The 144,179-nt window shown below is 41.9% G+C and overlaps 2 protein-coding genes across 6 annotated transcripts; both read left to right on the top strand.

The window, feature by feature from the left end:
* Window positions 1-38,188: 38,188 nt before the first annotated feature.
* Window positions 38,189-70,728, top strand: akirin1 (akirin 1). The gene is made up of 5 exons (XM_063033965.1): window positions 38,189-38,720; window positions 49,701-49,844; window positions 51,160-51,291; window positions 65,302-65,373; window positions 67,211-70,728. Exons 1-5 carry the CDS (start codon window positions 38,531-38,533, stop codon window positions 67,219-67,221), a joined length of 549 nt encoding a protein of 182 aa, XP_062890035.1. The 5' UTR covers window positions 38,189-38,530; the 3' UTR covers window positions 67,222-70,728.
* Window positions 70,729-84,181: 13,453 nt separating this feature from the next.
* rhbdl2 (rhomboid, veinlet-like 2 (Drosophila)) lies at window positions 84,182-143,629 on the top strand. 5 transcript variants are annotated; one of them, XM_063033756.1, is made up of 8 exons: window positions 84,182-84,467; window positions 110,212-110,447; window positions 112,508-112,656; window positions 113,452-113,564; window positions 119,346-119,446; window positions 128,405-128,465; window positions 134,393-134,454; window positions 139,292-143,629. In XM_063033756.1, the coding sequence occupies exons 2-8, from the start codon at window positions 110,247-110,249 to the stop codon at window positions 139,475-139,477; spliced, it is 873 nt and encodes a 290-aa protein (XP_062889826.1). In that variant the 5' UTR covers window positions 84,182-84,467; window positions 110,212-110,246; the 3' UTR covers window positions 139,478-143,629. The 5 variants fall into 5 exon arrangements, with proteins under 5 accessions (XP_062889826.1, XP_062889825.1, XP_062889824.1 ...); XM_063033755.1 differs by having other exon boundaries at window positions 110,209-110,447; XM_063033754.1 differs by having other exon boundaries at window positions 84,182-84,505.
* Window positions 143,630-144,179: the final 550 nt, after the last annotated feature.

Here is a 144,179-nt window from a genome sequence, read left to right as displayed (position 1 = left end):
AAAAGTTTTTCCTCAACTCCGTTCTAAATTGTCTACCCCTTATTCTTAAACTGTGGCCTCTGGTTCTGGACTCCCCCAACATCGGGCACGTTTCCTGCCTCTAGCGTGTCCAATCCCTTAATATCCCTTAATTTAGTTATAAAAAGTTTGGCTTCAGCCAAAATAACTTCTCTGGGAGGCTGTACTCTAATTACAATATTTAAATAAGACTCCGCAGCATACATTTTGTCATTAACTTGGAATTAGTGGCTAATAGTCCAGAGCAATTTAAGGTGGAGGTAAACTGTAAAAACCCAAAAAATAGATGTTTCCAGTAGTACCGGTGGGCAAAAGGAAGCAGTAACTTATTCCCCAGGTTTACAAGCAAACCTGCCTCAGTCTGATTTGTCCTGCTTGGGCTCTGCTTCCAATAATGATGATGCTTAACCTGACATGGATCCTTTACACAACACCACCTCCCACCTTCTTCCTTCGCTCTTTTCCACTTTGCACAGTGTACTCTTCCACACTTCAATCTTCTGGATTGTTGAATATTATTCTCAGTGCTTCAATTCCCCATGCCTCCTCCCTCTCAAAGTCCAGGTTTCAGCAAGTGGTCAAAGGATGCGAAGCGCACTTGTTATCAAAGTATTAATGCCGTGTACAAACCCTGAGATTTGTCTTCTCCACAGACATCCACCAAACAAAGAAAACCATGGAACCTGTCCAAAGAAAAACATCAACCCAAAGAAACAAATTGCGCAAATGGCAGCAAGAACCTCAACCCTCCGCATGCCAAAAACAAATCACGCAAACAGCAACAAGATAAAACGGGTGAAGGCACAGAATATAAAACACAAAATCGAAGAGTCCATATTCAGTTCAGCTCAGTGTTGGTTATCTGCAGGGCGTCCCGATTCAAAGTCACCCAAAAATAGCAACACAAACTGCAGTCCCATTACTGTACTTTGGTACCATCCTCCGACAGCATCGAGGGAGGATGGTACTGCTTCCCTTGGGAGCAGTAAGCGAGAGGGAGAGAGCGACTGTCACATGCAGACACCTTCCTCTGGCAGCAGTGAGCGAGGGTCTGGTAGACGATACTGAACACTCGCTCGTCCTTCACACTTGCCTTGATAGTTTCTATCTTCCTTGATGCTTTATTCAACAAGATCAGTAGGAAAAGGAGTCGATCATGGTCTCTAAGCTTCTTGGCCTCAAGGCTGATCGCCTCCCAGAACCTCCTCGGAGACAGCAAAGCGCCAGATCGCTCGACTGCCTGAAAACATACCACCAAACTGTAGATCACAGGCTCCAACAGAAATAGAACCACATTTGAAAGGAAAAAGAATATGTAAAAGTGGAAGAAACAGTTTTCTGGACCGCCTGGCAGATGTCACCTGTAGTAGCATTGCTCGCTGGCGCTATCTCCTTGCACAACGGAGAAGAACATTGGCTCTCAGCTACCACCATTAAAAGACCTGTTCATCACCAGAGCGAAGGAAAGAGCTGAAAAATGGCTGCTGACTCGGCCCACCCTAGCAGTCACCTGCTCACCAAATTGCCATCAGGGAGATGCTACAAGTCCATCACCACCAGGATGAGACATCATCTCTGAGGCTTCTTTCCTGTAGTTATCCAGCTTCTCAACAAAACTCACTCGGGTGTAATACCCTCACTGTCCCCGCACAACATTGTTAAATGGTCTTTCCCACTACCTTGTTCTGTTGATAATTATTGTATCTGTTCATATGTTCACATTTTTAAAAATATTATTGATGTTTGTGCATGTGACCATTCTGCTAATTGATTGCTCATGGCTCTTGGCACTATTATCTTGTGAATTGTTGGTTGCTGTTGTGTTGTCTGTTATGGTATCACCCTGTGGTCTAAGCTTGTCACCCAAACCACAGTTCCATTATGTTTCACATACTAGCAATAAAGTGATTCTGAACTACAGGCTTTCCCCCAAAAGGCTTTCTCATTGTCCGGCTGGTTGCCAGGTTGGAAGCAGAGCAAATCAATTCTAAAGCAACCCTAATTTGTGTATGTTATCCTCCAGTCCTTTTACGCAAGTCCAGCAGATGTAAATCTTACGGAATTTATTTGTTATATCTTCCAGAGGTTCCAAGCTTTTCTCACTTGGTCACAAAACTTATCTTACAATTAAAAATCCAACTGTCTTCAGCAGACATTGATCTTCTCTATAAATATGCAAGCTGATGAGAATACAGTAGAACATGTTAGCTATTGAGACCACACAATGCTAGTATAACTCCAAAAAGAATTGTACTGTGTTATTAAAAATCAACTTAACCTTTGTATATAGGTGAGTTTCTTGATGCCTGTTGGGAAATTAAACTCCTCACTGTTCCATAGGACGTTCATTTTCAGTAGCATTTGTTTTACACAAAAAAAAAACAGGGCAGTAGATGTAAATTTAATTTCCAGTGAGATTCTTGTCATCATTGACTTGAAGTATGTCTGTTCACTAAATGGAGAGCAACCAGGTTTATCTAAAGTCATAGAAAAAGAACAGCGTAAAAAACAGGTTATTTGGCCCATCTAGACCATGCCGAATCATTTAAACTGCCTATTTCCAGTGACCTGCACTTGGACCATAGCCCTCCATACCACTACCATCCATGCACCTATCCAAACTTCTCTAAAATGTTGAAATTGAGCTCACATGCACCACTTACACTGACAGTTTGTTCCACACACTCATAAATCTCTGAGTGAAGAAGTTTCACCATGTGTTCTTCTTAAACTTCTCACCTTTCACCCTTAACCCATGACCTCTCATCATAGTCCCATCCGACCTCAGTGGACAAAGCCTGCTTGCATTTACCCTATCTATACCCCTTATAATTTCGTTTACCTCTATCAAATCTCCCCTCAATCTTCTATGTTCCAAGGAATAAAATCTTAACCTACTCAGTCTTTCCTTATAGCCCCAATTCCTCTGAAATATTGCCATTTCTGAAGTTATATATTCAAACTGTATTGCATTTTGTATTCATTCTCTGGGATTTGAAGGGAGGTCACCAGCATTTATTCCCCTTTTCTAATTGCTCTTTAGAAGATAGTTGTAAACATCTAACCTGAACTAAACAGTCCTTCTGGAGAAGATGTTTTTTATAGTGTTGTTGGGCTGAGATTTTCATAATTTAGACCCAATGATGAAGAAAAACTGGTGATGAAGGTATGTGACTTGCAGGACAACTAGATGGTGGTTTTCCTATGGTTGACATTGGTTTTCCTACAGATAGAATCCATGTTTGAAGTAGCCTAGGTAACTGCAGTGAAGTTTGGAGATGGTATGCACTGCAACCATTGTATATTGGAGGGAATTAATGCTTATAGTGATTGAATGATGGAACTATCAATTAGGTTGCTTTTTTTCTGGCTGACATTCAGCTTTTTGAGAGTTGACACTGCACTCATCCAAATAAATTGTACAGCATTTGTGATTTATTCTTTGCAGAAGGCAGAAAGACCTTGGGATGTCAGGAAGTGAGTCAATTGCTGAAGGTTGCCCAACCTCTGACCTGCTGTTACAGATATTCTGTATTTAATATTTCAGTAATATCTGAGTAATTCTGTAAATATATTGTTTGATTAAGCATTCTTTAGTGTTCACATAATTTATTATGGGTCATATGTAAAAGTACGTGAATGACATACGTCATTACACCACCGTGTCACGTGTGCACACCTCACTGAAGTACATGAGTTATTCCTAGCTTCTGTGTTTTTCTCTCAATTAGTTTTATGTTTTGTAACGCCAAAAACATATCTATATGGCTGATAAAGTTGAATTTCAGTTCAGTCATATTCCTCTACCTAACCCAGGCTTTTGATGATGTAACACGCAATGGTAATGCCATTGAATAACAATGGTAAGTGGTTAGATTCTTGTTGGGGATGATTGGTGTCATTAGCCTTTGGGCCTGGCACCTGTATTTGTTAATTGTTGTCTTATCTAGAGTTCTTAAACCCTTGTGCTTTCTGTTTAATCTTGTCAAGTTTATTTTGACTGGCATGGGATTTCAGCATACTGTAATTATTTAAAGCGAACTCCCGATTGGCACTGTTTGCAGGGTTCTCGTGTGTTTCCAGAATGATTTGTCTCGTGGTGTTGCTCGGTCAAACCAGCAATGTTCTGCTGGAATTCCTGTGAATAAACTCTTGTTTCTGTCTCGAAATGGGTGTCTGTTGTTCCTCCGCACCTGGCTTCAGACTTCTGTTAACACTTGCCATGACAGATTGGTGCCTGGGACCTCTGTAGTGTGAAAGTCACTTGCTATGCTGGAATGTTGCCCAGGTTTTGCTGCATGCATGAAACTGCTCCATTCGTTAGGAATGGGATTGAACATTGTACAACCATCATTAAACAAAGGAAGATCATTAATGAAGCTGTTGAAGTTGATCATTTCCCTGAGCAACTCCTGGAGTGATAGTGATGGAGTGATTGACCTCCAACAAACAAAATAATCTTCGTTGGCACTGAGTAACACTTCTGGCCTCCTACAATCTCATTTGATCTTTGCTGTTTTGCCTCTGCAGTTCAGGGTTCACAGTCACGCTCAGCATATTTGTCTCATTCCAGACTTTGATTTCTGCCATATTTCACCCATTTTCTGATCTCTGCTGATTTAGGAGCCAAACTCCACTCTCAAGGAGCAGCATATCATCAGAATCAGAACTACATATCGTGAAATTTGTTAACTTTGCGGCAGCAGCACAATGCAATACATGATAATATAGAAAAAACATGTGAATTATAGTAAGTACTGTATATATGTATACATAAATATACTAAGAACTAGGAGACATAGCCTCAAGATTCGGGGTAGTAGATTCAGGACAAAGACGAGGAGGACCTGCATTTCCCGGAGAGTGGTAAATCTGTGGAATTCTCTGCCCAATGAAGCAGTGGAGGTTACCTCAGTAAATATATTTAAGACAAGGTTGGATAGATTTTTGCATAGTAGGGGGAATTAAGGGTTATGGTGAAAAAGCAGGTAGGTGGAGATGAGTCCATGGCCAGATCAGCCATGATCTTATTGAATGACAGAGCAGGCTTGACGGGCCAGACGGCCTACTCCTGCTCCTATTTCTTATGTTCTTATATATAATATAGTTAAATTAAAACAAAGCAGAAATAATAAACTAGTGAGGTAGTGTTCATGGGTTCAGTGTCCATTTAGAAATCGAATGGCAGACGGGAAGAAGCTGTTCCTGAATTGTTGAGTGTGTGGCTTCAGGCTTCTGTACCTCCTTCCTAATGGTAACAATGAGAAGAGGGCATGACCTGGGTGGTGGGGATCCATAATGGTGGACGCTGCCTTTCTGAGGCACAGCTCCTTGAAGATGTCTTGGATACTACGGAGGCTAGCACCCATGACAGACCTGACTAATTTTACAACTCTCTGCAGCTTACTTCAATCCTGTGATGAAATGGCAGAGGAAACTCGATGAGCCAAATGGCCTAATTCTGCTTATAGTCTTGTGGCTTGTCTCCCTTTCTCTTCACCATTTACACCTCGGACTTCAACTACTGCACAGAGTCTTGTCATCTTCAGAAGTTTTTGGATGACTCTGCCATAGTTGGATGCATCAGCAAGGGAGATGAGGCTGAGAGCAGGGCTACGGTAGAAAACTTTGTCACATGGTGTGAGCAGAATTACCTGCAGCTTAATGTGAAAAAGACTAAGGAGCTGGTGGTAGACCTGAGGAGAGCTAAGGTACCGGCGACCCCTGTATCCATCCAGGGGGTCAGTATGGACATGGTGGAGGATTACAAATACCTGCGGATACGAATTGACAATAAACTGGACTGGTCAAAGAACACTGAGGCTGTCTACAAGAAGGGTCAGAGCCGTCTCTATTTCCTGAGGAGACTGAGGTCCTTTATCATCTGCCGGACGATGCTGAGGATGTTCTACGAGTCTGTGGTGGCCAGTGCTATCATGTTTGCAGTGCATGATCAAGTTGCATGCCATCTTGGACAATGTCTCCCATCCACTACATAATGTACTGGTTGGGCACAGGAGTACATTCAGCCAGAGACTCATTCCACCGAGATGCAACACAGAGCGTCATAGGAAGTCATTCCTGCCTGCGGCCATCAAACTTTACAACTCCTCCCTTGGAGGGTCAGACACCCTGAGCCAATAGGCTGGTCCTGGACTTATTTCCTAGCATAATTTACATATTACTATTTAATTATTTATGGTTTTATTACTATTTAATTATTTATGGTGCAACTGTAACAAAAACTAATTTCTCCCGGGATCAATAAAGTATGATTATGACTATGACTATGACTATGATGACCCTGATGACGTACCTACCCTCCCTCCTCGTCACCACTCCAAGCTCACTGCCAACATTGAGAGTGCCAACGTACCATAGGGATTGAAACATCAAGTCCTAGTAGCTCTACTGATCTACTTTTATTAGAAATGTAATCGACTGTTCTGCTGAAACACTAAGAGGCCGTATTCATGATATACTGTGCGGTAATCATAATTGTGAAAGAATTAGCCATAACCATTCAGGAAGGGAGAGTAATGGGACATGTTAGGTGTGATGGTGAGGGATGAATGGAACATGGGAAGAGAGGTATAAAAAAGAAATGTTAATGCAACAGAAGGTGTTTTGCATTCAAATAGGAATGAACACTGAACTTTACAAGTTAGGGTAAAAGTAGTATGTAAGTGTTGGTATATCAATAGCATCACCATCTGGCGATAGAAGGCTGTTAAAAATCTACTATGGCAGCTCATGTATCTACAGTCACTTTCATGGAAAACCTGTTTTATTGCATGTGTGAGATTTGTAAAAATTATTTAATGCTTGAAGACAAAAATACATTTTATACAATACATATATAAAAGGAGAAATGTTGCCTTCAAATGAGACATGTTTAGGAAGAACTCATGGGGATGGGTATAATCTCATTTGAATTTTATGAGTACTATGTAAATTCAAAAATTGATTGCTGGAGTGTTCATTATTTTTACTAACTTTATTTTTAATATCTTGTATTTCATTAACCAAATAAAAAAGTTAATTTGAGACTATTCAGGGTCCTTTACCAATAATCAGGATTTTTTTCAGCTCCAGGAGAGGTAGCTGGGGGGGGGGGGCGGTGGTGGCTAAGGAAAATGTTAAAAAAATAAATACATTCTGCTTTCAATTTGCCCACTTTTGATTTTTACAGAGACCCATTCAATCATCAAGCTCACAAGAAGAGATATTGTCTTTTAAATATTATTATGCTGATGGGTACCTCAGAATTGGAATATATTTTTAAAAATGACTGATTAATCCTTTCCGTTTAGCTGTTTGATCCATTCAACTTCCTAGCTATCCTCCTTCCCCTCCCACCCATCTTTTTATTCTGGTGTCTCCCCGCTTCGTTTTCAGTCCTGCAGAAAGGTCTCAGCCCAAAATTCCGACAATCTATTCTGTTCCATAGACGCGGCCTGACCTGCTGAGTTCCTCCAGCATCTTGTGTGTGTTGCTTTGGATTTCCAGTATCTGCGGAATTTGGATTTGTATTACAATAAATAATGATTTTTGCCATGTGTATGTCTTTTGTTGCTAATATCCACTATAATGCCACTTCCATTCAGCTGAGACATCTTGGCTCCTACCTGAAGCCTCGTTAGTGAGAGAGAGAGAGAGAGAGAGAGAGAGAGAGAGAGAGAGAGGGAGAGAGAGCCTGTGGCATGTTGACTGTTGGGTGAACAATGGTTTTCGATGGACTGCAGATCATGGTCTCTCTGTGGGGACTTTACTGTTGCTTGTGTGGTGGGTGGTGGGTTGGCTGATGCTTTCTGCTGGAATAAAAAGTAAAGGGGATAGAACATAGAGCATAGAATAGTACAGCACAGTTCAGGCCCTTCGGCCCACAATGTTGTGCCGACCCTCAAACCCTGCCTCCCATATAACCCCCCACCTTAAATTCCTCCATATACCTGTCTAGTAGTCTCTTAAATTTCACTAGTGTATCTGTCTCCACCACTGACTCAGGCAGTGCATTCCATGCACCAACCACTCTCTGAGTAAAAAACCTTCCTCTAATATCCCCTTTGAACTCCCCACCCCTTACCTTAAAGCCATGTCCTCTTGTATTGAGCAGTGGTGCCCCGGGGAAGAGGCGCTGGCTATCCACTCTATCTATTCCTCTTATTATCTTGTACACCTCTATCATGTCTCCTGTCATCCTCCTTCTCTCCAAAGAGTAAAGCCCTAGCTCCCTTAATCTCTGATCATAATGCATACTCTCTAAACCAGGCAGCATCCTGGTAAATCTCCTCTGTACCCTTTCCAATGCTTCTACATCCTTCCTATAGTGAGGTGACCAGAACTGGACACAGTACTCCAAGTGTGGCCTCACCAGAGTTTTATAGAGTTGCATCATTACCTCACGACTCTTAAACTCTATCCCTCGACTTATGAAAGCTAACACCCCATAAGCTTTCTTAACTACCCTATCTACCTATGAGGCAACTTTCAGGGACCTGTGGACATGTACTCTCAGATCCCTCTGCTCCTCCACACTACCAAGTATCCTGCCATTTACTTTGTACTCTGCCTTGGAGTTTGTCCTTCCAAAGTGTACCACCTCACACTTCTCCGGGTTGAACTCCATCTGCCACTTCTCAGTCCACTTCTGCATCCTATCAATGTCTCTCTGCAATCTTTGACAATCCTCTACACTATCCACAACACCACCAACCTTTGTGTGGTCTGCAAACTTGCCAATCCACCCTTCTACCCCCACATCCAGGTCGTTAATAAAAATCGTGAAAAGTAGAGGTCCCAGAACAGATCCTTGTGGGACACCACTGGTCACAACCCTCCAATCTGAATGTACTCCCTCCACCACGACCCTCTGCCTTCTGCAGGCAAGCCAATTCTGAATCCACCTGGCCAAACTTCCCTGAATGATTTGAGGCTTTTGCTGTTGCCTGTGTGTGGGAGGGTGAGGGGGCTTTGGGGTTCTTACATTTTTTTCTGTCCTTCATTCCTTGCAGTTTTGAAGGTGACTGCAGGCAATATCTACCATAATAGATTGTTAACAACCTTTTATCACCAGATGGTGATGCTATTGACATATCAACACTAAAATACTACTTTTACCTTTTTAAAAACATGTTTAAAGTTGTTTTGTGGATGTCTGCGGAGAGTAAGCATTTCAGGCTGTATATTGTAAACATTCTCTGATATTAAATGGAACCACTGAACCGTTCATCGATTTATCAAAAATGTTCCTTTAATAGCCAAAAGAGTTGCTGTAGTACATTCTTCTTGGACTTTCTTGCTTTTGATATGTTCTTGAAAGTTCTTGGAATTTGATAGAGATTTGAGTAGTTGCCGTAGGTTAGCAGTTAACGGTTATACTTCAGTAAGTTTTCATGTGTCTCTAAGGTGTCTATTATACATTCAAGGTGAACAGATTTGTGCACTTTGATTCTGAGAAGAATATATATTTCACACATATTTAACCTTAATTACTTATCATCCAACGTGTAGTCAGGAATTGCATGTTCTATAGTCAGCTGTTTTGGTACAATGCCACAGTGCACAAGAAGCTGAATACAATCACACCTCCCATAATCACAGGCAGCCTCCAGGTTACATTCCTTGTTAATGTTAAGGCATAGGCAAAGTTTCAGGTTTCTAAACTAATCAAAAACAAATCAAGTGCAGTATATGGAAATGGAGCAATGAGCCTGTGTTTTCACGAGAAATGTAGTTAGTAAAACCGAATTGTACTTCGACTACAATGAGATACTGTAATGTGAGAACACCCTAGTCAATGACTTAAACTCAGTGTAAACACTACAACATTAGAATTTTTCTGAAAGGAACTATGATGTGACACTCAATCATATATTCTGGAGGAAGTAATAACAAAGGTGAATTTTTGTTACCTGACTGAGACTATGAATTAAAAGTTGTTTTACTCCCCTTTAATCACAATAAAAGAACGATGTCAGTTGCCCTAACATTGTGTGAAAATCATTTAAAGAATAAAGTCCTTCATTATGTTTCACAGAACAGTGCTGTAAGATTTCTCCATATGATACCGTGCTGAAAGTGGCATTACCTACATTCCCTTTTGATGCATTGCAAGTTTTCACAACTACTGGCATTGAGTATGGCAGCTGCAATCTCAGGAAAACCTGCTTTTAAAGGGAGGTACTATGATACAGGCACTATTCTCCCAGCTACAGGGGAGTAATGCTACAAATGACTTGATACTCCAAAGACAGAGTAAGTGTGGGAAGGTGCCCATGAGGGTCAAGGTGACCTGGATGAGTTGGTGATGAACGGTGTATGCAGGAAGTATGTTCCTTTTCTGTGAGGGTCATAAAACCCATCTAGAGCATAGCAGTGTGCTTCTAGCAGGAAGCTCCAGAGAGGACAGTATAAGTATGAGAGTGCAGTCTGAAGGCATGTGCTTTGTGAAAACTTGCAATTCAGCCAAATACCCAACCCTCACTCTTTCACCTCTGAACTGAAAACATTATGTCATGAAGAAACTTTTAGTATCCTCTTTAATATTACTGACTAACTTACTTTTGTATTCCATCTTTACCTTCTTAATGACTTTTTTAGTTGCCTTCTTTTGGTTTCTGAAAGCTTCCCCATCCCCTAACTTCCCAATACTTTGCCCTCTCTTTGGCTTTGACTTTTCTTGTTAGCTACGGTTGTGTCATCTTTCCTTTAGAATACTTCTTCCTCTACGGGATGTATATATCCTGTGCCATCCGAATTGCTTCCAGAAACTCTAGCCATTGCTACTCTGCCGTCATCCCTGTCAGTGTTTTCCCTTCTATTCTGACCAGCTCCTCTCTCATGCCTCTGTAATTCCCTTTACTCCATTGTAATACTGATACATCTGACTTTAGCTTCTCCTTCTCAAATTTCAGGGTGAATTTGATCATATTTTGATCATTTTCCCCGAAGGGTTCTTTTGCCTTAAATTCTCTAATCAATTCTGGTTCATTGCACAACATCCAATCCAGAATAGATTATTCCCTAGTGGGCTCAACCATGAGTTGCTCTAAAAGGCCATCTCATAGGCATTTTAGAAATATCCCCTCTTGGAATCCAGCACCAACCTGATTTTCACAATCTACCCTCATATTGAAATTCCCCATGACTATTGTAACATTGCCCTTTTGGCATGCATTTTCTTTCTCCAGTTGTAATTTGTTGACCACATCCTTATTACTGTTTGTGGTCTGTATACAACTCCCATCAGGGTCTTTTTACTCTTGCAGTTCTTTAACTCTAACCACAATGATTCAATACCTTCTGACCCTAGGTCATCTCTTTCTAATGATTTGAATTCATTTTTCACCAACAGAGCAACACCGCCCCCTCTGCCTTCCTGCCTGTCCTTTCAATACAATGTGTATCCTTGGACAGTAAGCTCCCAGCTATAATCTTCTTTCAGCCATGATTCAGTGATGCCTACAACATCATAAATGCCAATCTGCAACTCTGCCACAAGTTCATCTACCTTACTCTGAATACTGCATGGATTCAAATACAACACCTTCAGTCCCTATTCACCCTTTTCAATTTTGTCCACCTTTTACTTTGGAACTCATCCTGCTGACTGCAATTTTGTCCTTATCAACGGCCTTTCCGCACTACACATTGCCTCTGTTTGTAACCCAGCTACCTCATATTCATCCGCCTTTCCTACAATATTTCTTGTATTGAACTATAGGCAGCTCAGGACACTAGTCGCAGCATGTTCAACCTTTTGATTCCTGACTTGTCTGAGGGCATACCAACATCTGCCTCCACAACTTCTCTACTACCTGTTCTGGCACTCTGGATACCATCCCTCTGCAATTCTAGCTTAAATGCCACTGTGCGGCACTAGCAAACCTGCCCGCCAGGATATTAGTCCCCCTCCAGTTCATCTGCAGACCATCACTTCTGTACAGGTCCCGCCTTCCCTGGAAGAGAACCCAATGATCCAAAAGTCTCGTACCCTCCCTCCTCCGCAAAAGAATGCAATTTGAATGTTGGCTCAATTATAGCACAACTGCTGAAAACTTCACTGTGACTGGCTAAAACTGAGCCACATGAAGCTGTTGTTGGGAAATATATAAGTCTTTATTCACACAGTAAACCTTCAGGAGAGAGAGAGTGTCCAGGAGAATTCAAGAGAATCACCCTCTCCTGACACGATGTATACTTCTTCAATGAAAAAGTAACAATAATCGATCATTTACAGTTTCACCTACTTTGATATTTTGAATAAAGTTGGGTAAGTTAACAGAATTACACCCCCCCCCCGTCTTTCTTCCCGGACCTCCTGTCCCATGATCCTCTCGTATCCCCTTTTGCCTATCACCTGTCCAGCTCTCGGCTCCATCCCTCCCCCTCCTGTCTTCTCCTATCATTTTGCATCTCCCCCTCCCCCTCCAGCTTTCAAATCCCTTACTCACTCTTCCTTCAGTTAGTCCTGACGAAGGGTCTCGGCCTGAAACATCGACTGCGCCTCCTCCTATAGATGCTGCCTGGCCTGCTGCGTTCACCAGCAACTTTGATGTGTGTTGCTAGAATTATGTATGTACTATGGTGACACCTTCCAAGTAGAACTTTGCTTCAGTATTTACCAAGGGAAAGGACATGGAGGAACAGGAGATCAGTGCTGAGTGTGTAAATACGTTAGGGCATTTAGAGGTCATGCAGGAGGAAGTGTTGGACCTCCTAATGATTGTTAGGGTGGATAAGTCCCCAGGGCCCGACGGGGTTTACCCCAGTTTATTGAAGGAGGCAAGAGACAAGATTGCCGGGGCTTTTACCAGTATCTTTGTGTCCTCTCTAGGCATGAGTGAGGACTGGCGAGAAGCTAATGTTGTAACTCTATTTAAGAAGAGAACAAGGGAAAATCCTGGTAACTATAGACTGGTGTGTCTCATGCCAGGTGTAGAGAAATTGCTGAAGAAAATTCTTAGGGATAGGCTATACAGTGCTTATGAAAAGTATCACTCCCCCCCCCCCCCGGGAAGTTTTCAGTTTTTATTGTTTTACAGTGGATTTAATTTGGCTTTATTTGAGAGTGATCAACAGAAAAAGACTCTTTTGTGTCAAAGTGAAAACAGATCTCTACGAAGTGACCTAAATTAGTTACAAATATAAAACACAAAATTATTGCATAAGTATTCACCCCTTCAAGTCAGTATTTAGTAGATGCAACTTTGGCAGCAATTACAGCCTTGAGTCTGTGTGGATGGGTCTTTATCAGCTTTGCACATCTGGACACTGCAATTTTTCCCCATTCTTCTTTACAGAACTGCTCAAGCTCTGTCAGATTGCATGGTGAGTGTACGGCACTTTTCAAGTCCAGCCACAAATTCTCAATTGGATTGAGATCTGGACTCTGTCTTGGCCACTCCAGGACATTAACTTTATTGTTTTTAAGCCATCCCTGTGTAGCTTTGGCTTTACGCTTGGGGTCATTGTCTTGCTGGGAAACAAATCTTCTCCCAAGTTGCTGCTCTCTTGCAAATTGCATCAGGTTTTCTTCCAGGATCTCCCTGTATTTTGCTGCAATCATTTTACCATCTACCTTCACAAGCTTTCCAGGGTCTGCTGCAGTGAAGCATTCCCACAGCATTATGCAGCTACCACCATGCTTCAAGGTAGGGACGGCACGTTTTTGATGATGCGTGGTGTTTGGTGTTCACAAACATAACATTTAGTCTGATGCTCAATTTTGGTTTCATCAGATGGTAGAACCTTCTTCCAGCTGACTTCAGAGCCCCCCACATGCCTTCTGGCAAAATCTAGCTGAGATTTCATTTGAGTTTTTTTTCAATAGTGGTTTTCTCTTTGCCACTCTCCCATAAAGCTGTGACTGGTGAAGCACCCGGGCAACTGTTGTTGTTTGTTCAGTCTCTCCCACCTCAGTCAATGAAGCTTGTAACTCCTCTAGAGTTGTTATAGGCCTCCTGGTGGCCTCCCTCACTAGTCCCTTCTTGCACAGTCACTCAGTTTTTGAGGACAGCCTGCTCTAGGCAGATTTACAGCTGTACCATATTCTTTCCATTTCTTGATGATTGACTTAACTGTACTCCAATGGATATTAAGTGACTTGGAAATTCTCTTGTATCCATCTCCTGACTTGTGCTTTTCAATAACCTTTTCACGGAGTTGCTTGGAGTGTTCTTTTGTCTTCATGGTGTAGTTTTTTACCAGGATACTGACTCATCATCAGTTAGACCTTCCATACAAGTGTATTTTTACTACAATCAATTGAAACAACTTGACCGGACACTAGTGATCGCCATTTAACTAATTATGTGTCTTCTAAAACCATTTGGCTGCACCAGTGATGATTTGGTGTGTCATATTAAAGGGGGTGAATACTTGGCAATAAATTATTTTGTGTTTTATATTTGTAATTAATTTACACCACTTTGTAGAGATCTGTTTTTACTTTGACAGGAAAGAGTCTTTTTCTGTTGATCAGTGTCACAAAAAAGCTAAATTAAATCTACTGTGATTTGATGTTGTGAAACAATAAAACATGAAAACTTCTGGGGGGGGTGTGGTGAATACTTCTTATAGGCACTGTATGAGTATTTAGAGACCCATGGCCTAATAAAGGAGAGGCAGGTTGTATCTTAACAATTTGATTGAGTTTTTTGTCAAGGTGATGAGAGAGACTGATGAAGATAGGGCAGTGCATGTTGCCTACATGGATTTTAGAATGGTGGTTGACAAGGTCCCTCTTGGGAGGCTAATTCAGAAGATTAAGTTGCATGAGGTCTGTGGCAAATTGGCTGTTGGATTCAGAACTGGCTTGCACAAAGAAGACAGAGGGTAGTGGTTGAAGGAACTTAGTCCAGCTGGAGGTCTGTAATTAGTGGTGCTCTGTAGGGATCCGTGCTGGGACCTCTGCTGTATGTGATATACATACAGTAAATGAGCTGGATGAAAATGTAAATGGGTAGGTTAGTGAATTTGTGGATGATACCAAGATCGGTGGAGTTGTGGACAGTGCAGAAGACTGGCAAAGAATACAGCACGATATAGACCAGTTGTAGATATGCTTACTTTTACTCGTCGAGGGACTGAGTTCAAAAGTCAAGAGGTTAGGTTGTAACATTATAAAGCTCTGCTTAGGCCACATCTGGAGTATTGCACATCGTTCTAGTTGCTCCTCTGTGGGAAGAATGTTGAGGCTTTGGAGAGTGTGTGGAAGAGGTTTACCAAGATGCTGCTTGGTTCAATGGGCATGTGCTATATGAGAGGCTGGACAAACCTGGGTTGTTTTCTTTGGAGTGGTAGAGGCTGGGGGGAGAACTCTCAGAGCTTTATAAGATTATGAGAGGCATAAAAAAAGAGTAGACAGGGAGTATCTTTTTCCCAGGGTTGAAATGTCTAATACCAGAGCGCATACCTTGGAGGTGAGAGGGGGCAGGTTCAAAGGGGATGTGAGGGGTAAGTTGTTTTACTCAGAGCAGTGCAAGCCTGGAATGCACTGCCTGGTCTGGTGGTAGAGGCAAATAGGTTAGTGGCTTTTAAGAGACGTTAGGTAAGCCCATGAATATGAGGAAGATGGAGGAATATGGACATTGTGTTGGTAGGAGGGATTAGTTTTTTTGGGGAGCGGTTTGATTTACTTTTTAGCTGATTCAGCACAACATTGTAGGCCAAAGGTTCTGTTCCCAGGCTGTGCTATTCTACGTTCTATGTTCTAGACCTCTTTGAAATATTGAATAGTGGTGTCTGTTCCAAGAAGAACCAGACCCTCAGAATACACTCATTTTGTTACAGTATTGGAGGATGGCTTTGTGAATATACAACTAACCAGAAGGTTAAATGACAAAACAATTCTGTCGTGAACTGTGCGTTAAGTGACAGGGATACATCTTTAACAATGTGCAAATGGCAAGAACATTCATCAATTGTCTTCCCTAGTGTAATTTCAATGGGACAGCATCAGAATGTTCCACACTCAATGATAGACCACAACATATGGGATGGAAGTTAAATTGTGTACAGATTTTATTTCCTGAAGACTCGTTCTCATATTAGGTCATCAATTATGCTATCCATAATTTCATAGCCCCAGAATGATCCCTAAAGCCTGATTTATACTTCTGCGTCAACGCATTGCTGTAAGTACAGTACTGCGTCGCCGGATCCCTACGCTGCAACGCGCACCTCTCCCAAAATTTAACCGCGCGTCGCAGCAATGCAGACCGCAACAACTGTGGTTGCAAACAACAGGAATTCTGCAGATGCTGGAAATTCAAGAAACACACATAAAAGTTGCTGCAGGCCAGGCAGCATCTCTAGGAAGAGGTGCAGTCGACGTTTCAGGCTGAGACCCTTCGAAAACCCTGACGAAGGGTCTCGGCCTGAAACGTCGACTGCACCTCTTCCTAGAGATGCTGCCTGGCCTGCTGCGTTCACCAGCAACTTTTATGTGTGTTGCTGCAACTGTGATTGGTCTGCTTGGTAGCATCGCATTTCATCCTACGCTGCAATAGCTTCCCATTGGGCGACTGAAGGGCAGGGAAGGAACTCTGGCTGCAATGCTTTCCATAAAGCTTTACAGACCTCCAAAATTATGGAGGACACATTTTGTTTTTACGAAAAAAGATGCTCGCTTCTGGTTTACCCCGAGAAAGACTACTATGATCATGAAACCTTGCGCGGGTAGGTGAGTGCGCATGCGTGACGGGCGCGAATTGCAGAGCGATGCAGACACACCAACGCACGAGTATAAATGCTCACAACGCACGTAGGCCACTTGCGTAGGTTACGGCATTCAGTTAACGCAGAAGTATAAATCAGGCTTTACAGTGACAAGTTTACACATTGCACCACTGTTGAAATCATTCGGAGGAGTTGTACACATGAAAAAGCTTCTGGGGCAAAATGAATCATGTGGAAAGACTTGACCTTGAATTTGCTGGTGGGTGGTAAGATTGTTACGAGACGCTCCAAACCGCGCTAGCTTCCAGGATTTCGACGCTCGAACTCTCCGGTGTACGGAAACAAAGGTTCAGGATGGTCCCGCTAATTGGTAATAATGTTTTGGGTGCCAGAATCGAGTACTTAAGGAACATCTGAGCTGTAACCCTACTAGTGATATCATCTAGCATTTGTTTTGTGCTGAGATCCAGTCTAATTTCGTGTCTCGAACCTTGATTCGGACATCCCAGCATCTAGGTCCAAACCGTCCTCACCACAGTACGATTGAGTCAACATGGAACAGCGGTGTATCAGTGTCATTTGTGGCCAGCCACTGCGAGAAAATTTAAAGACAGAGCCGGGTCTCCGTGTGCTAACTATTGCAGGGAGGATGCCAAAGTGGCTCGGGTGAGGCTGTCGATCGCTCTGCGGAGCCAGTCCGTCTTCCAACCTCGGAGAGAGCCGCGTTCCCGCCGCGACTTCCTCATCCGGTGCTCATTACCATCGAAATCCAGCCATCCCGGTGCCCTTCGGAGCGCGGAAGGGTGGCCTTCATTATCTCTCTGTCTGGCTGGAAGAGCCCTGGCCCGGGCCACCGCGCATTGGGTCAGAGATTTGTTCGGATTTGCAGGAATTCATGACCACGATGAGGAAGGTGTTTCATTGCCTTGCTGGAGCCAGCCGAGCCTCAGACTGCCTGATGAAGATGTGACAGGGGATGGCCAGCGGCTAACTACCCGAATGAATTTCGGACCTTGGTCCAGGAGAGTGGTTGGAACGCGGAGGCCTTGGCCACGCTATACCACCATGGACTGAAGGATGCCCTCGCTCTGGGACGGGAGAGCCAGCAGGGAACTCGGGTTCTGATCGACCAGTCCATCCGACTCGATAAACGTCTGGCAGTCTGGCAGAGTGAAAGTGGGACCACGTCAGGAGGTCGAAGAGAGCCGGTCTGAGCCCGGCCCTTGCGCATTGCAGTTCCATCCACCCCCCCAACCTTGAACCGCGACCAACCCGTCGCCCGCTCAGAATCCATTTGAACCCATTCAGGTGGGTGGCACTGGACGCTCCGCTGATGAGGGGTTCCCGGTGTTGGAGTCAAGGTCGCTACTTTTACTACGGGAAAGCTGCAGCAATTGGGAGAACTGTTAACACCGTCCAGTGTCGGGAGGACTGTGATGGTAGCAGCCATCACAGCCAATCCCACGGATTCCGGTTTTTGTGCTGAAGGTGGAGTTCACCTGGGGTAAGAGCTCGAGGCAGATGAAGGCTTTTGTAGACTCTGGAGCAGCAACTAATTTCTGCATTTAGGAAATGCCTGTCAGTTCGACATTCCGCTGAGAGAGTTGAGCTAGTCCATGCCCGCAATGCCTTGGACGGCTGCCCGCTTGGTTCCGGGCAGATCTGACAATAGACTGGAATTGCAGATAAGGATGGAGGATCCTGTTGAAGATGTTAGCTTCTACATTGATTGACTCCACTCATTCCCCCTGATCCTCCCAGCATAATGCATCGATGGACTGAAGCGAAGGGAGAATCTGTCACAATGGGGGGCTGGGAACGGACCCAAATGCGAGACACAGACACTGAAGAACAAGGAACAGGACCTGACTAGAGTAGGGACGTGACAGGATACAGGCCTGGAGCAGGGACAAGAACGTAGACTTGGGCTAGGGAAAGCGGGACCAGGACTAGAAACCGTGGACTAGGAGACAAGGCTTCGACTCTGAGCCTGAGACTGGAAAAGGACCCAGAAACTGGGTCTTGCCTCAGGCTCGGACCCCAGAACCAGACAAGGACATGACATGGCTTTGGGACAGGACGTGGCTGGGGTCTAGAGGCCTGAGCTTGGAGACAGGCTGGGGTCTTTGCTCTTGAGGCTTGAGGCTGGGGCCTTGGGTTGTGAGGGCTGCAGGCTGGGGCCTGCAGGCTTGGGTTCTTGGAGCTTGGCTTGGGATCCTTGAGGCTCAGGTTCTTGGAGCTTGGCTACTGGCTGGGGTCTGGGATCCTGGGCCTGGCTGCCGGCTGGGGTCTGGGATCCTGGGCCTGGCTGCCGGCTGGGGCCTGGGATCCTGGGCCTGGCTGCCGGCTGGGGCCTGGGATCCTGGGCCTGGCTGCCGGCTGGGGCCTGGGATCCTGGGCCTGGCTGCCGGCTGGGGCCTGGGATCCTGGGCCTGGCTGCCGGCTGGGGCCTGGGATCCTGGGCCTGGTTGCCGGCTGGGGCCTGGGATCCTGGGCCTGGCTGCCGGCTGGGGTCTGGGATCCTGGGCTTGCGGAGGTTGGAACTCGGAGACAGACTGGGAACTGTACATTAACATAGAGCCGAGACTTATCCTTCAGAAAGCCGGGACTCATCTTTAACACGACACCAACATGAGACAGAACAGTACATAGACATAGAGCCGGGACTCATACTTAGACAAGCCGGGACTCAAGTTCTCCACACCAAGGTGGGACAGGACCATCCGTCGGGTAACAGCAGAACGGCCGGACTTACCCACCAGAGGCAAAGACAAGACGAGACAGATCCCCCCGCAGGGCAATGGCAAATGGCCTGACTTACCCCATGGAGGCGAGGACAAGACAAGACAAGACTCCCCCCGCAGGGCAATGGCAGAACGGCCTGACTTAGCCCACAGAGGCGAGGCCAAGACAAGACAGATCCCCCCGCAGGGCAATGGCAAATGGCCTGACTTACCCCATGGAGGCGAGGACAAGACAAGACAAGACTCCCCCCGCAGGGCAATGGCAGAACGGCCTGACTTAGCCCACAGAGGCGAGGACAAGAAGAGACAACACCAAAGAACAACAGACAGTTCCATCTCTGCTCCGGGGTGGCTCCGAGTCTCAGTTCGGCTAGCAACCTCAGCTGGCTATGGAGACAGCCGGATCCCTACCTAGCTCAGAGTAGCTGGCAGCCACTCAGTTGGCCCGGGAAACAGCCAAATCTATACCGCAAAGACAGTTCCGACTACTGACAACAAGGCTTCATGAGGGGATGGTTCCCCAATGTGGCCTAAAGATGGCAACTGGCTGCTCCAGCCTTCCACCAGCAGGTTGCTCCCAGGGGATCTTGACAAAACAAACCAGCAGCCAACACTCAATCCCAAGGCTACTTATATTCCAAGCCCCAAGATGGGAATCAGGTGCCTACGATTAACTCAAACAAGGGACAGCTGGAGGACACGGAGTCCTGAGTCCACGGACCAGACCGTGAACCGGAATGCGGACTTCACGGACTGGACCCATGACAGAATCATTGCTTGGTACATTCATTGTAAAAGGGTTTGTTTGTAGTATGGTGTTCTGACACCTGGACTGTCCCGTGATCAACAACCAGTGGGGGCCAGCCTTCAGTGTGAGGGACCCGAGACCTTCTGGAGACCTAGTCCTGCCTTCAAGAGCAGAAAAGCCGGTTCCGCCAACGGGACTGCGCGAGTCCCGACACTGTGTTGTCCCTCAGGAACTAGAGAGGGAATCACTAATTCAAGAGAGGCTTGAGGAGATGCCCAACCTGTCTGGAAAAACTTGCTGCTAAGCTTAAGGAACCCATCGGCCGGGTCTCAAGGAAGGTAAAGACTCCTTGAAGCCTATTGGGGAGGGGGGGGGAGCGGCAAGAACCCTCTAACACCTGGCTGCTGTTGTCTGAGGATACAGATGGAGATTTGGACTCTGATTTGGCCACTATTTCTATGAATGAACTTTGTAAGTGTGGGGAGAGGACTCCATAGTCTGTTGAATCACCCCTGACACCTAAGAAGCTTCAGGGCATCAAAGGAAGGACTGGAGGAGATAGCCAACACCCAAACTGGTCAAAATTCCTTCAGTCTACAAGGACTTGGAGAAAGTCTTCAAGGATAGAGGGATAGCTCAAGCGAAGTGGCCAGTGAAGGAGTGGAGCTTTGAGGCTTTGACTCGAGAGATTCTGGCAGTTTTGGCAGTTGGTCTGTGCAATCAAGTCAATCAAGATTTGAATAGATCAGCAGAAAGCCGTTGATTAGACAATCAAGATTTGAATAGCTCAGACTCAGCAGAAAGCAGCTGATTGGGCAATCAAGGTCAGGTGACCAAGCATTTTGAAAAGCTCAAGCAGATAAATAGAGGGATAGCTCAAGTGAAGCGGCCTGTGGAAATCGGCCAGTGAGTGCGCCAGTGAAGGAGTGGAGCTTTGAGGCTTTGACTCGAGAGATTCTGGCAGTTTTGGCAGTTGTTCTGTGCAATCAAGTCAATCAAGATTTGAATAGCTGAGACTCAGCAGAAAGCAGCTGATTGGGCAATCGAGGTCAGGTGACCAAGCATTTTGAAAAGCTCAAACAGATAAATAGAGGGATAGCTCAAGCAAAGCGGCCAGTGAGTGAGTGGGCCAGTGAAGGAGTGGAGCTTTGAGCCTTTGACTTGAGAGGCTTCGACGAGAAGAGGCGGAGGACAAGCTTGCTCGCAGTTAGTCTTTACAATGTCTCCTGAGATGGTGATGTGCCTCTCATGTGAGATGTGGCAGTCTTGGGGGAACGCCCCTCTCCTGCAGAGTCACATCTGCCAGAAGTGCATATGGCTGGGTGATCTGGAAGACCGTGTAAGGAATCTGGAGCAGCAGCTGGATGACCTTCGACTCATAAGGGAGAATGAGGCAGTCATAGATGAGAGCTACAGGGAGGTAGTCACACCTAGGCTGTCGGAAGCAGGTCGTTGGGTGACAGTCAGAGGGGGGAAAGCGAAGGTGAGCAGACAGGTCGTGCAGAGCACCCCTGTAGCCATTCCCCTGAATAATAAGTTTACCATCCTGGATACCGTTGGTGGGGACGACCGACCACGTGTGAGCCACGGTGGCAGGGCCTCCGGCACTGAGTCTGACCTGGTGGTGCAGAAGGGTGGGACGGAGAAGAGGAGAGCTGTCGTCATTGGAGACTCTATAGTCAGGGGAGCAGACAGGAGATTTTGTGGACGTGAGAAGGACACCCGCATGGTTTGTTGCCTCCTGGGTGTCAGGGTCCGGGATGTCTCTGACCAGGTGCACGACATCCTGGTATGAGAGGAAAAACAACCAGAAGTCGTGATACATGTAGGGAACAACGACATAGGCAGGAAGAGGGATGAGGTCCTGAAGTGTGAGTTTCGGGAACTAGGCAGAAGGCTGAAGAACAGGACCTCAAGGGTAGTGTTCTCAGGGAGCAGGGTTTTAGATTTTTGGATCATTGGGATCTCTTCTGGGGAAGGTGGGACCTGTACAGATTGGATGGGTTGCACCTGAACTCGAGGGGGAGCAATATCCTTACAGGTAGGTTTGCTAGCATGGTTCAGGAGGGTTTAAACCAATTTGCAAGGGGGATGGGACCCAGAGCGATAGAGCAGTGAAAGAAGTGCATGGAGTAAAGCCAGATCTAACATACAGAGAGGCTTTGAGGAAAGAGAAGCAGAATAAACGGTGTAAAGACAGTAAGGTAGAAGGGCTGAAGTGTGTGTACCTCAATACAAGAAGCATCAGGAACAAAGGTGATGAACTGAGAGCTTGGATACATACATGGAATTATGATGTAGTGGCCATTACAGAGACTTGGCTGGCACCAGGGCAGGGATGGATTCTCAATATTCCTGGATTTCAGTGTTTTAAAAGGGATAGAGAGGGCAGAAAAAGGGGAGGAGGGGTGGCATTACTGGTCCAGGATACTATTACAGCTACAGAAAGGGTGGGTAATGTAGCAGGATCCTCTTGAGTCAGTATGGGTGGAAGTCAGGAACAGGAAGGGAGCAGTTTCTCTGTTGGGGGTATTCTATAGGCAGCAGAGATACAGAGGAGCAGATTGGGGGGCAGATTTTGGAAAGATGCAAAAATAACAAGGTTGTTATCATGGGTGACTTTAACTTCCCTAATATTGTTTGGCACCTGATTAGTTCCAAGGGTTTATAAAAGGCGGAGCTTGTTAAGTGCATCCAGGATGGATTCCTGTCACAGTCTGTGGACAGGCCGACCAGGGGGAATGCCATACTAGATCTAGTACTGGGTAATGAACTGGGTCAGGTCACAGATCTCTCAGTGGGTGAGCATCTGGGGGACAGTGACCACCGCTCCCTGACCTTTAGCATTATCAAGGAAAAGGATAGAATCAGGGAGGACAGGAAAATTTTTAATTGGGGAAGGGCAAATTATGAGGCTATAAGGCTAGAACTTGCGGGTGTGAATTGGGATGATGTTTTTGCAGGGAAATGTACTATGGACATGTGGTCGATGTTTAGAGATCTCTTGCAGGATGTTAGGGATAAATTTGTCCCGGTGAGGAAGATAAAGAATGGTAGGGAGAAGGAACCATGGGTGACAAGTGAGGTGGAAAATCTAGTCAGGCGGAAGAAGGCAGCATACATGAGGTTTAGGAAGCAAGGATCAGATGGGTCTACTGAGGAATCTAGGGAAGCAAGAAAGGAGCTTAAGAAGGGGCTGAGAAGAGCAAGAAGGGGGCATGAGAAGGCCTTGGTGAGTAGGGTAAAGGAAAACCCCAAGGCATTCTTCAATTATGTGAAGAAAAAAAGGATGACAGGAGTGAAGGTGGGACTGATTAGATATAAAAGTGGGAAGATGTGCCTGGAGGCTGTGGAAGTGAGTGAGGTCCTCAATGAATACTTCTCTTCGGTATTCACCAATGAGAGGGAACTTGGTGATGGTGAGGACAATATGAGTGAGGTTGATGTTCTGGCAAATGTTGATATTAAGGGAGAAGAAGTTGTTAAAATACATTAGGACGGATAAGTCCCCAGGGCCTGACGGAATATTCCCCAGGCTGCTCCACGAGGCGAGGGAAGAGATTGATGAGCCTCTGGCTAGGATCTTTATGTCCTCGTTGTCCACGGGAATGGTACCGGAGGACTGGAGGGAGGCAAATGTTGTCCCCTTGTTCAAAAAAGGTAGTAGGGATAGTCTGGGCAATTATAGACCAGTGAGCTTTATGTCTGTGGTGGGAAAGCTGTTGGAAAAGATTCTGAGAGGTAGGATCTCTGGGCATTTAGAGAATCATGGTCTGATCAGGGACAGTCAGCATGGCTTTGTGAAGGGCAGATCATGTCTAACAAGCCTGATAGAGTTCTTTGAGGAGGTGACCAGGCATATAGATGAGGGTAGTGCAGTGGATGTAATCTATATGGATTTTAGTAAGGCATTTGACAAGGTTCCACATGGTAGGCTTATTCAGAAAGTCAGAAGGCATGGGATCCAGGGAAGTTTGGCCAGGTGGATTCAGAATTGGCTTGCCTGCAGAAGGCAGAGGGTGGTGGTGGAGGGAGTACATTCAGATTGGAGGATTGTGACTAGTGGTGTCCCACAAGGATCTGTTCTAGGACCTCTACTTTTCGTGATTTTTATTAACGACCTGGATGTGGGGGTAGAAGGGTGGGTTTGGCAAGTTTGCAGATGACACAAAGGTTGGTGGTGTTGTAGATAGTGTAGAGGATTGTCAAAAATTGCAGAGAGACATTGATAGGATGCAGAAGTGGGCTGAGAAGTGGCAGATGGAGTTCAACCCGGAGAAGTGTGAGGTGGTACACTTTGGAAGGACAAACTCCAAGGCAGAGTACCAAGTAAATCGCAGGATACTTGGTAGTGTGGAGGAGCAGAGGGATCTGGGGGTACATGTCCACAGATCCCTGAAAGTTGCCTCACAGGTGGATAGGATAGTTAAGAAAGCTTATGGGGTGTTAGCTTTCATAAGTCGAGGGATAGAGTTTAAGAGTCGCGATGTAATGATGCAGCTCTATAAAACTCTGGTGAAGCCACACTTGGAGTACAGTGTCCAGTTCTGGTCGCCTCACTATAGGAAGGATGTGGAAGCATTGGAAAGGGTACAGAGGAGATTTACCAGGATGCTGCCTGGTTTAGAGAGTATGCATTATGATCAGAGATCAAGGGAGCTAGGGCTTTGCTCTTTGGAGAGAAGGAGGATGACAGGAGGCATGATAGAGGCGTACAAGATAATAAGAGGAATAGATAGAGTGGATAGCCAGCGCCTCTTCCCCAGGGCACCACTGCTCAATACAAGAGGACATGGCTTTAAGGTAAGGGGTGGGAAGTTCAAGGGGGATATTAAAGGAAGGTTTTTCACTCAGAGTGGTTGGTGTGTGGAATGCACTGCCTGAGTCAGTGGTGGAGGCAGATACACTAGTGAAGTTTAAGAGACTACTAGACAGGTATACGGAGGAAGTTAAGGTGGGGGCTTATATGGGAGGCAGGGTTTGAGGGTCGGCACAACATTGTGGGCCAAAGGGCCTGTACTGTGCTGTACTGTTCTATGTTCTATGAAAAGGCCTCGACTGTTCCACCGCACTGACCTTATGACTGTTATAGACCTGCTGCCCAGTAGTTGTCCCCTGCAGGGTCGATTGTACGCACTCTCATGCCCAGAGAGAAGCGCAACGGAAGAGTATATAAAGGAAGTTGTTGCCATGAGCTTCATTTGTGGCCCTCCACCTCACCTGCTGGTACAGGCTTCTTCTTTGTACAAAAGAAAGATGGAAGCCTATGGTCATGCATTGATAATAGGGGGTTTAACCACCAAGCCTCGCTACCCCTTCCACTCATGAATACAGCGTACATGATGTTCCAAGGGGCGAGCATATTCACAAAACTAGACCTATGGAGTGCATACAATCTGGTCTGTATTGTAGAAGGCAATGAGTGGAAGATGCATTCAATACACTGGCAGGGCACTACAAGTACCTTGTTATGCCCTTTGGCCTTGCGAATGCTCCAGCCATTTTCCAAGCCTTTATATTAAAAAAAATGTGCTCCAGGATACTCTCCATAAGTATGCCTTTGTCTGCTTGGATGATATCCTCATCTTCTCAAAGTCTATGGAGGAGTACATTACTCATGTCAAGGACATTTTAAAGGGGCTTCTAGACCATGGACTTTTTGTCAAGTTGGTGAAGTCAGAGTTTCACGTGATGACTGTTTCTGTTTTGGGTTTCATCTCCAATGGCAATCTCAAGATGGACCTGACCTATCGACCGGGGTTGAAGGACCGAAGCCAGACACCCTGTACTGACGGTTTGACGAACTGGAATGAGAGGAGCAGTCTACGGCCATTTTGCCCTAAGCTAGGGTAGCAGTGCCAATGCATTGGGGAAATCGAGGCTCTCGTTCACAAGGCTCGAGCACAAAGGAAGATTCCTAAGTAATGTCCTCCAGGTCAGCTGTTCGTGCTAAGTTCTGTCTGGTCCCAGGTACTCCAATGGGGACCATTGTCGAGAATAACTGCTCACTTGGGGATTGCCAGGACCCATAAGTTTATCAAGAGAAGATATTAGTGGCCCAGAATGGTTCAACAGTATGTGCAGGCATGTAAAGTGTGCGCCTGGAACTAGGAGCCCTGTACCAGAGCTCAAGGGCTCCCCCATCCCCCACCTGTTCTAGAAAGACCTTGAGCACACATCTCCATGGACTTTGTCATGGATCTCCTGCCATCTAAGGGGAAGACGGTCATCATGGTAGTTCATTGCTTTGGAGAAGCTACCATCCGTGATGGAGATGGCCATAATTGTCCTGGACCAGGTCTTCAGGATCCAGTGATTCTCAGTGGAAATTGTGGTCCACAATTCACATCACACTTCTGGAGGGCATTCTGTAAACTAATAGGAGTAACAGCAACATGCACAAAATGCTGGAGGAACTCAGCAGGCCAGGCAGCATCTATGGAAAAGAGTAAACAGTTGACGTTTTGGGCAAGACTCTTCAGCAGCAACAGCAAGCCTTTCTTCTGGATTTCACCTGCATTCCAACGGCCAGGTGGAGCAAACCAACCAAGATTTAGAATGTACCCTCTGATGCCTGGCCTTGGAAAGATCTGTTGTCCATTTGATATGGGCAGAGGTCACCCACAACACCTTACAGCATTCAGTACACAGTATGTCACTGTTCAAGTGCCAGTTTGGTTATTCTATCTGGAACAAGAGGCCGAGGATCTCATCCAGTGGTGCATGCAAAGAGGGATTAGGGCAAGAGAGATCTTGCTGGACTCTACCTAGAAAGTGGGGACCAAGGCAAACTAAAAGAGAAGACAACAGATCTGGTTGGCCACTCATGATTTTCCTCTCCAAGTGGAATCTAGAAAGTTCACGCCCAAGTTCAAAATCCTGAGGAAAGTAAACCTGGTGGCTTGTATCTTCCATCTCCCCAAGACCCTAAAGATCAATCCCATCTTCCACATCTCTAAAACTGGTAGGCTCCAGCCCCTTAGACCCACCATCATCAGCCCTGCTACCACCCAACTTTATCGATGGGATGCAGGTCTTCATGGTGAGAAGACTTTTGGACTTGTGTACTATTTGGTGTTTGGCAATACCTTGTGGACTGGGAGGGCTTCGGACCAGAGGACAGGTGCTGGGTGCCTGAAAAGGACACCTTGAATCCAGCTCTCATCTTCAATTGCCATCACCGCCTCTCTGAGCAGCCAGGGCCGTCAGGAATTAGCCATAGGGAAGGGGGTCCTGTTACAAGATGCTCCCAACTGCACCAGCTTCTGGGATTTGGCTGCTCTAACCCTCTGGTGTATGGATAGCTGCCACAGCCCCTTTAAGAATTTGGGACAGACCTGCTAGTTGGTAATCATTTTCTCGGTGCCAAGAATCAAGTATTTAAGGAACGCTTGAACTGTGGTTTGGTACTCAATTGTAAGCCTTCTAGTGATATTGCCTAGCATTTTTGTTTTGTGCTGAGATCCAGTTTGATACTGTGTCTCGAACCTTGATTCAGATACCCCAGCATATGGGTCCAAACCATCCTTGCCAGGGACTGTCGTCACAAAAGAAGCTTTTAGAAAATTGATCTTCTCTGGGTCAAAGCAATTTTCAAATGCGCAGCATTGTTTTATTTTGGAGTGTGAATACATTTTAGTCATGTTTTTCTGATAGAGTATGCAAATATATTTATTGTTGATTCTGTTATTTGATATTTTTTGATTCATCATTTGGAAGTTCAAATGATTGAAATGTCTTCAATTTAGTTGCCTGTCCACAGGCACAAATAATTTTGAACCATACTTTGTGCTTTATAGTATGGAAGAAAATCCCAAACATGTCTCACCATTGAACAAATGGTAAAAATGGGAGACAACAAACTCTAAACTGCTAGCTCTCATTAATCCCCAATACCCTTCTGCCATATCAGGGATAAGTACTGGTAGAAGTTCCTCCAGTGATGAATCACACAAGAACAATATTTCCCAGGAGTTGGTAGGAGCATTTAGCATATCGTAATACCTTTGTAAGTATACCTTTTCAAACAGCAAGATATATTAAATATCCTACTTTGATGCAACCTCTGAAAATACCTATTTTCTTTAACCTTAACCAACCAATGCCCTTCAGTGCAGTCTGAACTGATGACCATGACACCAGCAGCCATTTGATTATAGAAAGTCAAGCTTCTACTTCAAGTTAATTTACTTAAGCAATATTTCCATTCCATTACTTCACTGACTATTTGACAACTTGGAGATGAGGTGCATGTTTATAAAGTATTTCTGTCATCACTCCACAACTTCCCAATGAAAGCTGTTGTTGTCTTCTGTGTTTGAAGCCCTGGAGCTTGGAATACTATATATAACTCTCTACACCATTTTTCTCCTTTTAAGTTGCTCCTTAACACCACCATTAACAAAACTTTTGGTAGCACAGCGATTACTTTATTGGTAATTGATGGGACTGGATGAATCATTCAAAAGCATGAGTTTGAATCCAACATGACAAGAGGAGTTTAAATGAATTAAATTAAATTTACTATAAAAAGCATCAGTAACTGCTGATATTCATTAAAAAAAATCCTTTTCATTAATGTGTCTAAGGGATGAAATTCTGCAGCTACTATTGTCTGTATATGTTTCCAGGCCTGTAACAATGTAGTTAGTTGACTCTGACACATCTTGGAAGCTATTCCTTTCTATCCACAACAATGGTTGCAACAGTTCGAGAAGACAGATCATCACCACTTTCTCAAGGACAGTTAAGAGCTGAGCATTAATTACTGGATATACCGATGAACTTAACCTGTTCTTTAACAGATTTGACATTGTGGCCCCTGCCCATCCCCCACATGCGCCATCTGTTGTCAGCCCCCAACCAACACATGTTCCACTCTCCCCTCCTACCCCTCCTCACAGTCCCCCACCCTGCTCTCATGACTATACCCCTTCCCCACATGAAACCACCATTCACAGCTGAACAGGTGAGAAGACAGCTGAAACGTCTCAACCCAAGCAAGGCTGCAGGACCGGATGGTGTCAGTACCAGGGTGATCAAAGCCTGTGCCCCTCAGCTATGTGGAGTACTTCGCCATGTATTCAACCTGAGCCTGAGGCTCCGGAGGGTTCCTGTACTGTGGAAGACGTCCTGCCTCGTCCCTGTGCTGAAGACGCCGAGTCCCAGCAGCCTCAGTGAATACAGACCGGTGGCATTGACCCCCCACATCATGAAGACCCTGGAGAGACTTGTTCTGGAGCTGCTCCGGCCTATGGTCAGGCCACACTTAGATCCCCTCCAGTTTGCCTACCAGCCCCAACTGGGAGTTGAGGATGCCATCGTCTACCTGCTGAACCGTGTCTACGCCCACCTGGACAAGCCAGCGAGCACTGTGAGGGTCATGTTTTTTGACTTCTCCAGTGCGTTCAACACCATCTGCCCTGCTTTGCTGGGGGAGAAGCTGACAGCGATGCAGGTGGATGCCTCCCTGGTATCATGGATTCTTGATTACCTGACTGGCAGACCACAGTACGTGTGCTTGCAACACTGTGTGTCCGACAGAGTGATCAGCAGCACTGGGGCTCCACAGGGGACTGTCTTGTCTCCCTTTCTCTTCACCATTTACACCTCGGACTTCAACTACTGCACAGAGTCTTGTCATCTTCAGAAGTTTTGGGATGACTCTGCCATAGTTGGATGCATCAGAAAGGGAGATGAGGCTGAGTACAGGTCTACGGTAGGAAACTTTGTCACATGGTGCGAGCAGAATTATCTGCAGCTTAATGTGAAAAAGACTAAGGAGCTGGTGGTAGACCTGAGGAGAGCTAAGGTACTGGTGACCCCTGTTTCCATCCAGGGGGTCAGTGTGGACATGGTGGAGGATTACAAATACCCGGTGATACGAATTGACAATAAACTGGACTGGTCAAAGAACACTGAGGCTGTCTACAAGAAGGGTCAGAGCCGTCTCTATTTCCTGAGGAGACTGAGGTCCTTTAACATCTGCCGGACGATGCTGAGGATGTTCTACAAGACTGTGGTGGCCAGTGCTATCATGTTTGCTGTTGTGTGCTGGGGAAGCAGGCTGAGGGTAGCAGACACCAACAGGATCAACAAACTCATTCGTAAGGCCAGTGATGTTGTCGGGATGGAACTGGACTCTCTGACGGTGGTGTCTGAAAAGAGGATGCTTTCTAAGTTGCATGCCATCTTGGACAATGTCTCCCATCCACCACATAATGTACTGGGTGGGCACAGAAGTACATTCAGCCAGAGACTCATTCCAGTGAGATGCAGCACAGAGCATCATAGGAAGTCATTCCTGCCTGTGGCCATCAAACTTTACAACTCCTCTGTTGGAGGGTCAGACACCCTGAGCCAATAGGCTGGTCCTGGGATTATTTCATAATTTACTGACATAATTACATATTACTATTTAACTATTTATAGTTCTATTACTAGTTATTATTTATGGTGCAACTGTAACAAAAAACAATTTCCCCCGGGATCAATAAAGTATGACTATGACCATGACTATGTGAATAAATACAAAAACAAGTATTAATTTCTCTTTAGTTAGCTGAGTGTTGATTTTTTTTCTGCTTATGCTCTTGCAAAGTGCCTTATGATTACTTACTGTTTTAGAAGTGAGACGTATGCAGGGTTTTCTTGTTTGGATTGATCCTTGCAAGAGAGAGGTGAAGTCAGCATAGAAATTGCATATGTAGATTAGAAATGAAAAATGAGGACAAATATTTGTAATCTATTCATTTCATAGAAAAAAATCAATAGCTTGCATAATGTTGAAACCTCAATTAAATATTATACTGTAAATTCTCTGACAGTAATTTAAAGATAATTGCAAGTTAATTTGTCTTTAGATGTACCTGTAAAATTATCAATAAAATTAGTGGTAATATATAGCAGGTGTCTAATCCGTTTATACATCCATAAAACTTAACTCATGGGCCACATTGCTGATCTGTGATAATATAATTTGTCCGGTTATAACGCACCAACAAAATTATGATTTTTCACAGACATAACTATCACTAGTGCAAAAAGAGAAAATCTCTTCAAGATTCCACTCCTTCATTAACTAAACGTAGTTCTATCCAAGCCACACAGACCATCAGCACAGGTGCACGACAAGGCTGAATGCTCAGCTCCCTGCTCTAAGCAAAACTCCAACACCATATGGAAATTTGCTGACGACACCACTGTTGCTGAACAAATCACGGGTGGTGGTGAGTCACTGAACAGCAGTGAGATGGGACACATGGTTGAATGTGCAACAACACAACATTTTGCTCAAAATCAGTACAACTAAAGAACCGATTGTTGACTCTGGGGAAGGGAAGGCGGGCGAATATATACCGGCCTACAATAGTGGACTGGTGGTGGAGTGGGTTAGCAGCTTTAAATTCCTGGGTGTTCATTTATCAGATTACCTATCCTAGATCTGGACAGGCTTTAAATTCCTGGGTGTTAAATTATCAGATTACCTGCCCTTGATCTTAGCAGGTTAAGAAGGTTCAACTAGTCACTGAATACTGTAACAAACTTCCACAGATGTATTGTTGAAAGTACCCTGACTGGTTGCATCATGGTCAGATATAGCAATTCTAATGCATAGGAACATAAGCTACAAAGAATAGCAGACAGAGTGCAATACATCACAGGTCCACCCCTCACCACAATTGGTAGTACCTACAAAGTTCAAAGTAAATTTGTAATCAAAATTCATACCTGTCACCATACACAACCCTGAGATTCATTTTCCTGTGGGCATACACAGTAAATCCAAGAAACACAATAGAATCAATGAAAGATCGCACCAAACAGAACAACCGACCAATGTGCAAAAGACAACAAATAATGCAAATACAACAGAAAAAAATAAACAATAAATATCAAGAACATGTGATGAAGAGTCCTTGAAAGTGAGCCCATTGGTTGTGGTGGGACAAGTGAAGTTGAGTGAAGTTTTCCCCTCTGGTTCAAGAGCCTGATGGTTGAGGGTTAATAGATATTCCTGAACCTGGTGGTGAGGGTGCTAAGGCTCCTGATGGTAGCGGTGAGAGGAGAGCATAGCCTGCATGGTGGGGGTCTTGGATGATAAATGCTGCTTTCCATCAGGTACTGCTTTTTGTCAAAATAAAAAGATGTGAAAAGCCCAGAGACATCTTATGTGGATCTGGGCGAACTTTAATCATCTTGCTCCAAAGAAGGCAGCTGTGAGACATTATTCAAACACTCTGCAGTCACAGACATAGTCAGTACTGAATCCATTGTTTACAGGAATCTGAGAATCCCCCATTCCCTTAAACTTTATCAGTGACATCGCTCAACCAGCCCAACTATTTTTATAGGTGTGTGGTGGACTGGGCTGTATCCACTACTTTTTGTAGGATTTTCTGTTCAAAGGCATTGGTATTTCCATACTAGGCCATGATACAACCAGCCAATATGCTTTCCACCACACACCTATAAAAATAGTTGGGCTGGTTGAGCGATGTCACTGATAAAATTTAAGGGAATGGGGGATTCTCAGATTCCTGTAAACAATGGATTCAGTACTGACTATGTCTGTGACTGCAGAGTGTTTGAATAATGTCTCACAGCTGCCTTCTTTGGAGCAAGATGATTAAAGTTCGCCCAGATCCACATAAGATGTCTCTGGGCTTTTCACATCTTTTTATTTTGACAAAAAGCAGTACCTGATGGAAATTAGACAGAACATTACTTTCTTAATTAAAACATAAATTTGACGGATGTTCTTATCTTTGTAATTAAGTTGTGGTTCCAGCAAGCCAGGTAGGAGATTCCTTTCTTTAATTAAGGTGGCTGGAGTGTCTAACAAATTGATTGTACTTTTGTATCAATAGTCCATTGACTTGGCCGGAATAATTATCAAACTGATCATTCTTTGTATCAATAGTCCATTGACTTGGCCGGAATGCTTATCAAATTGATTGTTCTTTTGTATTGGTGGCCTGACAATTCTGACATCAGGCATTGAACTTGTAGAAGTGCTGGGGAGATGAGAAAGGTTCTCTCCCTGATGTCTGGTCCAAGTTCACTCGCCAGCCGAGCTCGAAGAAATAAAAGGGTGAAAAGATAAGTAACTATCTTTTTGTGCTGTCGTTATTTGATCCAGCAAAGTTATGTTTACATCACAGCAACAAATTTGCACTCAACATCAGTTAGACCAAAGAATTGATTGTGGACTTCAGGAAGGGTAAGTCAAGGGAACACACATCAGTCTTCGTCGAGGAATCAGAAGTGGAAAGGATGAGTTGTTTCAAGTTCCTGGGAGTCAACTTTTCTGAGAATCTATCCTGGGCCGACGTATTGCTGCAATTACACAGAAGGCATGACAGTGGCTACATTGCATTAGGAGTTTGAGGAGAATTGGTATGTAACCAAAGGCATTCACAAATTTCTACCGATGTGTAAAATAGTAATTGGTTTGTTGTCATGGGGGATTTCAACTTCCCTAATATAAACTGGGACCTTCTTAATGCAAGAGGTTTAGATGGGGTAGAATTTGTTAAGTGTACCCAGGAAGGATTCTTGAATCAGTATGTGAATGGTCCAATGAGAGGAGGGGCTGTACTGGACCTAATATTGGGTAAGGAGCCTGGCCAGGTGACTGATCTTTCAGTGGATGAGAAGATAAGGAGCAGTGACCACAACTCCTTAACTTTCAGGATATCTGTAGTAAGGATAGGTATGGTCCTTGTGGGAGAGTTTTAAACTGGAGTAGGGCAAATTATGAGAGTACTAGGCAGGAAATAAAAAGAGTTAATTGGGAACACCCTTTCTCTGGCAAGACCACATCAGATATATGGAGTGTGTTTAAAGCTCAATTGCACAGAGTACAGGAAAGGTACTGTATGTTCCTGTAAGGCGGAAGGACAGGGATGGAAAGGTAAGCGACCCTTGGATGTCCAGAGAGGTGATGAATTTAGTCAAGAAGAAAAAGGCAAAGTATGTAAAGCTTCGCAAGTTAGGATCAAATGAAGCACATGAGGAGTATAAAGAGCCGGTAAAGAACGAAAGAAAGTAATTAGGAAAGCCGGGAGAGTTCATGCAAAGTCCTTGGCAAGTAGGATTAAATTGAATCCCAAGAGCAAGATGGTAACTAGGAAGAGGGTGGGACCACTCAAAGATAAAGAGGGGAATGTGGAGAATGTGAGGTACTTAATGAGTACTTTGCTTCAGCGTTTTCTTAAGAAGATGATATGGAGGAACAGGAGATCAGTGCTGACTGTATGAATATGTTAGGGCATTTAGAGGTCAAGGAGGAGGAAGTGTTTGGCCTCCTAATGAGTATTAAGGTGGATAAGTCCCCAGGGCCCGATGGGGTTTACCTCAGGTTATTGAAGGAGGCAAGAGACGAGATTGCCGGGGTCTTGATCAACATCTTTGTGTCCTCTCTAGCTACAGGTGAGCTCCCAGAGGACTGGAGAGTGGCTAATGTTTTACCTCTATTGAAGAAGGGAACAAGGGAAGATCCTGGGAACTATAGACCAGTGAGTGTAACGTCAGTTGTAGGGAAATTGTCAGAGAAATTTCTTAGGGGTAGGATATATGAGCATTCAGAAACCCATGGCCTAAATAGGGAGAGCCAGCATGACTTTATTAGGGCAGGTCGTGTCTTACCAACTTGACTGAGTTGTTTTGACAGTGTAATGAGAAAGATTGGTGAGGTAGGGCAGTGGGTGTTGTCTACTTGGATTTTACTAAGGCATTTGACAAAGTCCCTCATGTGACACTAATCCAGCAGTTTAAGATTTGGAGGCGAATTGGCTGTTTGGATTCAGAACTGGCTTGCCCATAGAAGACAGAGGGTGGTGGTTGAGGAATTTATTGGAGCTGGAGGACTGTAACTAATGGAGTTACACAGGGATCTGTGCTGGGACCTCTGCTGTATGTGATGTACATAAATGGCCTGGATGAAAATGTAAATGGGTACGTTATTAAATTTGCAGATGATACCAAGACTGGAGGAGTTGTGGATAGCATAGAAGACTGGGGAAGAATACAGCACGATCTGGACCAGTTGCAGATATGTGCTGAGAAACGGCAGATGGAGTTTAATCCTGATGTGACGTGTTGCACCTCAGCAGGGCAAATGCAAGAGCAAGTTCCTTAACAGTGTTGCTCTGCAGAGAGGTCTTGGGATCCAACTTCTTAGCTTATTGAAAGTGGCTACGCAGGTCGAGAAGGTGGTTAAGAAGGCCTATGGAATGCTTGCTTTTATTAGTTGAGGCATTGAGTTCAAAAGTCAAGAGGTTATGTCACAACTTTATAAAACTCTGGTTAGGTCACATCTGGAGTATCGCATACAGTGGGTTGCCCCACTATAGAAACATAGAAAAACATAGAAAATAGGTGCAGGAGTAGGCCATTCGGCCCTTCGAGCCTGCACCGCCATTCAGTATGATCATAGCTGATCATCCAACTCAGAACCCTGTACCAGCCTTCCCTCCATACCCCCTGATCCCTTTAGCCAGAAGGGCCATATCTAACTCCCTCTTAAATATAGCCAATGAACTGGCCTCAACCGTTTCCTGTGGCAGAGAATTCCACAGATTCACCACCCTCTGTGTGAAGAAGTTTTTCCTAATCTCGGTCCTAAAAGGCTTCCTCTTTATCCTCAAACTGTGACCCCTCGTTCTGGACTTCCCTAACATCGGGAACAATCTTCCTGCATCTAGCCTGTCCAATCCCTTTACGATTTTATACGTTTCAATAAGATCCCCCCTCAATCTTCTAAATTCCAACTATAGGAAGGATATTGAGGCTTTGGAGTGGGTGCAGAAGAGGTTTACCAGGATGCTGCCTGTTTTAGAGAGCATGTGCTATCACAAGAGGCTGGATAAACTTGGGTTGTTTCTCTGGAGCACCAGAGACTGAGGGGAGATCTGATAGAGGTTTACAAGTTTGTGAGAGGCATAGATAAGAGTGGATAGAGTGTATCTGTTTCTTGGAGTTGAAATTTCTGATACCAGAGAGCATGCACTGAAGACGAGAGGAGGTAGGTTCAAAGGGTAGGGAGGGGGGGAGGAAAGAGTATGTGAGGAGTAAGTTTTTTACCTAGAGAGTGGTGCATGCCTGGAATGGTGACAGAGGCAAATACATTAGAGGCTTTTAAAAGATGTTTGGATAGACACATGGATGGAAGGAAGATGGAGGGATATGGATATTGTGTAGGTAGGAGGGATGAGCTTTTGGGAAGATTGTTTGATTTACTTTTTAGCTGGTTCGGCTCAACATTGTGGGCCAAAGGGTCTGTTTCTGTGCTGTACTGTTTTATATTCTATGTCCTAACCTCTTTGAATATTGAATAGTGGTGTCTGTTCCAAAACACACTCACAATATGCTCATTTTGTTACAGTATTGAAGGATAGGTCCATGAATATACAGCCAACCAAAAGGTTAAATGACAAAGCAGATCTGTCTTGCACTGAACCTTAAGTGATAGGGATACGCCCTTAACAATGTGCAAATACCAGGAACCTTTGCATAGTACTGTAGTAATTTTATGTATTGCACTGTACTGCTGCTGCTGCTGCAAAAAAAAAACAAATTTTGTAACATATGTGAGCGATGATATACCTGATTCTGATGTGGGTCTCTATTGTAGACTGAGAATAGGAAAGAAGGCAGGGAGAGGGGAATCATGGTTGGGAAAGGGGGAAGAGGAGAAAGAGCGGGAAGCACCAGAGCAACATTCTGTAATGATCAATTAGCCAATTGCTTGGAATCATATGACCTTACCAGTTGTCTCAGGGCTGAGTGTGTCGGCACCCGTGCCACCCCCCACCCCTGCCACCTGTCCTACACCCCTCCTGAAGAGCTCTACTCTTACCATTCCCACCATCTTTTGCTCCTAACCACATTGATAGTACAGTACTGTGCAAAAGTTTTAGGGTCCCCAGCTATATGTATATATAGTGTGTGTGTGTGCGCTTTAGACTTTTGCATATTACTGTACCATCATATTTGAAAATAAGTAACTACAATTCCTATTTTTGGTTATCATTCAGAGACCTTGGCTGGCAATGTGGCAAGGTTAGTTGTGGTCAAGGGTAAATGCTCTCAGTCTTTTTCCTTCAGTTGTGGGTACAAGAACCAGAGGGTGCAGGTTTAAAGTGAGAAGTGAAATCTTTAATAGGACCTTGAAGGGCGACGAGCTCATGACGGCGGTGTGTATGTGGAAGCAGCTGCCAGAGGAAGTGGTTGAAACAGATGCAATAATTTTTGAAGGCAGTTGGAAAGGTACATGGATGGGAAAGACTTAGGAGGTTATGGCCCATCTTTCTCATTCATGTAACTTATGGGCTAAACGCTGGTCAGCATGGGCTAGTTGGGCCGAAAGGCCTGCCCCTGCCGTACCACTCTAGGACAGTCGTGATGGATAACATCATAAAGATGGATTTGAACAGCACCATTTGGCAGAGTGTTGGAGTCTGCGGTTATATGGTTGCTTGCGTGACTGTTTTGGGAGAACAAGAACATTTAAAGAACATCTCGCCGTTGTTTTAGTAAAAGAAACCCATTCCATTAAAAGGCGATGTGTGCTTTGAAAACTCCTGCAAACTTACTTTGGACGGGACGCTTTCACACGTTCACTACGTTGTAATAGATTATTAGTTTTGGAATGAATTGATGGAGCTGACAACTCTCACGCCGAGCCCGGGCAGCGCAGGCCTTCCCCACAACCTGTCTCTTTAATAACGTCTCTGGAAATGATTGGTGGGGGGGGGGGATCTGCATAAGTGCCTTCCGCGTAGCACTCATCCCTTCATCGGAGCGAAACGAATATTGAAGAGGAAGATAAGGGGATAGGAAATAAATAGTAGGGTTTGTAAGGAATAACGGAGCAAGCGCTGTATTTTGACGGGTTCCCCTCACGACCGCACCCCCCCCACCCGTACCCAGAGACAGGGCGGAGGGTGGCACAGTCCAGATTGTGACGTAGCACCGCCGCTGAAAGCGAGGCTGTTGCGGCTAGTCAGGCCGGGCCGGAGACGCCATTGCTGCCTGAGGAGCCGAGCCGAGCCGGAGCGGAGCTGCCAGCGGCTGAGGCGAGGGGACGACGCGCCACACCGACAGGGCGACCCTTCTCTCTCCCCGCTACCCACTAACCTTTCGTTTTCCAAAGAAACTCTTTTCGCCAAACAGCGCCCTGGGAGTAGATTTATATTTTCCCCCCTCTCTCTGTTGTTTGATATCGGGCGGGCCCCCGGAGCGGTCGGACCTTACAACCACCTCCCTCAGCCTTGTCTGGTCCGAGTCAGTCGCGGAGCTCCGGGCGTTCAAGGCGAGTTGGTGTCGGCGGATCATGGCGTGCGGGGCCACACTCAAGCGCAGCGTCGAGTTTGACGCGCTGCTCAGCCCTCAGTCGCCCAAGAGGAGGCGGTGCATGCCTTTGACGGGGCCGGGCGCCGGGACACCTTCACCGCAGAAGTACCTGAAAACAGAAGCGGCGGCCTTCGGCGGAGAGAGCTCCTCGGCGCACAAACTCACCCCAGGTAGGGGCGGCGGGGGACGGGGAGTCGGCGTAGCGGAGCTAGACAATGGTAGCACGGGGTTGGGGTTGATAGACGGCTTGGTGATGGAGGGGTGGGGGTGGTTGTGCAGCTCCTGGGCAAGACATCCAGCCTTGCTTTTTCAACCCCGCTTCTTGCTGTAGCCGGATTTCTAAATCGCCCATTTAAAAAAAAATAAATTGTGAGTGTAAATATAATCGATGTGGCTGATCGTTTCATTTTCACTGCCACCCACTCGGAAATGGCTGCCATTTTTTTGTTTAGTAAGGGGAGCCGTCTTTGATCGCTTCTGCATACACCTCACTGGCTTTTTCCGAGAATAAACTCAGTATTCTAATATGCAACTTGCTAGTGATGTGAGAGCTTTGGGGCAGCTGCTGTTTGTATCGCCCGTTCTGGGTGTCGTCATGTTGTGCACAAAAACAGTTGCAGCTTTTTAAAATTATTGCAACGTACTGGCATAATATTTGTAAGGCAGGAAGAGCTCGCATGGAATTGTCTTGCAATGTTTATACTATGTGCATTGAATTTTAAATTGAGCTTTTAGGTTTTTTTAACCTGGGGAGCAACCTGTCTTTCTGCGTAGTTAAAGGGCTTTGTTTATTGCGTTAATCTGAATCGTGGATTTCAATCATCGAAAAAATTGTTTTTGTTTTGAGATGAGCCATTTGCTGATTACACAAAGCTAGATGGCAGTATGGACTCTGAAGAGGCTGCAGTAGGGCTTCTGGGGGAATACGATTAGTGTCTGAATGGGCAGGACCATACCAGACGGCATGTGTGGAAAATTGAGATGACCTACTTGTAGTTTAAAAATTAGGAATGCAGTTAAAGCAGAGATACTGAAAGGTATTGGGTGTTCACAGGGACCTGGGTTCATTGAATGGAAATCACTGAAATGGAACATGCAGATTTAGCAAGTAGTTAAGGCGTAAGTGATTATTTCAAAACTACTGGTGCAGTAGAAATGTCTTGCTTTCGATTTGTAGGACCTTGGTGCGACTTTATTTGCAGTGTTATGAATAGGTCTAATCTCCTGAACTGGATAATAGTACTTGCTAAAAGTCTACCAAAGGATTATTTTGATTGCTGGATGTTTTGGGTTTTCTGTAAGGGGAATGGTTTAGTCAGACTAGTTCTAAATTTCTGGTGTTTATAAGATGAATTCATTGACCCTTTCAGGTTTTCAGCAGAGATTGGGAGAGTGGAAAGTTGTTTCTTCAAGCATGCATGTCCAGACTGGGGGTCAGTCTCAAAATGGGTCAGTCATTCAGGGGAAAAAAAATTACATGGAGTGGTGAACCTCAGGCAATCTGTGCTCAAGGAATCTGAACATTCAGTTGCTGAGTATTGGAGACTGATTTTTAGGCATTAAAGGGAATCTAACTATATGGAGTTAGTGCAGAAATTGGTTCTGATGCAAATGACTAGCTATGTTATTGAAAGGCAGAATAGGTGTTAAAAAGTTTATCTACTTTTATTTGCTGGTACATTGAGTGAAGCCTGTTTCTTAAAGCATTATAGACGCTTCTGCAGATGCATGTGTTTGGTGAATTTGCATAGCAAGCATGCTTGGATCCAAATGGATATTGGCTTAATTGGTGTGCTTTGATTAACAAACACTTTAATAAATGCAGTGCAACTTTTACATTTAAACTCAGCAGGGTTTCATGATTGATCTCTCCTTTTTTAATGCTATAAGAGTATAGGAAACAGATTTGAGGTGAATAACAGTAAACTTTGTGGGAATGGCCAAATGCTGTATGCTCACGTGATTGGCATTGGCTGAGCAGCCAGTTTAGTCACCATACTTAAGAAATTAGAGGTATTACCAGCCTGAGAAGTAGTTGATGGGAGGTGCCTAAAACTAGCATTCCTTCTTGAGCATTCTTTTATTTTTAAATGACATTGGTTGGTCTACTGCCGTGGAAACTTGGTTTATTGGTATTGTTCTGGGTGTTCTTTCCTGATTAATGTAATCTGAGTGCTTGTCATAATTTGACATTGGTTTATTATACATTTTAGCCCTGCAGTTTTGGTGCCCACTTTAGTTTGTTTCTTGTATTTTGTTCTGTAATGTCAGACTTCTTCTGATCTATGTTTGCTTTGCTTTGAAGCTGATCTCTCACAACTCATTACAGCTAACAAAAGACAGTGCTTTCTGTTAATGTAGTTGTTTCAGAATTGACAGTTTAAGTGCTTATTCTTTTCATTATTAACATAAACTGTTTTGTGGTATGTTCTGTTTCTTATGTGCCCTGTGACTTGTTTCAACTTTGTAATTGATTGTGTTATGAATTTATGCTGGGCTTAAATGTTCCTGTATCTTAGTTTAATTTTCCTGGATGGAATATTCTCTAAGCTATATTTTAGTGGTATCCAGTAAATCACTTCAAGCATTTATAGCTTTAAATGCAAATTATTACCATTGATTAAGATCTTAGTCTCAAACTCAGTAAGCTGTCTTACCAACTTGTAGGCTTTTGATAGGAGGAGGAAGGTGGGACTGAATGGTTTTGGTTTTTCTGTTTAGAGTAAAGTCTCATAATTATGTACTTATTCCATTGTGATGGCATGTCTCAAACATTGTTTTTTGGCCTGTCACTGAGTTCAGTTATGTAGCCTTGCTTCAAGATATCTGCACTACTTCCTCAATGGACTAAGGAAATTTTGCATGTACACTTTGATGCACCACAGAAGGCATCCTGTCTGGATGCATCATGGCTTGGTATGGTGAATGCAGCTTAAACATCATGGAAACCAGCCTCCATTCTAGTCTATCTATACTGGTAAAGATAACAGTATAGTCAAAGTTCCCACCCACCTGACCATTTTCTTTTCTTCCCTTCCCAAAAATGGGCAGAAGATGCAGAAGCCTGAAAGCACGTGCCACCAGGCTTAAGGGCAGCTTCTACCCTGCTGGTAAACTATTGAATGCTTCCTAGAATGAAAAGATGGACTCTTGACCTTTATAATCTATTTTGATGCAACACACATCAAAGTTGCTGGTGAACGCAGCAGGCCAGGCAGCATCTCTAGGAAGAGGTACAGTCGATGTTTCGGGCCGAGACTCTGTCCTGACGAAGGGTCTCGGCATGAAACGTCGACTGTACCTCTTCCTAGAGATGCTGCCTGGCCTGCTGCGTTCACCAGCAACTTTGAGTGTTGCTTGAATTTCTAGCATCTGCAGAATTCCTGTTGTTTGCGAATCTATTTTGATATGACCTTCCACTGTATTGTATGCCTGCACTGTACTTTGGCTGTAATACTAGCCTGCACTCTTATTGTTTTCCTTTGTACCTTGATGCATTATGGTAATTGATATGTGTGGGTGGTATGCAAGACAATTTTTTTCAGTGTAACTTGGTACTTATGACAATGATAAACCAATTTATATTCATAATTTCTGAATAATTCTGAACACTTGAAATGATCAAATAGTGGATTCTGGTTAATTGGGTCATCGGTTAATCAGGGCAGCCACTTATTTGGTCCAACTTTTAAAGGAAAAAAACTAATTGAGAGAAAAGCTAGATTTCCCTTCATTAGTTGGGACACCATGCCATTTAATTTGGACAGGAGATTGTTGCTGAAAGGTTTCTAACTAGTGTTGTGTTAAGTAAACAGTTTTTTAAAATAGTTGTGTGCATTTGTGTTCAAAAAGCAATGATTTTGTTGCTGTTAGTTGGCAAGATATAGGACAGCTTAGTACTGTCTTTCTCAATGCGATTTCAAGCATTCAGGCTTGGAGATGCCAGAAGTGAAAGTGAAACTATTTTACTACTTCGTTAAGAACTACAAAGAAGGTATTGACAATAGTCTTGAATGTTACAAAGAAACTGAATATTTGCAGGATGCAATTGTCAAAAATTGTATGAAGGCACTATCTGCACTAGGTGTCTGCTGATTTTGTTCATTTTCAATCAACAGACCATGGCAGCATTCACTGGAGGAATTCCTTCGATAGCTATTAGGATCTAATAGTTTTATATTGCAGTAGTACTGGTGGTCTAATTTGTTCTGTATTTCATTTAAATACTTAATTTGCTAGCAACACACAAAATGCTGGAGGAACTCAGCAAGCCAGGCAGCATCTATGAAAGCTGAGACCCTTCATCAAACATGGGGAAACATGTACTGCTGCTGGTGTGCCCCAATTAATCAGAATCCACTATATTTGCTAAAGCTGGATCTTCATTGCTTTAGAGATCTGAGTAAATGTAGGGTTTTCATCTATATGTTGCTTAATCAAGACACTAATATGCCAACTTTTAAGTTTAAAACACGTTCAGATTCTATCAGTATGTTAAACAGTTAATTTGTAATGAAAATGAAGAACTATCTTCAAGAAAAATGAAGGCAGTCTGGTCTTGTGTACTGAATTGATGTCTGAAGTTCTGGTAGATTTAAAACTAAACCATCAACATAATGGCATTGTAACAAACTAGAAACACTCCAGATTTCACCTTAATGAATACTTTTTTTCCCCTGAAGATTCCAATGTATTTGAGAAATTGGTTGGAAAATACAAAGTTGCTTGTGGAAGTTCTTCATAATTGCTATACTTTGTATGAAATATTTTCTTGTACCACTACCTTTTTTGCATTCATTGAGTTTGAGTATTGTCTTAAAGAGAAACTACAGTGGCATCAAAAGTTTGGGCACCCCGGTCAAAATTTCTATTACTGTGAATAGCGAAGCGAGTAAAAGATGACCTGATTTCCAAAAGGCATAAAATTAAAGATGACACATTTCTTTAATATTTTAAGCAAGATTACTTTTTTATTTCCATCTTTTACAGTTTCAAAATAACAAAAAAGGCAAAGGGCCTGAAGCAAATGTTTGGGCACCCTGCATGCACAGTAGGACAGTGCACCACCGCTCCAAAGTCTGCTAAATCTTCCTGAAGATCCTTTGCAGTCAAGCGGGGGTTTTGATTTGCCTTTCTAGCAATCCTATGAGCAGTTTTCTCCGAAAGTTTTCTTGGTCTTCCAGACCTCAACTTGACCTCCACCATTCCTGTTAACTGCCATTTCTTAATTACATTACGAACTGAGGAAACGGCTACCTGAAAACACTTTGCTATCTTATAGCCTTCTCCTGCTTTCTGGGCATCATTTATTTTAATTTTCAGAGTGCTAGGCAGCTGCTTAGAGGAGCCCATGGCTGCTGGTTGTTGGGACAAGGTTTGAGGGGTGAGGATATTTATAAAGCTTTGAAATTTTGTATCACCTGGCCTTTCCTAACGATGATTGTGAACAAGCCATAGCCCTAACAAGCTAAGGTCTGAGAGCTTGGTAAAAGTTATCTGACAGCTCAAATCTCTTGGGGTGCCCAAATTTTTGTATGGTGCTCCTTTCCTTTTTTTTCCACTCTAAAATTGTACAAAACAAAAATAATACACTAATCTTGCTTAAAATGTTGAAAAGAATGTGTCATCTTTAACTTTGACTTTTGGAGATCAGTTCATCTTCTGCTCAACTATTCACAGTAACAGGAATTTTGACGGAGGTGCCCGAACTTTTGCATGCCACTGTATGTAATCGGCCCTTTTTAAAAAGTATTAGGTAAGTCCTGCAGTGCTTTTTTAAAAAGTTTGTTACAAGACCATATGTTACCAGTTGTTTTGGTTATTTCACTCAATTTTGTCTGCCTTTTCATGGAGCTCCTCCTTTTCTCACATCAGTAATTTATCAGTGCTGTTATGAAATGAGATCATTTATATATCCAATTATCATGAAGTGTTGCAAGGAAAATTCACCGAGGTTTTTGGGTGTCTCCCTCAGAAAAGGATAAATTGGGAATAAAGAAGTAAGAGACCTAAATATCATGCCTGCTTTCAGTATTGAACATAGTACTGTAACTACGGTAGCTGCAGTATATACCATTCTGCAAAATGTAGACTTGCCCACATCCTGTAAATGAGAGAAGTGCATTCTTCATGCTGAATGTCAAAAATCAGAGCACAGTAGCAGGCCCTTCGGCCCATGATTTCTGTGACAACCAGTGAAACTCATCCCATCTGTCTCTATATACAGTAAATTCCAGTTAATTGGGAACAGTACATTTTGGCCCAATCAAGTGGCTACCCCAATTTGCTGAAATTTCATGGAAATAGAGTATTTTTAAAAAAAGACTGAGTAGTGAAGTATTTAAATGAAGTACAGAACAAGTACTATAAAACTGTAGCTCCTAATAGTTTTCAATGGAGGAATGCATATAGTGAATGCAATCAACTAAATCAGTGCAGACAATGGACTGCTTTAATACAATGCTATCGATGATTGCATCCTCCAAACCTTTTTCATTGTGACGTTCAAGATTGTCGATACCTTAATTCTATGCTGTTCCAAACTTGTTGAAGTAGTGAAATTGTTTCATTTTCACTCCTGGCCTTTTCTGGCATTTCTTAAGCCTCAGTGCTTGAAACCACATTGAGCAAAACAGTTTGGAATTGTCTTGCTTGCTGATTGAACACAACCAGCATAATTTTAAACTGTTCTCTCTAAGCGCCATTTAGTGTTTTAAATGCCACTCAAGTGCACATGACTGACACTAGTTAGAACCTGTTCAGCAACAGTTGTCTGCCCCAATTAAATGGCATGGGAATTAGCAAAGGGGATTCTGACAATTTTCTTAGTTTTTGTTCTATAAGAATTGTTCCACTAAGCTGCTGCCTTGATCAACCAGTGGACCAATAAAACTAGAATCCACTCATCTATGTCCCTCCATTCTTTCATGTATGCCTCTTAAATGCCACTATCATCTATAACAGTTGAGGATTGCAGGCACCTACCACTCCTGTGTAAAGATGAGACAAACTAGATTTACACTTAATGTTGAGTCTTTAGTTTCATCAAACCACAAGACCTTCTTCCATATATTTACAATATTTTCTAAATGACGCTTTGAAAAGTCTTTATGGGCAAAGATATGCTTTTACTGGTACATGTGGAAAAATCTAAAACTGCATCAGCCAGGTAATGGCATCCCTAGTATGGTGGAGGTAACATCATGCTATGGGGATATTTTTCAGCAGTAGGGACTGCAAATCTGGTCAGGACCAATGGGAGGATGAATGCTGCTAAATAGAGATCCTGGATAAAAACCTGCTAGCCTTTGCTGGAAAGCTTAAACCGAGAATGATAATCTTTCAGCAGGACAATTACCTAAAGCAAGCTGGAGCAACCATGGAGTGGCTTCCAATGATGTCCTTGAGTGATGCAGTCATTTCTGACCTTAATCTGATCGACCATCTCTGGCAAAACCTCAAGATTACTATTCACTGCCTCTCCCCAACTAACCTGGTAAAGCTTGAGCAATTTAGCAAGGCTCTCCATCACATGCAACGCTAATAGAGGCTTGCCCAAAAAATTCTGGCTGAATAACTGGAACAGGTGGTTCAACTAAGTGCCAAGCAAGGGGGGTTGAATACTTTTGAGCTGCTGACATTTTAGTATTAGATTAGATTATGAGGACACGCAGTCCTCGTTTATTGTCACTTAGTAATGCATGCATTAAAAAATGATACAGTTTTTGAGGTTTTTCAATTTTCCTTGTTTTGGACTCTGCTGTGGGGGAGCAGCATGTGACTCCCAAATTCTCAGTTAAATTGATCAGAATCCCTGGTTGTAACACATTTATATGAACAAAGGATTAGAGGCTGAAAACATTTTCAAGGCACTGTAAATATGACTATCAGTGATAATCTAATGCAAACGTTTTGTTTAATTAAACCAAATTCAGGAACATTTGCTGACAGCTAAAAATGCAGAAGCAAATTTGGTGGTGCAAAGCAGTTTAAGTTCTATTCAATCACATCAAACATGAAAAAAAAATGAACTAAGAAGAAGAGATGCTTTCTAGATGTCTAGTAGGATGTGACATGAGCTAATAAGTCCCTGCCTTTGCATGTAGTTGAGTATTGTTCTGATACCAACAAGAGTTAAACTTCAGAATTAAAACTGAGGATGGCCAAATTTCTATTAATGTTAAATTAGAACATTAGGTTTTAAAACTTTATTTAAAAAGTGTATGTAAACACTCTACATAGAAATTTATGTAGTGTTTCCCCAGGAACCCAAAATATTGATTGGGTTGCCCGAACAAGTTTGACCTGGTCTGTTTGCTGGTGTTGAGTTAGTGAGGAAACAACATAAGTTTTAATTACAAGCTGAAGCAGAGGCTGTTGAAAGGGGCAGAGCTGATAGAAATTGGGAATAAAAGTTCAAAATCAAGAACGGCATGCTTAGTAGCAGAGTGAAATATTTGTAAATCCTTAATGGCAGGGACTAATGTTTGATAACTTGTGCAAAGTGTTAAAATTCTTGATTGGGATGTTGAAGAATGGACAGGCCTCAACGAACAATATTTAGGAAATGCATGCCTTCAAAGAGTGCTTCCACGTAGTTGGTTAGGGTCTGAAGATTTAACACCAAGTTAGTGGTATATGGATTGGGCTGGTGATGTACCTATATATTTATTGCCTTTGTCCTTGATAGATGTCATGGATTTTGTGTGCTGGTCACATGGCAATCAATCTGATGATGGAGTGCCATTTCAGCAAACTCCTTGTCCTGGATATTAAGTGTTTTTTTGTTAGAGCTATACTGACAAAATATCTATTTATGGAAAGGTCATTGATAGGTACTGACAATGGTCGGGTACAAGGCTGCCTGCCATTTCATATTTTCCTGTGATGCTCAATGATTTCCAATACTTAGACCTGAGTAGTTGTGGAAAAACGCAGACCCATCTCCGAACAGATTATTGGTATGCATTGCTCCACATAATGGAATTGGGGGAAAAGCAACCCCATTAAATTTGTCACTTTTGGTAACAAGATTATGGAATCTGGAGTACAAGTAATTAGTATTACAGCTGTAATGTGGGCAAGTGCCATGCCTTTAAATTTATCAGTGCTCTGAACTGTTTCAGTCCAGATGGAATCAAATTGGCTGAAGATAGGAGTTCTGTTATGGGGATTCCAAGAGTGGATTATCTTGTACATGTGACTAAATGTGGCTGCTTCTGCATTTTTTCTGCATTTCTCCAGTCATTGTTGAGGATGGGATGTTCTTGGAGCTGCCTGCCATGGCAAGAAATGCTGAGTTGATGTGTTGGTATGGGCTTGTTTCACTTGTCATACCTGGTGTTACCCCAGCATGCCCTTTTGCACTCGTTGAACTGAGTTTGGCCTTCTCCCCCACTCTCACCCCTTCAGAGTGATTAATTTCTCATAAATTGGCATATTCTACATGATACAGTTTGGGATTGTCACACTTCTGAAGGCCCATGGGATCTTGAGGATGCACAGTTTTGAGCTGCCCATCTTTCAGGTTTTAAAGCAACACTGCAGATGCTGGACAACTGAAGATGAGAATGTACTGGAGATGCTTAGCACAATCATTTCCCATTTCTGATGGTGCCTTTGACTCAAATATTATTTCTCTGCAGAGGTGCTGTTAGTCCGAAGTATTTTCTGTTGTCATTGGTACTTAATTGCCCATTCTGTTTTTATTTCTATTGGGTCCTCTTAGCATCTTTAAAGATGGCATTTGAAGGACTATAGTAGCCATCCACAAATACTGCCATGGGCAGATGCGTTTTGCAACAGTTAGAAAATGTGGTCAAATAAGTTTTCCTCATTGGTTCACTGCCAATGACTTAGTGGTAGCTATGTCTGTGAAGGTTATTAGGAAGAAGTTTTCTTACTGTAACTTAATGCTGTGAAACCTCAGTCTCTAGAGTTTATGTTGAAGATTCTCAGAGCTACTCGTTCTTTATCCACTACTGCCTCTTCTGTTGGCCTTGTGCTATTTGAGTTGTGGAGGAATCTGATGTGTTGTAAACAATGTTTGAGTACAAATGTCAGGAGTTGCTTCACTATTCTTTGAATTGGTTCTCCTGGTTTAGATAACAACCTTCAGATGTTTGCAGGAACTTTTATCCATAAGGTGGACAGGCTATTCAGACTTGGTACCAAGGTCAATGCCGGTGATCCACCTGGTTTTATTTAGTTTTAACTTATTTGCTAGTGCAACTATTTCTGGTCAAGGTGGTGCCTGTGTGCAGCACTCCTTTGGTCGATATCTTCTGAATAGATCATCAGCCATATTTCACTTAGGTTTTGTTTTTTTTGTCATGAATGTGATTCTGGAGTTGTTGGAACCTGTTATTTGCAGTTTGGAGATGGTTTGGGTGTTTCAGTACTCTGTAGTTTCTGGGTTGCAGAGGCAGCACGCAGGAATCTCGTGAGCAGGCTGTGTGCCGATGTTTGACTCCATTTTACCGACTCAAGTGACAAGGGAGATTGAAATACTGGCTGCTTGCCTTTTTATCACTGGGGGTCGCTCTGCTATTGAGAGGGGGGTGCTGAGATTGCTCTGCTATGGAGGAGAATGTTGCCCAGGTTTTTTGCATTTTTGAATGTGGACTTGGAATGTAGACTTGTAAGTGTATTGTGTTTCTTGCCCTATCTTCCTTGTTTTTAATGTGCGGGGGGGGGAATTTGGGGGTTGATGATTGGGCTGCCGTTCATTCTTGATTTCATAACTATCTGGGGAAGAATTTCACAGTTGAATACTTTGATAACGAACCTTTGAACTAAACCCTATTATTAAGGCCAGATATGGGAAGGGCATTGATGCATTTCCGTGACAATCCAGTGTTCCATGACAACACTAAAGGCTTATTTATATTTTAAAAAAATCTCAACTGCCGTGAGTCAATTTGAGCCCTCATTTCACAATTCAAACAATGTCTAGGACACTTGTTCAGGGTTTGTCATTGTTATGTTTTAATATACTACTGAAAGGACATGTGGTTGTTTACCTTTTGAAATGCACAGTCTACATTCTGTAAAGATGTGGCGTTTATTATTAGATTTTTAAAAAAACTTGACCTTGTGACATGTTATATTGCTAATTTTTACTTATTTTCACTTTCCTATTAAAATTACAGAACAAATATTTCAGAACATCAAACAAGAATATAGCCGTTTCCAATGGAGGCGACAGTTGGAAGGAAGTTTTAATCAAAGTGAGACGAGCTGTTCTGCTGAGGGATCATCTAACAGTTTATTACTAAATGCCCCGACTTCACCGGGTAAGTGAGATTTCCAAAATATTTTAATCTTCAGTATATTTTTAGTCCACTTTAGTCAAAGAATCACTTGATCTGCTTCCCACTAAGCCTCTGGTTTATGACAAAATAGAACAGTGCAGAATTATATGGGCTGACCTATTATAAACCTTTTCCACAATCAGTCTAACTCTTTACTCCTACATAGCCCATAATCTTCCATTTTACTTGTATCCATAAGTGTTTCTTAAATGCCCCCTATTGTTTTAGCCTCTCCCACCACCCTCAGTGTGTTCCAGGCACATACCATGCTCTGTGATGGGTTGGGGGGGGAGGGGGAAGAGAAAATAACCTGACTGCCTTCACTTCCCTGTACTCTTGAAATGGAAGACTTCCAGTATTGGCCATTGTCACTGTGGGGGAAAAGTTGCTGGCTGTCCACTCATTTCCCCTCAATCATACCTCTTATCAAGTCACCTCCTTAGACAGCATCTTTGCAGCAAATCCAGACACCATGTTGTTAAATCTCTTCTGCACCCCTTAAAGCTTCCAAAACTGAACATGATACTTTTCAAGTGTGCTACAGCCAGAGTTGTATAGAGCTGCAGCACAACCACATGGCTTTTGAACTCAATCCCCTAACTAAAGCATACCAAGCACCCTATAAACTTGTGTGGCAACTTTGAGGAATCTATGGACTTGGGCCCTGATATCCGTCTGTTCCTCCACACTGTTAAGAATCCTACAATTAACCTTGTATGTCACCCTCAAGTTCCATTCTTCCAAACTTGCACTTCCTTACACTCTCTTTTTGAACTTCATCTGCCATTTCTCTGCTTGAGTCTGTATCCCATTGTAACCTGTGACAACCTTCCATACTATTCTGAACATGTTATCTATAAACTTAGTAACACACCTTTTCACTCCCTGGAAGTCATTTATACGAATCACAAAGAGCAAAGGGGTCCCAGCACAGATCCCTGCAGAACACCACCTGCAGGCAGAGTATGCTCCGTCTTCTACGACTACTACTACTGCTGTCTCTATGGCAAGCCAATTCCGATTCTGTGCAGCTAGTTTCCATAGATACCGTGCCTTAGTTTGTGAATGAGGCTACCTATCTTGTGTTTTGATAAGATTCCCCATGGAAATAGGTAAGTGGTTCCTGGTGTTTCAGATTAATGAGTGCGTGTTCAGTGAATGATAGACCTAAAGCTGTTAAGCTATTGGGTGGATGTACCAAGTGGAGTCGTGTGATAGGTTTTGTGTTTAATGGAGTCGTGGCTATTAAATGACTTTTGGCTCCATACCTATTGTCTGACCATTGTTTCTTTCATAGGTACATTATCAAAGAAAGATCAGCCTTTATTCACATTACGGCAGGTTGGGATAATCTGTGAGCGTCTCCTTAAAGACCATGAAAGCAAGATCCGGGAAGAATATGAACAAGTTCTAAATACAAAACTTGCAGGCAAGAGCATCACAAAAATAATTAATTACCTGGAGAACTTAAAGTTGTATCCAAAAGAGAAAGGGAAATGTAACCATGAAAATAGACTTGAGTTGCAGTGACCATGTTTATTGGTAACCTGTATTTACAATCTAAGTTGTCTGTCAATGGGGGGAGGAAGAAGGAGGAGAAAAATTTTGTAAAACATGCTACAATATTTTTGACTGACCCTTCTAATTCCTATTATCAGTCATCAGATTATACACTTACCTATAATTCTGGAAATCTTTTACAATTAAATATTATAGGAAACTGCTTCATTTTCTCCCTCTTTCCTGCCAATTGTGCTCGCTATTCTTCACATTCATCTTAAGAATTTTTAAAACCAGATATTTTGACTAGGTATTTGAATGTTTATGGTTAAGAATTTTTATACTACGAAGGTAAATTGTTTATAGAAATCAAAGTACATAAGCTTTTTGTAAGAAATTATTCTTGCTTTCTTAATCTTGATTTAATCGTATTAATTTTAATGAGAAACGCTTAGTTCCGTTAAAAGACTTACTCACTTAATTCCACTCCCTTGTCATTTTAGTTCTTCAAATTTAATATAAAGTCAATTGAGAGAAGTAAAGGTTTCCTTTCAGTTAAATTTATTCAGGGCCTTTTCTCTAACTTTCGCACCTCTTGGTGTTAATGTACTTCTGTTGGGATGCTCCTCTGCCTCGAGGCTTCAGGGAAAGTGGCTAGTATTCTCTAATCCAGGCAAAGCCAAGTGAATCACTTGAGCAACCTCTCCAAACCTTCCACATCTTTCCTGTAATGATCAGAACTGCACAATTCTCCAAATGAGACCAATTCAAAATTTTATGCAGACGCAACATGACTTCCCTGTTTTTTTTTTACTCAATGCCACAACCAGTCAAAGGCAGGCATGTCTTGTGCGTTCTTTACTATCCTGTTTACTTGTATGGCCACTATTAGGGAGCAGTGAATTTGCATCCCTAGACCCTCTGTCATTAGTACTCACCAGGGTCCTTGTGCCATTTGCAGTATAAATTCCTCATGCTTTTTGCAGCAATTTGTCTGTTTTAAACTCAATCTGCTTCTAAGCTCTAGTTTCTACTGCTCTGTATCCTGTTGAATCCTTAGAAACATAGAAAACCTACAGTGCAATACAGGCCCTTTGGCCCACAAAGCTGTGCCAAACTTGTCCTTACCTTAGAATTACCTAGGCTTTCCGATAGCCCTCTATTTTTCTAAGCTCCATGTATCCATCCAGGAGTCTCTTAAAAGACCCTATCATTTCTGCCTTCACTGCTGCCGGCAGCTCATTCCACGCACTCACCACTCTCTGCATAGTTAACATTCCTCGCTATCCACAACTCCCAATTTTTGGCTCATCTGCAAATTTGCTAATCAGCCACCCACCTTTTCATTCAAATCATTTGTATAAATCACAAACAAAAAATCCCTGGGATTCAATCTAAGAAGTCTTCATGATTCTCGTGTGCTTCTGTATTTGTTTTTCGCAAGGGATCTTATTGAAAGCTTCCCTAAAGTCAATGTATAAAGCATCCCTTGCCCTTCTCAAAAAAAAGTCTTGGGTTTAAGATACTCAATTCTCTTCTTTCAAACCCCCCCCCCCCCACCAATCAATGAATTGATCTTTATTGATGGAGGACTTATCAGCCTATATTTTTCTGATTTGTCTCTATTGTACTTTCAAGCTGGAACATAATTGGTTATTCTGCCATTCTCGAGGACTTTGCTTGTGGCTAAAGAGGATAGAGATTTTTGCAAGCCCCGATCAATCTCTGGCTTTCCTATAAACTATAGATCCTACCAGAACCTCGGGGCTTGGTCCATAATACCAAAAGATATAGGAGCCATTTGGCCCATTGGGTTTGCTCCATTTCATCATGGCTAATCCAATTTTCCCCTTAGCCCCATCTCCTACCTTTTTCCTCCTCTTCTCTCTTCCCCCCCCCCCCCCACCCACCACCAAAATGCCCTGATCCAGTGGTCTCCAACCACCGGGCCGCGAGGAAATGATATGATTTGGCGATATGAGTCAGCTGCACCTTTCCTCATTCCTTGTCAGGCCCACTGTTGAACTTGAATGCACGCGAGGTCATTACGCACGCGTCATCCATGTCAGCGCGGGAAGAAGATCAACTCCCCTAGCTTGCAAATGATGGCGGGCTGAAAAGTATGTTTGACATAACATCTCTGTTGACATTCTGGATCAAAGTCGAGGCTAAATATCCTAAGATAGCCACGAAAGCACTGAAAACGTTGCTTCCATTTCCAACATCTCTCTGCACAGCGGGGTTTTCTGCAGTGAATGCAACGAAAACTAAATTGCAGAATAGACTGGACATAAGGAACCCCCTTCGAGTATCACTGTCTCCCATCACCCCTCGATGGGACCGTCTTGTTGCAGGGAAACAAGCCCAGGGCTCCCACTGATTCAGCAATATTGGTGTGTTGCAATGATTTCATATGTTCATACGAGGAAAATATGCGCTGTTTAATATCCAAATGTTACTTAAAATGTTATGATGCTATTGACTTAAAAGTGACTTATAATTGACTTATCCCTATATTCATACGAGGAAAATATGCGGTGTGTTTAATATTAAATTCGTTAGATAAATCCTTTTAGAAACGAAATTGTGTATTAGCCACTTATAATTGACTTATCACCTATATTCCGATCGTGATCTCTCTTCCCCCCCGCCCCAAGGTTGCCAACCATCCCATATTAGCCGGGACATCCAGTATATTGGGCTAAATTGGTTTGTCCCATACGGCACCGCCCTTGTTCCGTATTTCCTCCACTAAGGTAGAGCGTTCCTATGAAACCTTTCATGCCGAAATGGCATAAAGCGAAGAAGCAATTACCATTAATTTATATGGGAAAAATGTTTTAAGCGTTCCCAGACCTTAAAAGAAAACCTACCAAATCATACCAAATAACACATAAAACCTAAAATAACACTAACATATAGTAAAAGCAGGAATGATATGATAAATACAGTCTATATAAAGTAGAAATAATGTATGTACAGTGTAGTTTCACTGAACAGAATCACCAAAAACAATTTGTAGAAAAAAATCGGCACATACACACATGCGCAAGTCATGCATGCGCACACAGGTGCCCGCGCAAGGCTTCATGGTAGTCTTACTTGGGGTAAACCCAAGTGTCCCGTATTTGACTGCTTTTCTTTCTTTTTAAATCTTTTTATTGAATAAGTATACAAAAAGGTAAACCATATAAACATTAATACAATGTTAAAATATAATAAAATTCCAGAAGGTATCAATACCAAAAAAAATACAAATACTACAAACAATGTAATTTAAACATAAGAAACCAAGATAACATAATAGTATACTAAATTTTATATATATCAATGGAAAAAAAAGAAAAAAAACCCCCAAAAAAAAACCCACCGTGCAACTAACTAAAAGCAAAGCAAAGCAATGGGCTAACTTGAAACCAAACAGAGTTAAACTTAAAATCACGTCCTCAATCCCGACCTCCATTAAAAACAGTGGAAAAAAAAAACAAGAAGGGTATATATTACATTAAATGAAAATATCGAATAAAAGGTCCCCAAATCTGTTCAAATTTAAATGAAGAATCATAAAGGTTACTTCTAATTTTCTCCAGATTCAAACATAAAATCGTCTGAGAGAACCAAAAAAAGGTAGTTGGAGCATTAAGCTCTTTCCAATGTTGTAAAATACATCTTTTCGCCATTAAAGTAAGAAATGCGATCATTCTACGGGCTGAAGGGGAAAGATTACTAGAAATTTTGGGTAGTCCAAAGATAGCAGTAATAGGGTGAGGAGAGATATCTATATTTACTACCTTAGAAATAATATTAAAAATATCTCTCCAAAAAGTTTCCAAAGTAGGACAAGACCAGAACATACGAGTTAAAGAGGCTATCTGCCCCGAACATCTATCACAAAAAGGATTAATATGCGAGTAAAAACGCACTAACTTATCTTTGGACATATGTGCTCTATGAACCACTTTAAATTGAATTAGGGAATGTTTAGCACAAATAGAGGAAGTATTAACTAATTGTAAAATCTGCCCCCAATCATCCACAGAAATGGTAAGCCCCAATTCCTGTTCCCAATCTACCCTAATCTTATCAAATGGAGCTTTCCTAAGTTTCATAATAATATTATAAATCATAGCCGATGCACCTTTCTGACATGGATTGAGGTTAATTATCGAATCTAAAATATACGTAGGAGGAAGCATTGGAAAGGAAGAAAGTATAGTACTTAGGAAATTTCTAACTTGTAAATATCTAAAAAAATGTATTCTTGATAAATTATATTTATTAGATAATTGTTCAAAAGACATAAGGGAACCATCTAAAAATAAATCCAAAAACCGTAAAATACCCTTAGTCTTCCAGGTTTGAAAAGCGCGATCCGTAAAAGAGGGAGGAAAAAATATGTTACCTAAAATAGGAATCGCTAACCCGAATTGATTAAGATCAAAAAATTTTCTGAATTGAAACCAAATGCGCAAAGCATATTTAACTATCGGGTTAAAGACCTGCTTAAGGCGTTTCGAATCAAAAGGGAGAGAGGAACCTAAAATAGAGCCAAGTGTATAACCCTGAACAGATTGTAGTTCCAATGCTACCCATTTAGGAATAGATAGTATATCCTGATCAAGTAACCAAAATTTCATATGTCGAATATTAATAGCCCAATAATAGAATCTAAAGTTGGGTAATGCTAAACCTCCATCTCTCTTAGCTTTCTGTAAATGTATTTTACCCAGTCTCGGATTCTTATTCTGCCAAATAAATGAAGAAATTTTAGAGTCAACTTTATCAAAGAAAGATTTTGGAACAAAAATTGGTAATGCCTGAAACACATATAAAAATTTTGGCAAAAAAAACATCTTAACTGCATTAATACGACCAATCAAAGTTAAATATAAGGGAAACCATTTAGATGAAAGTTGAGTGATATGGTCTATTAATGGTAAAAAGTTAATCTTAAATAAATCTTTATATTTACAAGTAATTTTAATCCCAAGATAAGAAAAATAATTATCAATCAATTTAAATGGAAATTTATAATATAAGGGAAGATGTTTATTAATCGGAAAGAGTTCACTCTTACTAAGATTTAATTTATAACCTGAAAAAAAACCAAATTGTGCTAATAACTCTAAAACAGCAGGAATGGATTTCTCAGGATTAGAAATATATAACAGTAAATCATCAGCATAGTGATAATTTATGGGACTTTAATCCCCGAGTTATCCCAGTAATATTTGAAGATTCTCGAATGGCAATTGCAAGAGGTTCTAATGCAATATCAAATAATAGGGGACTAAGAGGACAGCCTTGTCGAGTACCTCGAAAGAGAGGAAAAAAAGGTGAGTTTAAAGAGTTAGTACGGACCGAGGCTACAGGGGAATGATATAACAGTTTAATCCAGGATATAAATTTCAAGCTAAAATTAAACATTTCAAGCACCTTAAATAAATAGGGCCATTCTACTCTATCAAAAGCTTTCTCGGCGTCTAAAGAAATAACACACTCAGGAACATTTTGTGAGGGAGTATAAACAATATTTAACAATGTACGAATATTATAAAAAGAGTAACGACCTTTAATAAAACCCGTTTGGTCTTCCGAAATAATAGAAGGAAGTACTTTTTCTAGTCTATTTGCTAATAACTTAGAAAAAACTTTAGAATCAACATTTAATAAAGATATTGGTCTATAAGATGCACATTGAGCAGGATCTTTATCCTTCTTTAGTATTAAAGAAATTGACGCTCTATTAAAAGATTCAGGAAGTTTACCAAGTTTCAGAGAAGCCTCAAAGACCCTACAGAGCCAAGGGATCAATAAAGAAGCAAAACATTTATAAAATTCAACGGTAAACCCATCCGGGCCAGGAGCTTTCCCCAGATTCATAGAAAAAATAACATTCTTAATCTCACCCATAGTAATGGAAGTATCTAATATAGAAGACATATCCTGTGAAATCTTAGGGAAGTCTAACTTATCTAAAAAATCATTCATATATTTAGAATCTCGAGGAGACTCTGATTGATATAAAGAAGAATAAAAATCACAAAAGGTTTGATTGATCCCCACATGATCCAGTATCAATCGATCATTTTGGTTATAAATCTGATTGATTTGAGATTTAACATAATTAGATTTCAGTTGATTAGCCAGCAGCTTGCCAATTTTGTCACTGTGAACATAAAATTCACTTCTTGTTTTCTTTAATTGGTTTACAATCGAGGACGAGAGTAATAAACTGTGTTCCATTTGAAGTTCAGTTCTTTGTTTGTATAACTCCTCAGAAGGAGCCATAACATATTTCTTATCAATTTCTTTAATCTTGTCCACAATTGCCATCTCCTCCTGCTTCTGTTTCTTCCTCAAAGCAGCAGAATACGAAATAATCTGACCGCGAGTATAGGCTTTAAAAGTGTCCCAAAGAGTGTTAACCGAAATATCCTCTGTATAATTAATTGTAAAAAAAAGCTCAATCTGTTCATTCATAAAGTTAACAAAGTCCGAGTCCTGAAGCAACAGCGAATTAAAACGCCATTGTCTACTATTTTGTATATTGGCCATAATTTTAATAGAAAGCTTAAGTGGAGCATGATCCGAAATGGTTATAGAATCATAATCACATTTAATCACTGAAGGAATAAGATGAGAATCAATAAAAAAATAATCAATTCTTGAATAGGAATGATGAACATGTGAAAAGAAGGAAAAATCTTTTTCCTGAGGATGCAGAAAACGCCAAATGTCCGTCGACCCAGAATCAGAAAGGAAAAAGTTAATCAAAGTTGCAGATTTATTAGGTAAGGTCCGTAAAGGAGCCGAACGGTCCAAAGCTGGAGACAAACAGGTATTAAGATCTCCGCCCCAGATCAATGAAAACTTGTTCAAATTCGGAAACTGATTAAACAATGATTTATAAAATTCCGGACAATCCATATTAGGAGCATAAACATTAACCAAAACTACTTTTTTATTAAATAGTAAACCACTAACCAATAAAAATCTACCATTCGGATCAGAAATAATATCCTGTTGTATAAAAGTAACTGAGGAATCTATAAAAATAGAGACGCCTCGAATCTTAGCATTGGAGTTCGAATGAAATTGTTGTCCCTTCCAGAATTTAAAAAAATGTAGTCTGTCCCCCCTCCGTACATGGGTCTCTTGTAAAAATAAAATTTGTGCTTTAAGTCTCCGGAACACTTTAAAAACTTTTTTCCTTTTAATAGGATGATTAAGACCGTTAGTATTCCAGGAGACAAAATTAATAATAGACTCCATAAATCCTAAAGTCAACCCACATCGAGGGGGATTGACGATAGGCTCGACCCACGAACCCGGAGAGGAAACAGAACATACAAAAGATACCGGGAAAAAGGACGCAACCAGTACTTCAATAATGTATATAGCCCAAAGAGAAAAAAACTAAAACGTGAAGCCCCTCCCGCCACCCCCCCGCCCCAAGACCCCAAGGCAAAATCTAAAGCAGACCCGCCGGAAAGAAGCAAGCGCTAAAACTACCCCCATGACTTCCGGTATACGCTCCCTAAAAAAAAAGGTATAAATATGAAAAAGATCAGCTAATTGTAAAACAGTAAAAAAGTAAAAAAAAGATAACTCAATTAAAATACACACACAACAGAACAAAAGCCAGAAAATATATATAAAAAAAACAATAAACCCCAAACCCATGAATAAACAAAACAACAACAAGAAAAAATAAGATTATTAACATAAACTAGTTATAAAAAACAAAACAAAATAAAATTTTTAAAAAACTACAAAATTTAAGGCCACACAGGAAATACGTAAGATGACAAACAGGAAGTAACCACCCAGAATCCCCTAAGAAAAGAAAGAAATGACGCAGTTAAAAAGAAAGTTTAGCAACCATATTAAGAAATCAAAAATAAACTTTTCTGCCCAAATAGGGCACGAAAAAGTTAAAACCAACCAATTCACAGCCTCCGATCAACGGAGATAATTTAAAAAAAAATAGCAATTAAGATGTTGAAGGTGAAAATTGATCCAGATAACTCTGGGCATCCGATGGAGAATCAAAAAAACGAACGACTCCATCTGACATGCGAATCCTTAGACGAGCAGGGTACAGCAGCGCTGGTCTTAAATCCATCTTATAGAGTTCCGACATCACAGATCTGTAGCGAACCCGTTGGTCCCAGATTGGTTTACTGAAATCTTCCACGAATCGGAACTTAAGATCCGAAAAATCAATGAAACCTTTAGATCGAGCGAATCGAAACAGTCTCTCCTTGTCTTGAAAGTAATGAAAACGTAAAATAACATGCCTAGGTCTATCTGACCTAGACGAGTATGATGGGATTCTGTGAACACGATCCAGTAGCGGTGGTTGGTCAGGAAATACAGTAGGGAATGCATCTTTTAAAAGTTGAGAAAAAAACTTCATGGGGTTGTTAGATTCAACAGCTTCACGCACCCCAATCATTCGTAAATTCTGCTGTCGCATTCTAGATTCCAAGTCAGAGTTTTTAAAAGTCAGAAAGTCAAGTTTCTTCTTCATTACATTAATTGTTTCTTCAATTTTCCCCATCTTAAGCTCACTTTCTTGCGCGGATTTTTGAAGATCAGATATAGCCGACTGATGTTCCGCAATAGATGTTTGCATCTTATCGATTGAATCGGCAATTTTCTGGAGATTAATTGAGATTTCCGTATGAATCAGGTCCATAACAGAGCCTGCAATTTCCGTACGAATCATCTCCCTAACAGAGGTTGAAATTTCCCTCTGAATTAACTCCGATATAGCTTTCAAAGTCACCGGTGATTCAGTCGGAGGAAAATCCATACTTTTCGGTTTAACCGGAGGTTTACCATCCTTGCCGTTTTTCCCGTTCTTAGACATAGCAGATCTAAGTTTCATCCAGTTATCAGAGTTCAATTTAATTCAAAGTATTGTAAGAGTTGATACCTTAATGGTTAATTAAAGTATAGCTGATCATAGAAAAAAAAACTCAGAGGTAATGGAGCGAGTCAAGAATGCGACTTCACTCCATGAGCGCTACCGGAAGTCCCGTATTTGACTGCTACTCTTGTCCCTTGGGAGTGAGAAAGTTGGCAACCCTATTCTACCCTCCCCCTGGTCGGCCAGTCGGCAAGGTTGGGGACCCCTGCCCTGACCAATCAAGAAACTATCAACCTCTGCCTTAAATATGCACAAAAAAAAGAAAACTTGGCTTCCACAGATTCACCATTCTCTGGCTAAAGAGATTCGTGCTCTTTCTGTTCTAAAAGGACGCCCTCTATTCTGAGGCTGTGTCCTCTAGTCTCAGACTCTCCTACCATAGAAAACATCACATCCACTCTATCAAGGCCTTTCACCATTCAATAGGTTTCAATGAGGTCACCCCTTATTCACTGGAATTCAGAAGAATATAGGGCCAGAGTCATCAGATGCTCTTTATATGATAAGCCATTCAATCCTGGAATCAATTTCGTGAACCTCCTTTGAACCCTCTCCAGTTTTAGCACATCCCTTCTAAGATGTGGGGCCCAAACCTGCTCACAGTACTCCAAGTGAGGCCTCACCAGTGCTTTGAAGTTTTAATATTACATCCTTATTGTTGTCCTCTTGGAATGAACGCTAACTTTGCATTTGCCTTCCTCACCACAGACTCAACCTGGAAATTAACGTTTAGGGGATACTGCACAATGACTCCCGAATCTCTGCGCCTCAGTTTCTTGTATTTTCTCTCCATTTTAAAAAATGGTCAACCCTTCATTTCTTTGCCCGTTCTCCTAATCTAAGTCCTTCTGTAGCCTGTCTACTTCCTCAAAGCTATGTGCCCCTCCACTTATCAATTCCATCATCTAAAGTATTGAGCTACAACCTAAAAAGAATCTGTCCCAACACAGACTGCTGTGGAACACCACTAGTCACCGGCAGCCAGTCAGAAAAGGCTCCCTTTATTCCCACTCTTTGCCTGTTGCCTATCAGCCACGGCTTTATCTATGCTAGAATCTTTCCTGTATTACCATGGGCTGATAGCTTGTTAAGTAGCCTTGTCTGGCACCTTGTCAAAGACATTCTGAAGATCCAAGTATACAACATCAACCCATTCTCCTTTGTCTAGCTTGCTTGATACTACTTCAAATAATTCGAACAGATTTGTCAGACAAGATTTTCCCTTGAAGAAACCATGCTGATTACAGCCTATTTTATCGTGTGCCTCCAAGTACCCTGAGACCTCATCCTTAATAATCGACTTCAACTTCTTCCAAACCAGAGGTCAGAGTAATTGGCCTATAGTTTCCTTTCTTCCTTTCTACCTTGAAAAATGGAGTGATGTTTGCAATTTTCCAGTCTTCCTGAATCATTTTAGAATCTGGTGACTCTTGAAAGATCACTACTAATGCCACGTCTTCCAGAACTCTGGGGTGCTTACCATCTGGTGCAGGTGACTTATCTACCTTCAGACCTTGCAGTTTCCTAAAAACCTTCTCTAGTTACGGTAATTACGCACACTTCATGCCCCTGATTCCTGGAACTCCTATGCTGCTGGTGTCTTCCACAGTGAAGACTGAAGCAAAATATTAGTTCTTCTGCTATTTCATTTTCCCCCATTTCTACCTCTCCAGTATCCTTTTTTCCAGTGGTCTGGTATCCACTCTCTCCTCTCTTTTGCACTTTACGTATCTGAAGAGATTTCTGGTATCCTCTTTAATGTTATTGGCTACTTACTTTTGTATTCCATCTTTACCTTAATGACTTTAGTTTGCCTTCTGTTTGTTCGTAAAAGCTTCTTAATGCTCTAACTTGCCGCTAATCTTTGCTCTATTATATGCCCTCTCTTTAGCTTTTATGTTGGCTTTGACTTGGTTGTGTCATCTTTCCTTTAGAATACTTCCTCTTTGGGATGTATATATCCTGTGCCTTCTGAATTGCTTCCAGCAATTCCAGCCATTGCTGCTCTGCTGTCATCCCTACCAGTGTTCATTTTGAATCAATTTTGGATAATTCCTCTCTCATGCCTCTAATTCCCTTTACTCCACTGTAACACTGATGCATCTGACTTTAGCTTCCCAAGTTTCAGTGTGAATTTGATCATATTATCATCACTTGCCCCTAAAGGTTCTTTTACCTTAAGCTCTCTAATCAATTCTGGTTCATTGCACAATATTCAATCCAGAATAGCTAATCCCCTAGTGGGCTCAACCATGAGTTGCTCTAAAAAGCCATCTCGTAGTCATTCTAGAAATTCCCTCTCCTGAAATCCAGCATCAACCTGATTTTCCCCCCCCCCCGCCCCAGTCTTACCTGTGTATTGAAATCCTCTCTGACTATTGTAATATTGCCCTTATGCCATGTATTTTCTACCTCCTGTTTGTAGGCTGCATTTTTGCTAATGTTTGGGCGTCTGTATCCAACACCCAATCAGGGTCTTTTTACCCTTGCAGTTCCTTGGCTCTAATCACAACGATTCAACACCTTCCGACCCTATGTCACCACCTTGTAATGATTTGATTTCATTTTTGTTTTACCAACAGAGCAACGCTGCCCTCTCTGCCTTCCTGCCTATCCTTGGGCATTCAGCTCCCAGTTATAATCTTTAAGCCATGATTCCATGATGCCTACAATATCACACCTACCAATCTGCAACTGTGTTGCAGGTTCATCTACCTTATTCCATATACTGCACTCATTCAGATTCAACACCTTCAGTCCTGTATTCACCCTTTTAATTTTGTCTGTTTTGTATCACAACTCAACTCTAGTTTAAACTCCACCATGAAGCATTAACAAGCCTTCTTGCTAGGATATTAGTCCCCCTCCAGTTCATGTGCAACCAATTCCTTTTCTACGGGTCCCACCTTCCCTGGAGGAGAGCCCAATGATCCAAAAATCCTTTGCCCGCCCTCCCTCCCACCAACTCTTTGGCCACAAATTAAACTGGCCTCCCTAGGACGTGTCAAAAATAGGAACCCTGGAGTTTCAGCCCTTTAATTTGCACCTAACTCCCTGAACACTATGCAGAACCTTGTCACTTGTCCTACCCGTGTCATTGGTACCTATGTGGATCATGACTTCTGGCTGTTCATCCTCCCACTTAAGAATGCTGAGGACTCAATCCAAGATTTTCTGGACCCTGGCACCCAGGAGGTGACATACTATCTGGGAATCTCGTTCTCGCCTACAGAACATCCTGTCCGTTCCCCTAACTAATTAATCCCCAATCACCAGTGTGTGCCACTTCTTCCCTCTTTCCCTTCTGAGTCACAGAGGCAGACTCAGTGCCATAGAGCTAACCACTGACTTTCCTCTGTTAGGTCATCTCCCCCCCCCCCCACCCCCAACAGTATCCTAAGTGGTATACCTGTTGTTGCGGGGATGGCCACAGGGGTACACTGTACTGGTTCTTTAACCCTTTCCCCTTCTTGACTGTCACTCAATTTCCTATGTCCTGCACCTTGGATGTAACTACCTCTCTATATGTCCTATCTATCACCCTTCAGCCTCTCAAATGATCTGGAGTTCATCTGGTTCCAGCTCCCAACTCCTTAATGTGGTTGTAGTCATCAGGGGCATTGGAGGTCTCCCCTGCCACATCCTGCAAGAGGAGCATTTCACTATCCTGCCTGTCATCCCTACTGTCCTAGTTGAGCAGGTATAAAGAAAAGAAGAAAAAAACTTGAGCTTTCCTTTGCTTTGCTTTCTGGGCGAAGCCTCTCTTTGCTAAAGCCTAAGATCACCACTCTGTCTCTGTCCACTCCGCTTTTCCCTGCCTGCCTTAAATTTGCTCTTGCTAATCAATCCCAAACGCCGATTAGGCGCTGGTCTAAGGTCTATTATGCTGCCGTGATCCACTCCTGCCTTCTATCCTTGGACAGTGGACCTGATTGATGGCCCCTCTCCAAACCTGCAATGTCCAGATGGCCACTGGTCAAAGCTCTATCCACCTTCATGTTCTTTGAGAGCCCCATTACCACCACCTTCTTCAAATGAACATTCCCTGGAATATCAGTATTCCCCTCTGTAATTTGCTATCCTCCATGTCCTACTCCTTGGTAACTTGTAAGCTACTCATTCAGCGCCCTACTTGCTCCAGGCATAAGTGGTCCTACCATGTACATGGTTAACCTCTTGTTTGTAAAGTATATATTAAATGCATTGAATTATTTAATCCTTCTCACCTTGGGCATTTCATGGCCCCTTTTAGCTTCTATTTCATTGTATTTCAAATGGCATTTGTTTCTTTCTTATTCTTTGATCAAATTTGCAATATCCAAAGTCATTCAAGATTTGTGAACCTTTGTTACCGCAACACATTCACCCTGAATTCTGACTTGCTGACCTTTGCCCAATTCCAGTCGCAGTTGTGGACTTGCCCAATAACAGCTATTCCCGTCTACATTCTCTTGCTCCTATTTAATACTGTTGTAATGAGTCTTCTCAATTTGATATTTTCCCTTGAGGTCCAGTGTTCTCCTGGCGATATCCTTTCCCAATGTGGTCATTCTTTATCCATTACCATTTTTGAGAGGGAGTGAAATGACTGAATATTGATTGATGTGTAAAATAAAGTGGAATAATGAATGTTAAAATTTTTTAGTGAAAGATTTAAATTACTTATTGTAGTGAAAAACGTGTAATGAAAAGTTCTCGTAACAAAAGAATCCAAGCAATTTTAAAACAAATATATTCTTTAAGGCGCAAACAACAGGAATTCTGCAGATACTGGAAATTCAAGCAACACACATCAAAGTTGCTGGTGAACGCAGCAGGCCAGGCAGCATCTCTAGGAGGAGGTACCGTCTACATTTCAGACCAGGTCTCGGCCTGGAACGTCGACTGTACTTTTCCTAGAGATGCTGCCTGGCTTGCTGTGTTCACCAGCAACTTTGTGTGTTGCTTGATATTCTTTAAGATTTCAGAATTGAGTTGATTATTTTTTCTTGTTTGTTTTAGAACAATATGATGCTTTTGTGAAATTCACACATGACCAGATTATGAGACAATATGGAGAACGACCTGCCAGCTGTAAGTGGAGACTTCTAGACTTTGGAATTCCGTTTAATTGATTTTTGTTTTGGAATGAAATGGAAGTAGAGTAATTCCATTTGGTCATACTCCTAGGCACAGTTAAAGTCACATTATTTGACTCATTTTTTTGGTGTTCAATATTTCCTAAATAAAGTTTCAAGGCAATGTTAAACCTTTTTTGAACAGCAGTATTCCAGCTAGATGTAAACAATTTTGCACTACAGATGTGCTATTTTATGCAGTTTTGCAAAAGTTAATTTGGACTTTATTGAGATGTGGAGGTACTGTACTAGGAGGCAATGAACTTTCAACTCTAGTTAAACATCACCTAAAGTAAGGTTTCTGTTAATAGTCTATCATTGTTTGGGATGTGGGTATTTGATAATGTTGTAATTTATTGAATTGCTTCTTGGACATTCAGCCCTTGTGATCAACATGCTATCCAATGGTTACATGCTGATAATAAAGAACTGAACTAGGCTATTTAAAGCCACACTCAGGTTGGAGGAACAACACCTTATATTCCCTCTGGGTAGCCTCCAACCTGATGGCATGAACATTGACTTCTCTAACTTCCGCTAATGCCCCACCTCCCCCTCGTACCCCATCCGTTATTTATATACACACATTCTTTCTCTCTCTCTCCTTTTTCTCCCTCTGTCCCTCTGACTATACTCGTTGCCCATCCTCTGGGCTTTCCACCCCCCCCCCTTTTCCTTCTCCCTGGGCCTCCTGTCCCATGATCCTCTCATACCCCTTTTGCCAATCACCTGTCCAGCTCTTGGCTTCATCCCTCCCCCTCCTGTCTTTTCCTATCATTTTGGATCTCCCCCTCCCCCTCCCACTTTCAAATCTCTTACTAGCTGTTTCTTCAGTTAGTCCTGACAAAGGGTCTTGGCCTAAAAACGTTGACTGTACCGCTTCCTAGAGATGCTGCCTGGCCTGCTGCGTTCACCAGCAACTTTTATGTGTGTTGCTATTTGGCCCTTTGACTCCCTGCTGTACTTTCATCAGGATTGGTTGATTTCCATCTCCATTCCATTTTCCTGTAGTATCGCCATGACCCTTGATCATCCTTGGCAAACAAAATTCTGTCAGTCTTTGTTTTGAGTGAATACCATGAGAGAACAGTCCTCTGCCTTGGGTAGAAAATTCCAAAGATTCATCGCCCTCTCCATTAACTTTTTCTGTCATGAATGGCCAACTTATTCTGTCTGTTACCATTGCTGGTTTTCTTTTCTCTATAAGATGGTGTGTTTCTTGGTAATTGAGTTATTCACCTGCACATAGTCATGACATTTGTTGGGAGCTGCTGAGAACATGCTGTCAATGCATGTATTTATTAGAGATGGGTGTTCAAGCTGGATGGTGAATTGATAGTCAATGAACTTTTCCTGGATGACAAAAGTTAAGGTTTCTTGCTGCTTTACTAAAAGTGGAGGGAATTCCTTTATGCTTATTAGCATATACTTCATAAGCCACCTTGGCTTCTTGCCTTTTCCCAATGTGCTATGGCATTCAGATGGTTACTGGAGTTGAGTTTCTGCATGATGATCACCTGAATGTTGATGCTAAAGGCAGTTAACTGATTTATTTTTGATCATCAATTGGCACATGTTATTGAATGAATGAAGTACAACATTGCAATTGTTAGCAAACCATTGCAATTGAGCTTTTATCTATAGAATTAGTAACTGTAATAGTTCATCCTTGGATGCAACTGTTCTCCATTTACTGGAGTAATGATTAAGTATATTGAACTTTGATCATAGAAACATTTCTAAATATAGGAATTGTTTTCCTTTGTAATGGTATTTTTTTTCTTCTCTTGCAGATGTGTCCTGAAGCATTTTGTGCTTGAACGGGTGTTGGCTTTCACCTCAAGTCAGCTGCTGTACTTAATGAGAACTAATTTTGGTGCCATGTTTTACCCACATTCAACTTGAGGGATTTTAACTTTACATCGCTGGCCCACCCTACCTCTTGTAAAAATGAAACAAAAAAAAACAAAAATCTGACTTTACTGGTCAATGTGCTGTCAGTACAGAGATTTGTCTACTTTCCACTCCTAATTCTGCTACTGTGAGAATAACCTGCCATTTATTTCCAGTTCAAGAAGCTGGATACCAAGCAACAGTTGTTAAATCTGCCTTTTTAAGAAGTGGCACTGAAAATGAGAATGTTACCTTCAAATCTTTTTGAAAGGATAAAGTTCTGTCATAAGTGATTAGTCCGAATTTTGAATGTCATTAAAGTAGAAATTTGTTTCTGATTTGAAAAAATAGTGCACTACAATATTACTGCAGATATCTCCCTTGTAGAATAGACTTTATTTTTTTATTAAGTGGTGTATTGTGTTGTCAGCTGCGAACATTTATAATGTCATTACCTGGTGGCAAGTGGTATGTGTGTATCCAGTCCATTTGGGTTCAGAGTTTGAGATGGGATACTGCAGTGGGACTTGAATTTTAGACGGATGTAGGCTGGGTCTGAAATATTGCCCTTTCGTGATTAATTGGTTATCATATAATTGTACGCATGGTTATTGCCAAACAGATTGGTTTCAAATTGGGTATGGGTTGGTATTGATTTCATGGAACCAACTTTAGCTTGTGTAAATGAAGAAAAAAAATTGTAAATTGGTTGTAAAGCTGTTTTTCATTGTATTTTGGTTAAAATTGTCTAAATGGCCTTAAATACTCTCATGCTCTTCCTTTAAAGCCAATTTTGTAGACATGGTCTGCACCAGCGGTTTTAAATTTGCTTTGAAACTTGTGCCAACATTTAAACATTGGATAGGTCGGTAGCATATGAGCTGCTTTTTTTTTAAAGTTTAAGACACTTTTGATTCCTGCTGTTGGCAATTGTTTTGGGCTTTAGCTTGGCTTGTGCTTTTTTTTTCTTGTGCTGTATTTCAAATACATTTGTATTTGAGATCACAATGTGTTGGAGAACTAGGCTAAAATTCAGCAACTGGCCTGCTTGGTGTGGTTATGGAGTCCTTATTGAATGCTTAATCTGGGAGAAATCCAAATGCAGCAATTGGTCATTCATATCCATACCATGGAACTAAAGGATTGACAGTATCCTATTAACAGATTACAAGGATGAATAGTGGTGTTGCAGTTACAGTTGTCTTCACAATATTTTGAAATGAGGTTAGTTCAGTTGGAATGAATTCCAATTTTTTTTAAAAGGCATACCTTAACCAAAAATCGCAACTTTTACCTTGTGTACATTTTTTGCCCTGTATAGTACTAACAGGCTTAGTTTAAAATAATTTGACATCAAACATCTCCTTTAACCTATTTTGATGTAAACATTTAGTATAAATTGGGGATGTGAAAATGTTTCAAAATTGGTTTGCAACTTGTAATGGTGTTGAATGTGCTTGTTTGCCTGAGTTTTTAATCTACGTATGGTTTAGCTGACTTCTGTTAATAAATCTAGAGTGGCCTTATGAAAACAGCCAGATGGTAAATCTGTTTGTGGCCCAGTTGTCAGGACATAAATCAGTTGTAGTGTTTTTGGAAAAGAACGTTGGTTGCTTTGTAGAATGAGGGTTCTTATAAGCAGTTACATACCTCCTTTGCATGACTACCCACATTCACATTTGCAGTGTTCATTATACAAGGAAGCACACTGTTAGGTTTGGAGCTTGCACTTTCCTGAAACCTTGCAATGTAGTTGCATATATGATAGGAAGTTTAAGGTAACTTTGTGTTCCTTTGTTCTATTTTTCCTTTGGTATTTTTAATGGAAATTGATTTACATGATTTGACTACTTGACAGTTGAAATTGAATAGATAAGGTTAAAAATTAAAACTTCCAGTGGTTTACTATTGTAAATGCTTAGTTACATCTGACTGCTAAGACCACTATTATAGTTTTCAGTTGGGTAACTTGATAAATCTGGAAGCAGTAACAGTACTTTGACTTTAGTGATATTGGTTGGTGAGTACAGTGACCACACTCTGGGGCTACTTTAATGTGGTGAGGGCAAGTAGGTAGGGAGAGACATTGATCAGATTGGTTAGTGTATCCACATTTGTTTATAAATACTTGTCCTCCCTGTATCCTCTGGTATCCGATTCAATTTCCCTTCTGTTGGTTGGTATCCAGGACATCGTATGGGATTAATGCTAGTCACTTTTCATCTGAATAGTTATTTTATTTCAAGGCTGTTCTCTTAATCCTTTCCCCTTGATCTTGAGCCCTGTTTTCGGATATTTTTTTTAAAAAATCACTGCTGGAGTTTTCTTAAATAATGGTTTGGAACACTGGATTCCATTTAATTATTTTACTCTTTATTTTAAACTTTCATGGAAGGTTTGAAGTCCTGTGAGCTACATGGGTCAAGAAGAGCCAAGATCAGTTAGTTTGTGGCGAGGCACACATCTCCCCTCATCTTCGTTCCTTTTAAGCTAGTTTGCCATGGAAGTTAATGAGAATGTTGGAGGTATACTAAGATTTGTTGCAAAAATTACTGATACAATGAGCTTTTTCTTGCCAAAAGTGATTCTGATCTTATTGGGGGAGATAACAAAGAGAAATTAACATTGGTTTGGCTAATAGTAAAGCACGTGTCTATTTAAAACCTTTTCCTGTGCTTTTGTACTTCATCCCTTCTGATTCTTCTATATTTCTGCCTTTTGCTTCCCCCTGAGGTATTCCACAATGCGGTCACAAGATTTTAAAAAAATGGTGGTATAAAAAGGGCTGATTCCTGTTGCATTAGGATATCTAGCAAATAAACTTCCGGATATAAATGACAGAATAAAGGTCAAGATTGAGATTATATGTAGTTTCATTTTTATTTTTGGAGGTTTAAAAATTGTCAGTGCTTAGAACTGGTTTTTCCTTGAGTATGTTTGGAATACAAATTGGAAACTGAAATCTAGGTTTTTAATGTAGCAGATGGGGCACAAACTTGTTCTAATCACTCAAACACTTTCATGGAATGTCATATGATTTTAGAATGTGTGCTTACCTAACATAGAGAACAGACAGTGGCAGGGCTGTTGCCTCTTTATAAAGCAAATAATAGCCTTTCTGTTGAGGTAATATTTGCTACTTGTGTTCCATGTAATAGATGTATTGTTTGTGGAGACCATGCCTTTGTCTAGAAAGTTACTTTTTCATTCAGTGCCATTTGTTTCATTGAAACTCATTAAACAAATACAATACCAACTGTGATTCTCAATTTTGTATATTTGAAAGGGTTTGAAAACTTACTGCGTTAAGCTTTGCTTTTAGGTTTATCTAGTGACTAGTTTTAAAAAAACCTCAATTAAAAGGAAATTGGAAGAACAGCTTGGTGGAATTGAAGTCTTTTTTTAGCTTATTGAAATTAATGACACTCAAATATTCAGCATTTATGATGGCCATTTAGGGTGGATTTAATTTGTTTCTGTTGTGATCAAGAGCAATGGTGGCCATATTTATCTTTGCAAACATTAGAATTCTATTTGGTAAACCGTACACCTATATTTGAGCATTATCTATAGCCATGCTTAATGGCTATATTAAGCATAGAACAGTACAGCACAGGAACAGGCCATTTTACCCATGATATTGTGTCGAACCAGCTAAAAAGCAAATCAAAAACACCAAAGACTAATCCCTCCTACTTCCACAGTGTCCATATCCCTCCATCTTTCTTACAGCCGTGTGCTTATCCAAACTTCCCTTAAAAGCCTCTAATGTATTTGCTTCCACCACCATACCAGACGGTGCATTCCAGGCATCTACCATTCTGAGTTTTTAAAAAAAAACACATGTCCCTTGAATCTGTCCTCTGGTATTAGATGTTTCAACACTGGGAAACTGATGGACTCTGTCCACTCTATGCCTCTAATCTTGTAAACCTCTATCAGATCTCCCCTCTGCCTCTGCTGCTCCAGAAAAAAGTAATCCAAGTTTATCCAGCTTCTCGTGACAGCACATGCCCTCTAAACCAGGCAGCCATCTTCTGCACCTTCTCCAAAACCTCAACATCCTTCCTGTAGTGGGGCAACCAGAACTGTAATTGTTTAGGCCGCATTTGCAGTATTGCCTACATGTCATCTGGAATACTGAAGATCCAGTTATTGCCCTATTAGCCTGCTTGGGTTCCAGTAAGTGACAGTTTACAAAAGTTTTGAAGCAGCACAATTGCAATTTTGCTGGCTGGAGAAATCTCCATGATCTTAATAGAAAATGTGCAAATTGGGCTAGTGTCCTCTTAAGTTTGCTTAGCAGATTGTAGTGATAGTACTGTTTAAATTATCTCAAATCCTCCTCTGCAGTAATGTCAAGATGCTTTTTTTTTTTGGATCTTGGACATCTCACCTGTGGCTCCTGCCAATTGATGTCTTTTGTAACCAACCTTCTAACAGGGCAGTTCCTGATAATGGGGATGTAATGGCAATGAGGGTGAGGGAGCACGGGAGGTTGAAAGTCTTCGCAGGAAGAACCTGGCTCAAGAAAATCAGTTGTTAATAATCTTAACATTTTTAAATGTGCATTTCTAAAAGGTCATGATTATTGTGCTAACTGTCAGGAGAACAGTGAAATTAGAGATCAAATTTTAATGGACAAGAGGTGAAACATTGTGGAAGAAGGTAGCAATTTTATATCAGTGGTACTCTTCTAAGCATGTGAAGAAACAGGGGAGTGGGACTGTAGGCAGTGGAGCATGCCAGTTGTATTTGCACACCACTGAGGGTTATCTCCCTGTATTATACTTGTGGTCCAAGCATTGGAAACTGCAAATCATGTTAAGGTCTTTGGTATTAACAAAATGGAGTTTATGATGATGAGAATGTGTTGAGATGCGGAATCAAATACAAGGCAGGAAAAGATCCAGAATGTTGATATCTGAACTAGAAAAGGTTGAAATAATCCACTAGAGGATTTTGAATATTTTACAAAAGTTTCACTGGGGGGGAGGGTGTAGATCTGTGAAGTATCTGGAGTCTTGCAATACATCACATTCCCAATAAAGATTGAAAATATGGAATAAAAGATGGTGCTGACAATTTTAGCTGAGACTTTGGGAATGCCCAGTGCGGACTGTTTCCACTTGCTCAAATGAAGTCTGACATTGCAGTCTAGTTCATTAAATGGTCTATGTGCCACCTTGTAGGTGATGTTAAACTGAAGCAGCAGCTGAAAGTTTTTCTGCAGCAATCTTCAGAAAGTAATTTCTCCCATATCTTAGTATTCTGTCAACTTCAACATGGTTAGGACCATAGCTTTTGTTTAAAAGCTTGCTGTGAACAAAGTATCTAGCATGGTTGTGTAAACTTACTGCAATTGGAGACAATTTGTCATTTGACTGCAAGGTATTTTGAGACATTCTGTAGTGTTGAGCCTCAGTGCAAATCACTTTTTAACTTAAAGATTAGCAATAAGATTAACCAGGAAAAACTTCCAGCCCAAAATTGACTATCAAATTGGTACGAAGTCTTCCTCCATTATGAGGGTATAGGTTGGGGAGGAAAATACAGTAGTGGGCTGCTGCTATTTAATCAGTACTGTCATTTTAAACTTTTACATAAATTATTGAATGCCCTCTTCAAATGGACTTGTGATGTTTTGAGATTGATGTTTAACAGTTTGCTTCAGTTTAAGAGGTTGTAAATAGTAAGAACTTCAACTTGAATAATACAAATGAAGCAAAGATATGGTTTCTAATGGGGAGGGTATGAAAACTGAGGAAATGAAGTTAAAAGTTGTAGATGTTTTAAAAACTAAGTGCATAATAGTGACATTTTTAAAATAGTTAATTTGAACCTTGCCAACTTAAATCAAGTTTGTTCTGGGAAATATTTCCTTGTAGAGGCGTGCTACTAATTTGAAATGAGACCTGAAATGTTATTTTTTCTGGGTCTATTTGTGCGTGTGTGTGTAAAATTGCAGCAGTTAGATGTTTTTTTCCACTTTCTAACACACTGTGGCAGTCTTGAGCTTGGCCTGGTAGAATACTTCGACTGCAGGGTGAAAATCTGAGAGAAGTTCCAGCTGAAAGTGCTGACTTTGCACAAATGAGATTGAGCTTTTTTTTTTCTCCCGACTACAATAGTTCTACAAAGATTCCGGGAGCTTCTTGTGGGTGGGAAGGTTATCCCAAATATTGTACGGTCACTGCAGTATTTCGTCTCTTGATCAGAAGATGCTAGTCTTCATGTCTGTCCCTGAAATGCTACCAATCAATGTAAAACTTTGGGGACTTTGTTCCATGAGATCACTATCATCTACAATGAAGGATTGTAGTTATGCCGGGTGGTCTTTAGTTACATATGCCAGACAAACTATTTAATTTTATAATTTACTTTTCTAATTATGGTGGTCATTGACCTGAAACTATTGATCACCCCAGCTGACTGAGTTCTTCCATTTATTTTTGTTTTGGACTTTAAGTACCCGTAGTTCCTCTTCTTCTCCTCTCTCCCCCCCCCTCTCCCTCTCTTCCCCCCCCTCTCCCTCTCTTCCCCCCCTCTCCCTCCCCTCTCCCTCTCTCCCCCCCAGTCGTTAAATATGATCGCCTTGCAAGTTTTTTCAATGGATAAAGAGCTAATTTGGTCTCTTAAATCATTCATACCCCCCGCAATCACCCCAGTAGCTCACCAATTCTCTACACTGCACACATGCCTTTTATTGTGAGGCCCAATCACAGCCCCCATTTTTCTGGAATATGGATACACTGATTATCGGTGAGATGATTAATTCACTAGTTTTGGCTGATGCAGTTTCAGTATATACCTGCGTCTGGTTAATTTTATCCAGACCCATAGATTGTTATTACGACAGCCTCACTTTACTCTTACTGTGAAACATGAACGTGTTTGTTTTACCAGCAAAACTGTCTGACAAACGCCGCACACGTACCAGTTGGGCGATAGTTTAGGTCTCCCATGTAAACCGATGAGAGTTGGATTGCTGTATGTGTATAGAACTTGCTGTTATGTTGTTTACTCCACCCAATGGGGGAAGGAAGTAAACGGCATGAAGGCTAGCAATGAATCATCTGCACTTTCCTAATGTTTGCGTGAACATAACCAGTGACTTTATTTAATGTAATCTATTTAATGCTTTGGAGTCTTCAAATTCATTTTTAACTGAGGTACTCTTCAGCACTCCCAAGGTTCGTGACGTTTCGAGTGCCAGTATGGCATCACTAACCCCAACCCCAAACATTTTAGGAATGTGTGAGAACACTGGAGTATCTGGAGGAAAGCCAGTCTGCCAAGAGGAGAACGAACAAGCTCCTTACCATCGATTCCCGATAGAAGATCTGGCCCTGCGTAGCTACTCCAACTCTACTTGTTGCTGTTACTGCCTTAAATGTGGGTAATGAATAGACTTTCTGAGACTGACATAATGCAAATGGGGTTTTATGTTTTATAACAACCTCACCTGAAATGACCTTATTTAATTCGTCTTCAATTTGCTAGAACCATCCTCTGCTCGAGCTTTACAAGACGCCACAAACAAGGGTGGGGGAAGCAATGAGGGAAAATGTAAAACTTGGCGAAGTCCGGTGTAGTTGAACTACTTATGCACCATCACGAGATGAAAATAAAAATATCGAAAGAGCACGTGGAAGGAATAAATTGTATTTAGACTTAACAGTGGAGAAATTCGTATCTACCAGCACTAGCCGTAAACTTAAATGATTTTAACGTGAGTTGAGTAGTGGAGCCCACAGCTATTAGTCCAGCAACTGGATGTTTCAGGACCATACAATTAGCCATGACAAACAAGAGAAAAGCTGTAGATGCTGGAAATCCATAGCAGTCCAGGGGCCATCTATGTAAAAGAGCTCCACCTGTACGTTTTTTGAATGCATATTTCCAAAAGGTCATAATTGTCCAAACTGTTAAGGGAACAGTGTCACAATTAAATATTAAATTTTAATAGTCGAGGTGAAGCATTGTTGAAGTAGCAATTTTGTGTCAGTGATATTATTCTAAGTGTGCGCAGGAAGAAGGGAGGCAGTTCCATGCGGGGGAGTGATGGCGGGAAGGGAGCCGGCCATGTGCGCTCGCTGGAGTGCGGGGCAGCGCGCGAGCAGTTCGGTTGAAGGCGCGAGGAGGAGACGGACGTTTGAAGCAAATGGCGGTTGGAGGCGTTGGGCGACGCGAGGGGTCGACGATGGAGGTCGAGCGGGAGAAATGGGGCCGGGGCCGGAGCTGGAGAATCCGGACGAAGAGGAGCCGAGAGAAGGGCTGCGGGGTCCGCCGAAGGAAGAGGCACTTCACCAGCCGGCGGGACAAAGAGAAACACCGCCAGGGCGGCCTGTCCGGGAGGAAGAAGATGGAGGCCGCCGAGGAGCCGGCGGGAGAGCTGCAGCCCGAGGATGAGAAGGAGAGAGCGGGGACGGACGAGCAAGGAGAGGGGGAACGTAGGGAGCCCGAACCGCAGAGCCTGGAGGGTCAGGGTGGGCCGAAGCAGAGAGAACCGGGGGCCGGCGACCTGCCGGGGCCAGAGGGCGAGGGGCCCCGGGCAGCAACCCCGGAGAAAGAAAAGCGAGAGGACGCCGAGCAGAAAGAAGGGGAGGGGGAGCAGCCGAGAGGAAGCGAAGGAGCGGCCGAGCAGCAGGAGGACGAGGCGGTGGCCAGGCCAGACGGGCAGGAGGAAGACCGGGTCGCGGCCGAGCTCAGCGGCGCGAAGGCCGGGCAAACCGCGTCAGCAAAGCCGGGGAGTCCGTTGGATGGACAAGGAGAGCGGGGAGAAGAACTGGGCGTACCGGAGGGCCAGCAGGAGCAGCGAAGGGCAGAAGGGCTGGGGCCGCTGGAGGAAGTGAAACCAGGAGAAGCGGTACAGAGTTTGAAGAAGGAAGAAGTCGAGGAGGAAAGAGCTGGAGGAGGATTTTCAGAATGCCAGGAAGGTGCCGGAGACATTGATGAGAGAACAACGGGAGATCCCAGAGAAATAGAAATGCGCCGAAGTGGATCTGGAAAGTTTAACAGCAAGATTCTGATGAACCACGACGGAGGAATTGTTCAGGAACAAGTGATTCCAGATATAAAAGGGGCCGGGGTAGATTAAATTAATATCTTATTTCTTCCAAATATCAGTCGTTCTTGAAGGGGTTTCTTACAACATCTAGCACACGTTCTAAAAGTACTTGTTATTATTCATCCCCTTCTGTAAGCAATCGCTTAGAGTATTTAATGTGAGTTATTCGATGTGTTAATAAAATTCATTGAAATGTTTTACATGGTTTGCAGTGGATTCTAGAGCAACCTTGGTTATGGTGGAAGGCGAATGTTGGGCATTTGACAGTTACCAACAATCCATGTATGTCACCTGGAATTCTATCTGACTGCTAACAGCAATTTTCAAACATCATAATCTTCACAACATCAGGATTTTCTAAAGAAGATGATCTAAACCAGGGAACCATCCTTGTTTAATGGTATTGGTTCATGGCATAAAAAAGATTGGGAACTCCTTATCTAAATGGAGGAAACAAGCTCAGTGTTTAGAATAAATGCACAGGGTATTTGAGGAATTAGATATTATGCCTGTTTTTAATTGTCTTTTAAATTCATTGGCAGGACATCCCTTCTCATTTATGCCCAGAATGCTGATGATGCCCACAAAGGGTCAACAGTGACATAAATACTTAGTAGAAAATTAAAACCCTCTGGACCTGCGTGACTACAGAGAAGTGGAGACACAAAGAAAATGCCAGATTGTGTAATCTGTGGCAAAGAAAAAACAAACTGCTAGAAGATCTCAGCTATTCATGCGGAAGCAAAGGGATGTTTGATGTTTTGAGTCAAGACCCTGACATTTTTTGACCAGAGAACAATGGGTAGATTGCACTGAGGTAACAATAATCAGGGCAGCAATTTAAAGTGTAAGAAGGTCCTTCAAGGTTGTTCCACCATTCAAGAATATTTTACATTGTCTGAAGTTACACCCCTGAAGAGAGAACAGTGAGATAGAACAAGTGACAGCTATCCACCAAGGAGAAGGGTAATCATAAATCTGCACTATTCCATTTTGGATTTTAGAAAAATTGAGAATTTACATTATTGCAGGGAAATTGCACTAAGTAAAAGATCATAATTGTATTGAGTGCAAAATGGGTACATGCAGCCAAAGGACAAGATTGCCACTGTGCCATCTGTTACTTTCAGTCTTTACCTCCCCATACGATCTGTTAAAGCCAGATATTCTATCTTTTCCACCTAGAGTAGTTTCAGTGCATGTAAGTGTACTTAATTTCATCCTATCTATTTTCTCTACTATTGTGACATTGGCAGAACCCTTTACTGTAGAAACTGCAAAGTTACATTTAATACCTCAAACATGCTGTTCAATGGTTCAATTTAAAATCAGAGAATGAATATACAACCTGAAATTTTTGCTCTTCGCTCTCTTAATTATTTTATGGCTCCCTACCTGTGTTTTAACATTTATGTTTCCGTAGTTTTGTTTTGCCTTCATGTTACTTATTGATGAATTCTGTTAAACTCTGTCGTCTCTAACTTTATAGGCTTGAAAACACTGCACTATAGTTATTTAACCCCAAAACTATACGCCAGACATTGGTGGTGGGGAATGTAAAACATTGCTCCTGTACAAAATATTTGGCTGTACCTGTTTTTGCTCACCCACTCTTTGGAGTACATCCAGTCTGGTCTTTGAAGCTTTTACTTTTCTCATCTTTAATCACAATTTGTGGATTTTTAAATAATCTTTACAGAACAAGCTATGATTTACTACTTACAAATCACATTTCTTCCTATGTCTTCAAATGAGAGAACATCACTGGTATCAAAAATTCCCAAGGTCTAATTTGAGCTCTAATTTGTAGAAGCAAAAAAATGGTTCTTCTTCTTGCATAAATCACCAAGCCAAGGGCATTCATTTCTGTCCACAATACCAAAAAAGTGCAAGTTTGAGTGACTATTGACTTGGTATGTACACATGATGTTAGCTGGACTGCAAGCAAATTCTCATTTTCAAAAAAATCATAATATCCTTGCCAACTGCTGTAAATCAATGGTGATGGAGAAGCAATGTCCAAGTAAGCACAGAGCACCTTGGCTCAATGACAGAAACATACAAGAGGCCTTGTACAAAGAGTGGAAAAATGCACATCAATCTAAAATACAGCTTTCAAAAATGCCCCAAACACTTTACCGCCCTTCCCCGTCCAAGCAGCACCTGTTATTAACCATAATCCCCTTGCAGGATTCCTCAGATATCTCAGAAACTAAAGAAGTGGACTAGAAGCAAGACATCTTCATTTTAAGGGAATGATTAAGAAGGCACCCATTGTAATAAACGAAACTACATTTCCCCATCTCGTTTTTCATTTGAATGTTTTACTTTTATATAAATTTATATTAATTTTATAATTATTTTGCATGCATCAGAATGAGCTTAAATATTTAAAAATATTAATCACAAAAAATTAAGTTTTAAAAATGACATTGGGGTGGATCAGATTGCCCAGCACCATCATGAAGCAGAGAACAAAGGATAGAGAAAATCAATCACAGCTAAATTTAGGCAGGGAAAACATCAACATAAAGTTGTCAGTAGCAGGAAGTGGGTTGACAATATCAGAATTAAATGGAGATTAGTTAGGCATTAGGGAAAAGTGCATGAACATGGAGTTTAAGTAATAGGACAAAACCACCTTGAAGACAGAGAATTAAAGAATTACCATGTCTTCTGAAAGTGAAGGCTAAAGCGAAAGAAACCAGAATGAAAGGAAGAAAGTCTTGACTTTGACTGGAAAGGTGAGAAAAGATGGGACAGCAACAAGAAAAGCCTGAAATCACCTCGAGCATATTTTCAGTGATGCTAGTACAAGAACAACTTTGACTAAGGTTACTTGTTTCATATTCAGCAGACAGAAATAATTAGACAAAATTGATAACGATTCAAAGAAACATCCAAAAATGTGGTCAAAGAGATGGATTTTAAAGCGTCGTGGTTAGAATAGCTTAAGCAGGCATTTTTATACAGCCCATGTACTTCATGCTACAGTAGTGAATGGATAATGAAAAGAGGGAAGTAATTACTCCATTGGCCAGTGAAACTGCGTATATGGAGTCGAGTAAATCCAATGATCTATAGCTTCTCGTGTGTTTTACACTGATAACCAGAGGTGGGCTTTCCAAATAACTTTGGAAATGACAATACAGTATAGAGAAAGTTGAATCAGAACATTACAACCAATCCCTCCTACACTAAAGAGTTCAGCATAGTTTCAAAGGCATATCTGGATTAGCCTTGTTTTACATTCTGCATTTATTTACTCAAACATGAAGGAATTTTGAGAAATAAAAATACACTGATGTAAACAAAAATAACTTATAAACATGAGAAACTTTGCAGATGCTGGAAATCCAAGTAATCACGCGCAAAATGCTGGAGAAACTCAAGTCAAGAAAGGAATAAACAGTCAACATTTTGGGCCAAGGCTTCTTCAGGACTGAAGACTGAATAATTCAGGACTAAATTATCATCGGTTGCTGCTTATGGTACAGCATAAGCACTAATGGTTTTAAAATAGAAAACAAAAAAAAAATCAGTGCCACACAAATCTCAAGATTGGGGACAATGTGATTTGGCAAGCTTGAAACCGACATTCTTTATCACATTTTATTTATGTTGAATTTGATGCTTAGGATATGACTGTAATGGAATACTGTAAGCAGAAGTGATTAATAAATGCTTAAAGGTAAAACCTTGCAAAGAATTGTGCAATTGAGCTAGTATCAGTACCTGAACTTCCATTGGTTACATTATTGAAATTCAAAAGCTTCATAACTCATCCTGAGAATAGCAGCATTTTAAATTACGTAAAAAACTGCTGTGGAAATGCAGAGGGAACAAAATTCAATAATTTAATTCCATATAATGTACTGAATTAAATGTGGAATGAAATATCAGGCAGTTCTAAGAGTAAAACTGTCACCATATTTGACATCCTGCATTGTGTTTTGTATTGACATGTTTCAGAAATGACTTTCACCATGGGTGAATGAGACTTTAAAAAAAAATCTCTTTTTTAACTGTTGGAACACTTTGTTTGCACTCCTGTGGAGAAACGGAGGGTTACAAGTGATTTAGTCCAGCATGTCTGTTAAAACTTTCCAATAACCTTTGTTGGAAGTGCATATTTGTAGATGAAATTGAAGAGTATACTATTGATAAATGTCCAAATTATATCCAGAAATGGATGTAAAATGAAGCACCCAAGGAGCACCAGCAGGTATGAAATTTTAGATAAAAAAAGAGAAAAAAAATTTGAAACTACGAAAAATGTAAAATTCTTAATGAGTTTTCTTATCAGTGGAACATAAAACTCAATATGAATAAAAGAGTAACTTGCATTTACTTAACGGCATCCTTTGGATTATGTAAAAGGTAATCAATGCCTTCACATCTATTTTGGGTACCTCTTTGATAATTTAATGATAGTATTCGGTGCTCCTCGAAGATATTACCTTAGCTCCCTTTGATTTCTGATTCTGCCCTTGAACAAGTCAGCAGAAAAGCGGTCCACTTCTGTCTGGGAACCCAGGCCAACCTTATTAACACCCATCTCTATTTTTCTCCAATTAGATATCTGGAGTCAGTCACAAAACCATTATCATTATTCTGTTCCCTTTCCATTCCCTGGCCACTGACTACACAACTCACACAAGTAACTGAATATTGTCATACTTAACCTAAAGGTGAGCTTTGAACTTACATACCTGGAGTGTTCATTTCCATTGCTGTATCATTGCCCTGCTTTACCTTCGTTTAGCTTATCTAAAGCCATAAACCTCCTCTATATCTTGTTAATTTAAAACTGAAAATTCCAACATATTCCTGGTGAATTCTCCTCATCATCTTCCATAGACTGGTAGCATTTGAAACCAACTGAACTTGTTCTAAACACTAGTAGCCCTTTACAGGCATCGTCTGAGGCGAGCAGCTAAACAATGCCTCAATTTTTAAACTTACCTGGTTGATTAAAAAATTTTCCAATGTCTCAGCCCTTACCCTCTTTCCATATTTCCCAGCAATGTAAATACATTTTGTTGGAAGCTTCTTCCTCCAAGTAGCACGAAGGACAATGTTCGGATCATTAAGTCTATGGCAGTTCACAGAGTGATTCTATTCCCTGCTAATTTTTCCTGAATTATATACTCCCACCGTTAATTGATCCTCCCTCAGATTCTACCACTCACCTACACGCTTGAGACAATTTACAGCGATCATTTAACTTACCAACCTGCAGGTCTTTGGGACGTGGGTGGAAAATGGATCTCCAAGAGAAATTCTCTGAGATATCTGTATTCTGCAGTTCTGGCCTCTTTTTCGTTCCAGAATTCTGCTATCAACGACGATTATGTCTTCCATCACTAAGGCCATGAACGCCAACATTCCCTCCTTTAAAGTCTCTACCTTTCTTTCCTCCTACTAGTTCTTTGACTACGCTTTCACTCATTTGCCCTAAAATAGCTCACTGCCAATTCTGTTTGATAACTATTCTGTGAAGGGTATCAGGATTTTTAGCTAGGTCGTAGGCACTATATAAATGCGGATTGTTATTGTCATTCATATGGAGTTTAAAGAAAAGTTCTGGACGTCCCAAAGCTCTGTACAACCAATGGAGTACTTTGAATGTGTAGTTACTGTTGTAAGAAATTATTCTTATTTTCAATAAAACACATTTTAAAAGATAACCTTTTAAATAGCATTAAAATAATCAATGTGATATTTTAAAATGTGATTCTAGAAGTCCATCACCATAAGTTGCTTCTCGATGCCTAAACTTTACCACGTCTCCAGGCAACTATTTCTTTTAACGCGTTACTATCCATCCAACCTGCCTGGCAATTGCTGTGAAACTGGTTTTAAATTACACAACTGAATAGTGACAGCATCAACGCGGTATAGCTATAAAACGATTTTGCCTATTTTTCTTTTGTGTTTCTTTTCTTTAAATTCAATTTTTTAAATAAATTATTATTTTGCAAAGCAGCACAGCATATCACAGAGAAGATAGAGTGCAGCATATTTACACAGCCATCCCATGACAGGAAAACAAATAAAACTTGCAGACAGAAAGAAGTTCTAACTTAAGTTTAAATTAACATACAACCAAAATTGATCCCACGCGTCTTGCACTTTTCTCTCACTGTTAATTCTTCCCAACATGTGTTCATATGATGAAATCTTAATAATTTCCTCAGTCCATTCCTTCACAGTGGGACATCTGGGTTTTTTCCAGTTTTGCAATATAATTCTTGCAACTGTGATGAGACCCACCTTTAAAATTGTAAATTTGTCATTGTTTACATGAGGTATCATTGTCCTATCACCCAAGAGATAAAGCTATGGGCACAAGGGCAGTGTGGGACCCGACCAACTCCCCAACAGTTCAAGAACTTTACAACAAAATGGGCGAACCATGGAACACTCCCAAATCAAATGAAAATATGTGCCCACCTCATTTTTATATTTCCAGCATAAATTATTATCGACAATCCCCATTTTGTACAGCCTAGTTGGTGTTCAATAATAACTGTGTACTATCTTATACTGAATAAATTTTCCTCTCGCTTCCCTAATATGTCTACCCACATTTGATAAAATATTTGACCACTCATTATCTTCAATATCACTTCCAAGATCCTTCTGCCATACTGCTTTGAGATTGTCCCACGATTCACCCACGGAGTGCTTGAACATTTTATAAAACACTGACGCTTTATAAACTTCCTGTGGTAATGTAAAGTATTCAGTTAAAGAGTTACTTTGTGAGTCAGCATTCTTAAATTTGCTGTTAATGCAATGACTTATTTGTAAATACCTCCAAAAATTCTCTTTATCTACAAAGTTATATTTCCTCTGCAAATCCACATATGACATAAAAATCCCATTCTCATAGAGATCATCTACTGTATTTACACCTTTAATCTTCCATTCTTTCCAGTATACCATTCTTTTCCCAATGCCTATCTCAGGGTTATTCTAGAGCGAGGAGTATAACTGGTTTAAATGTGACATTCTACAGGCTTTATGAATTGTACTCCACACACTCCTTGAGTGAGATAGTATAGGATTTAGATTAGTCTTGTTTGCCACATGTTGTGAGAGGATGTTAAGGGGAGAATGTGGTGCAGCCAGGCTCCGTTCTGTAATTACCCAATCTAAATCAACATCAGCCCTGTCCCAATGTTTAGCTAATTTGGTCATTTCAAAGGATAATTTATATGCCCTGACGTCTGGTAGACTGAGCCCACCCATGTCCCTGGACATACACAACTTACTTATTTTAATTCTGGGCTTCTTCTTATCCCATAGAAAATCCCTGATAATTTTGTTGTATTGCTTGTAGATCAAATCTGATATATTTAAAGGAAGCATCATAGAAAGATAGTTAAACTGAGGTGCTATGACCATTTTAACTACATTGACTTTACCCCAGAGTGACAGTCTCAGTGCCCCCCACTTATCCAGATTATTTCTTATCCTACTCAATAATTATTGTAAGAAATTATTCTTATTTTCAATAAAATACATTTTAAAAGACAACCTTTTAAATAGCATTAAAATAATCAATGTGATACTTTAAACTGTGATTCTAGAACTCCATCACCATAAGTTGCTTCTCGATGCCTAAACTTTACCACGTCTCCAGGCAACTATTTGCTTTAATGCGTTAAAACCTGCCTGGCAATTGCTGTAAAACTGGTTTTAAATTACACAATTGAATGGTGACAGCATCACGTGGTATAGCTATAAAACGATTTTGGCTATTTGTCGTTTGTGTTTCTTACATTTTTAAGAAAGCATCTCCCTCCCAGCAGCACAATGGGTATTGCTGGGACACTCAGGATAATTGACAGCTTGTTCAGCCTCTGCAGATTCTTCCGGCTTTCTGTACACCAATCAGCACATTCCCGGGAGTCGGGAAAATTGATGAAAACTTTTACGGGCAAAAGCGAGGTTTGGAAATATTGCGGAGAACCTGCAAAACGAACGGACGTGGGCTTCGGATTGACATAACCACCTCGTTTGCAAACATCTGAAGTCTAGCGAGCTGACAGACGTAGTACGAAGAAGAGCTGATCCAGGTAAACACATTCTTCTTCGTGCCCCGGGGCTATTTATGGTGAGTACCCAGCGAGAATATTTTGAGTCGTGATATCCTTGTGTTCGATTGAAATATTTGCTTTCTAAACTGTAGATCGGGAGTCAACAGTGAAACGACTTGGTCGTTCTTGCTCTTACAATTAGTCCGGCAGTTTCCCGCAAATTCTCATCAATATGTTGATCTCATCTCATCAATGTTGATGGCAGGAAACTGCCAGTTAATGTGTCCACCCGGGATGTGCCTTTGGAGGGAGGGATAATCCGTTACCACATTAGACTAAACAAGGTTGCTTTCTTCTTTCAGAGGCGCCTGGGATAGATTGGAATGCACAGTCGCTTGTTTACAAATTAAAAGCTGCAGTTCTCTACCTAAAATATAAGTGATTATATTTTATTCAAAAAGCCAATTTAAGGGAAGCATTGATAGCGTGAACGTGGAACAGGTCATGAGATATTTACACCATTGAAAGTTGGACCATCAGAAAAAGAGTTGGACATTTTTTAAAAATTCCTCTCTGGTCAATGTCGCCCCCCCCCCCCGATCTCTCTGAGAGCTGCTGACCACTCCATCGCCTTTATTCAGTTTAGTTTGATAGCTGGCGGGAGAGCGAACTATTTAACATCAGGTTTCCAGGAACTCCATAAAACAGCTGAAGGCAGCATCTCTAATGGAGAATATGGAAGATACACAGACAGCCTGGGTCAGAGAGACACTGTTTGAGAAGATAAGCCGGCTCAGACACCTCTGGCGTTTATACAAAAGCTGACGTTTCCAACGGAGTCCCTTCATTGAAACCCTTCATTATGAGGGGGTCTCTTTATTCCTTTCCATCGATGGTGCCCGACCTGTTGCGTTCCTCCAGCATTTTGTGTGTGACTGGATTGTCCCGAGTTCTGGATAATAAGCAATTATTTTGAGTAGCGTGTGGAAGAAGGAGGGATTTGATTATAGTTAAGCAGAACATTATGAAACAGGATGCATATGGCAAAATTTTCGACAAGTTCAAGTTTATAGAGGATAGGAACTCTACAGAGGCTATTAATATTCAGAAAAGGGAGACACCCCTTCCGGTTCTATTTCAGGGATGTTTCATTGGGGGTAGAAATAAAAACGGCTCTCGGTGAAAAGGCAAGAAGACTCATTTTGGTTTTTAGCTATGTATTCTATCAGCTTTAAGTCTCAAATACTAGAGGAAAATTGAAAATGGTCTGGCTCTGTGTGAAAGTGATCTGTGGTAAAAGTGTAAAGAGTCAGAGAGACGCGTCTTTTAGTCCATCTAGTCCCTGCAAACATCAATCAACCCATCACACTAATTCTACATCAATTCCATATTTTAAATTCTCCTCACATTCTCATCACCCACACATATACACACCAGGAACAGTTTACAGTGCCCAGTTAACCCACTTTTTTTGGGGACGTTGGAAGAAACCAGAACACCCAGAGGAATTCCCTGCCCCAGGACAATGCCCCATGCAGTCCGTAGCTAACGTCAGGATTAAATCAGGTCTCTGGCACCGTGAAGCAGTGGCCCTACCGGCTGCGTCACCAAGAATGAGAAGGTTGGAGATTTGGTCTTGATGCGTGTAGAAAGAGTTAATTCGTTAAAGGACGAGGTTATATGTAAATAGTTAATCAGTTGAAAGAAGAAGGCAAAGTAAGGAATCGTCAGTAGACAAATCAGAACTCTTAAAGTCTGCAGAATTGTAAATGTGACGATACAAGCTAAAATTTGTATTCGTCTTGCATTTGTAATTTAGGAAAATCATCCTAAAATGCTGGTGCAAATTCACCCCATTTACTGTTGAGCATTTAAAAAATGTGGCACACTTGAAAACAGCAGCAAAGTGAAATACATAATGGGACACAGTATGTGATCTGTGTGTAGTTGTACCTCGACAAAGGCACTTTCATGTGATTAGCCATTGAGCAAGCGGGAAATAATACCCAATTCATTTACGACAAATAGCCTCTGACATTTCCTATTGTGTCCCATGGAACACAGCTTGATTTTTCCAGCTAATGGTTTTTGGCATTGATGTTAGGTAGATATTAGATAGCTTGTAATCGATGATATTTTGCTATATTTCAACTACACAAACAATCCTGACACGACGTCCCAACCGTGTATTATTCAGATGATCACACAGGGCAAATAATATTGTTTTTACTTATATACTGTACATAAATTATATTTCCAACAGTTTTTATTTATGTGGCTTTTTGGATGCCTGTCCAGTGCCAAAATCTGAAACCAATGATCATCGTACTCTCCGCCTGTTATGTCACAGGAGTTTAGGGCAGCAATGAAGGTCCTCCATCTCAGCAAATGATCTAACTACTGAGAATGCCGGTTGTGTGGCACTGACACAGGATGAGTTGCTGGGATAGCGATTACAGCACTAATGAAAATACAATTTGATCTATGAGTAGGAATTGTTGAAAAGCAATAATTATGCAGATAAGTGGAGATTCATCAATAACGATGGGAATTTATATCAAGTTTTCACTTGGGATAAAATCTCTCACAACTGTCTTATAGCAGTGCTGATAATCCCAAACTAGGGAGATGTATTGGTGTTTCAGTTCAAATGTTGATATCAGCATCCCAGCTGGATTTTAAATTGTGCAGCACAGCGGATGGCTTTGTACTCTTTATAAGTGTGTGCTCAGTACCTTTAGAAGTCTTAGCAAATTTCGCCTGGCTGCATTTTGATAGACAAGGAAACTGTCTGTAAAAGAGTTTGAACTGTATTGAAACTACAGTAAGAATTTTAATTTTCCACAGTTGTGAAATAACTGGTGTTAGGTTGGCCAATCACGATCCAGTTTCCCCTTCGGTGGAAGTCTAAATTGCTATTTTTGTCTGTTCAATACTTCCATACAAAAACCAACAATTCCATCACTTGATTTAACTAAAATGACGATGATTTAACACATTCTCCCTCTTCAAGTCCCGAAATAAAGCTCTTAATTGTAAAAAATTCACATACCTAAATAATATCACAGCTTATCAAACATTATGCACATTGTTGATTTGAAGATTGTAAAGATTTGCATGTAAAGTCTTAAACGTCATGCAAAAAAAACCAGGTTATATTACATCCACTTTCGCCTTCGATACTTCCTAAACACTCCAAATATTTTAAAGTGAAACCAAAAAGACTGCAGAAGCTGGAGAATATTAAAAAAACAGAAAATGCTGGGGGTGGACCGGTTCTGTGCTGTATCTCTAAACTTTAATGTCCAAACTATCCATCACACTTAAGAAAATAATGGGTTTTAAAAATGTAACAAGACAACTAAATTATAAATGAGTAAAAACATAAATTATATATATTTTAGCTTAATTAAAGGGAGGCCTTTTACTCTGGTGGATATTTAAGTCTCCAGTAGGGTAAGCTCAATGACAACATGTGTATTGATTAAGGTTAGTGGGAAGTATGAGGATCTTCAAATTCAGTGATTTCAAGCCATGGGTTGTGTCTCCATGGCACCAAACGTCTGTCCTCTTGATGCACGCAGAAGCATACGGGTATATGGTAGAGGATGCCATCCAGCACCAAAGGGCTTGTTGCTGACGTCACAATCTTGTATTTGTTGTATTTGGTTGTGAGGCCAGTTGGTGAGTGCCTTGAGATCATGAGAATTCATGCCTGTTCTGTTGACCATGCATGTGAGTGGCAGAGATTGTGGAGACGGGAGGGATCACTATCAGCAGCTTTCAGATTTCCTCATTATCTGTTTGCAGAAACCTGTCAGTGTGAGTTTCTTGGTGTAACAACAATGAAAGGGAATTTGAGGGGATGAGCTTTGGGAGAAAATCTATGAGGATAATTGGAAAGTAAGGAGCTGTAAATAAAATTGAATAAAAGCATTTGGACGGTCCTGGTAACTTTGAGGTTCCTACTCAGTGCAGTGTCTCTAAATAAATAAATGTTCCATTATTGCTCTCTCAGAAGGAAAGTAAGAAGATTTCTTTGCATGAATCTTTTTTGGCTTTCGCTGCTAGTCCAGCTGCTGTCAGTCTGTGGCTTCCCTATTTAGGAGTGGGTTAACATTGCAGAGGAAATTCATGATATGATCTGAAACTTAAGAGAAGGGCCACTAACTTTACACCTATCTGGAAGAGGAAGTTACAATAGAAAGCAGAGGGGTCATTGCAGGATGATGTAGACCAATTCCCCTTTATCTGAAAATTGGTGTGATTTCTGCTGGGTAGTTGGGTTAAAATTATCCCTATTGAAAGTGAAATAATATAAGTATTAATATTACCAAATCCAGAAGGACAACCTATCTGCAATTGAGCTTACTGTATAGTGGCCTAAGTCAATCCTGAGCCCGCTATACCATTTATCCTTACATTATCATTATCATATTAGAGTAGCTACATTCCATCTCTGTTACAGGCCCAATGCTTTCTGCAGCTGCACAATTTGGCTACAAACATGCAATTTTTGAACTGGTTCACCAATGGCTTCACCCAATATCTGAAATAAGATCAGAATTAGGCCATTTGGCCCATCAAGTCTGCACTACTATTTCATCATGACTGATCCATTTTCCATCTCAGCCACAGTCTCCTGCCCTCCCTCTGTATCCCTCCATGCCCTGACTAATCAAGAGCCTATCAGCCCCTGCCTTAAATATACCCAATGACTTGGCCTCCACAGCCTCCTGTGGCAATGAATTCCCCACTCTCTGGCTAAAGAAATGTGGAATACAAATTGAAGGGAAGATCGAGGATGTCCTCTATTCACTGTGTCAGAATCAGAATCAGGTTTCATATCACCGGCATATGTCGTGAAATTTGTTGTCCTTGTGGCAGCAGTACATTGCAATACATAATAATAGAAAAAAATTGCGAATTGCAGTCCATATATGTATTAAACAGTAAAATTAAATAAGTAGTGCAAAAATTAGAAATTTAAAAAAGTGACAAGGCAGTGTTCATGGGTTCAGGGCCCATTCAGAAATCAGATGGCAGAGAGGAAGAAGCTGTTCCTGAATCATTGAGTGTGTGCCTTCAGGCTCCTGTACCTCTTTCCTGATGGCAGCAATGAGAGGAGAACATAACATATCCTGGGTGGCAGGGTCCTTAATGATGGACGCTGCCTTTCTGAGGCTTCATTCCTTGAAGAAGCCTTGGGTACTATGGAGGCTAGTGCCCATGATGGAGCTGACTAAGTTTACAACTCTCTGCGGTTTACTTCGATCTTGTGCAATAGCTCCACCCTCCCCCCCCCACCCCCCAAAACGAGACAGTGATGCAGCCAGTTAGAATGCTCTCCACAGTACATCTGTAGAAGCTTGCGAGTGTTTTGGTGACAAATATCCTCAAACTACCAGGAAATGCGGAAGCGACACAGGAAGGCTGATATGTTTGTACAGATTCATCCAGACAGAGTTCCCCTTGCATTGTGTGGAAAATATATGGCTCTCAGAGACAATTTTGAAAATATCTTAGCTGGATCTTATCCAGAATCATTGACTCAACACTTGCCTCCCCGCTAGTGGAGATGACTAATAAGAATCTAAAGAAATGTTATGCAGCTGGTAAAATGAAATGGCAGGTCAGTGGTGTAGTGGCATCAGCAACGACTTCGGGGCGAATGGTCCTGAGTTCGAATCCAGCTGGCTCTTTGCGCGCTTTCTGTCTGTGTTGGGTTGGGTGTCGAACTAGCAACTTGGCCTCATAAAAAAACAGTCAAATGCTATGGGTAGGGCAAAAAAATGCCAGCCAACGCGCCACAAGGCTCAAAAAGGAACCACACAAAGTAAAATGGGACAGTTGTACAGTTCTTCCTTATCATAGTTAGTTCGCATCTGGGTTGTCCGCTATCTAGGATGCTTTTTACAACAGCAATGTATTGTGCAAGGGTTAAGGATGAGTATTGTTTGAAGCATTGAAAACAAGAGATATTGTACCAGAGTGGACGGCACTGTTAACACGGGATCTGGAATGGAAGACAGGTGGTCAGTGATTTAGTGGGATTGGATTTTTGCTGGAGAAGGAAGTGTGACATCGTTAAGTCAAGCGCCAGTCCTGACGAAGGGTCTTGGCCCGAAATGTTTGACTGCTTCCATAGATGCTGCCTGGCCTGCTGAGCTCCTCCAGCTCATTGTGTGTATTGCTCTAGATTTCCAGCATCTGCAGTATAAATAGTTTGTATATACTTCAGATGCTGTATATAGTTAAGGCACGTTCAGCGAGCGAATGAAGTCATAGTCATACTTTATTAATCCCGTGGGGAAATTGGTTTTCATTACAGTTGCTCCATAAATAATAAATAGTAGTAGAACCATAAATAGTTAAATAGTAATATGTAAATTATGCCAGTAAATTATGAAATAAGTCCAGGACTATTGGCTCAGGATGTCTGACCCTCCAAGGGAGGAGTTGTAAGGTTTGATGGCCACAGGCAGGAATGACTTCCTATGACGCTCAGTGCTGCATCTCGGTGGAATGAGTCTCTGGCTGAATGTACTCCTGTGCCCAACCAGTACATTGTGTAGTGGATGGGAGACATTGACCAAGATGGCATGCAACTTAGACAGCATCCTCTTTTCAGACACCACCGTCAGAGAGTCCAGTACCATCCCCACAACATCACTGGCCTTAGGAATGAGTTTGTTGATTCTGTTGGTGTCTGCTACCCTCAGCCTGCTACCCCAGCACACAACAGCAAACATGATAGCACTGGCCACCACAGACTCGTAGAACATCCTCAGCATCGTCCGGCAGATGTTAAAGGACCTCAGTCTCCTCAGGAAATAGAGACGGCTCTGACCCTTCTTGTAGACAGCCTCAGTGTTCTTTGACCAGTCCAGTTTATTGTCAATTCGTATCCCCAGGTATTTGTAATCCTCCACCATGTCCACACTGACCCCCCTGGATGGAAACAGGGGTCACCAGTACCTTAGCTCTCCTCAGGTCTACCACCAGCTCCTTAGTCTTTTTCACATTAAGCTGCAGATAATTCTGCTCACACCATGTGACAAAGTTTCCTACAGTAGCCCTGTACTCAACCTCATCTCCCTTGCTGATGCATCCAACTGTGGCAGAGTCATCCCAAAACTTCTGAAGATGACAAGACTCTGTGCAGTAGTTGAAGTCCGAGGTGTAAATGGTGAAGAGAAAGGGAGACAAGACAGTCCCCTGTGGAGCCCCAGTGCTGCTGATGGAGAGTAAAGAGAAATGAGAAGAGGTATCTCTAAATCCGTCTCTCTAAATCAGGGTTCCTGAGCTTTTTAATCCCATAGACCCTTACAATTAACTGAGGGATCTGTGGATCCCAGACTGAGAACCCCTGCAGGAGGATGCACATTGATGATCACGTCAATAGGAATATTAGAGGAAGTTTGACTTTAACGGGCCAGGGGAAGGAGGAAAATAACATAGGCAGCTGATCTGAAGCAATCGTTTACAGTAACAATGAAGTCCATGGAACTAGTCGACCTATGCTGCCTATCTGGTTTAGCCAAAGTTATAAAAGCTAAGAATCATTTCCGTAGCCCTGCTCTGGAGCTTTTCCAAGATGAGGCAAAAAGAATAACAGTGGCACTGTACGATGTGCAAAACACTGAAAGCTATTGTTGACTCACTTGGTGCAATCATCCTTGGGAACGACTTTCTGTTCAGCATGGTGAGGCCTCAAATTGTTTGCTCTGATATTATGACTGAGATCACAGTTTAGAGTAAACTGTGCTGGTACTGCTTAACATAGGTATAATGGATTCTTGCTTCAAAATTATATTTTTGCTTTCAGTAACAACAGAATTAAAATAAAAGGGTAGATTGTAAGACCATAAGATATAGGAGCAGAATTTTGGCCATTTGGCCCATCGAGTCTGCTCCACCATTTCATCATGGCTGACCCATTTTCCTCTCAGTCCCAATCTCCTGCCTTCTCCCTGTATCCCTTCATGCCCTGAGCAATCAAGAATCTGTCAACCTCTGCCTTAAATATACACACAGATTTGGCCTCTGCAGATGCCTGTGGCAATGAATTCCACAGATTCTTCACTCTGGCTAAAGAAATTCCTCTTCATCTCCGTTCTTAAAAGGATACTCCTCTATTCTGAGACTGTGCCCTCTGGTCTTAGACCTTCCCACCACAGGAAACATCCTCTGCCCATCCACTCTATCAAGACCTTTCACCATTCAATAGGTTTCAATGAGGTCGCCCCTCATTCATCTGAATTCCAGTGAATACAGGCACAGAGCCATCAAACGCTCTTCATATGACAAGCTGTTCAAACATGGAATAATTTTTGTGACACACATCAAAGTTGCTGGTGAACGCAGCAGGCCAGGCAGCATCTATAGGAAGAGGCGCAGTCGACATTTCAGGCCGAGACCGTTCGTCAGGACTAACTGAAGGAAGAGTGAGTAAGGGATTTGAAAGCTGGAGGGGGAGGGGGAGATGCAAAATGATAGGAGAAGACAGGAGGGGGAGGGATAGAGCCGAGAGCTGGACAGGTGATAGGCAAAAGGGGATACGAGAGGATCATGGGACAGGAGGTCTGGGAAGAAAGACGGGGGGGGGTGACCCAGAGGATGGGCAAGAGGTATATTCAGAGGGACAGAGGGAGAAAAAGGAGAGTGAGAGAAAGAATGTGTGCATAAAAATGAGTAACAGCTGGGGTACGAGGGGGAGGTGGGGCCTAGCGGAAGTTAGAGAAGTCAATGTTCATGCCATCAGGTTGGAGGCTACCCAGACGGAATATAAGGTGTTGTTCCTCCAACCTGAGTGTGGCTTCATCTTTACAGTAGAGGAGGCCGTGGATAGACATGTCAGAATGGGAATGGGATGTGGAATTAAAATGTGTGGCCACTGGGAGATCCTGCTTTCTCTGGCGGACAGAGCGTAGATGTTCAGCAAAGTGGTCTCCCAGTCTGCGTCGGGTCTCACCAATATATAAAAGGCCACATCGGGAGCACCGGACGCAGTATATCACCCCAGTCGACTCACAGGTGAAGTGATGACTCACCTGGAAGGACTGTTTGGGGCCCTGAATGGTGGTAAGGGAGGAAGTGTAAGGGCATGTGTAGCACTTGTTCCGCTTACACGGATAAGTGCCAGGAGGGAGATCAGTGGGGAGGGATGGGGGGGACGAATGGACAAGGGAGTTGTGTAGGGAGCGATCCCTGCGGAATGCAGAGAGAGGGGAGGAGGGAAAGATGTGCTTAGTGGTGGGATCCCGTTGGAGGTGGCGGAAGTTACGGAGAATAATATGTTGGACCTGGAGGCTGGTGGGGTGGTAGGTGAGGACCAGGGGAACCCTATTCCTAGTGGGGTGGTGGGAGGATGGAGTGAGAGCAGATGTACGTGAAATGGGGGAGATGCGTTTAAGAGCAGAGTTGATAGTGGAGGAAGGGAAGCCCTTTTCTTTAAAAAATGAAGACATCTCCCTCGTCCTAGAATGAAAAGCCTCATCCTGAGAGCAGATGCGGCGGAGACGGAGGAATTGCGAGAAGGGGATGGCGTTTTTGCAAGAGACAGGGTGAGAAGAGGAATAGTCCAGATAGCTGTGAGAGTCAGTAGGCTTATAGTAGACATCAGTGGATAAGCTGTCTCCAGAGACAGAGACAGAAAGATCTAGAAAGGGGAGGGAGGTGTCGGAAATGGACCAGGTAAACTTGAGGGCAGGGTGAAAGTTGGAGGCAAAGTTAATAAAGTCAACGAGTTCTGCATGCGTGCAGGAAGCAGCGCCAATGCAGTCATCGATGTAGCGAAGGAAAAGTGGGGGACAGATACCAGAATAGGCACGGAACATAGATTGTTCCACAAACCCAACAAAAAGGCAGGCATAGCTGGGACCCATACGGGTGCCCATAGCTACACCTTTAGTTTGGAGGAAATGGGAGGAGCAAAAGGAGAAATTATTAAGAGTAAGGACTAATTCCGCTAGACGGAGCAGAGTGGTGGTAGAGGGGAACTGATTAGGTCTGGAATCCAAAAAGAAGCGTAGAGCTTTGAGACCTTCCTGATGGGGGATGGAAGTATATAAGGACTGGACATCCATGGTGAAAATAAAGCAGTGGGGGCCAGGGAACTTAAAATCATCGAAAAGTTTAAGAGCGTGAGAAGTGTCACGAACATAGGTCAGAAGGGATTGAACAAGGGGTGATAAAACAGTGTCGAGGTATGCAGAAACGAGTTCGGTGGGGCAGGAGCAAGCTGAGACAATAGGTCGGCCAGGACAGGCAGGTTTGTGGATCTTGGGTAGGAGGTAGAAACGGGAAGTGCGGGGTGTGGGAACTATAAGGTTGGTAGCAGTGGATGGGAGATCCCCTGAGCGGATAAAGTCGTTGATAGTGTGGGAGACAATGGCCTGGTGCTCCTTAGTGGGGTCACGATCGAGGGGTAAATAAGAGGAGGTATCCGCGAGTTGTCGCTGTGCCTCGGCAAGGTAGAGGTCAGTACGCCAGACTACAACAGCACCCCCTTTATCAGCCTCCTTTGAACCTTCTCTAGTTTCAGCACGTCCTTTCTAAGATAAGAGGCCCAAAGCTACTCACAATACTCCAAGTGAGGCCTCACCAATGAATTAAACCTGTAAATTAACCTTTAGAGAATCCTGCACAAGCACTCCCAAGTCCCTTTGCGCCTCAGTTTTTGTACTTTCTCTCCATTTAGAAAATAGTCAACCCTTTCATTTCTTCTACCAATGTGTATGACCATACACTTCCCAACACAGTATTCCATCTTCCACTTCTTTGCCCATTCTCGTAATCTGACTAAGTCCTTCTGTAGCCTCCCTATTTCCTCAAAACTACCTGCCTCTCCACCTACCTTTGTATTGTCTGCAAACTCTGCAACAAAGCCATCAATTCCGTCATCCAAATCATTGACATATAATGTAAAAAGAATCGGACCAAATACAGACCCCTGTGGAACACCACTATTTACCTCCTGCCAGTCAGCCAATACTTTATCCATGTTAGAATTTTCCCTGTAATACCATAGGCTTGTAGCTTGTTAAGCAGCCTCATGTGTGGCACCTTGTCAAAGACCTTCTGAAAATCCAAGTACACAAATACAAACACGCACAGCGTGTTTCATTTAAACAATTTTCTTTTCTCTATGTAATTTGTGAAGGTGGCTTAGACTGTAATTTATTCACTCAGGAACAAGAGCGCCTTCATTTCATGGAAACTTGATTCCCATCTCTATGGCAATTGTTTAGTATCTCAGAAACCTAGTGCCAAACGTTTTTTCTCTCTAATACAAATTAATTGTCACTGTAATTATTGTAGTGATTATTAAAACACTTAATTAGTTCTGCCATTAAGTATTTTCCCAGGGAATCTCAGCAGTGCAAGATTCAACTGAGATTTGGTAAATTACAAGTCACAGGGAAATAGGAAATAAGAAAGAACAACAAAACAATTATGTCTAGCGTGTAAGGTCTGCAGGTCTTGCACACACACACACACACACGCACACACACACACACGCACACACACAGACACTCACACAGACACACAGACACACACAGACACAGACACTCACACAGACACTCACACACACACACACACACACACACAGACACGCACACAAACACACACACACACACACACACACACACACACACACACACACACTCACATTCCAAGTACAGTCCAACTAGTGTTGTAAAGTTGCAAACTAGTGTCCTAAATTTTATTTTCTATACATTAACCCATGAAGGTTAAGTATGCCATATACCTTCTTCAGCACCTGTGTTACCACTTCCAGGAAACTATGGACTTGAACCTCAAGTCCTTAGCACTCTGTAATTTATTGCCTATGTCCTACCACTATTTAACTTCCCAAAATACATCATCTCACACTGTTTCTATCTTCCAGTGCTCCACCCAACTTTCCATCTGATCTCCATCCTGCTGTGGTCTTAGAAGACCTTCCTTACTATCCACAAGGCCACCAACTTCCTTGTCATCTGCAATCTTACTAACCGTACCTCCTACATCCACACTCGAGCCATTAGCACACATCACAAACAACACAGGACCACAGGGGGCCCAGGTTAAAGGGAGAGGTTGGCCACTTTGGACCTTTATTCCCTAGAGCACTGGATGGTTTAGTTGGCAGCAGGGCTTTACCAGGATGATAAAATGGGGCAGTAGGAGAAGCTGCAATAGAGATTAAAATGATCTTGGGTGAAATTTGGCTCAGTGTAGTGACTGAGAGTGCAAAGTTGAGAGGATTACTGAGGAAAATTTAGATTGGGCCTTTTTAATGGGCAATTGACTTAAAAAAAAAGGTGCCAGTAGACAAATGGAATGAACAAAGTGAGGTGAGTAGAGGTGTATTTGGTAAAGGAGCAGGAGAAGGGGTAAAGCTTGGAAAACACTGCCTGAAGTAGTGTTGGAAGCAAGTATCATAACAACATTTAAAGATGTCTAAAGCCCTTAAATTACCAAGGTCTTGCGAGACCATGGATATGCGCCTGGAAAGTCTTCACTCTACAGGGCGCAGGCCTAGGCAAGGTTGTATGGAAGTTGCCCATGCTGCAAGTCTCCCCTCTCCACGACACCGATGTTGTTCAAGGGAAGGGCATTAGGACCCATACAGCTTGGCACCGGTGTCGTCGCAGAGCAATGTGTGGTTAAGTGCCTTGCTCAAGGACACAACACGTTTCCTCGGCTGGGGCTTGAACTCACGACCTTCAGGTCACTAGTCCAATGCTTTAACTACTTGGCCATGTGCCCACTGAATTATCAAGGTATAGAAGGCTATAAATGGGATTAGTGTTGATGGTCAGCATGGAGATGATGGGCGAAAGACCTTGTCTCTGCACTGTATGAATCAGTGATTCTAAAGTGTGATTTGGACCTGACTGGATTTGAGCAAGCCCTCCTGTACCTAGCAAAGTGGCCGCTGTGTGTATGTTCATAGTCTTCTGCTGCTGTGGCCGCCCACTTCAAGATCTGACACGTTGTGTGTGTTCTTCTGCACACCACTGTGGTAGTGTGTTGTTTGAGTTGCTGTCGCCATCCTGTCAGCTTGAACCTGTCTGGCCATTCTCCTCTGAGCTCTCTCTTTAACAAGTTGATTTTTTTCTACAGAACTGCTGCTCACTGGATTTTTTTTTGTTTGTTGCACCATTCTCTGTAAACTCTAGAGATGGTTCTGTGTGAAAATTGCAGGAGATCGGTAGTTGCCGAGAAACTCAAATCACCCTGACTGGCACGGACAATCATTCCATGGTCAAAGTCACTTAGTAATTTCTTCCCCATTTTGATGTTTGTTTGAACAAATGATACTCTTGACCGTGTCTGCATGCCATTATGCAATGAGTTGCTGCCAAATGATTGGCAGATTTAGATATTTACTCTAACAAGCAGATGTACAGGTGTACCGACTAGAGTGTCTGTTGGAGGATATAGCCAAGCAAGGCGGCTTCAGTCTGGGGGAAGGTGCCATCGTCCCCGAGCCATGTTTCTGTTCACCAGGATGTTGATGCAATCATCCAGTCTAAAGTCAGGGATGGCGACAGCTTCGTTCATCAGACATTGCGTACTGGATAACACAAAAGGGGGAAGGAGGTTCTGGAAAATTCTTAGTGGGCTAGAGGGCGGCTTGGACAAAGCAGGACGGTGATTGATAATGAGTCAGAATGGCAACTATGTATGCTAATGGATGTTGAGGGATTATTGCACTGGTCCAGTAGCACCCCTTGCCTCTTTCCTTCTTATCCACTTCACCCTCTGTGCTGAGCTTCTTCGGTCTTTCCATTGTGACGAGAATACACATAGATTAAGATGTTAGCTGTCCTGTGCTGGCACCAGTGGGATCAGCAGTTGGTCTGCCACCTGTCTTCAGGGGAGAGAGAGAGAGATAAGGAAAACAATGGAGCAGCATTTGGAGATGTTAATGAAGGAAGGAGAGCTGTCAAGATCGGCTCCCCCTTTGAACCCTGAACTGTTTGAAGTGATGGACAGGCGATACCCCAGCAGGGGGATAAAAAGGGACAGGTTCGCTAAGGCAGGACACACACGCACGACACCCGAGGTAACGAGACCCTGGAAGCGGTGCATCTCTCACAAGTCGGTGGGAAGTTTTGGAAGGCTGGTTGCAGGACCAGGCCATAGACACACAGGGTGGAAAGGCACGATCGGCGCGAACCTAGTGTGTGTCCACCCTTGCCTGGGTGCCAGGTTCAGCGCAGGGAAACATCGTTTCGGGAAACGGAGGGGTCACGGTCAGTGACCTCAGATGACATCACAAAGGACTCGCCCGAAAGCTGACTGCGAATGTCTGTGTGGAAGCCGTTTTGAATATTCATTCATTTTGCTCTCTCTCTCCTTCCCCGCACTGTCCATCGCCACGGCAGCGATTACTGCGAACTGAACTGAACTAAATTGAACTGAACTTTGCGTCACTTTGAAACTGGTCATTTACCCCTAGACAATGATAGAGCTTGATTGATCCTGTTATCTTAATTCTGTGTACATGTATGTTTATCATTGCTGAACTGTTGCATTTATTATCCTTTTGATTAGAGTACTGTGTTGCTTGTTTCTTTAATAAAACTTTCTTAGTTCTAGTAATCCAGACTCCAACTGAGTGATCCATTTCTGCTGGTTTGGCAACCCAGTTACGGGGTATGTAACACCATTTCCTCCCCCTGTGTTTTGCAGTGGGTGGTAGAGGAATACAGTATCTAAAGTTCAAAGTTCAAAAGTTCAAAGTAAATTGATTGTCAAAGTACAGATATGTCACCATATACGACCCTGCGATTCATTTTCTTGTGGGCATACTCAATAAATTCATAATCGAATAATAACCATAATAGAATCAATGAAAGACCACACCAACTTGAGCGTTCGACCAGCATGCAAAAGCCAATAAACAATAAATATCAAGTATATGAGATGAAGTGAAGCCATAGTTTGTGGGAACATTTCAGTGATGGAGTGAGTGAACTTGTCCCCTTTGGTTCAAGAGCCTGATGGTTGAAGGGTAATAACTGTCCCTGAACCTGGTGCTGTGAGTCCTGAGGCTCCTGTATCTTCTTCCTGATTGGCAGCAGCGAGAAGAGAGCATGGCCTGGGTGGTGGGGGTCCCTGCTGATGGATGCTGCTTTCCTTCGACAACACCCCTTGTCGATGTGCTTAATGGTGGTACCCATGATCGACTGGGCCATATCCACTACTATCCAGGGGCTTCAACTGTGAATTCAAAAAACCATAATAATAGTTTGGACAAAAGAAGCAAGGGTTTACTATACATCTGAGGAATGTTTCCTTAGATTAACATGTGTTTTCCAGATTAACTCTTTGGTAGTTTAATTAGAACCTGTGACTGAGTGAAAAAATTAAGATCCTAAAAATGCATACACGAGAGTCTGTGGTGTAATTCAAAAAATAATAACTTAAGCTCAAATTAAATTACTTTGTCTGAAGGACTTTTTCCCTTTTCATTAAGCCAGTAACCGTACACTCAGATAATCAGGTGTACAGGGTTCAGAATGAGTCACTTCTGGACTTGATGTTAATCTTTCCAATGCTCCACATTATTACATTGTTGTGTGTAATTTCCTGTCTAAATATACACTGGCATGTAAACAAACATTTAATTTGGGGATAGGTCAACCAATCAGCAGTCAACTTCCTGTCTTTTTTTTGTGTATTTTTCAAGTAGAATAGCAGATCTGATGTGCTTTTGCAGTTTTCAAGTATGTTTTGGAGGCTTCCTGTATTTTATTCTATGTCTGGCATGACTAAGGGTCCCAAAAGAAGTGGTTAAAATCTCTGGGATGGGAGAAGTGAAATGTTTGTAAGGATCCACAGTGCACGCAAGACTGGATTCTGGGGAGAGAAGATGTTTTTTATTAGAACAGGTTCCTACATGAAAGAAAAAAAGTATTTTAAGTATCAACTCTAGTCCCAGTGATCACCCTTTAATCTAATTGACTTCCTCCCATTCTGCTATCTGACTAACACCAGCCAGTTTCACCAGTCAATTTCCAATAGGTCACCATTTCCCCTCAGCCCCTACCATAGCAACTGTACCTTTAAAAAAAGATCAATTATAATTTTATTTTAGGTAATTATAAGGACAAGTTGAGAGGACAAATGAAAGGTTCTTGAATAATGACCATTTTATGTCCTCTCCTCAATGTCTGGGTACATCATAGGTTCCATGCAAACATTTGGAACAATGGACTCTTTCTCAGATCTTCCCTTTTTTTCTGAAATCTCCCCCTTTTCTCTTCAGAATCATCTGAGGTAATACTTTGTGTGAGCATCTCATACAATTTCTTTCCTCCGTCATGGTTTCCCCTTAAAATTCTTGAGGTTTTTCTTTCTGCTTTCCACCAGTCTCCTTTAACCTGCTTCATCCTCAATACTGAGCATCCTTAGTCACTTCTACCTTGGCCTCAAATCTTCTCCTTTCATCCTCCGCTTTAGCTGTACTGCCCTCCTTACCAAACTTTACTTTTAAGAAACTTCTCAGTCTTGTTATTTCTCACCACTTCTCCTCCACAGGATCTGAGGCAACTTCTGACCATTTCAATGCATCTATTTTTGGCATCAACCTGCTACTGAGTTTTCCTACGTTCTACCAGTTGGAAACCTGATTGCTGCAGTTTACCCACGTATCCAACGGAGTAGACAAGACCTCTTCAATAATACAAAATATCAAAGTAAAAGGTATTTCATGGGAGCATAATCAGGGTGGTGGGGTGAAGATGCATCTCTACCAAAGGAGGTGTAAGGTGCTCCTTCCCTCCATAGGCTCACAGGCCACCCTTGCACAAGGTGTAGCACCTACTTAGCCCCCAACCCCGACCAGGTTCACATAAAGCCATTGGGAACATGTGATGGATGGTCGTATGAGCAGCTGGTGCACATCACAAGTCCTGGTTATGCGACCACTGACACCCGTCAGACAGTCTCTGAAGAGTATTGATAATGGCTGGGGTCACCAGTCTTGTAACGATACAGCCCTGAAGAAGGCAATGGCAAACCACTTCTCTAGAAAAATTTGCCAAGAACCATCAGTGCTGGGTCCATTGTTATTTGTCATCTATATCAATGATCTGGATGATAATGTGGTAAAATGGATCAGCAAATTTGCTGATGATACAAAGATTGGAGGTGTAGTGGACAGTGAGGAAGGTTTTCAAAGCTTGCAGAGGGATTTGGACCAGCTGGAAAAATGGGCTGAAAAATGGCAGATGGAGTTTAATACAGACAAGTGTGAGGTATTGCACTTTGGAAAGACAAACCAAGGTAGAACATACAGGGTAAATGGTAAGGCACTGAGGAGTGCAGTAGAACAGAGGGATCTGGGAATACAGATACAAAATTCCCTAAAAGTGGCATCACAGGTAGATGGGTCATAAAGAGAGCTTTTGGTACATTGGCCTTTATTAATCAAAGTATTGAGTATAAGCGTTGGAATGTTATGATGAGGTTGTATAAGGCATTGGTGAGGCCGAATCTGGAGTATTGTGTTCAGTTTTGGTCACCAAATTACAGGAAGGATATTAATAAGGTTGAAAGAGTGCAGAGAAGGTTTACAAGGATGTTGCCAGGACTTGAGAAACTCAGTTACAGAGAATGGTTGAATAGGTTAGGACTTTATTCTCTGGAGCTTAGAAGAATGAGGGGAGATTTGATAGAGGTATATAAAATTATGATGGGTATAGACAGAGTGAATGCAAGCAGGCTTTTTCCACTGAGGCAAGTGGAGGGAAAAACCAGAGGACATGGGTTAAGGGTGAAAGGGGAAAAGTTTAAAGGGAACATTAGTGGGGGGCTTCTTCACACAGAGAGTGGTGGGAGTGTGGAATGAGCTGCCAGATGAGGTGGTAAATGCGGGTTTTTTTTTAACATTTAAGAATAAATTGGACAGATACATGGATGGGAGGTGTATGGAGGGATATGGACTATGTGCAGGTCAGTGGGACTAGGCAGAAAATGATTCGGCACAGCCAAGAAGGGCCAAAAGGCCTGTTTCTGTGCTGTCGTTTTTCTATGGTTTCTATGGTTTCTAATCATGGTCAGGGCCATATGGCATGGCACATGATGATGATGATGATAGTCAGATGGGAACTGAGACAGCTAAAGAAGGAAATATTAGGAGACATAATCGAAAGGTAGGTTCAAGAAAATATAACACAGAGGGAGAGCTGCAAAGTGGTGTTAGACAGGAATCAGAAGCTTCATGTAACAAATGTTAATTCACTAGAGAGACCATAGAAATCAGGTGTTAACAAGAGTCCTGAGTTGGACAAGTTCTGTATGTTCAAAGACATGGAGAGGGCAAAGGCCAGAAACAGGGGTGAGAATTTTAAATCTGGGGCAGTGGTACGCTGGGCTATGATCACAAAAGAAATTAATGGGAGTTAGGATGTGATTTTTGGATGAGTTGAAATCTATGAGAGATCAATGATAAAAGGCATAGTTTAAGAGTAAGTGGACAATGGATCTGTAGGTAAAAGAGACTTGGATAAGAATTGTAGGAGATGGATTCAGATGGGATGAAGATAGGCAAAATAACTGTGGTGAAAGTAAATGTTTTTATGGTGAGGCAGAGTCATAGTCATGGAGTTATATTAGCCTGACTCGTCTGTGCTGACCAAGCTAGTCCTGTTTGTCAGCATTTGGCTCATATCCCTCTTGTCAAAAGCTTTGTTACCCGTGCCTTTTAATCATTGTAATAATACCACTTCTTCAGGCAGCTTGCTCTGTGTACTGACCACCCTCCGTGTGACAAACTTGCTACTTGTGTCCCTTTTTAAATCTTCCCATTCTCACCTTGAACCTGTGCCTAGTTTGGATGTCCTGCTCTCAGGAAATGACTGTCTATTTACTTTATCCATGCCTGTCCTGATTTTATAAACCTCTATTAGGTCACCCTCACCCTCCAGTGCCCTGGGGAAAAAGAAGTTCCTAGCCTATCCAATCGCTTATAACCAAAGCCCTCCAGCTATTGGCTATGCACAGGAGTTAGTGGTGTTATCTTTTACAACATTTGAATGAATGGAAATATTATACGCATGTCAGCATATAAATTAAGGCCAGGAGAAAGTCACTTGCTCCTTTGTGCTTCTGGTTGATCCCAAAGCCTAATAGGATAAACTTCTTGATAAACTTGTGAACTTGGCTCCCCTATTTATGCTATATTTATGCTCTATTCTTGGTTGCTGCGGCTGTAATGAAACCAAATTTCCCTCGGGATTAATAAAGTATATCTATCTATCTATCTTGTAAAATCAGAAGTAACAAGTTTGAGTGTTAACCTTGATTCAGATTTGTATTTTAAATCCCACACAAAGAAAGTGACCAGAGTAGCATTTTATACTTTACTGTCGCCAAACAATTGATACTAGAACGTACAATCATCACAGCGATATTTGATTCTGCGCTTCCCACTCCCTGGATTACAAATCGATAGTAAATATTAAAAATTTAAATTATAAATCATAAATAGAAAATAGAAAAATAGAAAGTAAGGTAGTGCAAAAAAACCGAGAGGCAGGTCCGGATATTTGGAGGGTATGGCCCAGATCCGGGTCAGGATCCGTTCAGCAGTCTTATCACAGTTGGAAAGAAGCTGTTCCCAAATCTGGCCGTACGAGTCTTCAAGCTCCTGAGCCTTCTCCTGGAGGGAAGAGGGACGAAAAGTGTGTTGGCTGGGTGGGTCGTGTCCTTGATTATCCTGGCAGCACTGCTTCGACAGCGTGCGGTGTAAAGTGAGTCCAAGGACGGAAGATTGGTTTGTGTGATGTGCTGCACCGTCTTCACTATCTTCTGCAGCTTTTTCCGGTCTTGGACAGGACAACTTCCCTACCAGGTTGTGATGCACCCTAGAAAAATGCTTTCTACGGAGCATCTATAAAAATTAGTGAGGGCTTTTGGGGACAGGCCAAATTTCTTTACTTTTCTCAGGAAGTAAAGGTGCTGGTGGGCCTTCTTGGCAGTGGACTCTGCCAAGAAGGCCCACCAGCCTTTTTACATTTAAGAAATATTGAAAAGGTGTTTCAGTTTCTGTCAGGTAATGATGCTGAAAAACTAACTCATGCTTTTATATTGAATAAACTAGATTACTGCAATGCACTTTTTACTGCCTTCCAAAGCAATCGATCGACAAACTTCAACTCATTCAGAACGTCGCTGCTAGACTTTTAACCAAAACCAGGATGAGGCAGCACATCACTCTCATCCTAGCTACTCTGCATTGGCTTCCTGGATCTTTTAGAATTGATTTTGGTAGGTCAAATATGATGGCAGAATATAGAATTAATGGTAAGACTCTTGGCAGTGTAGAGGATCAGAGGGATCTTGGGGTCCGAGTCCATAGAACACACAAAGCTGCTACGCAGGTTGACTGTGTGGTTAAGAAGGGATACGGTGCATTGGCCTTTGTCATCAATCATGGGATTGAGTTTAAGAACCAAGAGATAATGTTGCAGCTATATAGGACCCTGGTCAGACCTCACTTGGAGTACTGTGCCCGATTCTGGTCGCCTCACTATAGGAAGAATGTGGAAACCATAGAAAGGGTGCAGTGGAGATTTACAAGGATGTCGCCTGGATTGGGGAGCATGCCTTATGAGAATAGATTGAGTGAACTCGGTCTTTCCTCCTTGGAGCGATGGAGGATGAGAGGTAACTTGATAGAGGTGTACAAGATAATGAGAGGCATTGATCGTGTGGATAGTCAGAGGCTTTTCCCTAAGGCTGAAATGGCTAGCACAAGAGGGCATAGTTTTAAGGTGCTTGGAAGTAGGTACAGAGGAGATGTCAAAGGTAAGTTTTTACGCAGAGAGTGGTGAGTGCGTGGAATGGGCTGCCGGCAGTGGCACAAGAGGGTCTTTTAAGAGATTCCTGGATGGGTACATGGAGCTTAGCAAAATAGAGGGCTATGGGTAAAGCCTGGTCAATTCTAAGGTAGGGACATGTTCGGCACAGCTTTGTAATGTGCTGTATGTTTTCTATGTTTTTATGTTTCTATGTTAAAGCTCTTAATGGTCTGGGATTGAAGAAGATCACAGTATCACTTTTGTTTTATAATCCTGCTTGAGCTCCCAAATCTTCTTGTGCTGGTGTGGTCTCTTAAATTTAAACAGTCTCCCTCAAAAGTCATTGGCAGGCCAGCTTTTTTTAACTAATCTCCTAAACTGTCTAAACTGTGGAATTCAATAGCTAAAACTATAAGGCATGCAGGGTCAATTGACATTATTAAATGCCAGCTCAAAACCTATTTATTTAGCCCTGCTTTTAACTAACATCTGTTGGTCTTTTAATTTCATGTTTGCATTTTGTCCCATTGTAAGCACTTTGAACTACATCATCTGTAGGAGGAGTGTTCTATAAATAAGATTACTCTCCCATTTAAGAAATGATGGCAGATTTGATTGCAAACATCTGCATTCCAGTCAATCCACAGGAAACAATCAGTCGTTATTTATCAAGAATCTACCTACCTTTCCCTTATGAAATATTCAAAGACTTTGCCTCCCCTGCCTTCTGGAAGAGAGTATGAAAGAGTCACAACCTCTTGAGAGAAAATGTTTTGCCTCAACTGATGACCCCTTATTTTTATCCAGTAACCTTTAGTTCGAGAAGAGACATCCCAATCACAACCTTCCTATCAAGACCACTCAGGATCTTATATGTTTCAGTCAAGTCCTCTTTCACTCTTGTAAACTGGCAGATAGAAGCTTTCCTTGTCCAGGCTCCCTATTAGGCAATCTGTCACGGCAGATGTTGGTCTGTAAAACCTTCCTGGAACTGCTCCAGTGCATGAAAGTACAAAGTTCAAAATAAATTTATTATCTTTCTTTCTTTTTCAATCTTTTTATTAGTTTCATAAAGATATAAACATGACATGGTCGTAGTACAAAGTTATTGGGAATACATTGTTATAATTAACATGAGTGATTATAAAGCCAAATAACACTTAAATGATAAAACTCCCAATCATATAGGATGCCAATGAATAATATAAAACAAAGAAAAATATCTAAACAAAAATCATGAGAAAGGAAAAAAAATTAATAACCCCCCCCCAAAAAAAACCTAATCTAAACAGAATTAACAACTAAACTAAAAAGATGACCTGGCTGTTTTAACATCATAAAAAATGGGAGAAAAAAAAACCTTAGTGTCGACGACTCCGTTCCTCTTAACCAACATTACAGAGAAGTAAAATAAGTTTGGAAAGGATCAAATTACATCATATGAAAATGCTGAATAAATGGCCTCCAAGTCTTTTCGAATTTAATGGAAGGGTCATAAACATCACTTCTAATTTTTTTTCCAAATTTAAACACAACATAGTTTGTGAAAACCAATGAAATATGGTAGGAGGATTAATCTCTTTCCAATTCAGCAAAATGGATCTTCTAGCCATTAAAGTAAGAAATGCAATCATCCGATGAGCTGAAGAGGTTAAATGATTTGATTCTGTCATTGGTAACCCAAAAATAGCAGTAATTGGGTGAGGTTGTAAGTCTATATTCAAAACTGTTGAAATAATATCAAAAATACCTTTCCAATATTCTTTCAACAAAGAACATGACCAAAACATGTGAGTTAAAGAAGCCATCTCGGAGTGACATCTATCACATATAGGATTTATATAAGAGTAATAATGAGATAATTTATCTTGGACATATGAGCCCTATGCACTACTTTAAAGTGTATCAACACATGTTTAGCATATATAGAAGATAAATTAACTAATTGAAGAATTTTTTCCCATTTTTCAATGGGTACAGTAATCTTAAGTTCCCTTTCCCAATCAGTTTAAATTTAAATTTAATTTAAATCAGTGTTAAATTTATTATCAAAGTACATATATGTCACCATATACAACCCTGAGATTCATTTTCCTGTGGGCATACCCAGCAAGTCTATAGAATAGTAGCTATAACAAGATCAATGAAAGATCAACCAGAGTGCAGAAGGCAAAAAGAAACTGTGCAAATGCAAATATAAATAAATGGCAATTATTAACCAGAGCATGAGATAATGAGTCCTTAAAGTGAGATCATTGGCTGTGGGAGACATCTCAATGATGGGGCAAGTGAGTGTAGTTATCTTCTTTTACTTGAGAGCCTGAGGAGTAGAAGCTGTTTCTGAACCTGGTGGTGCGAGTCCTGGGGCACTTGTACCTCCTACCTGCTGGCAGCAGCGAGAAGAGGGCATGACCTGGGTGGTGAGGATCTCTGATGATGGATGTTGGATGGTGTTTCAAGTAGATATGAAGGCTGAGCATCCTCCTTTAAATAAGGAGACCACAACTCTACACCGTACTTTAGATGTGGCCTTGCTAATGGCTTTTACGACTAGAGTATCATGTCCCTGGATTTGCATTCCATTCCCCGAGCAATAAACAATAATATTATATTTGCTTTTGTAATTATGTAGAGATTCTTGCACTAGGCACCCAGATACTCTTTATCTAAGAATTTTGTAATCACCCACTATTTAGATAATATACTTTTAAAAATAAAAGTCCTGACAAAATGTCCTGAATATTACACTCCAGATCTTGATCCTTCCATGTGACCTCTCTGCATCCTTTGATAGTCTGCTATATTATCTTTATTACTTACCCAACTGTCTTTCAGCGGATTTAGTAACCATCTCTTGATGCCTTCATCTGTCACTTATATATGCTGAGGCCCTGGATCTATTCCTGCAGCACAGGAGCCATTTATGCCTACTTTCTGTCCAAGCCTGTATGTTACCTTCTCCTCCATATGGGCTTATATGAAGCTCAACCAAGACCGAGTTTCTTTTAAAGTTGAGCAGTGAGAATTTTGGGGGAGATGGTACTAATGAGGTGAAGTAGCACCACATCATTCCAAACGCAAATCTGATGTTATGCATCAAAACGATGTCACCAAGGAGAAAAGGAACAGTAAAGGGTCTTTTTAGGTCTTTGGAGAAAATGTGGGGAAGATAGACCATTGCAGAATGTGCTTGAAGTGGGACATTAATTAATCATTGGATCTGACTTGATAGATTCGCTGTTCTTAGTCAGCTAGCCTAAAATTCAAGTTCAATTTATTGTCGTTCAACTGCACACATGTACACCACCAAACAAAACAACGTTCCTCCGGACCAAGGTGCAGAGCACAATACGTATAACTCACACACATACAAAACACATGAAGTAACATCACCATAAGTAAATGAACAAATGATAAGGTGCATTTACGACACACATTAGAAAGTAAACAGCATAATGCTCCCGGAGCTTCATACGTGGTGGGATCTGGGTGGTGGAAGGGGGTTCCGTAGTCTCACAGCCTGGGGGAAAAATCTGTTTCTATCCCAACAATTCTTGTCCTAATGCTATAACATTGTGCATTTAATATTTCAATCATATTTGAGATTTTATATATACCAGGGGTGATTGATAAGTTCGTGCCCTAAGGTAGAAGGAGTCAGTTTTAGAAAACCTAGCACATTTATTTTTCCTACATTCCCTTCTTTGTAGAAGTTGGCGTCTTGGACCTCCAGAAAGTGGTCCACACCAGGAGTGATTGATAGATTCGTGGCCTAAGGTAGAAGGAGATGAGTTATTAACTCCAAACTTTCTGCATTTTCACTCAAAGAGTTTAACTGCACGTGCATGTAACAAGAGCTGTATGACTCATCTCCTTCTACCTTAAGCCACAAACTTATCAATCACCCCTGCTGTGGACCAATTCTACAAAGAAGGGATCCGTATGCTCTGCGACCGCTGGACTAAGTGTGTACATGTAGGAGGGGACTATGTTGAAAAATAAATGTGCTAGGTTTTCTAAAATTGACTCCTTCTACCTTAGGCCACAAACTTATCAATCACTCGGTGTGTGTGTGTGTGTATTAGATTAGATTAGATTCAACTTTATTGTCATTGTGCTGAGTACAGATACAAAGCCAATGAAATGCAGTTAGCATCTGACCAGAAGAGCAAGGAATGGTGTTATTTACAAAATAACTGCAAATAAAAAGTAAGCGCTACAGCACACAAATATAAAAGTACTGATACAGTACAGTATGGGTGTAATGCTGCTTAGCGCTGTGATGTGAGGTTCAGCAGGGTCACAGCCTCAGGGAAGAAGCTCTTCCTGTGCCTGCTGGTGCAGGAGCGGAGGCTCCTGTAACGCCTACTGGATGGGAGGAGAGTAAAAACACATATACAAACATATATATAAATTAATTATTTAAATGAGAATTATGTGTAAAAGTACGTGAATAGTATACATCATCACGCTAGTGCATGATGCGTGCGCACCTCCTTAAAGTAAACACAAAGTTAGACCCACATTTCAGACTCCCGTATCTCCCTTTGAATTAGTTTAATGTTTTGAAGTTACAAAGCCGGCATATGGTACCTCCTGCCTCCTGGAAGAGGGTCAAAGAGATTGTTGGACAGACAGGAGGCATCATTAACAATGCTAATTCCAAATGCCTGGACAGATGCTTTTAGCTGGAAAGAAAAAGAAAGGTTCCTGAAATTGTGTGGTAAGGTTCTTAAAGTGAAAATTTTCAGATTTGCTAACTGCTCAAAAGTGTTTGGTGCTTTTAGTATTTTTAGGTTTAGTGGTACATTGGGACATTGCACTACATCAAGTAATGCCTCAGTTTTCTGTTTCTACCGTCAGCTGAGCATAATATGCCTGATCTTGGGAACGTGGTTTGAAACGGTTGGCAATTGATGTCGTTTGTAATTGTCTGCTGTGACTTTCTTTTTAAGCAGGTAACATTGAATTAGGATTTACTCAGGTGGTCACGATGGAGATGAAGCCCAGGCACGCGGAAAATGAAAATCCTGAAGAGGCAAACGGGGAATCATCTCAGTGTTGCGCATGGTGTCAAAATGTTCACACATATGTGTCTAATTGGATGCTTCCTGAAGGTGCCAGGAGTCGCTACTTGGAAAGAGCAAATTGCCTCCCTCCACCACTCTTCATAATCTTCATAACGCTGGCTGAGGTAGCGTGTGCAATAATGATGTGTTATTGTCTTGAGCTCATAAATGTAACGGAACAGAACAGATCATTGTTTCTCGATTGCAAATGATCTTATTCTTTTTCAGAACATGCTATTGTTCATATATTCCGAGATGAAGTTTCATGGTTGTGAGTTCATCAGTAATTAGGAGTATTAATAGCAGCAAAGGGCATAAACATAACTCTCTGTCAGATGTCAGTGCCTCAGTCTCAGTATTTACCTGATCAATAATGTTTGTTTGTACTTTGGAACATAAGCTGAAAGCTCTGCTCTGAATTGCCTCTTCTATAGTGGGCATTGAGTTTTTTGAATGATTTTTTTTCACTAATAAGGGAGACTGATGATAAAATGTGTTATAAAGTTAGGTTGACAGAGTCATAGAAAAAATGAGATTGATATAGAATTAATGTAAATCGGTGATTCATAGTCAGCTCAAACTTGGTGGGCTTGATACTACTGTCCATTGCACGTTCTTTCTATATTGAAGAACTATGATACCTCTTGCATTATGACAATGAAGCTTCCCATCTTCCTGGAATCTTTTATACTTGCAGTGGAACCTTTTCATGGGGTCACTAGGAGGATCTTATATAGATTGATAGATTATGAAGACACGCAGTCCTCTTTTATTGTCATTTAGTAATGCATGCATTAAGAAATGATACAATATTTCCTCCAGTGTGATATCACAAAACACAGGACAGACCAAGACTGAGAAAAACTAACAAAACCACATAATTATAACATATAGTTACAACAGTGCAACAATACCATAACTTGCTGAAGAAGTCCATGAGCACAGTAAAAGTTCAAGGTCTCTCAAATGTCCCACATCTCACGCAGACGGAGAGAAGGAAGAAAAACTCTCCCTGCCATACCCGACCACGGTCCGACTCTGAGTCATCCGAAAACTTCGAGCTCTGATCAGCTCTCCGACACCGAGTCCTGAGCGCCATCTCTATCCGAACGATTCGACCTCCTTCTCGGTCGCCAAAAGCAGGCAAGGCCGGGGATTTTGAGGCCTTCCCTCCGAAAGATTCCCGACCGCACAGTAATGACAGCAGCGAACGGGCATTTCAGAAATTTCTCCAGATGTTCCTCTGTGCTTTCATGTCCATCTCCATCAAATCAGAATTGTCCATGGCCCCTATTTAACAGATACGACATCATTTTTCATCAGAGGGCTGTGCGCTGCTCTCTCTCCTCCCACCTCCTATTATATTAACCTCGCAATAAGATCCTTTTGTACCCAATTCAGTGATTAAGGTGCTTGAACTTCTTCTAAATATCTCTGGTGATCAGTCTGAAAAGTCAACTGTTTATTTCCTTCCACAGATGCTGAGTTTCTGCAGGATACCTTGTGCAAAGATAGTCCAATAGGTTTAAATAGTTTAAGAAAATACAAAGTGTTGCAGGGCTGTGCTATGTGGTGGGACATTTTGTTGGAAGACCTTCTCTCTCAGAGTGTTTAGTATGAGGCCTATCCTCCTGCACGGTGAAGGGATTAAGAGGGTTTGGAGCTTGGCCTGTGAGTGGATGTGTGCACCACACACACACATGAGCAGTCTATGTATTGAGGTTGAAATCTTCCTGTCTCCGGAGCTGATCTGATGAAGATCAGACAATCTCACGCCCATCTGGTAGAAGAACTCCATTCCAGCAGAAATTTTATTGGAAATATTGGAGGACTTGAGAGGCTCATTAGTGCACTGATAGATTTGCTTGTTGCTATCTGCACTAAGATTGCAATTATCACCAAGAATTTATTTGTGTCCCTTTGGAGCTCAGGTCTCTGACTGCTCAAGATCACAGGTCATCCGCCGATTCTAATCACACTGAAAACTGAAATTCAATTGCAGAGGCAATAACCTGTATCACAGGGAGGACTTGCTATAAAACACATGTTGCAAAAGGCCAAGTGTACATTTTCTGGGATTTTGTCAATGCCAAAGAGCACAATAATTATAATCTGTGGTGGATTAAGTTAGTTATCTTGTTAAAAAAAAACTGTTTCTATTTTGAAATTCTCATTTTATTTTCAGCTGGCTGTTTTTATTTATTATGCTGTTTGGATGCCTCAGACACAGTGGATTACCCTTGAAAAAGGAATGCTCGAAAGCCCCTTCACGTATATGCCTGAAAAGAGGCAAGAGGCCTGGAGATTTGTTTCATACATGCTGGTGCATGCTGGGTAAGAGTTTACTCGATGGATCTTGTTTATTGTAGGGATATTAATGTGCGTAAAATGTCTGAAATCACTTGGTGGTTGTTGTTCCTCTCCACGCCTTGTGGCGCATTAGGCAGCAACCTTACCATTTCTTTAGCATTTGTCTGTTTTTTTTTTATGATGTTGAGTTGCAAGCCCAACATTCAACTCAGCACAGGTGGAAAGCTTGCAAAGAGCTGGCCGGGTTCGAACCTGGGACCACTTGCGTCAAAGTCCACTACACCACTGGCTGGCACTACTTGGTTGTAATGTTGATTTAAAGCACCTCTTGCCTCAATGATTATGATTGAAGGTTATATGTGGGAAGAAATAAACAAGGTGTGACTAGAGTCTCTTAAATATATGCATACCCTGTCTGTACTTCCACACAAAACCAGTAAAGCTGCGACTTGAGCAAGAAGTTCAATTACTTTTTAAACGGCTGGCTAATTATCAGTTTTAATACTAAATTTCTACAAAAAGAAAACTACCAAATCTTCTGTGTCAAACAGAACCCCTCTGACTGTCCTGTGAGGAGATTCCATTTTGCTCCTTTGTTGCACTCATGGGTATTGTGTATAAAAGACAAAAGTCTGGTAAGAGGATTTGACATTGATTTGAAGCTATAAAATAGTGAACAATGCTACAGCTTCAAAAGTTGAACAGTTTCATTTGTACTTCCGGGATTAGATGTGCAGACAGGCCAGTGTAAGACAGAAGATGGCCTGGGGGTATTATCACTAGAAATAACCTGTTGGATTTTTTTTTATATATTGGCAGTGTTCAGCACTTACTAGGGAATCTCATCATGCAGCTTATTCTGGGAATTCCTTTGGAGCTGGTGCACAAAGGCCACCGGGTTGGCCTAGTCTACATTGCAGGTGTGATTGGAGGTGAGTTATAATGCCTGTTTCAGAATTATCTTTTTTTTTAACGTCACAGAGGACGCCTACTTTGCCCTGTTGAGAGCAATCCTGGTAGTTCTACACCTCTGCACTTATTTCCCAGTGGCCCTGTTCTTGCTCATTTGCTCACCAATTCTCCCACATTTCTCTTGACACCCACCCACAATAAAGTGCAAATTAGTGGGAGGAAACAGGTAGCATTAGAGGCAAGGACTGAACCTGGGCCTCTGGAGCGGTTCAGCAGTCCTGCCTGCAGTACCATTTTGTAGACTGCGGCACATTATACATTTGGAATTGAGGAAGGAGTTATATCGAAAAGAGAAAAGGAAACCAGCCGGCCTGGAAAGTCTGGCTGAAAGCTTATCACTAAATGCATCTGTGCTCACGTGCTAGCTGTCACTGTGAGCAACCTTTTACACCAGTTTTTTTTCTGGTGAGTCTATATTCACCACAACAAGCAGGTTGTCGCCTGGAGATCCTCTCAGTAGAGTCCCCCAAACTCAAAGTACATAACTGTTTTTATACCCTTAAGATCAAAGGTATCATGACCTCTCACTCAATGAAAGCAGAGCGAAAGAGCTGATCATTGACTACAGCAGGATGAAACCCGTCCTGTAGCCAGTCCTCATTAGGGGAATAAGGGTGGAGAGGATCGGTTACTGTAAATTTCTTAGATTACCTTTTCAGAGGATCTTTCCCGGGACCAGCATGTAAGTACCAAAACAAAGAAGGCAAGGCAGCCCTCCACTTTCTTAGAAGTTTTGCTGTGATTTGACACAACATGTCTTTTAAAACTTCGACAAACTTCTATAGATTGTTACATACCTCAAGGAGATCTTGTGACTTTCTTGTGAGAATAATGTAATGGTCTTGTGGAGGTCACCTGATGTAATTTTCCCACCGATGTGAGGTCACGTGATAACATGTTCACCACGGGTATAAAAGGGAAGACCTCTGGTGACGCAGTTATTTTTCCATCTAGAAAGTTCATCAGTGTCTCCGTTCCATTGCATATCTGTTTTATGACGCAGTTTCATTTTTAAAACGGAGTGTTACGTTCTGTTGCAAGGTACAATAGTGCTGGACTGGCAATTTCTGCTAGATTTGATGATGTACCTTTTCAGTAGTATTGGAGAGTGAAGACTTTATCGAAGTACAGGACCTGAAAGATTAAAAGAAATTGGTATCATTCGGTAGTTTAATAAAGGATCGACCTTATTGGGTCTTCATTGAAGAAGTAGCGACCTGCATCGAGGATAACTCTTGCCAAAAGAGGAAAGTAGTTCATGCAGGATTTGCTCTCTAGAAATTAAGGTTAGTTGTTTTAAGCCCTTTATTTCCTTCCTCATGCATCCTTTGGACAGAACCAGCAGGGAAGTCGCGTCTATGAAGAAATCCTTCTCCAGAGAAGTCTCTCCCAAATGAATGTATAAATCTGTTGGACTTTCGAATTTACCATCTTAAGAACTGTATTTGACTTTACCGCTTTAAGAACTGTTTTCGCATTTATCGCTTTAAGAACCAGTACCATGTGGCGATTTGTTGAACGGCCGCATAGCGGTTAACTTCAGGTTAAGGTTTTCGTTTGTTTTTTATTGTTTATCCACGTTTAATAAATGTTTGGTTGTTTTTATATAACCTGACTTGATTGATATTCATTGTTGCCGGTTACGTAACAAGATACACACTTGAGAGTATCCTGACTGGTTGCATCATGGCCAGGTATGAAAACACCAATGACCAAGAATGGAAGAGCCACAAAAGGTTGTGGATACAGCCCAGTATGTCGCGGGAAAGGCCTTCCCCATTCACTGAGCACATTTCCAAGGATTGTTGCCACAAGAAAGCAGCATCCATCGTCAAAGACCCCCACCATCCAGGCAATCTTCTTTTTACTGCTGTGATTGGGAAGGAGATACAGGAACCTAAGGTCCCACACCACTGTTTTCAAGAACATCAGACTCCTGAACCAGTGTGGATTACTTCACTTGCCTCATCACTGAAGTGATTCCATAAACTATGGACTCACTTTCAAAGACTCTTCAGCTCACATTCTCAGTATTATGTATTTACAATTTATTTATTTTTATTATTATTACTATTTGTTTTAATTTTTTTATTTGCATAGTTTGCCTTCTTTTGTACATAAGTTGTCAATCTTTGCTTGACTGGTTTTTCATTGATTCTATTGTATCTCTTTTTTCTACTGTGAATGCTGGCAAGAAAATGAATCTTATGTGGTGATATATGTGTACTCTGAGTAGAATTTTACTTTGAACTTTGAGGTGATTCAATACAATTTTAATAGCTACAACGACATGATTTGTTTCAAAAGTTTGAATCTGATAATATGTCCACTGAGTTCACATCTATAATCGAAAAGCCTGAGGTCAGCGATCCCAGACACAAAGAGTTAATGCTTTGAAGGTTGACTCCCTGAATACACAAGTATCCCAACTATTGATAGATCAAATATGCGACTGTATTTGATGTGCTAGCTGACAATAACACAATATCAAGACCTTGCAGTGGGTGAGCATTTTGGAGACAGTAACCACAAGGCCTTGACCTTTGGCATAGTCTTGGACAGGGATAGGAACAGACAGTATGGGAAAGAAGTCCATTGGCAGAGAACTAATTATGATGCTATTAGGCAAGAACTTGGGAGTGTAAATTGGGAACAGATGTTCTCGGGGAAGTGTCCAACAGAAATGTGGGGATTGTTTAGGGAACACTGCATGTTCTGAATAGGTTTGTCCAACTGGGGCAGGGAAAGGATGGTAGGATGAAGGAACCGTGGCTGACAAGAGAAGTGGAACGTCTAGTCAAGTGGAAGAAGCAAACAAGGATCAGAGAGGGCTCTCGCGACTTACAATGTAGCCAGCAAGGAGCTTAAGAGTGGACTTAAGAGAGCTAGAAGCGGACATGAGAAGGCTTTGGTGGGTAGGATCAAAGAAAATGCCAAGACATTCTACATGTACGTGAAGAACAGAGGATGCCTAGAGTGAGGGTGGGACTGATCTTGGATAAAAGAGGAATCATGTGCCTGGAGTCAGACGAGGTAGGGGAGGGTCTTAATGAATACTTTACTTCCGTATTCACAAGTGAGAAGGACCCTGACAAATATCGGCAGAAAAGAGGCTAATATGCTGGCAGGGTGGTGCACCTTACACTTTTTTTTCCCAAAGAAAGTGTAAGGTGCTCCTTCCCTCTTCGAGCCTGCAGGTCACCCTAGGGAAAGGGGTAGCACCAGCTTAGCCCCCCCCCCTCCGATCAGGGCCAAGTGAAATCATGGGAGCAGGTGGTGGATGGTCGTACGAGCAGCTGGTGCACATCACAAGTCCTGGTGATGTGACCACTGACGCCAGGCAGGCAACCTCTGAAGAGTATTGATAATGGCTGGGGGGTCACCCGTCCTGTAAGGACACTGCCCAGAATAAGGCAATGGCAAACCACTTCTGTAGAACAATTTTCCAGGGCTAATAATGGTCATGGATAAGACTATAATCAACCATACCATTCGACACGGCATATACTGATGATGACGAAGAATATGCTGGGATATGTCAAGGTTAAGAAAGAGGATATACCCAGGTTACTATGGAAACTAAAGGAAGAGATTGCTGCACCTTTTGTGATTATCTTTGCATCCCCACGACCACAGGGGTAGTAGCAGAAGACTGAAGGATAGCAACTGTTAATCTTTTGTTCAAGAAAGGTAGTGGTGATAACCCTGGGAATTATAGACCGTGAGTCTTACACCAATGGTGGGCAAACTACTGGAGAGGATTCTTAGAAACGGGACTTATGAGCATTCGGAGAAACATAGCCTGATTAGGAATAGTTAGCATGGCTTTGTGAGGGACAGGCTGTGCCTCGTGAGCCTGGTTGACTTTTTTGAAGAAGTGACAAAACAAATTGCTGAAGGTAGAAGAGTGGATGTGACGTATTTCGCTCTTAGTAAGGCATTCAACAAAGTTCCTCAGGATAGTCTCATTCGGAAAATCAGAAGCTTGGGATACAAGGTAATTTGGCTACATGGATTTGGACTTGCCCCGAGAAGGCAGAGGGTAGTAGTAGCTGGGCTGTACTCTGCTCTGGAGGTCTACATCTATTGGTGTTCCACTGGGATTTGTTTTGGGACTTTTCATCATAGTGATTTTTGTAAGTGCCTGGGATGAGGAAGTTGAAGGGTGAATTAGTAAGTTTGGAGATGACATGAAGGTTGGTGGTGTTGTGGATCGTGTGGAAGGTTGTCGTAGGTTACAAGACATTGATAAGATGCAGAACGGGGCTGGGAAGCAGCAGATAGAGTTCAGTCTGAAAAAATGTGAGGTGTGAAGTGTGAAGTAGAAGTTTGAACTTGAAGGCAGATATATTGTTAATTGCAGGACTCTTATCAATCTGGAGGAACAGAAAAGTCCTCAACCATAGATCCCTCAAAGCTGCCATGCAAGTTGATTGGGTGATCAAGAAGGCATATTAGACCATAAGATATAGGAGCAGAATTAGGCCATTTGGCCCATCGAGCCTGCTCCGCCATTTCAACATGCCTGATCCAATTTTCCTCTCAGCCCCAATCACGTGCTTCTCCCTGTATCCTTCATGTCCTGACCAACCAAGAATCTATCAATGTCTGCCTTCAATATGCATAAAGACCTGTCGTCCACAGCTGCTTGTGGCAAATAATTCCACAGATTCACCACTCTCTGGCTAAAGAAATTCCTCCTCATCTATGTTCTAAAAAGATACCCCTCTATTTTGAGGCTGTGTCCACTGGTCTTAGACTCTCCTACCATAGGAAACAGCCTCTACACATTCACTCTATCAAGGCCTTTCACCATTTGATAGGTTTCAATGAGATCACCCCTCATTCTTCTGAACTCCAGTGAATACAGGTCCAGAACCATCAAATGCTCTTCACGTGACAAGCCATTCAATCGTGGAATCACTTTCATGAACCTTCTTTGAACCCTCTCCAGTTTCAGGACATCCTTTCTAAGATAAGGGACCAAAAATTGCTCACAATGCTCCAAGTGAGGCCTCACCAGTACTTTATAAAGTCTCAACATTGCATCCTTGCTTTTATATCCTAATCCTCTTGAAATGAATGGTAATATTGCATTTGCCTTCCTCACCACAGACTCAACCTGCAAATTAACCTTTAGGGAATCCTGCACAAGGACTCCCAAGTCTTTTTGCACCTCAGTCTTTTGTATTTTCTCTCCATTTAGAAAATAGTCAATCCTTTCATTTCTTCTACCAAAGGGCATGACCATACACTCCCCAACACTGTATTCCATCCGCCCCTTCTTTACCCACTCTCCCAATCTGTCTAATCCTTCTGTAGCCACTCTACTTCCTGAAAACTACCTGCCCCTTCACTTATCTTCACATAATCTGCAAACTTTGCAACAAAGCCATCAATTCCATCATCCAATTCATTAACATATAACATAAAAAGAATCGGTCCCAACAGAGTGGAAATAAAGGGAGCCTTTTCTGGTTGGCTACTGGTGACTAGTGGTGTTCCACAGGGGTCTGTGTTGAGACCAATTCTTTTTAGGTTATATGTTAACGAGTTGGATGAGGGAATCACGATACTCCAAAAGACGTACCAATTAATAGGTTAACTGGTGATTATAAATTGTCTTGTATTAACTTGGGGGGTTGCTGGCGGCACAGCTCAAAGAGCCAGATGGACCTATTGCCCGCTGTATCTCAATAAACAAAATAAACAAATAAAGCCATCCTTTGTTTATTTTTCAGGCTCATTGGCTAGCTCAATATTTGATCCCTTGCTCAGTTTGGTTGGGGCTTCAGGTGGAGTCTATGCCCTAATGGGAGGCTACTTTATGAATGTAATAGTGGTAAGTAGTCTAAATTAACTAATATTTGCTTTGTAATGTATTGTGGTTTGGAAACATGTTGAGCATGATAGAACAAATGGTTTGATTTCTTTTTTAATAATACTTAAATGACCTTTCTAAAGCTTTTCCAGTATTATTTCTCTCCTGCCCATCCCATGTCGAGGTTTTCATAGTGAATGAAATAATAATTATATATAAGTAACAACAAACTGCATTGCTCTTTACCATTTTTTTGAAGTACATCTCTGCTTGTAATTGAGGACGTGATTTTATATATCATTGCCTGTTAGGGCTGATAGATTCTCTTGCTTTTTTAAAAAATCTATTTATATTTGTGAAGTATGTTTCAGTGTATCTCAGTATCTTAACACTTCCATTAAATTTTCTCCTTTTGCATTTCATTTCTTGTTCCTTTGTGAAATTTCCCCCATTGAAGTAGGACAACCTGCAACCTGGACTGTTTCACTCTGTTGTATTGTTCGGTCTGGCAAGATGGTGACCTCAATCAAAATATTGTAAATGTAGCCCCCCTGGCCACCCTCAGGGTCGCTCGGCTCGCTGTCGTCTAGGCAAACAGCCCTCGGCCCCGCCAAACTGGGTAATAGTTTGTGTGGATGCTGTGTGAGGTACCCCACCCCACCCAAATAACAGACAATACACCAGATGCAATTAAATGATTTACAGATTATAGATATTACTGGAACTATATAATTAATAGAGAATAAATATAAAAGGAAAATAAAAGGTGCCACACTTATCAAAGTTCAATCTCTTCGTGCACAAAACCATTGGAGCTCAAGGACCTTTTTCTTTACCCTGTGACCCCTCAGACAACCTCGACCGGCCACCTGGGACCACCAACGGTGGTCGACCAGACGCTCCACACGAGTCCGTCTCCGTCTCCTTGCCAAACGCCCTCCTCGGGTCCAACCCCATTAGCGGACATCACAGCACCTCGTCCATCCTCTGTCTTGCTCTCCCACCTTCTGCCCCAAAACCCCGCGCATACAGTATCTTCAAATACACCAAAACCATAACAACTATCCCAATTGGTTAATAGCATCCTCTTATCACATTCTAAAGCAAAACAAACTGCTAGCGCAAACTTTCTCAGCGTTTAACACAATAAAGCCGCATTCCCCAGATTAACATAACAAAGATGCCATTTTAATTAGCCTCTGCAGTAACATAAAAGTTGAATCCCCCTTGCATAAATATCCTGTTTTTTTTTATTAACTCACCCAATTACCCTGAAATCCAGGTCCCCTTAACATTGACTTATCCTGTCCACACACCTAACATGTTAGGCACCACGATTAAATCTCCAATCAACCTCCTTTGTTTCAACAAGTGGTTTTCTAACTCTCTAAAACCCTGTCTTGCCTTGAGCCAGAAAAGATTAGGAATTTATGGTTAGAGTCTACACTATCCTCTCCCTAAGGGTGAAGATCTTTAGCAGTGTTGATGAGCAGAGGGATCTTGAGTATCAACTTCATCGTTCCCTAAAAGTGGCTACGCAGGTTGATCGGGTGTTTAGAAGGCACATGACATACTTCTCTTTATTAGTTGAGGCACTGAGTTCAAAAGTCAGGAAGTTATGTTGCAGCTTTATGAAACTCTAGGTAGGCTGCCTTGGGAGTGTTGTATACAGTTCTGGTTATCCCACTGTAGGAAAGATGTTGAGGCTTTAGAGAGGGTGCAGAAGAGGTTTACCAGAACACTGCTTCGATTAGAGGGCATGTGCTATAATGAGAGGTTAGGCAAACTTGGGTTTCCTCTGGAGCGGCAGATGCTGAGGGGAGATCTGATAGAAGTTTATAAGGTTATGACAGGCTTAGATAGATTAGGCAGACAGTATATTTTGCCAGTGGTTGCAATGTCTCATACCAGAGGGCATGTATTTAATGTGAGAGGGGATAATTTCAAAGAAGATATGAGGGACAAGTTTTTTTTTAACAGAGGTAGAGGTGGGTGACTTGGGTGGTGGTAGAGGCAGAAACATTAGAGACTGCTAAGAGACGTTCAGAGAGGCAAGTGAACGTGAGGAAAATGGTACGATATGGACATTATGTAAGTAGAAGAGCTGAGTTTAGTTAGGCATTTGATTATTAACTTAACTGGTTCAGCACAACATTGTGGGCCGAAGTGCCTGTTTCTGTGCTGTATTGTTCCATATTCTATGCAATAGCCTTAAGAGTTGAGGGGTATTTTAACTTGGCCTGATAATCAATCCATTTTTCAGCTTTTAGATCCACCGGTATTTATTTTACACGCTCTTTTCCCATATTTCACACTCTTTTCCTTCACTTTGGTGTCTTTTTGTTGTTTTCTTTTATAAATACAGACATTCAGGACCAGGCCTAATCGGAAAATTATTAATAGAAGGCAGTGGATATTCCTGGCTGGGATTTCATACACACAACAAAAAAATAGCTCCTGAACACTCAGAGGATGTTTGAACCTCAGAGTCTTTGGTCGTTGAGTCTCATTCTCTACTTTGACGATTTTTAAAAATATATAACTAGGATTCAGCTGGTGCTGGGATTTCCAAAACCCATGACTCTAAAGAATGTCCATCTTTCACATGAATGAAAAGGCACTTTGTAAAACAGAGTGGATTCTCTAGTGTTGTGACAATATAATTATTCTGCTGCATGCTCAAAGAGCCACAGTACTTATTTGTGGCAGGGCTGAAGAATCCTTGAATCCCTGCCTCCTTTCGGCCCGCTACAAGTGAGTACTCTGGATTTCTAAATGTGTAGCAGACTGATCATATTGCAACAGTGGTCTTGTTTCTCCCATAGAAAACAGCTAGGACATTAGTAAAATGGCTGGGGGCATGTGGGGTATCAGATTTAGACCCTTCACTGCCTCGCTAGGTGTATTAGGGTCACACGAAAACTTGTGTATCAGTGGGATTCCTAACACAAAGTAGAGGAGTTTCCCAATATTCTCTCTTTTTTTTCTGACGAATTCTCATTCTAAATATTTAGTTCCTTTATAGTTCAAGTTTCACATCAGCTTTGTCTCTTGTTGTTTCAAATACATTGCGTCAGAAGTCACTGCTTCCAAGTTGTACTTGTGAGTTCCGGTCTCTTTACTCCGGTGGAAAGCTGACATCAGGTTGGCCAGAGTTCCAGAAACCATCTCCAACTCAACTCAAAGTACAGGAGCCACCAGAAAACTGCTGGATACTGGCAAGCTGAGTTGACCTCAGAAGTGAAAGTCAGTAATTGCATTCCTGTTCATAAACTTCTTCATTGCTGATGTTTGTGAAACAGCTATGTTTTGTAGGTGCAGAGGATGACAATGACCCTGAGCATAAGTTAGATTTTCTTGATCAGCTCTCTTTCCCACTTTTTTGTCTTAATTCATGTAAATGGGGAGTGTGTGGACAGACACACTAATAGATTATACTGACACGCATTCTGCCCATCATACCAATGCTATTATATATCATTTTATATATCAAATTACCAGTATATAAGGCTAACAGAGTCTTATTTTTTTTATTTTTCATTTTATTTATTGAGATACAACACAGAACAGGCCATTCTGGCCCATCCAGCCATGCCATCCCCCAGTTTAATCCTAGCTTAATCCTGGGACAATGTACAATGACCAATTAACCTACTAACTGGTAGGTCTTTGGACTGTGGGAGGAAACCAGAGCACCCGGTGGGAACCCACGCGGTCACGGGGAGAGCACACAAACTCCTTACAGGCAGTGGCGGGAATTGAACCCGGGTCACCTGTACTGTAAAGTGTTGTGCTTATAATTATGGAAAATTATTTCTAAATGTGGGAAACCTTCAGAATAAGCAGACTCCCTATCAGACCTTGTCCATTCTGGCACGACAGACTTATACTACCATTGAACAAAAATTAAGAAACCAAATTTCCTCCAGAGATCATGAATGTGACTACATGAATACTGAGATGATGAAAGGGTAAGATGAGGGAAAACGCACCAGCCCTCATAAGAAGTGGAATGATTGAGCTATTTCAAGATTCTGGGTGTCAGTCTCTCTGGAGATCTAATGTGGACCCAACGTATGGATGCAGCTACAAAGAAGACACTACAGCAGCTGTATTTCATTAGTAATTTGAGAAGATTTGGTGTGTCACCTAAAATACTTGCTAATTTCTACAGATATACTGTGGAGAACATTCCAACTGTCTGCATCACCGTCTGGTATGAAGGGGGACTATTCAGGATCAAACTAAGCTGCAGGCAGTTGTAAAGTTAGTCAGCTCCATCATGAGGACTGGCCTCCGTAGAATCCAGGACATCTTCAAGGAGTGATGCCTCATAAAGGTAGCATCCATCGATAAGGACCCCTATCACCCAGGACTGTTACCATCGGGAAGGAGGTACAGGAGACTGAAGGCACACACTCAATGATTCAGGATCAGCTTCTTCCCCTCTGCCATCTGATTTCTGAATGGACATTGAACCCATAAACACGACCTCACTACTTTTCATTTCTATTTTTGCACTTATAGGCATCCGTTAGTCTCATGAGATCATGGATTTGTGTCTTGGAAGGTTTCCAGGGCACAGGCCTGGGCAAGATTGTATGGAAGACCAGCAGTTGCCCATGCTGCAAGTTTCCCCTCTCCACGCCACCGATGTTGCCCAAGGGAAGGGCATTAGGACCCATACGGCTTGGCACCAGTGTCGTCGCAGAGCAATGTGTGGTTAAGTGCCTTGCTCAAGGACACACACTTTGCCTCAGCCAAGGCTCGAACTAGCGACCTTCCGATCACTAGACGAATGCCTTAACCACTTGGCCACACGCCAACTACTTACCTATATAACTATATATATATCTGCAAGAAAAAGTTTGTGAACCCTTTGCAATTCTCTGGTTTTTCCCGCATTAACTACTCTTAAAAATGTGGTCTGATCTTCATCTGAGTCACAATAATAAGCAAACCTAATCCGCCTAAACTAACAATTGTACAAACAATTGTACTTTTCATGTCTTCATTCAAACAAATTGTTTAATCATTCATGGTGCAGACTGGAAATGGTATGTGAACCCTTATATTTAATAACTGGTAGAACCTCCTTCAGAAGCAATAACCTCCATCAATGGTTCCTTTAGCTGCTGATCAGACTTGCACAACAGTGAGGAGGAGTTCTAGACCATTCCTCCATACAAAATTGTTTCAGTTCATCAATATCTTTGGGATACCTTGCATGAACAGCCCTCTTCAGGTCATGCCATAGCATCTCAGTTGGGTTAAGGTCTAGACTCTGACTTGGCCATTCCAAAACACAAATTTTCTTCTTTTTAAACCATTTTGTTGTTGATGTACTCTTGTGTTTCGGATCATTGTCTTATTGCATCACCCAACTTCTATTAATCTTCAGGTGATGGGCCACAACCCTGACACTCTCCTGTAAAATGCATTGGTACAATTTTGAATTCATTGTTCCCTCAACAATTGCAAGCTGTCCAAGCCCTGAGGCAGCAAAGCATCCCCAAACCATGATGCTCCTTCCATCAAACTTCACAGTTGGGATGAGACTTTGGTGTTGGTGTGCAGTGCCCTTTTTCCTTCAAACATAGTGGTGTGCGTTTCTGCCAAAAAGTTGAAATTTTGTCTCATCTGTCCATAGAACATTGTCCCAGAAGCATTGTGGAACATCCAGGAGTTGCTCTGCAAACTTGAGACATGCAGCAATGTCTGTTTTTGGAGAGCAGTGGTTTCCTCCGTGGTGTCCTTCCATGAACACCATTCTTGTTCCGTGTTTTTCTTATAGTGGACACATGAACAGAGACTTTAGCAAGTTCTAGAGATTTCTGCATCTCTTTTGCTGTTACCCTTGGGTTCTTTTTCACCTCTTCACCATTGCACATTGTGCACTTGGTGTGAACTTTGCAGGACACCCATCCTTAACAACAGGACTGAATTTCCTCCATTTGTAGGCAATTTCACTTACTGTGGACTGATGAACAATCGGGACTTTAGAAATGCTGTTGTAGTCTTTTCCAGCTTCATGCATCTCTACAATTCTTCTTCTAAGGCCCTCTGAAAGTTGTTTTGACTGAGGCATGGTGCACATGAACAGATCTTTCTCGAGAAGTGCAGGCTCTGTCAGTAACGTGACTTTGTGTGTCTTTTTCACAGGGCAGGGCACCTCTACAACCCACACCTCCAATTTCATCTCACTGATTGGAACACCTGACTCCAAAAAGCTTTTGTAGAAGGCATTACCCCAGAGGTTCACCTACTTGTTTGAACTTAGACTATTGATTGTTTAAATGGTGTACTCAGTACTGACGAGGAGAAGTAGAATTGCTTGTGTGTTATTAGCTTAGGGAGACTGTGTTTGTCTGTTATTGTGACTTAGATGAAGATCAGACCACATTTGATGAGTAATTAATACAGAAAACCAAGAAATTGTAATTTTACAAACTTTTTCTTGGAACTCTGTGTGTGTGTGTGTGTGTGTGTGTGTATTAATTTAATTAACACACACACACACACACACACACACACACACACACACATAGAGTTCCAAGATACATATATATACTTTAATTCACAGGTTTTTTTCTATTATAAGTATTGCATTATACTGCTGCCGCAAAGTTAACAAATTTCAAAATATATGCCGGTGATATTAAACCGGACCCTGATTCTGGTGTTCGGCCTTTTCCTTTGTAGCACTGAAAATCAACACGCATTTCCTGGAGTCATTGATTGACCCCACCTATAAGGAAAGCAAAGGTGACTGTAACAAAGCAGTGTACTGAGTGATTAATAGATTACTAATTATTGCAGACTTCCATTCAATAACATTAGCACAGAAAATGCCAGCAGCACGCAGAAAGTTATTCAGCTTTGGTGAAGAGAGAAAAGGATATGTTAATATTCACAGCACAGTACTCTTAATTAGAATTCAGCAATGAAAGTACATTTTAGTGGAATCAGGTGCTTTTACCCAGCCTCAGGTTGGTTTTGAAAGTTAATTAAGCCAAGGTCTCAAAAATCTCTAAATGAGAATCAGTAGAATCAGGCATTAGGCAGGTGTCATGTGATTAGGAATCATAAAAGTTCTCATTAAAGATAACCTCAGCAAGATTTCCAAACAGTGGATATTTGATGTCATTGTGTTTGGATTTTGTGTTCTTTCTTGTCACTGTGCAATTTGTTTGATTTTTTTTGTGAGGAGGGCTTTGGGGTTTGATGATCTTATTGCCGTCTGTACTATTTGTTTTTTGCGCGGGGGTGTGGGATTTGATGTTCTTGTTGCCATTTGAGCAATTTGTTTTTTTTCACGTGGGGGGTGGGGGCATGATGTTTTTCTTTGAGGGGCTTCCATGGCTATCTGGAGAAGACAAATCTCAGAGTTGTATACTGCATACATACTTTAATACTAAATGTAACTTGGACCTTGCTCTGTAGACCTATTTGACTTAATGTAAACTCTAGCTGTCCCACCATCGTGCAAAACTGAATTTCTTAGAGGACAGGAGTAAGTAATTTAACTCCTTGTGACCGTTATGCTAATCAATTAGGTTATGATTGATTTGTACTTTAAGTGCATTTAACCGCTTTCATTCTGAATCCTCTATACTTTTACCTTTCTTATGAGTTCCATTCATTGACTATCTTTGTGGACATAGAACCAATAAACTTTACATCTTGGCTGTGGGTAATAAAAGCCAATTTGTAATCTACAATGCCCACCCAATGTGCGACTCGCCGAATATCATTTAAGATATGATAAAGGTTTAACTCTATTGGATTACTTTAATGAAGTCATTTGATGACATTGCGGAGTTACAGTTTTATCTTAATCAGTGAAGTCAGCCAAAAGATCCACAGAATTCAATGGAAACAAAAGGAAAAAACATATTCAGAAATAATTTCCTTTCTACAGAGGATGAAAGAGCTTTGCCAGGAAATGCTGTATGGGAGCCATTTTGTATTCATCTGGTCACTGACCCACTGTTTAATACCAGTTTTTCATTTAAAACATTCAGAGGAATTCCAACACCCTGTGGTAGTATAGGAATAGCATTTAATGAATGTAAAGAGAATCTATCATTTACTAAGCTATTCAATTAACCATCTGCAAGAAGCCAATGCTCTATGTGAGCTTGCTCCCAATAGATTATTTGGATCTTGCTGTGAAGGGCTGGGATTTTTTTTTTTGGCGTGTGCCTGCGTGCGTGCGAGTCTGTGAGTGTGCGTCTGTGTGTCCGTGCGTGCGTCCGTGATGATGTCTTTTTCATGGCTTATACAAGGTGCGGAGCGAGAGAGAGAGAGAGAGACTGTGTGGCGCTCCACTCCTCACATAGACATTTCTGCAGTGTTTTTCCCTTATTTTACGAGGTCGAATTGCGATCTCGACACTCAACCCAGCACGGATGGAAAGCGTACTCGGGAGCGGACCCGACTGGTTTCAAACCCAGGAAACTCCGCTCCCAGGTCCGGCGCCGATGTCGTTGTGCCACCAGCCGGCCCAGAAGGGCTGGCATTTTTAACCAAGATACCTGACTGTTACTTATCAAATTCTCAGAGGCAGTTAATAAACGAGCTGTTCAGGATTTGTTAACGGAGAACGGCTTCTGTGGCTACATACATCGTGAAGCTAATGAGCACTCCCAGAGATGTAATGAGATGCAAAGGGTCGTGATGTGGGAGGGAAATTTGATGTAAAAGCAGCAAATCTACCCACATCAGCTGAATAACCAAACATTCTATACATTCCTCTCGTAAGAAATCTCTTAAAGCATTAGCATATTATAAAAAGATACTTTTGAACTGCCTGATGTGACCTAACAAATATGGTAATTGGTTAATGATTTTATTACAACAATGGATAGAGCAATTCTGGTGCAAACTTCTAATGGTATAGTATTTAAACAAAGAAAGTCTTTCTCATGGTTAAACACAACCATAGTGTTATGATTGATCTGTTTTGTTTGATTTCAGAACTTTAAGCAAATGGTGCCACTATTTGGTGTTTTCAGACTGGCCTCTATTTTGTTAATAGGTAAGTGTTCTTAAATGTTGCATTATTGTGGCCTATGCTCCCAGCACGAGTGTCCCTGAGCCTCACCCACCCACCATCACCAGTTTCCAGTGAGGTGTAGCTATCAGCTGCCGTACAGTTAGAGAAAATCAGTCAGCAATCCTTGGTAGCTTTAAGCAGAGGTACAGCACTGTTAGTGTCGTGTGTGGGAGGGGCTTAGTTAACGTAGAGTGAGGAGACCTAAATGCCTAAGTAACATGCATTACACGGTGTATTCGGAGCATGCCGGAGACTCCAAGTGAATCAGCCCCAAATCCTTTCCTCCTCCTCCAAGGCAAGAGAGCACTCTTTGTCTGGATAGTGCAGCGCCAGCAACTCAAGAATTTGTCTTCGCCCGGGGTAAGTCGGAGCCCGGTTGATTAGCAATTTAAGCAGTCACTCCTGCCAAACTGGTGCGCCATCGCTGGAGTATCTACCATCTAAGTTATGGAGAAACTTTCAAAGCCTTCCATGACAGGTCCTTCCAATCCTGTGGTAGGCTGCTGCTTGTTACCATACAAACTGCAGCGATCCACGCAGGGGTGACTGTGTCATCAAAGTCCACACCCTAGAAGGTGGGAGTGGTGGACATGAGGTCACGTGCTGTGCCTCGTGACTGCTAATCTGAAACTCGACAGTGTGCAATGTGCGCTTCTAAGCATCGTTGCAATTTTTCCAAACACACGGCATGCTCACAGACTGAGGCTGTCAGACATGTGCAGTGACGTCAGACAGCATGTCTGGCACATCATGCGTAGAATGCATATGCAAGTTCAAAGTCAATTTATCATATATGTCACCATATACCACCCTGAGATTCATTTTCTTACAGGCATTCACAGTAGGTACAAAAATACACAACAGAATCAATGAAAAGCTACAGTCAAACCAAAATGGACAGCTATAGGTTTTGTACATAAAACAGCAGTGGCATTTTAAGTCACAAAGGGAAAATATAACAATTCCCTTATTGGCCTCCAGAAAGAGAACATAAAAAATGGTAAAAAAAACTTCACGTAATTATGCTGTAGGGTACCATAACTGGGAGCGATTTACATAATTCACAATTAAGTTGGGGTTTCACTTTAAAAGGCTGGTCTGGCGCGATGACGTTATTACGTGAAGATTTTTAGTGTGATTTTGTGTTTAGATTTTGGGGTTCAATAAAATGTGCCACGGGTTTCATTGAACATTTGTTTGACTTGCACAAATCTACACTAGTGACCCCCAGTGCCCCAGGATGATTCCAGAGTTTATTGAACATGTCGGCCAACGCAGTCGCTTTGAAAATGCCATCGCTTGGTTTGTACAAACTGAGGCCTGATTCGTGCTGTGAGAAATCACCATTGACAACACCACGTATTTCTACGTTGTAGCTTCGCTTAGCAGCTCCACGGCTGTGAGAGTGGTGCATCTGCTTGAACACCTGCCTAAACACAAAATTATCCGTCACTGAAAACTCACCTTTTACAGGTTTTAGACTATCGGAGTCTGAGCGCGCCAAATAGTTGCTCCGCATACCTGGTCTCGACAATGCTAGGCCTTCAGAGCTAACGGACCACAAGCTGTCTCTCCTGGGAAATCTCCACCCTTGTTTGATTTTTAAAGAACTCTTCATGCAGCGAATGTCTGATCAAGTTACATAGCCCTCACTAATGCACCTGTGATGGACGATAGGAAGCTTGCTAAAATGGATTATAGTCTACACTCAGCCAGGCAGCGGGGCATCATTCCTCCTCCTTCCTCCACCTCAATAAACCTGGTCAGCAAAGCCCCCCAACATAAGGACATCTGCAGCTGCGATACAGGCAACGCTGGGCCTGTGCTTTTACCAGGCTTGCTTTGGTACAAAAGTTAGGAAGTGCTGATCGCCTTGCAGCTTCAACAGTGCCAGTGCATCAGGACATCAGAGGTCTGTGAACACCGTGGGTTCTAGCTGCCTGGATCGTCTACTGTTCATCATGGATACTCTTTCAGGGGGCATAGTTTTAAGGTGTTTGGAAGTAGGTACAAGGGGGACGTCAGAGGTAAGAGTGGTGGATGTGTGGAATGCACTGCCAGAAACAGTGGTAGAGGCAGATACAGCAGGGTTTTTTAAGAGACACTCAGATGGGTACGTGGAGCTTAGAGAAATAGAGGGCTATGCGGTAGGGAAATTCTAGGCAGTTTCTAGAGTAGGTTACATGGTCAGCACAACATTGTGGGCCGAGGGCCTGTAATGTGCAGCCAGCGTTGCTTATTGATGAGAAGGCGAAGAGCGACGAAACATCGCTGGTAGCTGCCAACGACAGCAGGATCCAGACTCACGGGACACGACGGGTAACGCGCTGCCTCTTAGTCGGTGTTACACACGGGACTTCGTCCTGGCTGAAGTGGTGAGACCTTGCTCGGTGCAGACTTCCTGCATGCACAAGGACTGTTAGTTGACCTTATGAACTGCCGGCTTGCGGATGTCAAGGACTTTGGTGCATTACCCTGCTGCCCCAGTAAGTTCCCCACAATGACTCTGCCAAGTGCACTCACCTCCGCATGTGAGTTTTCTTGACTGCCGGGTGAATTCCCAGACCTCGCCAAGCCCACGTTATCCACTATCGTCGCAAAGCATGGGGTTGAGCACTACATTCCCACAACTGGCGGCGTGGGTAGACTTGACCCAGAAAAGCTGGCGAATGTAAAGGCTGAGTTTGCCCACATGGAAAGACTCAGAAATTGTACCTGGGTTTCATCCTTCCATAATGTCCCCAAGTCTGATGGTGGTTGCTGCTCATGTGGCGATTATCAACACCTTAATGAGGCCACCACCCCCCGATCGTTATCTGGTCACACACATCGAGGACTTTGTGGCATGTTTAGCCAGAAAGTTAATTTTTTCCTGAAGTCGATCTAGTTAGGAGCTACCATCAGTTGGCTGTATGCTCAGACATTCCCAAAACAGCTGTGATAACCCTGTTTCGCCTTTTAGAGTTTCTACACTTGTCATTTGGACTGAAAAATGCAGCACAGGCTTTCCAATGTCTCATGGACTCTGTATTAAAAGACTGAGATGTTCTTTTTGTTTACTCCTCATGACATACTTGTGGGCACGTGGCCAAGTGGCTAAGGCATTGGACTAGCAACCTGAAGGTTGTGAGTTCGAGCCCCAGCCGAGGCAACATGTGTTGTGTCCTTCAGCAAGGCACTTAATCACACATTGCTCTGCGACGACACTGGTGCCAAGCTGTATGGGTCCTAATGCCCTTCCCTTGGATGACATTGGTGTCGTGGAGAGGGGAGACTTGCAACATGGGCAACTGCTGGTCTTCCATACAACCTTGCCCAGGCCTGCACCCTGGAGAGTGAAGACTTTCCAGGTGCAGATCCATGGTTTCGCAAGACTAACGGATGTCTTTACTTTACAAGACATACTTGTTACCACTGTGTCTAAATCCGAAAATTTATCTCATCTCTGCACATTTTTCAAGTGTTTAAGCTAGCAGAAGTTGATCACTAACCCTGTTAAATGCCAGTTTAGGTTGTCAACCATTGACTTTCTTGGCCAACACATCTTTGCAGAAGGTGTGAAACCCCTCCCATCAGAAATAGAGGCTATTATGGATTTCCACCCCACCCCACCCCACCCCAAACTACAAATAAACAAACGACAGGAGTCTTTAGGCATGGTGAATTTCTATCATCGCTTCAATCTGCAAGCTGCTGAACTTATGCTACCCCTGTGTCGTGCGCTTAAAGGCAACGCCCCTAATCATGTGCTTGACTGGTCAGCAGACATAACCAGGGCATTTGATGATACCAAACAAGCTCTTTCCAACACGACCCTGCTGGCACACCCATTCCCCAACACACCCATAGCCATTACTACTGATGCTTCAGACTAGGCGGTGGGTGCTGTGCACGAACAGTTGGTCGGAGATGAGTGGCAGCCGCTCGCTTTCTCCAGCCGGCAGCTCTGTCCCCCCGAAAGGAAGTACATCATTTCACCGTGAGCTTCTCTGTCTCTATCTGGCTGTCCGCCATTTTTGTTCTCTTCTAGAGGGTCGCTATTTCACAGCATTCATTGACCACAAACCCCTTGTACACGCGTGGCCAAAATATCAGACCCTTGGTCTGCACGGCAGCAACGCCTCCTGGCCTACATATCAGCCACATAACATATCAAGAGGAAAAACAATGCCTTGGCTGATTGCCTCTTACAACCAGCCACTGAGACTGTTCACATAGGGGTTGACTATGCTGGCATGGCAGCTGGCCAGGTTACTGACCCAGAGGTCCAGGCTTACTAAACTGTAGTCATGGGCCTGCAGTTGGTGGACATTTAGTTCGGGAAAGCTGGGGTTTCCTTTCTATACGATTTCTCAACCGGTTGCCCTCACCGCATTGTGCCTGTAAACTGGAGATGGACTGTTTTCGACTCCATACATGGCCTCTCGCACCTGGGCCAGAAGGCCTGACAGAAACTGGTCGCACTAAAGTTTGGGTGGCACCCCCTCAGAAGGAGTGTGCGTGATTGGACTGCAGCCTGTGCGGAGAGCCAGCAGGCAATGTTCAGGTGCCAGTGGATCCTTTTGAGGTCCCTGAGCGACATTTTACCCATGTCAAAGTGGACCTTGTTTGTGGGCACAGAGGAGCACCCTCCAGTTTTTTTTAGATTATGAGGACACGCAGTCCTCTTTTATTGTCATTTAGTAATGCATGCATTAAGAAATGATACAATGTTTCTCCAGTATGATATCACAGAAACACAGGACAGATGAAGACAGAAAAACTGATAAAAACCACATAATTATAACATATAGTTACAACAGTGCAAGCAATACCGTAATTTGATAGAAGAACAGACCATGGGCATGGTAAAAAGTCTCAAAGTCTCTCAAAAGTCCCAACATCTCACACAGATGGTAGAAGGAAGAAAACTCTCCCTGCCATGAGCTTCCAGCGCTGCAAACTTGCCAATGCAGCATCCTGGAAGCACCTGAACACAGTCCAACTCTCAGTCTGTCCGAAAACTTCGAGCCTCCGACCAGCCCTCCGACACCGAGCACCATCTCTGCCGAGTGCTTTGACCCCAGCCCCGGCCGCCAGCAACAGGCAAAGCTGAGGATTTGGGGCCTTCCCCTCTGGAGATTCTCGATCGCACAGTAGCAGCGGCAGCGAACTGGGCATTTCAGAAGTTTCTCCAGGTGTTCCTCTGTGCTTCTTATATCTGTCTCCATCAAATCTGGATTGTGCATGGTCCCCTATTTAATAAATACGATATCATTTTCACCGGAGAGGCCGCGCGTGCTGCCTCGCGCCGCCATCTTCTCCTCCCTCCATCTTCCGTTGCATCTCCGGCAGGTGTCCTGTTGTCTAATGTTACCTGTTCTGTAATGCTACTCTCTCCTCTAATGTGGCTTTCCCAGTGCTTTGTACCGACCCACCCTCACTCCGCACCCAGCACCCAGAGCTCTCCATACTAAAGCTGTCAAGTACCCCAGTCAACTGTGGCCGGCCAGATGAATTACTGCTGCTGTGGAAGAGCATTGTACAGTGGAAGTTGGCTGCTGGGTGGTCTTGCAAAAAAAAAACTGACGTGTCTCTCACTCACCAATGCTTTAATGAACCACTTGAATGAGGATTGTACTTCCCTCCACATTGTATACTTATGTTCTATTTAAAATATCCAATTCTTGGTTCAACACAGTTGGTTTGTTTTAATGGTTCTTCCATGAATGAAATCAGCTTAAGTGTATTCACTCCAGAAAGAAGGTACTTCCTACAATATAGTCTTCATTCACTGCACTGAAGAACAAGGGTACATTGTATACACAGATTTTAGGGCCCTGGTTTTAAAATATTTAGTACCAGTCACTGTTGTTATTGGCCTATATATTGTTTATAGTATATTTATAAAAAGGTTTTATTTATTTCAGTGGGCACTGATGCAGGCTTTGCCCTATACAGAAGATTCTTTGTTGAAGGGAATAGCTTCCGTGTAAGTATTACGGGTTTAATTACAACTTCTTAAAACTGATATATTCTTGTATACTACATGTAATGGTTTATTCCAAGGATTAAACAGAATGTTTGTGTAACAGTGACAGTACTGTGCCTCAGCTACTCCCCATGCTAGCAAGTTACACATTCTGACTGCTATGTGGATAAAGAACTTTTTCCAGAATTCCTTGTTTAGTAATGTAGTATAATTATCATAAGTTAATGATTATATTTTTACAGCTGAATTTGGCGCTGGTTTAAATGCCACAATCTCAGTTTACGGGTTGTTATTCCCCTGGGGGTGTAGTGTACAGAAAAGAACGCCAGCCTCCAGATAAAGCATCGACGCTGCTGTTCTATCAGAGACAAGTTAGGAATGGCGTCCACCTGCTGATAATCAGAAGGGTTTTTCACACCATCACTCAGCCATTGTCATTAATACACGTGAGCTGCCTATTGATCATTTCACCCTTGTGCACACTTTAAGTGTGTGTTTAATCTGTCACGAGCCTTGTGGCCCATCGGGCCGGTGCTTATGCCAGCTTCTGTGGCATGAAGCGACTGAGAGTACGAGACTCCCCCCCCCGCCCCCCGGATAGGACGCCAGTCTATCGCGAGGTTAACCCCCAGCATTTTTGCCGGTACCCATTCTCAGCCGGGTAGACTGGAGCATTGTGTGGTTAAGTGCCTTGCTCATGGACACATACGCTGCCTCGGCCGGAGCTCGAACCCACGACCTTCAGATCGCTAGTCCAACGCCCTAACCGCTTGGCCACGTGCCACACCTTGTGCATGCTTGCTGAGCGTATCTTGCCCAATGACAAAGCTTCTGTCACTCATCAGCTTTTCCAGTGCAGGAAAAAACCCTGAAGCAGTATGTAGGGGTATTCTTCCACCTGCTTCTTATCTCATATCCAATATTTTCCTTTCTGTTTCTGTTCCCACTAAGAACTCTGGAAGCAAACCTCTCACTTTCAGAGGAATGGCTTCTTTCTTCATTATACTGTAATGCTCTCCTGTCCTTGCTAATAAATGAAAATAAAGCATTTGCAGCAGAGAAATAAGCCATTTATTTCTGCACATCCATGCCAGTGTATCCATGATCACCCCTGGTCCCCTCAACATTTAACAATAAAGGTCTTACAGTCCTTTCTTCTCCAGCTGTTCTTCCAGCTAGCCCCTAAATGCATCGTCATTATAGACAGTACTGTGCAAAAGTCATGGGCACGCGTAAAAAAATTCTGTAAGGCGAAGGTGCTTCGAAAAATAATGAAATCAGAACTTTCTAAATATCAAAAAAAGTACTATAAAGAGCAGTAAAATACTAAATCAAATGAATACCTGGTGTGACCATCCTTTGCCTTTAAAACTGCATCAATTCTCTTCGGTACACTGTCATGCAGTTTTATAAGAAAATCAGCTGGTAGGTTGTTCCAAGCACCTTGGAGAACTTACTACAGTTCTTCTGCCGACTTTGGCTGTCTCGCTTACTTCTGTCTCTCCAAGTAATCCCTGACAACCTCGATGATGTTGAGATCAGGGTTCTGTGGAGACCATACCAGCTGAAACCATATTTTAAAAAATTAGGGTGTCTAAAACTTTTGCACAGTACTGTACCTCAGCTACTCCCAGTTCTAGCAAGTTCTGCATTCCCACCAGTCTGTGGATTAAGAACTTTCTCCAGAATTCCCTGTAATGTTTAAGGTCCCTGGTTTTGATTTCATTCCCAAGAGAAATTACCTTCTAGATATCTTCTCAGTCCTTTCAGTCACTAGAACATCACGTGTGTTGCTGTTTTTGTGTTGTAGAGATACAGCCAGCGTATTCTAACGCGTGCACTCAATGGATGTCGTAGCAATGTCAGGACGCCAACAGTGATAGCTATAAGGATAAGGATAATGTCAAGGGAGATCTTGCTAGAGTGGTGGATGGTTGGGTAAGCATGGTGTAGAGGATGGGGAGATTTCACAGTGATTGATGTTTGAATGGTGAAGGGATAACATAAGGGGAGATTTCACTTAGTAATTGATGGTTGAATGGTGTAGAGGTAACGGGGGGAGATTTCATAGCGATTGATGGTTGAACGGACTCAGGAGCAATCAGCGAGGGATCAGAGTTTTGGACTTGTTAGACCAGAGGGATCTACTTAAGAGTACTTTCCTTCTCCAGAGCAACATGCAAACATTGGATCCACACATGTAACCACTAGGACCAGCTGCTAACCTCTAAAACAGTTACATGAAAAATATTCTCATCCATATGCTAAACGAGATCTTGTGGTGCAGCCTCTAACTACTCGAAGTTCTGAGCATCGGTTTGCTGAATTGTATTGTGATCCAGTTCCTCTGCCGAATGCCACCTGGGTAACAGAGACTTTATAAACTAACTTCTCCAAGTCTGCTCCCAGAAGCAAGCTTCATCTGATTATTTTGAATTAGGTTGGTATTTACAGTGAGGAAACTCTTTGGGGTCATTGCGTCACTTGGATGACCTTTGTTTAGTTTGCAGTTTTTATTGGGTGATGTGGCCATCTGTTTTACATCATTATCCACTCAAAATTACCCTTGCAATGTCACTGTGAACTTACCAAGCATCCTAGTTTCATAAGCTGACACTACTCTTATGTTAAAAACACAAACACGAGGAAATTTGCAGATGCTGGAAATTCAAGCCACACACACAAAATGCTGGTGGAACGCAGCAGGCCAGGCAGCATCCACAGGAAGAAGCACAGTCAGGACGAAGGCTCTCGGCCCAAAACGTTGACTGTGCTTCTTCCTATGGATGCTGTCTGGCCTGCTGCCTTCCACCAGCATTTTGTGTGTGTCACTAGTCTTACATGTTGTATAGCGTTCCATGTGGAGCTTATAGACATTGTAATAAGCAGCAAAACCTGGGACAATGTCCACTCATCATTATCAATTGCGTTGGTTGGGTTCACAATCCAGATTATTAAGAACAAATGTATATTAGTGGAATTATAATTGACTTCACTTGCTTGGAAACATCCCGAGGTGGAATATTTCTGAAGTTTAACAGTGGCTCTAACTGCATTCATTGCCCTGCTCTTTCAGCCTTGTAATGCCTTTGGTGAGTTAGATTAATACTCTTCTGGCTTTCCTTCCTTGCTGCCATGGCTCCACCTTGCTGAGACTTCCTTTAACCCCTGCTTTGACAAACTGAACCCACAGATGCCTGTAGAAGGTAAGAACTAAAGTCTCCAAGCATAAACTGTGTAAAGGAAGTGAGTGTATCTGCACTGCGTGGTGCTTTACTACAGCTGTAATTCTAATTAATAACAACCAGGACCTGTAATAACACTTTTTTTAAACTCCTCCTTCGGTGGCAGCAGCACACAATAACAGGCTTCAACCTATAAAAATACCAGCGTGTGTAGCATGCAAATGAAATACTCGGAATATTTTCACAATGTGATATGGAGATTAGTTCCAAAAATGGAATGTTCTTGCCAGAGGTTATTGTCCCATGGAAACACATTTAAGGTGATACCAAATAATTGTTTAAGTTGACAAGCAAGCAGATGAGGATCTAATTCTAATTAATTTAGAGACTGGAATATTTATAACAGCGATGGGAGTAATTCAGAATTCTGAAAGGGATTCCTGTTTCTAGCACTCCCCGCAATGCATCAAATTTGAGAAGTATGTTTGTAATTATCTCAAAGATTTTGAAAGCGTTAAACCAGGGGTTCCCAACCTTTTTTATGCCATAGACCTCTACCCTTACCCGAGGGGTCTGTGGACCGCAGGTTGGGAACCCCTTCCTTTAGACAATATTCAAAGTTAAGTTCAAAATAAATTTTATTATCAATGTACATATATGTCACCAACTACAACTCTGAGATCAAGTTTTCTGCAGGCATACGCTACAAGTCTATAGAATAGTAACTATAACAGGATCAATGAAAGATCAACCAGAGTGCAGAAGACAACAAACTGTGCAAGTGCAAATATAAATAAATAGCAATAAATAACAAGAACATGAGATAAAGAGTCCTTAAAGTGAGATCATTGGTTGTGGGAACATCTCAATGATGGGGCAAGTGAGTGTAGTTATCTTCCTTTGTTCAAGAGCTTGATGGTTGAGGGGTAGCAACTGTTCTTGAACCTGGTGGTGCGAGTCCTGAGGCTCCTGTACCTTCTGCCTGATGGCAGCCATGAGAAAAGAGCGTGGTGAGGATGCTGCTTCTCTACGACAGTGTTTCATGTGGATGTGCTCAATGGTTGGAAGGGCTTTACCCGTGATGTACTGGGCCAAATCTGCTGAAAGTTGATATTCACTGTGAAGTTAGGATAGAAGCATTAACTAAATTACATGCTGCATGGTAGCGTACAGTATTGACAAGATTACTCTGGTGTCTCCAGGGTTAAATTTTGCCCCCTAAGCAATAGTGCAATAACATCACTGTGCAACAGTTTTGCGACAATTTTAATATACAAAATAATGTAAATTAATTTCTTGTGAGTGATATTCATGGGGGATGAGAAGAGCTGCTTTCACTTTAAGCGTTATATTTTGCACCTGTGCAGAGCAAAAAAGGCCACTTCCTACATGAACACAACAACCTTTTTAGTCAGCAAACAGATGGTGGGAAACATAGCACAGTGTTTCTATGGCAATCGTTCTTCTTAAACTCCAGTGACTGAAGGTAGATCAACAAATCAGGCCATCTTACTTCCGTATCTTGCCATGAAAACCCTATGGACCCTATGGTCCATGAGGTCAGGAAGAGTTGGACTCAACTTGACGGCTGAACAACAACAGAGGTGTACTTTAATTCCTTGTTCTAATATCGGGATTCTTACTCCCTACAGGTATCCTTTGTGGCTCACATTGCAGGCGGCTTAGCTGGAATGACAATTGGCTACGTGGTTTTCAGCTGCTATGACCAGAAACTGTTGAAGGACCCCAGATTCTGGGTTTCAATTTTAGCTTATGTCGCGTGTGTGTTGTTTGCTGTCATATTCAATATCTTTCTGTCTCCTGCTCCCCTTTCTTAAAAAGAAAAGGGAAAGAATAATGCATTGGTCTTATTGTTCTTTTAAAATGTACAGTAATATGGATGGTTTATTAACAACACCACGTGGAGAAGACAGTTGGAACAATCATCTTGCACGACATCACACAATACTGGTGACTTACCATTAATCCTTGCCATGAGCGTAAGATTGTATTTTATTGATCACCTCGTCATGTCATGGAGAAAGAGAAAACTGAGTGAAAGACTGGTCTATTTTTTCGATCAGTTCTATGGTGCTGTATTTCTGATAGTCCTATAAGCTTCCTTCTTTCATAGACTCACAGAGCAAGGAAACAGGACATTTGTTCCATCTAGTCCTTGCTGACCATTAACCAACCAATTACACGATTCCTACATAAATTCTTACTTTTTATTCTCTCCGCATATGCATTGACTCACCTATACCCTATGGACAATTTACAACGGCCAATTAATCTGTCCATCAGGAAGGACTACCATTACTGTTTTTTCTGCCTCTGGTTCCAAAATTGCAGACCCTTGCACAACAAAATAGTCACCACCCTGAAGGGGTGAGCCAGAAGCTGAACTGTATACCCAATGGAATTATCTGCATTGATATCTAGAATTTGGCTACGTACGGATTTAGAAATTTAGAGAATTAGAATTTTCAAAACTGGATCCTTAAACTTCTGTTGCAGAATTCTCCAAAAATTCCAGCCACTTCCTCTGCTCCTCCGGAAGTCCGTTTTTAAATCATCTCTGTATCTAGATGATTCTGTAGATATCTAAGGTCTTGTTCACCATTACTTTACTCTGATCAACAAATCTGTTGTGATACTTTTCTGAACTCTTCTGATACCCAGATGGCGTCCGTTGCTTCTATGACATTCTTATTGAGAGACCGTTGAGTCATTTTCCAGGCCACTCCATTACTTCCATCTTCCTGCCTGAACCCCATGGCCATTGATTCCCTTCGGTTCAGTAGTTTTCTGTATAGTCCAAGGAAGCCTTACTCTTTTTCCCTCCAGTATATACTTGCAGTAATAGCTCTTCTTTTATCTATGATTATTAAAAGTCAATGGAATTCATATTTTGAGTCAATAAGTTTTTGAATCTATTTTCAAAGTTCAAAGTATCAAAGTGCATGTATGTCACCATATACAACCCTGAGATTCATTTACCTATGGACATACTCAGCAAATCTATAGAATAATAACTATAACAGGATGAATGAAAAATCAACCAGAGTGCAGAAGACAGCATTTCCCTTGACTTGACAAGTGACTAATTGGAAATTTAAAAATTGCAGTATCTGCCTGAAGGTCATAATGGATACAAAAACATTGTAATCTTAAAAAAAACTGTGCGCAATGGCGAGAAGATAGATGTGCAGTGAAGACTGATATTATGTTTGAAATATAGCATTAAGTATGTGAGGACTTCGTTCCGGAACTGCGATATTACTAGAATTATTGTAGATTAAAATTGCTTTCTGCTTTTATATGTAAATGAAAAGAAATGTATATGTTATTGGATATTGTTCTTTTGACATTTGATAACAGAACATATATACATAGGTTTATTTACATTATACTTTACTGAATGGATATGTAACAGGTAATTTTGCTACTTCCTTTCTGTCATGTACCTGTGTCAGCTGAAGACATTTACCAGGAGTATGGCTGCTTTTGACCGTTAATTTCAATGGATGGAAAATGATGGAGTACCTCTCCATAATTCAGGAGGGGAGCTTGCACTGAGGAAAGCCGTATCATATATTATAGTCATATCAACAAGGCCGAAATATTCATGGCAATATTATGGGGTGTGTATCAGTTGTTGGAGACAGAGGTTAGAAGCATATTTGATATTACATTGCAAATAGTATTTTGTGGTGCTGGTTGGCATCCATCTGTCTGGGAGGACAATGGGTGATGACGATCATCATCACAAGCCTGGGTGGAAGATATGGAGATCCTGAGATGCCCACTCGTCAAGATCCCCCTCTCGGTCTCACCTGTCTAGTCCAAAGGAAAGCTTATGAAGCAATACGTTTGGCACCAGTTTGGCAGCAGGAGCTGCTGGAAGGATGTTCAATGACGTCCAGCTGCCTTAGGGTCTCCACTCTGGACTTGCTGTCTGGGTTTACTTACGTAGCCTTTGTCTCTCCCGAGGCTGCCCAGAAGGCAGTGGGGCTATTTGCCCAAAGCTGCGGATCTGGTTCACGAGCACCAGGGCATGTCCACATGTGCAGTGCCACGTGTGCAGGGGCCAGGCCTCCTCCCCGTCCTCTGTAGTTAAGCCTGAGTCCGAAAGGAATTCAGTTTCCGTGTGTCGCCAGCGAGGAGGGTCGACATGAGGCTTGCTGTTGGAGAGGCTCTGTACTGGCAGGGAGAGACTTACACATTCAGTTCTCCTTTCCGCAAGACTGCTATCCAGCGGTGGAAGCTGGAAGTGAGAGTGATAAGCACTACCCACTACACCACCACACCACCACACCAGACACATCACAGCCCTACAGTATTTTAGAAGTAACTTGAAAGGTTGTGTGAGGGTTCTTCCAAGTTCTCCAAAGTAGCATTTGATTAGACGAAGGGATCCTGGCTTCTGTAATTCAATGTTCCAAATCTGTAATTGTTCAAAACAAGGAGACTCCTGTTCTGAGAGTGGTGGGTGCAGTACTGTTTAAATTCCAGTAAATCCACCTGTCACATTGGATGTGCCTGAAATGTGGGAAATATCAGAACCATCATGTTCACTGATGGACTTGCTACTTAGAAGCTGATAACCCAGGTGTGCAGTTGCACATTTAACAAGAATCGTTGTCCTGCAAAGTAGTGAAGAAGTGAACTTTTTCTTTGTGGGAATGCAGGTACCTTTGATTTATTTTTATCAACAGAATGTTCCTGACACCTGTATAGGAGATTACATTAGTTTGGTGACCTGCCCTTTATGCACCAATCATGTTTAAATTATGGCAGGAGCTCATCCATCTATAACATACTACACCCAAGTCTCATCACTCTTGACAAGTTTCACTACATCTTTACCACAGACGTTGATTCAAGTTTTGTAGATTAAAGGCATTATGAACCAATGACACTCAATCAAAGTCTGTGCTGGAATGGCTGATAGAAGACAAACTAAAACTGCTGTTCTAACAGGCTGACCTTGATTCACCCTTGGTAAGTTGCACTGTTTGGACAAATTTATTTTTGCCTTTATTGCACAGCCAGTATAGTCATGCTTCAATCTTCTGTCCTCAGTGATGCTGGAGAGAAAGTCAATGGCACCTGTTTGTTTGGGGAAATAAAGAAATTACAACATTTGAAAATTGATGAATGGGAACAATTTGCCGGCTCCTCCCACAATGGATGCACACACATTTTGCTTTTACAAAGGCTAATTTATAAATAGACCATCTTTATTCACTTTATTTCAGTGAAAGTTTTTAAAAAAATATTTAAAACATTTCAAATAACTCATACATTTGTAAATGGTAAACTCTATAATTTTTATATCTGTTGGCAAGTTTTAAATGCCTATTTACAGTTTTAATACCTTAATAAGTAAATGTGTTTAACAAATTTTCATCATTGAAAATATTGTCTGCTGGTCAGTTAGGTAGCACATACTGTAGCCAATAGTAACATGTCTTTTAGAACCCCAAATGTACCTGTGTTCTCCTCTCAGTGAATCCAGGGTCGAATTTATGACACCATTTGACTCCATCTGTCATGTATCATTTTGTTTTAAATATAATAAAGAACAGAACCACTTTTGTAGTTTCTGACCAACAAGTATGCTGCAGTCCAGTTTCGATCCTTTTCTGAAAGCCAGGGCAGAACTGTGAACCTCTCATTTACATCTTTTCCTTGAATAATGGAAGGGATACAATCCTGGCAAAAGCTTTATTGAGCAAAATTTGGTAAGCTGGAAAGGCTGAGAATGTCTGCACAATTCCTGCATAACTTGTTATAGTGAAAAATATTTCCAGGTATCTAAGACAAGTATCCTAAGACGCTGTTGTAAATTAAGTGTTTGTAAGTGGAGAAATTGCTATATTTAAAAATAATTTTGATGCCAGTTTTGCCTATTAACATCTAAAGCACCTAAATAATTAATTTACCTGTACATGCTTTGATTGTGAAAAATAAACTGGATTTTAAAGTGAAACTATACTCCTTAAATGATGCACGGGTAGTGTATTTTATTGCACTCATACTTCACCCTGCTTTGGATTCATTTAGAAGTGTATGAGCGCCCAGGTGAAAGTCTCCCAAAATTATAGGTTTGTTTTAAAAGTTTTATTATTGCTAAAAAAAATAGAGAAATTCCAGGCGGTCTCTAGAGTAGGTTACATAGTCAGCACAACATTGTGGGCCGAAGGGCCTGTAATGTGCTGTAAATTTCTATGTTCTAAATTAAGTTCAGAACAATGTACAGTCAAGGTTCATAATTAGCTACATTAAATAATACAGAAGTTTTCTTTCCCATAAAAGCCGTATAAAGGCAAAATTAACCGGGATATAACTAAAGCGGCGAATTTCTCCAAATGTTTCCATTATTACAAAGAGTACCTGTATTTTTATATTTTCAACAGAATACATGCAGATTTACTGGAATCTGCATAATCCTGAACATCATTCCATCACTAGTGGTTCAGAGTCACGAATGTAGCTCCAGATCTCTGATGTAGCTGAACAAGATTCCTTTTCAGT

The sequence above is a fragment of the Mobula hypostoma genome, chromosome 26, assembly GCF_963921235.1.
Source record: "Mobula hypostoma chromosome 26, sMobHyp1.1, whole genome shotgun sequence".
Taxonomy (NCBI): Eukaryota; Metazoa; Chordata; class Chondrichthyes; order Myliobatiformes; family Myliobatidae; genus Mobula; species Mobula hypostoma.
This window is presented reverse-complemented; position numbering and strand designations above follow the sequence as displayed.

What these genes read in the sequence shown, in the direction of transcription:
- rhbdl2 (XM_063033752.1), top strand. Translation starts at nt 104,651, where the DNA reads ATGAGGCAGCACATCACTCTCATCCTAGCTACTCTGCATTGGCTTCCT. An exon ending in TACATGCTGGTGCATGCTGG is followed by an intron (nt 112,657 to 113,451) that starts GTAAGAGTTTAC and finishes ATATATTGGCAG; the next exon opens with TGTTCAGCACTTACTAGGGA. An exon ending in TTGAAGGGAATAGCTTCCGT is followed by an intron (nt 134,455 to 139,291) that starts GTAAGTATTACG and finishes TACTCCCTACAG; the next exon opens with GTATCCTTTGTGGCTCACAT.
- akirin1 (XM_063033965.1), top strand. Translation starts at nt 38,531, where the DNA reads ATGGCGTGCGGGGCCACACTCAAGCGCAGCGTCGAGTTTGACGCGCTG. An exon ending in AAATGCCCCGACTTCACCGG is followed by an intron (nt 49,845 to 51,159) that starts GTAAGTGAGATT and finishes TTTCTTTCATAG; the next exon opens with GTACATTATCAAAGAAAGAT. An exon ending in TCTAAATACAAAACTTGCAG is followed by an intron (nt 51,292 to 65,301) that starts GCAAGAGCATCA and finishes TGTTTGTTTTAG; the next exon opens with AACAATATGATGCTTTTGTG.